General features: G+C 45.1%; 2 protein-coding genes across 2 annotated transcripts; one reads left to right on the forward strand and one right to left on the reverse strand.

Moving 5' to 3' along the window:
* Positions 1–483: 483 nt before the first annotated feature.
* GDI2 (GDP dissociation inhibitor 2) lies at positions 484–28,719 on the forward strand. Its single transcript, XM_065400214.1, has 11 exons — positions 484–617; positions 12,871–12,978; positions 14,133–14,232; positions 15,914–16,048; positions 20,138–20,336; positions 20,810–20,941; positions 22,520–22,619; positions 25,700–25,871; positions 27,043–27,187; positions 27,607–27,661; positions 27,749–28,719. Exons 1-11 carry the CDS (start codon positions 573–575, stop codon positions 27,902–27,904), a joined length of 1,347 nt encoding a protein of 448 aa, XP_065256286.1. The 5' UTR covers positions 484–572; the 3' UTR covers positions 27,905–28,719.
* A 7,633-nt stretch (positions 28,720–36,352) lies between these two features.
* Positions 36,353–110,624, reverse strand: TASOR2 (transcription activation suppressor family member 2). The gene is given in 26 exon segments (XM_065423312.1): positions 36,353–36,471; positions 40,290–40,471; positions 44,510–44,615; positions 46,096–46,249; positions 48,776–48,901; positions 51,678–54,431; positions 54,663–55,421; positions 58,751–59,294; positions 61,647–62,559; positions 64,887–65,123; positions 66,134–66,922; positions 73,242–73,316; positions 73,423–73,495; positions 76,185–76,288; positions 77,534–77,634; positions 80,702–80,801; positions 80,905–80,924; positions 81,033–81,157; positions 81,301–81,438; positions 83,916–84,007; positions 85,935–86,007; positions 86,823–86,918; positions 90,926–91,071; positions 107,787–107,866; positions 107,868–108,045; positions 110,501–110,624. Coding segments are annotated over 26 exon segments (8,208 nt in total).
* Positions 110,625–124,309: the final 13,685 nt, after the last annotated feature.

The following is a 124,309-nucleotide window of genomic DNA, read 5'->3' on the forward strand; positions in this document are numbered from 1 at the left end:
TTTCTGCTGGGCCTTGGGAGCGATACACGCAGTGCAATAAATATATTGCCATGCGTCCCTGCAAATGCATTGTGCCCCGCCCCCCCAGCATGCCTCCGCTGAGCTCGGCTCTGCCCAGCAGCAGCAGCAGCAGCAGCAGCAGGCGGCTCAGGAAGTGCAATTATGTCTTTGCACCAGCGGCGCCCAGGGCGGCTCGCGCTGCAGCACTCGCGGCGGCTCAGGGTCAGCGCAGCACCCGCCTCCGTCCGCGCAGGCGCACACCCCCAGCACCACGGTGGCATTCCCGTTGGCAAGGCCGGCGTTCCGCCCCTTAGCGACGGGTGAGGGCGGAGCCTCCCGATTGACAGTCGAGCGGCCCAACCGGGGGAGCCGAATGGGCGCGATTGACAGGGGCTGGTGCTCGGCTCCGCCCCCTCGGTTCGTTGCGGCGGCCCCGCCCACCCCCCTGGCGCGGTCTCTTCACGGCGGCGGCGGCGGCGGCGTCTCCATTTTATCCTGCTTCTGTCTCCGCGGCCTCCAGCGCCCGACCCGCCCGAGCCCCGCGACCCGGACCCGCCCGCGACCCCGCCGCCATGAATGAGGAGTACGACGTGATCGTGCTGGGCACCGGCCTCACGGTGAGGAGGGGGCGCCCGGCCGGGCCTCGTCCCCGCTCCCCTCCCCCGGGGCGGCCGGGCCGGGCTGCAGCGGGCTCCCGCCCCGTCCCCTCTCACCCCTGCCCCGCCCCTTACCCCATTTCCCCCTGATTCCCCCCCCGTCCTCCCACTTCTCCCCCTCACCGCTGGCCCCGCCCCTTGCTTCTCCCCTCCCCCCACAAACCCTCCCTTCTCCGCCCCTCCCCCCGCCTCTTGCCCCCCCGGTCCCCCCCGCTCCTGCGCCATTTCTCCCCCCCCCCCCACTTCTCCCTCTGCCCCCTGGCTCCCTCTCTCCCCCGCTTTGCCCCCTTCCTGCTGCCTCTCTCATTCATCCCCACGCCGGGAGCCGAGCCTGGGTGGGTCCCAACGGGAGCCTGAGCTGGCAGCTGGTCTCCTGGCTGAGCTGGCAGAAGAGGAGGCCCTGCCCAGCCCGGTGGGTGGGTGGGTGGGGGTCTCCCGTGTGACTGCGGTGCTAGGATCGGTAGTGGGGTCTCCCTTGCTTGAGGGGGCTTGAATATTGAACTGTGAAATCCTGTCTCCTGAAGCTGCCTCTAGGAGGCCCCAGGAAATGCAATTGTTAGAAAAGCAATCAAACACCAACCGGGCTTTATTGCCTGGTGCTGATTGCTCCCCTCCCCCCGAAAAAATGCACGCGCTGGGGCTTAAGGATTTCCCGTTGGGACTCTGATCTCCGTGGGTTGGGGCTGGAAAGGCACAAGCCTAGCTTTAGGGTGGAGGCCGTCAGTCTTTCTCCCCCCTCCCTTCCTCAATGCAGCGTTCATGCTCTGTCAATCCCTGACTGCAGTAGCAGGGGGTGGGGAAAAGAACAAGCAATTGCGTGACTGAGTTGTAAACAGTCAACCAATCCCTTCAAGGGATTTTTTTTTTTCTGCTTCTGCTCATAAATTGTCCCTTTTTTCTCCCCTGCTGAAATTTGACTGTTGGTAATACTCGGTGCTCTACAAAATCCTTGGTAATCTCTTCCTTCTGTGGTGGAGGATGCTGCTTTGCAGGTTGCAGATGAGACGTAACAATGCTGTTGCTTCAGGGTCTGCTGTTACTGACTTCCTATTATTCATTCTTTGAACTGGGGGGAGAAATCTCCCTCCACCTTAACTTTCGCTAATACAGGTTTAGTAAGAAAAAAGTCTGAGATGGATTGTGAGTTGCACAGAATAAGATAGACATTATTCTTTTCCAGGAATGGAGAAAGAAAATACAATATAGCTGTGAATGAATGCTTCCTTTACTGTTAAAACTGTCTGTCTTGCTAATCTGGACAGAGACACAATTTTGCATTTTGAGGTGGGTGGGCATTCCCCCATTTTCTTTCCCCTGCACCTCAGACTCAGGGTTGTGATAATACCTTATAAAGAGCTGCATGCACTTCCTACCATAGGCTAAATGCTGTTGTCACTTACATGCTTTGGGGACTGATGCTTTACCTATGGTGATAAATAGCCATATTTTTGCCATTTGAGATGGCCTATTTGTTCCTATAGGCCATTCCCTGTTGGTACAGGATTATTCCTACAGTACTTGTGCCTTAGTCTGGCTAAATGTGTGAAACCAAGGCTTTCCACCCCTTTCCCTGGGGGAGACACCTTGACAGTTGCTACTTGTCCCACCTTCTAAAAGTGGTGAGTGAAACTGATACAATCCTAGTTGGTTTCATTCTCCATCTCCCTGACAGCTGTTTTTTGAGTTAGCAAGAGGGGATTATAGCAACACAAGCTGCTCCCTCTATTTTCCTTGGGAAATAGGGCTTCTGTCTTATATTTTGACTGACTTTAGTACTATGTGATATTAAAAACTAGGGAAATGGCTCAAGTTCCAAATAACTAACAAGAGACTATTCAGAAACACTTCTGTATTCGGTTCTTCCTCCTACAATAGTTTGACACTACTAATGCCTGAATGCAGCTCCCTGTGATTGTTGCATTTGAAACACAGTATGGTAAAGCTGAGTTGGCAAGCTAAGCACTTACCCTACATATCTAGTGCGTTCATTGTGAACTTACATGACTGAGATACAAGACAAAGTGGATTCTTCTCTTCTGGTTGTCCAGCTGCACCATCCTTGTGTTCATCTTATGAACACACATCTTAAGAGATCACATTGATCTTAATCCATTTAAGAGCTACAGGTGATCAACAGTTTTATATGAATGGGTATACTTGAGTAGCTGGCTGTATTGTTATAAAGTGCTTTGAATGAAACTTAGATAGCTTGTGGTAAAAGGTAGAATTTAACTGTTATTTCTTTGTACTGTAGTGCCTAGAAGCTCCAGTCATAGTAGGTATTGGATTTAATTGTGAAAGTTCTTCTAAAAGACTTTCCTCTTCAAAACAATATATGAAGAGATAAAATTGAGGTGGGTTTTTTTTTTTTTTTGGTAAGAACAGACTCAAATGTGGGGGAGTGAATGCATGGGAACAAGGGGAGGAATGGTATAGCTAAGGGATTGGGATCAATAAACATACACTGCAATTTTGAGAGGGAAATAGATTACCAGCCAAAAGTAGTGGTAAACATCAAAGCTGGAATCTAATTCAGACTTCACTACAGGATTTCTGCTCCCTCAAATAAATGAGGTAACAAACAAGAAGCTTGAAATTGTTGTCCTATGGTCAATGTGGCTTTGAGTCCAGTGACTACTTGGGGTAGAGGCTTAGGGCCTGTCTACACTGGCAATTTACAGTGCTGCAACTTTCTCGCTCAGGTGTGTGAAAAAACACCCTCTGCCCTGAGCGCAGCAAATTTCAGCACTGTAAAGTGCCAGTGTAGACAGTGCACCAGTGCTGGGAGCATGGCTCTTGTGGAGGTGGGTTTTTTAGAGTGCTGGGAGAGCTCTGCTGCGACCACACAAGCCACATTAAAGCGGTGCCAGTGTAGACTAGCCCTTAGAGAGTAAAGCTACAACAGAATGACATGAATAACCTCTTTGCCCTGTTGATCCCCAAACCCCTATTGAAACGTCACATGTTGGCTGGCCACACCCCCTTAGCCTCAAGGAATCTTCATCTGAGAGAAGCCGGATAGGGTTCCCTTCAGAGGCCGAGGTAGGAAGATGAGTAAGGCATGTTTTCTAAACTTTCTTGAGGGGGGTGCTTTATGGGATGGTTGAGAAGCTGTGTAAGAGTCTCTGGGGGTTCACATTTGGTGTGTGTTTTGGGGGGGAATGGACAGATGTCAGAGCTCCTAGAGATGAGGAACCTTAATATATTCTACATGGAAATACCCTTAACCTGCTTGTCAGAAGTAAACTGTAGAATAACTTGTATCCCTAGGCACTAGTGAAGTGTGTCCGCACTCGGATGTCTGTACAGTACAGTGTTTCTATATTGCACCTGTCCTTCGGATTGCCATCCTATCCGCACAACTTTTGGTGGACTTATCTAATGTTGCTGAACTCGCAACACGGTGATGTCGAGAACTTTGACATTCTGGTCTGTATAAAACAAAGTATATAAAATCCTCATCTTTGCGTTAATCCCATCAAATGGGATCCGCTTAATGAGTCCTCCCTCCAAAGTACTCTGTTCAATGCCATATCCTCTATCACACCACATGCTAACATGTCTTCCTTTATGACATCCCACCACCTTTTGCTTTTTACTAATTTAAAATCAAATATTGTTCTAAAGGCACTTGTTGCTTCCCCCTTTTGTCACTCACATCAAATGTGAAATAAAATCAATAAGTTGTCAGCTTTAGTATCGCCTAAGCCTTTATACTGGGGCATAAAAACATGCATTGTCTAGTGGTGATCATTCTAGACAGGTCCATAAGTTCACTGTTACATAAATGTTGTGGAGAACTGCTAACCTACTGTATTGTCAAATAGTTAGTTTTGATACTTACTCAATTGAGGTCTCATGTCACATTGGGGGAAAACTTGCTGTACAAATTTAAATAAGCCTCTTATGACTATCCAAAGGCATCACATCACTAATAGTTGAAACATTTAGAAACCGATTACATCTGCTAGTCAATTAAAACAAGCTAATTCCAGAGTTTGATTTTCCAAGGAGCCTGGTGGCATTGGTAGCCTATAAAAAGTAAACCAACACTTATACACTTATGTAAGTCAAATTGGTAGTTCTTCTATTGTTACTTTAGTGCGGGATGGATCAATTGCAATGCTAATTAGTCATGGTATTGATAAAGAGGTGCTGGGATGTTTGTGCAACCCTAAATTACTAGGAAACTTGGTGTTCCTAGAGTTAAAAGTACAGCTGAACATGTGAACTCCTCATTCATGACAGATTTCACAATCTTTTGTCTGTAGGAATTAAAACTTAGATGCTACTTTTGACCTATCAAATTAAACATGTATGAGGATGGTGGGGGAGAAATGTTGATCTATCTTAAGATGTGGTGCCTTTCTGCCTACATGTGTACCAAAAGGTTAGTTTGTATTTTCAGAGCTGACTGCTGCAAACTATGATTGCAGTACAACACCAGAGCTACCACATGCCCTGCAGTTTTCTTACTATGTCCTAGAAATCCTGGTGATGAATGGCATTTCAAAGTTGCATGTCAGTAGGCCCCTAATAAAATCTAAACCTTAGTTATTGTAGTTAGAAGTTATGTGCTTAGAGTGCATGTTAGCTTGAACCTATGTCTTGGTTCCGGCCTGGTGTTGGCTGGCATCATAGGGACGGATAGCAGTGTCATTCCATTAAATGAATGTGATAGATCTTCAGAGCGTAAGAGCATGGGTTGAAGTGAAAGAGAGACTAAAGAATGAATTTTTGCTGGCCAGGGTTCACTGTCAAAAATATTCCCATAGCATGCTTGGTTGAAAAGGTCTAGATAGGCTTACTCTAAACACTGCGAAAGAACATGTCTCACTAATGCCTTTCAAGTATCTGGAAAATATTATTTTAAACAAAATTGATCCCAAACTCTTGTTACTAATGTTTTCCTCTCATTTTCTTAGTTTAATCAGAAATTATGTAATGGCTTGAGCTCACTTCAGAAAGTAAAGTGTAGTTGGGGCTGGAGGAGTCTGGTTTAACTGCCTGTCAAATCAGTATACATTCAAACAAAGTAATAGTCATAACAGGATCTCCATATAAGTCTTCACTCTGTGTGTCGTATAGTAATACACCAAATTAGATTATTTTTTTTCACCTTGGCAAAAATTATAGAACTAAATTGTAACCACAGATTAAATTGCTATACAAACACATCAGTAGATACTGGTCCTATAGAAAATAATTCAAGGTAACTCAACTTTTCAGCCTGTCAGTTGATCTGCATCTTGGGGTTGATTTGCAACTGCATAGGTAACAACTTTGGTTTAGATACCTTGACTAACCTCAATCGACCTCTGAGGGAATGTAATTTCCAAATGGATGGCATACTGTTTCGTGCACATCATCTCTTCTGGTAGCTGATTATGAGATGGGATATTCCATTAATCAGAGCTTTAAAATTAGCTGACTTAACTCTCTTCTACCTTGATATCCATTGGTTGGAATATATTAATGATAGTGCTGTGAGCTTCCTGGAGATTTTTTTTTTTGGGGGGAGCTTTTAATATACATGCAGCCAGCTAGTGTATGTAACTTAAAGATGAGTATTATTTTCTCTAGTAAGTGAAGATCTTCACCTACTGATATACTGCCTGTCAGGATCACCTGGGCTTCCAACTTGTTAGGTTAGAACACTTATACCTCAACGTGTATTTTAGAGTGGATCTTAAAATTAATACTTAATCTTCTAAACTAGAGGCTGTGTCACAAGATCACTTGAATACAAAATCTTATCCCCCTATAGACAATGACACAATTGGCTGAAGTTTCGATCATTCTGGCAGTTTGAGGCTGTTTCTGAACTTGTCATACTTGGCACTAAGCTCTAGGAGAAAATCCATACAAACTCAGACTTTTTTTTTTTTCTTGAAGGTTTTCTGTTTGAGAGTGAGACTCCTACCATGTTGGCACCAGCAGAGAGAAGCAAATCCTGTTCATGTAAACAGGGCAGGTCACTTGGTGTCCTTGCTTGTGAAAAGCGGTCACTAGGAAGCTTAGCTCAGAGGCACTGGGGCTTAAGTTATCTTTTTCGGTCCCTGTGTTGATATGGGTTCATATCTTTCCTTGCCTGTTACTGTATCAGACTATGCTGAATCACAAACTGGGCTCTTGGATGGATACTTAAGCATGAGGCCAAAGGGAATCTGCTTTCAGCTATCTGACAACTAGCACCGAAAGGCCCTCAACCTGTTTTGAAGCCTGTGTGCCATGCCCTGGACAAACAGTCTATGCCCCAAGGAGCTTGCAGTCTAAAAGGATTTACCACTGACTGACTGCATATGCTCAATGGCACATTGCTGCAATGAGTATGGTTAATACTAACTTTCACTTTTCTGATTGTTCAAACTATCTCTTGGGTGTTCATAATGATTTATATGCAGAATGAGCATGCTAAGCCTCTTTCTCATTGCTTATTCATTCTTTTCTTACACTTTAAGATTCCCTGGGCTATCTGGGCCCCTTTCCCTGGCAGAAGCCTTGATGCAGTTTCAGCAATATTTTGTGTTCCAGCAGCCACTCTAACTTATTTTAAAAACTACATGTGGCAGGCTGAAGGGCCTGATTTGGTTCTACCAATAAAATGGGTGGAGGGCCACAAACTGCTCCACATCTTCCTCCCTCCCCAGAGGCTGTTCTTATTATGTTCTCTGACTAACTTCCCCATCTCAATTTGTCATATGGGCATAAAGTTTCAGCAGTGAGGTCCCAGGTGTGAACTGCTGCACCTGGGGCATGGATGTGGCCTCAAAAGCCTGATCAGCCAACAAGTTTGCCTTTGGACAGTCTCTATCTGCAGCTATCTTATCAGAGAAAAAGATGTCGTATCAGCCTGATACAGGACACAACAAGGCTTCATACAGTATGTTGCTGCCTCTTTCACATTCTCCATCTGACATAGGCTTGTGGCATTTGGATACAAACCGCTTAAGTTGAACTCCAGTGCTGTGTGCGAGAACCTGCTTTTGGTAGTAGTGTAGCAGGCCATTCGTTGCATGGATTTTAATCTATTACAAATGGATCTTAAATAAAATTGTGCTAGTTCTTAAAGCCTGAACTACAAGAAGAATCCAGGTTAGACAGTACAGAACTGAAGGAATGAGGCAACTAGAACCCTTTCTCTGACTTCTGCCAAGCTCCAAATTCATCTTCTGCTGCTTCCTTTTAAGATTATCTTGCTGGAAGTGGCATACACCTGTGAATTGAGAGAGATGAGGCAAAAGATACCTAAAATGTCGATTTGTGTCACTAATGGGGAGAGGAAGTCATCTGGCTTCAGGAATTTAGTTATTGAAGCCATTAGAATACCTCAGATATGTTAAGTTGACTTTTTCTTTTGTTTTGCAATCCTACTCCGCTTTCTCATGGAAATTATCAGTGCTGTACCACCATCTGCCAGACCTGACAAGCCAGTGTTTTGGCAGATTTTAATTTTTCAAATAAGTCACTGTAGGCACATGGCTGTTGAAGAGCAGCTGTAAAGACAAGCCATTCTGTTAATGAGGACCTGTCAAGCCAAATCCACAAGACTACAAATGAAGCCTCTGCAGGTTAATTTAGTGAACCGAGTCCAGGGCTTCAAATCAGCCAGTGAATTAATTGCACTTGGTAAATCCTGTTGTTCACTGTCAGAATACAGCTTGGTGGCACCCTCTCTCAGGTAGGGATGACTAATCTTAGAGAAGCAGAGCTGGCAATCAGTGTGACTTTTCTTTCTGGATTGAGCAGTAGCTAGGCTAACCCTCCTTCAGGACAAAGGCAATCTAGACATGTAGTTATGCATTCCATTTGGGTGGTATGTAACCAACCAGCAATAACTTCACTTTACTTGAAAGAGATTCACATCTTCCTGAATTCTGGCACTGGTAAGTGCTGAGGAATGTTGCTGCTGCAGTGTTACTGTTCTTGGAGCTCTGATGTTAGCCACACTAGCAGATAGTGCAACATGTGAATTCAGCAGACCTTGATCTTACTATAAAGCGACCACAGGCTTGATTTGGTGGCGAAGGCACTCAGCCGGGTTTATTGTTGACAAAGCACCATACTAGTGCCCTGGCTCCATGGTTACAGATATAGAAACATGTATGACCACAACAATGGGACCAGCTCAGTGAGTATACCAAGATGTTGCCCCCTTGGCTGGCCAAAGATGCCCCTTCTATGATTTCTCCTTTTATATATTGATACAAACAAGTTACTTACACTCCAGATACTGCTAGTTACCACCTTCTCCTTGTATCTGCTAATTTGAACAGAACATCCTTATCCCTTATCCTGTCATCCCATCCCTATCTTATAAGGGATTGGTGTGTTCCTGTACCATCTCTTAAGAATGTTTATGTAGTTACTTGAGAACTCTGGGTGTTCTTGTACCTTCCTCTCCTGTCAGGAATATGCTTACTTGGTTAACCAAAAATTAGTGTGTTTTGCCAAGGCTGAAGAAAAAACCAACGCCACCCCCCCCACCCCCCAACCAACCAACACAAGCTAGCATCTTTAGAGTAAAGTACCGCTTAACTTGAGCTTGAGACTGTGTATGGGTGGGAGTCAAGTTAGAGGCAACACTCCAGTTACAGCTTGAGCTAAAAATGAAGTGAAGACAAGCCCTTAATGTGTTCTAGTTCAACATATCCATGTTCTGTCTACAAGGCTTGTTTAAGAGCAAACAAGGGTTGACTAGCAGAACATTCTAGTTCTGTAACTTATTTATTTTTTTTTTTTTGAGAACCATACACTAAAATGTAGACCCACAATGGGCAGATGTTTGGACTGTTAACCAATAAGGGTTAACAGGTTCACTTAGCATTGTGGTAGACCAGACTCTGGAAAAAGAGAGAGAGCAGTGGACAACGCTGAAAATAGCAAACTAATCACAACATAAGGTGAACGTTGGTGAAAGAGCCTGGCTAGATATGATGGCTTTTGGCTGACAGCTGCATGCAGCAGATTTTCAGGAAGTTGGGAGAAGAGGCATTAGTTTCACTAAAGAAGTAAACTAAACCCTTGGCCATTCTAGAGGGCAGCGTTTGACATCTGAATGTCTTAAGGATGGATGTTAGCATATTCAGCTCCAGGTCAGATAGCGTTCATTTGCCAAGCTAACAGGCAGCTAATAGGCATGGCCAAAAGACTTACCATCACTATTGATGCCTCTGACAGTGGATGTAGAAGTCAAGGATAGAATGTGGAGAACTACCACTTCACTCTGCAAGCTGTGATGGGATAAGAGGGAAGGTCCTCTCATGGATTGGTAACTGGTTAAAAGATAGGAAACAAAGGGTAGGAATAAATGGTCAGTTTTCAGAATGGAGAGAGGTAAATAGTGGTGTCCCCCAGGGGTCTGTTCTGGGACCAGTCCAATTCAACATATTCATAAGTGATCTGGAAAAAGGAGTAAACAGTGAGGCGGCAAAATTTTGAGATGATACAAAACTACTCAAGATAGCTAAGTCCCAGGCAGACTGCGAAGAGCTACAAAAGGGTCTCTCAAAACTGGGTGACGGCAACAAAATGGCAGACTAAATTCAATGTTGATAAATGCAAAGTACTGCACACTGGAAAACATAATCCCAACTATACATATAAAATGATGGGGTCCAAATGAGCTGTTACCACTCAAGAAAGAGATCTTGGAGTCATTGTGGATAGTTCTCTGAAAACATCCACTCAATGTGCAGCAGCAGTTAAAAAAGCGAACAGAATGTTGGGCATGATTAAGAAAGGGATAGATAATAAGACAGAAATTATCATATTGCCTCTATATAAATCCATGGTATGCCCACATGTTGAATACTGCATGCAAATGTGGTTGCCCATCTCAAAAAAGATATTTTGGAAAAGGTTTGGAAAAGGGCAACAAAAATGACTAGGGGTATGGAATGGCTTCCATATGAGGAGAGATTAATAAGACTGGGACTTTTCAGCTTGGAAAAGAGACTACTAAGGGCGGATATGATTTGAGGTCTATAAAATCATGACTGGTGTGGGGAAAGTAAATAAGGAAGTGTTATTTACTCCTTCTCATAACACAAGAACTAGGGGTCACCAAATGAAATTAATAGGCAGCAGGTTTAAAATAAAAGGAAGTATTTCTTCACACAACGCCTGTGGAATTCTTTGCCAGAGGATGTTGTGAAGGCCAAGACTATAACAGCGTTCAAAAAAGAACTAGGTAAATTCTTGGAGGATAGCCATCGATGGACCTATTAGCCAGGATGGACAAGGATGGTGTCCCTAGCTTCTGTTTGCCAGAAGCTGGGAATGGGCGACAGGGGATGGGTCACTTGATGATTACCTGTTCTGTTCATTCCCTCTGGGGCATCTGGCATTGGCCACTGTCAGAAGAGAGGATACTGGGCTACATGGACCTTTCGTCTGACCCAGTATGGCCGTTCTTATGCTCTTACTCTGAGAGGTGGTCCCTGTTGAACGGGGTTGAGGCACAGAGGGGGCATGTGCCTTTGCTGCTCTCTGTGCTGGTCTTTGGCTATACAATTGCTTCAGGGCTGTAAATACTTCAGTTAGTTGGAGCAGAAAGGCTATGAATTTTTTCAAAGCTGGTTGGGGGTTTAGCCACAACTCCAACTATCTTCAATGGGAGTTGCATAGCTAAATCTAGTTACATTGAGACTTTCTGAGCTAACATTTCTCTTGGAGGAACCCAGTTTCATTGATATGCTCAGCCTATCACTTCAGCTGTTTCTCAACAGGCCAAATGTAAATGTGTTCTAACTTCAAACATGTGAATGGGAAGAAGGGCCACAACTGGGTCAATGTTAAATGACTAGTTAAATGGTCTAATGTTCAGTAACATCTCTATTCTTAAAGGGCGCATGCAGCAGCAGTATAAAAATTGTGTTGGCTTTTAAGTCAAATTCATAAGAACCGTGGTGTGTTTATATGCTCTTTTGCACATCAATCGGCTTGAACAGAAACAAATGGCAAAATAAGCCTTCAGTTTTAACTGAAGCTTACTAAGGAAATATCAAGGCCTTGAGTCCTTCAAAGCTTGGCTAGCACATCTAGGGCTGATATAGCAGCAGCTGCATCTCCCCATAAGATGGACATCTTTAAACTGTAACCTGTGGCCCCACAACAGGCGGCTTTCCTGGCTTGATACAAATGCACTATAAAACTTCTCAAAGCTTATTGGGAGAGCCACTGTAGCTTCTGTTTTGAACAAAGCTCAGCAAAACTGTAACACAGCTTGGGTCTTCTACAGTCCATGTCAACACCGATGCCAGGCACTGCTTTCCTTCTAACTTGATGGGGAGTGTGGGGACAACTACTACTTGTCCTACCTTTAGTGGACATGCTAATCTGCAGCAGGGGAGATTTGTGTTGGATATTAGGAAAAGATTTCTAACTATAAGGATAGCTAAGATCTGGAATAGACTTCACTGCAGGTTTTTAGGAACAGGCTAAACATCTGTCAGGGATGGTCTTGTAACATTACTTAATCCTGCCTCAGTGCAGGGAACTGGACTAGATCTATTGAGTGCCCTTCCAGCCCTACATTTCTGTGTATCTCCTAGTCTGCCAAAAGTCACTTGCATATGACAAGCTTCACTCTGAAAAAGAAACGTTCACAACGTGGAGTGATACTTCAGATAGAATATCTAGAACAGCTGTTTTGAAACACTTGATATCAATGGCTTTTATCACAAACAAAAATGCTAAAGACTAGCAGGCTTGTATTGACTTGTCAAATCAACATTGGACTTTGAGTGGCTTGCATCTATTCAATTTTTGCTGCTTATACATTGTCTTGCAATAAATAGTAAAATAACTACTTCGGCATATACTCTTTGTAACAGCATCTTAAAAAGATGCCCATTCCTCATGTCTGCCTGGTGGTCATGTTGTCAAAAACTACAGCTTCCTGGCATGTGGTGGCTATATACTCAAATATCTACCATACTCTTGCTGTCTACCCCATATTGTCCCTACAAGCCATCTTGCTTTGCCCATCCAACTTGTATTTATGGGGCAAAACAGTCAAAAGTGGTTTGGGTGCTGTTAAACTCTACCAGGTGCTGCTCCTGTCCTTAGGGCTTTCATTGAAACAGCATGACTTGCTCCATGCTGTTTCCAAGAATTGAAGGAAAGAGGGTTGGGGGATGGGATGACCCAGTCCTATAACTGAAGCAAAGGACTCTTTCCCTGCATTTAAAACCTCCTCTTATTTGTACAGGAATGCATCCTCTCTGGCATCATGTCAGTGAATGGAAAGAAGGTCCTTCACATGGATCGCAACTCTTACTATGGAGGTGAAAGTGCATCTATAACACCACTGGAGGATGTAAGTACCTAGAATAATCACTCTATTGCACTCACTCCTGTACCTCCATGGTCTTGCTTCTAAATCTTTGTGTCCTCTTCCTAACTGAAGATTGAATCTTGCCCCTGTTCCTAAGGGGAGGATTAACTGCACATCTTACCAGGAGTGCAGCTAGTACAAGTGTGGAAGAGACCAAAAATGTAGCTGACACCTAAAACAAAGAAATGCTGTCTTGGAGCCTTTGGTCTTTATTCCTACGCTACTTGGGGAGCTTAACACTAAGGACAGTTCGTTCAGCGTCACGTGTCAATTGTTCAGTGTTTATGCTAATAGCTAGTATTTTTAAACAAGTTGATCCAAAATAGCTTCGTTTCGACTGTCATGGATATGACTTGGCTGTCTTTTGTATTGCTCTCCCGCTTACTGAGTGATGTGACTGTCATGAAAACGCAACAATGTGTCAAGATGTTTATCACTCAGATAGGATCAAAAGTAAAAGCACTAATGCATTTTAATCCAAAAGGCACTGACTGGGATAGACTTAATTGCTTAGCTCATTTACACATGAGGATTGCAAAGCTCTCTCAACATCCTAGCCCGAAAGCTGCAGTTGCTGCAAATCACTGATCAATATTCTATTAGGAATTGGTCTCAGCAATCTCCACACATAATCCTACAATGTAAGATGGACAAAACACTAATTCATATGGAAACTTTTTGTTTAAAAATCAGGCTCACAAATACGGGTATTCTTTGCCCTTCTGCTCAGTGAGGCAACAAACTTGATCAGCGGAGTGAAATTATTCTTGCAGTATTCTACAACTGCAACTTCAGTTCAACAGGCCACAAACCTGACAAGCTTGTCTCCAGTTTAAGGGCTCTGTATTAGAGGAAAATCAGACACTGAGGCAAGCAGGCTACCTGATGCTATACCTAAAGTAGCAACAGCTTGATGTGATTTGCACATGGCATCAATTAGTCCAGTTTCCGCCAAACTAAAATCTGGCTGGCCACAGGCTTGCAGTGGGAGGGCTATAGATTAATGCACAAGAAGTTTTGGCATGTTCTGGGGAGCGTAAGCGTGTATTTTGATGAGATTATTGTAACCTTGCAGATTCATTAATGAATAGTGCATGTTTTCTCCACTGTATACGAACACTTATCCTTTTTTAAAGCTTTACAAAAGGTTTAACATACCAGGATCTCCACCAGAATCAATGGGCCGAGGAAGAGACTGGAACGTGGACCTAATTCCAAAATTCCTTATGGCTAATGGTAAGTAACTTAAATCAGACCGAAGGTCCCAAGCTAGTAAACTTTCTATGTATCAGTCACTCTAACAGCTACTATTAAGGACTGGTTTCTTGCTGTATGTACTCCAGGGCTTGAAATACTGCTCATCCAAACCAGCCAGATATGAGAGCGTGATCTCGTTACTTGTAATACCCATCTATCCTCCAATGGCTAATTACACAGGTGTCACAGGTCTAGCTGTCTTTCCAACTGAGATGTTGCACATGAGGATCTGTCTCCAGTAGATGCGCTGTAGCATGCTATACTACTCTAAAGGAATCCTAAAAACACAACTGAAAATCCGTGTGTGTGTGTTGAGAGAGGGGGAAAAAAGTCTGTAGATGACAAATTAACACCTGTTTTGCACACCAATTAATCAGGGGAAAAGTTGAGCCATGACTAGTGAAGACTTTATGGAAAAACACACTCTCAAACCTCTGCTTACTAAAGCAAGGTTTTTGAATTTTTAGGTAGAGTGGATGCCATAAGTACTGCAGCATAACTAAAAATTGTAGGAAGAAACAGTGACTGCAATTGTGTAGGGTGGGAAAATATTGAGTTAATAGACTATAACAGCCTGTCAGTGGCTTGCATACTTCTTGACTCCAGTGATTCCTTCCCAACTTTTCCAAAAACTTATTTCTGTAACCACTGACAACTTCAGTAATACTGAGTTTCCTGCTCCTCAGTCCTTATTGGCACTGATAAGTGTTCTGGAATGGCTTCCTCTCTTTCATTGGCAGCTGCAGAATTTTTAGGGTGCGGTTGTCTTATTGACTGGTCAACAACTTGTCCTGTGGTGTGTCCCTGGGTACTTAATACTTTCAGTCTGACAGTGTATTACTTCTGGTGACTTTTTGTCACTGAAATGTATGTAAGGGGTAAGACACTACCAAGCATAAAGCTTGTCTTTGCATAGTGACAATACTATATAAAACTAGCTGACTCTTGAGTAGGAGCTCTGGAACAGTTCATTGCGTTGAAACTACTTTGTGTGCAGAACCCTAAACTCAACTAACCCGCAGACCCACATGAAAACAACTAGGGATGGGACTTTTTCTGTCAGTAGGCTAGGTAGTAGTATGGACTTTCCTGCCAGGGATGTATTCATGGGTTCTGGAGCCGGCGGGGCGAACTGCATACAAGTTTTTGTTTAACTTGTTTGGATACTTGGCCATAAAACTGGAGTATTTTAGTCAAGAGCTACTACAGTCTATTCTAGGTAATATTATTTGCAAAGTTGAAACTTAAGTCTAAATGTTGCTATATGTAGCAGGCTCCATAATAAAATGATAGGGATACTAATAGAGCGGGGACAGTGTTTATAATATTCCTGTATACTTACCAAAGCTATAGTGAGCGTAACTTGTATCCAAGGAAGCTGTTAAACTGCTGTAAGCTGGCTAAAATTAATAGAATGTCAACATTTTCATAAATCTCTACAACTTGTGCAATCTCTACCTTGTGTGTGCTAATCTGGGAATGCTGTGGCAGAGCAGTGCTCCTAGCATTGCAGGAGCTCATCCTAAACTGCAAAAGCACTCTTCTACCATAATGGGGGCCCTGCAAAAAGAGGAACAGTCCTCTGTCCTTCAGACAGAGTAAATGCTCACCTGGCCACAGACTGCTGGCTGACTTTTCTGCTGAAACTTCTTCATTGCAGGTCAGTTGGTAAAGATGCTGCTTTACACAGAAGTCACTCGCTACCTAGACTTCAAAGTGACTGAAGGAAGCTTTGTCTACAAGGGAGGAAAAATCTACAAAGTTCCTTCCACTGAGGCAGAAGCCCTGGCATCCAGTAAGCAGTTATACTTCGTTATACTATTGCTTGTGTCCTTCTGAGAGCTCATAGCTGTACGCTTAAATATTTGGCATTTCCTGTGACTTGAGTTGTACCAAGGTCATCGGGGGTCTCGGATGAACTGGGACTCGTTCATGGATGCGTTCTTCATCTGCAACCACACTATAGTAAAGGGTAACAAGATTTCATTAATGTGTCACGGTAATGCTGCACATTAGCAATGATGTTTATAATGTGCTCTGTTCCAGCAGCACGTTCTGTGCCTGAGTATGGGGATCATCCTCAGCTGCTCACTTTGCAGCAGGAAGTAGATTTCCCATTTGGAAACACCAGACGTGGTCAATGTAGCTAACACAGAGATTCTCAGCCTTCTTTGCACTGCACCCCACCTTAGCACTCTTTTGCTTGGAGCCCCTCCCCCTTACAATAGCAGTAAGGATGCTGCCTGCCATGTGGGGTTGCAGTGCCATTCAGATTTGATCCACATCCCCTCCATGATAGCCAAATGCAGGTGTGTGTAGAAGTGCCTTCCAGGCAGAGGTGGTGGGGCGAGGAGGGCTTCAGGACACAGGCGGGTGGCTGCAGGCAGGTGCAGGACCTACATTTCAGTTTTGTAACTCATTAGCTGTTGAGTTGGCAGTAGGGCCTGTTCCCCGAGGGAGGGTCTGCATGCCCCCCATTCTGCCATAACTGGGGTGGGGGAGCCTAAGCCCCTCTGGGGGGCTGCCACTGCCAGCCTCCCCTGTCCTAGCTCTGCTCCCTGCAGAAGGCACAAGACCTGGCCCCATTCACTAGAGCCTCACTCACCCTCTCCCCTGGCACAGCTGGGCCGCTATAGAAGGCACAGCCCTCAAGGGTGTGCTCGAGCTGCTACTGCTCAGCAGGCCTGGCTCACCTCCTCTGGCAGAGGCAGAAGTATATCTGGGGTGAAGTGTGAGGCCAGTGCCAGCAGGGCTGAATGCAGGTGGCGATGCTTCGCACAGAACCAGAGCAAGGAGGGGACAGCGGGGGGAGGGGGCGGGGGCAAGACTCCCCGGCTGGGAGCTCAGAGTCCAGGCAGGACGGTCCCGTGGGCCAGATGTGGCCCACGGGCCGTAGTTTGCCCACCTCTGCTCTAGAAGGTCTACTGTAGTACAGGACTAGCAGACCAAACTGCTTCTGGCTCCGCCATAGACTTTTTACCTTGTAGCTTTAATCTTCCCATCCCCAAGTTTCTTCGCTAGGAGCAGAGATGCTTATCTTGTATTGTAGGCAACCTAATGTTAAAATTCTCTTCCTCATATGAATGTGTTAAATACCTTTTCACCTTGCAAACCTGAACTTTCTCATTCCTTTAATACAAAGTAGGGGTCAGCTAGCAACCGTTAAGGTTAATGACTGAACAGTTTTGTCTCCAAATAGCATGCTAGTGATTATTCACAGTCCAGTACAACTTGTTAGGATGGCCTAAGACAGTCAGGCACTCCCAACATCTCTCCAAATATTAAAGTTGGGGTACTAGGTAATCCCTCGAGCCCTGCAAATCCACTGATAGCAGCAGGTCATTTTTTGCGGATCGCAGCTCCAATGCAGATACAAACTTTGTATCCGCGCAGGGCTCTGCAGCACACACGCACCAGAACAGAGTGGCTGTCACCCGGCCCTGAGGCTGCAGCTCTGTTCTCTGCATCACACAGTAGCAGCAATAGCCTGCTGGGCATTCTGGGTGTTGTAGTCCCCCAGTTTGTTCAGACGGAGGTGATAAAATACAACTCCCAGAAGGGAGCGTGACCATGCACTCCTGTGCAGTGAGTCAAGCACATTGTGTTAGAGCTGCTGCAGCTGCACTGGGGGGTGTTCAAGCCCCCCCATTGGGAGGGTGGTACTGCACATGAGGGCCCAGGATGTAGGCTCCCTGCCCATAGCTGGGAAGGAGGTATGATGGGGGTGGAGTGTGCTGTGCAGGGCCGCCCAGAGGATTCAGGGGGCCTGGGGCAAAGCAATTTCGGGGGCCCCTTCCATAAAAAAAAGTTGCAATACTCTAGAATACTATATTCTCGTGGGGGCCCCTGCGGGGCCTGGGGCAAATTGCCCCACTTGCCCCCCCCCTCTGGGTGACCCTGGTGCTGTGGGAGGTCTCTGGGGAGAAGTGGGCGGTAGTTGGGGGTTTGGCACAGCCCTGTGTCACTGTTGCGCGGTGACCTGTGGAGCTGTCAGTAGAGCCCTGCAAATCTGCAGACCATTTATATGGATCGGATGTGGATACAAATGTTTGTATCCATGCAGGGCTCTAGTAATGCCCTCTCCAGAGGAACAAGACCGCCCAGAATCTTTCACAGGTGCAGAAATACCCTTCCTGATGACAAGCTTGGGGAGGCTCTGAATGTGCCAGGGGGGATGCTGCACGTGCTCCCCAGATGCACATCTGGTGCATGATAGAGGGGAGACCTCTTTGTCAGTAGCAGACATGTCTGCTAGCAAACCAGAGAGAACAGGTCCAGATGCAAAACTATATCCCTTGGTGACCCTGTCAAATCAGCCCTTTGTGGCTAGTTTCTTGTCCTGATTAATTGGCCTTCTAGAAAAGTTTTCTTTGGTGTTCCCCTGGTTCAAGTTCCTATTTAACTTTTTCAGGTTCACTGACATGTAAACTCCTGAGACTCCAGGAAATTGGTGTATTTGGCTTCTTGCTCAGTAGCAATGCCATGTCTTGGCACTTTGAGTCTTTGGGTATGTGTGCACTAGAAATGGCACAGCTGGAGCACTTTAGTGTAGACACTACAGCAATGGGCATGGTCTTGCACTGCTATAGTACATGCACCTCTCCAAGAGGCAGTAGCTAGGTCAAGGGAAGAATTCTTCTGTTGACCTAGCAGTGTGAATGCTGGTGCTTAGGTGGCTAAACTTCATCTCTGAGGAGTTTTTTCTCACCCCCAAGCAAGGTAGCTAGGTTGACCTAACTTTGTAATGTAGACCAGCACTCAGACTCTTAAACGGCATTAAGCAGGCAAGGTGCATAAACTGAGGAAGAGTTATTTAGGTAGCCCTTTTAGTTCTTTTTGTACCCATTGCAAAAAAATGACAGTCTAGTCACTTGCGATCATATACGGGATCCTCGTGCATTCCTATTGTGGAACACACCTGAATAATCTATCCTGGAGCAAGACACTCTCCCGCTTGCAGTTCGTATCCCTGTAGTTACTACAGTTGTTTACATGGACCAGCATTGCATAGCCATCTCTGGCAAGTATGGGGAACTAAGTCATAAAGTTCCTTAAAGTTGTTGTAAAAAATTCTCAAATGCGAACTGAATGCAACCAATGAAATGTCTGCCTAAATTTGCAGCCTGCTCAAATGCTGCTGCTGCTGCTCTGTCTAGCTCAGCATTGCTATCGGTTGACAGTGACTACCTTTTGCTTCTGCTCAGAACAGCAGTGGAATGATCCTGTCTGCTTCATGTCTTCAATTTGGGGAAAGCTGGCAGCAACACAGGCAGTTGCTAGTCTTTTGGGGAGGAGCCAAATGTGGTGGAAGAGGGTGTCTGGTTCCCACCCTATTGGATAGGAGAGAAAGTTCCTTCTCCCTTAGCTAGAGGGTAATAGAGCTTAACACAGCCTTCTGCTAGTCTGAGGCTGATCCAGAAAAGCTCACTAACCATGGTCAGGTCAGTCCCCGCCCCTCTTCCAGTGACTGGAAGTAGTGGAAGCCAGGCTACATGGAGGTTGTCTCTGAACTCTGGGTGTGGCTGTCATAATTCCTGCCTCTGAGTAGTGTCTGGCACATCTTCCAAGCTCTTAATAGGCAGTTACTATGGCAGCTGCCAGTATTAAGCAAACTGGTTTTCCATGCTTAGCTGGATTTTTGGCCTCTGTAGCCTGAATGGTTACTTCGTACTCTGGCACAGTTAATTTAGGGGTACCTTGGGGAAAGATTAAAGTATAAACTTCTGCTGTCGAGGGCTAAACAAAGCCCTTCATCTCTGTTGTAATACTCCATGGTCTTTGCCATGGAACTGGAGGAAAGCTTACTTTGAAAGGACCTTCAAAGTAGCTCAGATTCCTCACTTCTGACCTCTGATCTGACTAATTAATTCTTTTGGTGTTGTAGGTTTAATGGGCTTGTTTGAGAAACGCCGGTTCAGGAAATTCTTAGTGTATGTTGCCAACTTTGATGAAAATGACCCCCGGACTTTTGAAGGTGTTGATCCCAAGAAGACCACCATGAGAGATGTGTATAAAAAGTTTGACCTGGGCCAAGATGTCATAGACTTCACAGGCCATGCCCTTGCACTCTACAGAACTGATGAGTAAGTATTCACTATTCACCGGCTTTTCCCAAACTAAGCTAGTGGCCAGTGAGTTGGGAGAGAATGCGTCAGAGTAATGGACCACCTTCATTAGCCACAAATGTACCTTTCCTGAAGTAAATCTCATGCAGCATCCTTTAGCGCTGCCTTTGGAATGGAGCCTTTAAATGCTGCGTCTTCAATACTGATTGGGTTTCTTTCACAAGCAGAAATATCCTCAAGAGTTACTTGGCACCTAAATGGGTTCTCCAATGGTACACTGAATAAAATGGTCTCTGTCAGGCTGAAAGGGAAGAGCTCTTCTGAAGCATAAGCCTTTAAGGGGAAGCAGTGGAGTAAGCACGGGAAACATAACTTCATGGGGATGAATGTTAACTCTTAAAGCACACCCGAATCCAAGGCCATCTTGGGTCTGAGTAAACAGCAACTCATTTCACCAAATGCATTGTACAGTCTCGATTCTCTTTTTGCAGCTACTTAGATCAGCCATGCCAAGAAACAATCAACAGGATTAAACTTTACAGCGAGTCTCTGGCTAGATATGGTAAAAGCCCTTACCTTTATCCCCTCTATGGCCTTGGAGAGCTGCCCCAGGGGTTTGCAAGGTGAGAACTGGGGGGAGATGGTGTGAATAACTTGTCTCAAATGCATCAAGTGTGTTCGAGGATTCTGTTAGAATCTAATGCTCAGACTCTGCTGAGAACCTCTTAACTATTAAACAGCATTTTCTTTAGCGTCCCTCTCTTCTCTAGGTAAATCCCTCTGTGTGGGATGGGCAGCATCAGCCAGGAGCTGGGAGGGGCAGTGCTTCTGCAGGAGGGGTAGGGCAGGATGGTACTTGAATAAGCAGTATGGATTGGGGGGGGGGGTGTTTCTCAGAGGGTGAAGTGTCTAGTGGGTCACATCTTAGTTCTCTGGCCCCAGGTTAACTAAACTGACTTGAAAGGGGAAGGTCTTTCAAACTAAACTTTTCTGCAGAGCTGAGCCAGGGTCTAAGCTAATTGTTTAGTGTCAGAGGTGTGCTAAAGCAGAGGCTGTTAATATTGGCTTCACTTAGCAGTTAGCAGGGCATCTGAAATACTACAGGAACTGACTAAGCTGTCTTTGGGGGTGTGTGCATCTTTAACTAAAACTGGAAACTACAGTAAAATGCAGTGAGTAGCATTTCCACTCTAAATGTGCCAGTGTTTGATGTGGAATCACACTCCAGCTTTTTCATAACTGAGGCCCTGCTGGCTGATGTTCAGAATTACTAAACCTTTCTCAGTGACACAGGGAGATCCGTATAAGCAGAGTAGAATTTGTTCAAAGTCCAAATGTTAAAGCTGAAACAGTGTCCAGCATTTTTTAATAGACTTGGCTTTTCCACCACAGAACTGTTCCCTGAATGCTGCAGGTCTTGGAGTTATTAGTGGCTTGAAGCCTATTTGAGTTACTTGGCCAACAAGTAGCTGATTCTGACCAGTCAGCAGATGGGACTAGTCAAAGCCATGATTTACAAGTACTGGCTGGTGTCTTGATAGTTCACTTCAGTTTCCTCCTTTGGCCTTAAGTTGACAGTCTTGACTCTTAATCAAAGTAGTAAGTAGTGACTGCACATGTTGAGTCTATGCTTTCAGTAATTCCCATGCAATTTCAAAAGAAGTTGCTTAAGTTACCACATTTATTGGCCTCTCCTCTTAATATTTGTAATAAGCAACTGCTACAATAAGATGCACGTCTTGGCTAGAACTGCAACTGCTCTTAAAAGTTAATAGTAAAATAGATATTTGGGGGCTGGTAGAATTTGGGAGCAAGTCTCTCTAAGTCACTGAAATATATTCTTAATGGCATCCTGGGCAGTAAAACTATGGCCCCAGATTGAGTTACAGGAATAAGACACTTCTGACTCCAAACTAAAGGTTCACTGACCATTTAAATGGCCGCCTGAGGAATAGTCCATCACCTAGACTTGGGCAGGGCATGTGTTCCCTGGGCGAGGTGGGGTGGGGGCAAAGGGGATTTTTCTTCTCCAAACCCTCCTGGCTCTGACTCCTTACGGAGGCCAGGGAACTGTTACCAGGAGCTCAGTCACTTCCAGCGTATGCAGCTGCCTGCTAAGGCAGAGGAAATGAACAGTCAGCTATAAGAAGACTGTAGCAAACATGACGCTTCATTATGCTAAAGTCTCCTTACTCTTGTAGGCTAAGTGCTATTTACGGAGGCACCTACATGCTGAACAAGCCAATTGAAGAGATTGTGATAGAAAATGGCAAAGTGGTTGGTGTGAAATCGGAAGGAGAGGTACAGTAATGCTTTGGATTCTTTTCTCAAATATTTGCGGTTAGAGATCTCCTCAATTTAGTTCCTCAAACGCTACACTTGCTTTTGCGCGAACCCCCATCAGTTAATATTGGCTTAACTTAACAGTTAGCAGGGCATCTGAAATACTACAGGAACTGGCCAAGCTGTCTTTGGGGGCTGTGCGTCAATTAGCGCAAAAGCAAGTGTGGTGTCTGAGGAACTCAGGCTTGGGTTGGTATGCACACAAACGAGGTTGAGCCATCAGATTGTAAACTTGCCAGGATTTTTGACTCAATCTTAAGGTGGCTTTTAAGCTCCCAAAGCTGTGCCACTGGAGTGATGTGGTAAAAAGACAGTAAGAAAATCTAAACAGGTGAACTTCACGTGTTACTTGAAGTAGTCTTAGAAAATCACTTCAGAGGGATTTTATCCTAAATCTTCACTCTGGATGTATGTCAGGATTGTTGTATTCCTTGAAAACTGAGGAGGCAGGTCAATCAAAACGAGACGCCTTTCCTTGCAGCGGTCAGTGCATCTAACCTAAATATAAAATTGGCCTTGGCCTTAAGATGCATTAGTTGTTTGTATATTTCTGGCACTGAATTTCCTTACTGTTTCCCCAGATACTCAGTAAATCAGCCTTGCACAACTATCAGAATTTACCAGCCCAAGCAGAAAATCTACTTGCCCATATCTGATGGCAGCTCTAAAAACACTTCACTCATCTGCCAGTTTGCTTGCAATTTTACAGGGCGAGTTGAAATTGTCACACTGGCTAACCATCTCTGTAATACAGATGCCTCTTAATCTTCAAATCATTAAAAAATGGCACAGTTCATACCAGGGTGAATCCAAATAAAACTCTACAAATGATGGATGCTGTATAGACCAAATATCTAACTTGTGTTCAAATTCTGTTTCCAAATCTCCAGATGACCTCACTGATTAGACATATGCATTCATAACCATAATCCCTCTGATGCTGATGAGGCAATTTTTGTTCAATGTCCCTACATTCTTACTATTGATACATCCAAAAGATAGCACAATATAAATGTGAAGTTTGAGGAACTGTCACAGATTGAAGTGTCACTAGAGGAGGTTTCGGAATTAATTGATAAACTTAACATTAACAAGTCAACGGGACCAGATGGCATTCACCCAAGAGTTCTGAAAGAACTCAAATGTGAAGTTGCGGAACTATTAACTAAGGTTTGTAACCTGTCCTTTAAATTGGTTTCTGTACCCAATGACTGGAAGTTAACTAATGTAACACCAATATTTAAAAAGGGATCTAGAGGTGATCCCGGCAATTATAGACCGGTAAGTCTAACGTCGGTACCGGGCAAATTAGTCGAAACAATAGTTAAGAATAAAATTGTCAGACACATAGAAACACAAACTGTTGAGCAATAGTCAGCATGGTTTCTGTAAAGGGAAATCGTGTCTTACTAATCTATTAGAGTTCTTTGAAGGGGTCAACACACATGTGGACAAGGGGATCCAGTGGACATAGTGTACTTAGATTTCCAGAAAGCCTTTGACAAGGTCCCTCACCAAAGGCTCTTATGTAAATTAAGCTGTCATGGGATAAAAGGGAAGGTCCTTTCATGGATTGAGAACTGGTTAAAAGACCAGGAACAAAGGGTAGGAATTAATGGTAAATTCTCAGAATGGAGAGGGGTAACTAGTGGTGTTCCCCAAGGGTCAGTCCTCGGACCAATCCTATTCAACTTATTTATAAATGATCTGGAGAAAGGGGTAAACAGTGAGATGGCAAAGTTTGCAGATGATACTAAACTGCTCAAGATCGTTAAGTCCAAAGCAGACTGTGACGAACTTCAAAAAGATCTCACAAAACTAAGTGATTGGGCAACAAAATGGCAAATGAAATTTAATGTGGACAAATGTAAAGTAATGCACATTAGAAAAAATAACCCCAACTAGACATACAATATGATGGGGGGGGGGGGCTAATTTAGCTACAACAAGTCAGGAAAAAGATCTTGGAGTCATCGTGGATAGTTCTCTGAAGATGTTCATGCAGTGTGCAGAGGCGGTCAAAAAAGCAAATAGGATGTTAGGAATCATTAAAAAGGGGATAGAGAATAAGACTGAGAATATATTATTGCCCTTATATAAATCGATGGTACGCCCACATCTCGAATACTGCGTACAGATGTGGTCTCCTCATCTCAAAAAAGATATACTGGCACTAGAAAAGGTTCAGAAAAGGGCAACTAAAATGATTAGGGGTTTGGAACGGGTCCCTTATGAGGAGAGATTAAAGAGGTTAGGACTCTTCAGCTTGGAAAAGAGGAGACTAAGGGGGGGATATGATAGAGATATATAAAATGATGAGTGATGTGGAGAAAGTGAATAAGGAAGTTCTTTACTTATTCCCATAATACAAGAACTAGGGGTCACCAAACAAAATTAATAGGCAGCAGGTTTAAAACAAATACAAGGAAGTTCTTCTTCACGCAGCACACAGTCAACTTGTGGAACTCGTTACCTGAGGAGGTTGTGAAGGCTAGGACTATAACAGCATTTAAAAGAGGACTGGATAAATTCATGGTGGTTAAGTCCATTAATGGCTATTAGCCAGGATGGGTAAGGAATGGTGTCCCTAGCCTCTGTTTGTCAGAGGATGGAGATGGATGGCAGGAGAGAGATCACTTGATCATTGCCTGTTGGTTCACTCCCTCTGGGGCACCTGGCATTGGCCACTGTCGGTAGACAGGATACTGGGCTAGATGGACCTTTGGTCTGACCCAGTACGGCCATTCTTATGTTCTTATGTACACTAGACAAACATACTGGGGGCTTCATTGCTCTAAGCATTTACTTCTCTGCTGTGAAAATCTGACACTGCACTAAACTGTCAGGCTAATCTACTGGAAACAACCACCTCACGGAACTAAATCTCAAAAAGTTTTTGTTTGTTGCTGGTGAGCAGCAGTGCATCTCATCAGTTCTGACTAGAGATGCGAAGAGGCTGCTCTGTGCTTGAGAACATCTGGGAAAACTATTCTTCCAGTTTGAGGAGTTTAAGTTTGTACTTTGTCTATCCTTGGCAGGTTGCTCGCTGCAAACAACTCATCTGTGATCCCAGTTATGTCCCAGATCGTGTAACAAAAGTTGGCCTAGTGATTCGAGTCATCTGTATCTTAAACCACCCAATCAAGAACACAAATGATGCCAATTCCTGCCAGATCATCATTCCACAGAATCAGGTCAACCGGAAATCAGGTGTGTGGGGAAGAGTGGCTGTTAAATGCTTAGCATGTCGGTGCATAAGTAGGTGTTGCTATAGACTGCACTTAAATTGGCATGCTCATTAAATCCATAGTAAGTGGATTTGCCTCCACTGGGCCAAATGAAAGTCTTAGGCTTCTGTGAAGTAATGAGCTTTATCAATCATCAAAGAAAACATTTAAACAGTTCGTAATAAAACCACTTCAGGAAGCCACCCTCCCAAAGAACAGATCACCTTCCTTTTTAATGCTGCTTCTTGGGGTCCTCAGTGTCTTGATCTAGATCCCTTCCTAATCTCACACTTGTCAAAGATGTCCAAGTGCTTTATGGACCCAAGTTTGAGCTGTTTGCTGCCCTCCGATAATCTAGGCAGGGACCTCTGTATCTGAAGCACCAAGTGCCAATAGTGCTACATGAAAAACTAAAAGGTTTAGGTGAAGTTTGTATTTCAGACTGATTTAGGCCCCAAACCAAGGCTTTCATACTTTGTATGCTTTGGATTCAGACAAGGGATTTAAGTGCTTGCAGTCCAATACTGTGCAAGGGCATGAGCCAGAATGTGAAACTTGCTGCTTCTAATTCAGCTTGGATCTGGAAACACTTTTTTATGCCTGAAACTTGCTTGAAGGCTTGTGATGTACTGGCTTATACATAGCTGTCCAATACTGGATGTAGTTGGATCTGCCCAGTTTGCAACTCAGTTGATTGGCCTGATGAGAAGGGCCACCTCTTCTCTTATGCTGTCAGTTATTGTCTTCCTTTGCTCAAGCAGTGGAGGCAGAGGGCTGAATTCTGTTCCTAGTGCAATCAGCTGATGGGGGTTTGTGTGGCCAGAGATCTCTCTACTGGGTGTAAAAACTCCTTGAAATTACAGTGGGATTTTAGATGAAAACCCCTACACTTACGCCAAGGGCTTGAGGTCTGAATTGCATGTAAATCCTTGTCCCAACGAACTAAAACTAGATCTCAGACAAGATTCAAATGCAACAAGTTCTAGGAGGAAAAAGAGGGGAACAGCTGGGCCATGTGGATGTGCATTCACATTTCTATGTGTGCAGCTAGATGGGCGAGTCCGCTCACATCCAAAGTCACTGTCAGCATCTCCTAGCTCTTCTCAATTGGCATGTGGTGTAGATCAACTCTCATTACTTTCATGTTTTTCTAGATATCTACGTTTGCATGATCTCCTCTGCACACAATGTGGCAGCGCAAGGGAAGTACATAGCCATTGTTAGTACTACTGTGGAAACAGGCGATCCAGAGAGAGAAATCAAACCTGCCTTAGATCTCTTGGAGCCCATTGAACAGAAGTAAGCTTTCTACCTTGCATCAGCAATCTAGCAGCACATATGCATTAGTGATTACTAAACTAGCACAGTGGACTAGTTAACCATTACTTGCCATACAAAGACAAATCTGGGTGTCTTCTGGTTGTATTCTGACCTTGAGAGGTCATGGGGCAGATGAGGGAGGCTGGAAGGCCAATGGCAGATACATCCACTCCTACTGGAATATTCACTCAGCCTACTCCCTCACACCCAAGACAACTGCTCCAATGCTCTATCCTAGCACCAAAAACCTCCTCATGTGCACTTCTTGCTCTAGGGCTTTGGCATTTGATCATATTACAAGTTACCTGGCTCCTGTATTGGTTCACCTTTCGTTGAGGTGCTGGGATTCGAGAGGTTGGGTAACATTTAAGCATTCTGAAATATGTCTTCTCTCATAGGTTTGTTAGCATCAGTGATCTGTTTGCACCTACTGACTTGGGAACCGAAAGCCAGGTTAGTATGAAATGGCAAACAATCCAATTGGTGTGTCTATGTAAGGGGAGAATCTCCAGACACTAAGCCTGAAAACTTATTTTCCAGATCTTTATTTCTCGCACCTATGATGCTACCACTCACTTTGAGACGACGTGTGATGACATCAAAGATATTTATAAGAGGATGATGGGATCAGAGTTCGACTTTGAAGAGATGAAACGCAAGAAAAACGATATCTATGGGGAGCAGGAGCAGCAGTAATGAGCTAATGTCTAATTAGGAGAAATTAAATCGGCTAATATGAATATAAGGAACTTTAATGAACACTGTATGAAACTCAATATTGTAAGGCCTGCTTTTGTAATCACATCTCTAAGAGACTGAAGAGTACTGCACTGGTAAATGCTCCCCTTTTGGATATCATGTGTTAATTTCATTCTAGTAGGGCTGCTGTCCAGAATCTGGCTAATTACTGACACATTGAACTGTTCACTAACCTTATAAGCAAAAAGCAGACTACTGAACTTTTTTTTGCAGACCTAGACTTTGGTGCAAACTGAAATAACTCATTGATACGTTACCTTTGTATTTTTAATCATTTGTAAACCATTCCCCAATTATGTGATTCTGGTGGATCAGTGAACTTGACAGATGTCATTCAGACCTGATACCAAGAAAACTCTAAACGGAGCACTCCATTATTGTGGACAGCATCCCTAAAGTCTTTCCCATCAATCTTAACTTTGTGGCAAGTTGTATTATGGACAAAGCCCACATCTATTGTAGCAGCAAATGTTGGCATAGTTTTAGGCACAGAACCTAACCCACCCTTAAGCGTCTAAAACTGTTTACATCAGTTGGGACAACTGTGCCTAAGGTTCCTTTGTGTGTCAATCTAATAAAATTGAGAGAACAAATTACAAAGCAGGCATGATGTGAAAGTATTTTCTGTACCCCATGTGGCTTTTTGGATGGACCAAACTGCACTGCAGTATTGATATGACAGAGCCTCTGCTTCTGATGTCTCTTGAAAAGGCTCAAATGATTTCTGTACTGCAAAGTAAAGCCAAATTCTGGAAACCAGTCCTCTGCTCTGGTCTGATTCACTCCACTTTGTACAGATAGCGTCTGCTTGAAATCTTAAAAGATGCCTGCCTGCCAGAGAGGGACGCTTCTATGGCTTGGAATTCAACCATTCAAATACAAGGAAAAACAATGGACTTCAACATCCTTGGCTTGACTTTCAAAGCTGCTGTGCACTTCCTTTCAGAGCAGCTGATGACCATGTAAGCTGTAAGCCCATCTCATGGACATTCAATCTGTCCCTATTAACCAGCAGTAGGGGAGTAGAGCAGATGAATCACTATACATGGAGGGCACTGTAGCACCTGGGCTAAACACTTCAGCCCTTACTTGGCCCTATCCTCACTCTCTAACTAAGCGGGAAGTTTGACAGCTTGGTGTTTCAAGCTGGTGTGCAGCCAGATTCCTAGACTCTCTATCCAGTCTCACCGGGGCTGCCTACTTTCATTTGCCCCTCGAGTACCACTGTTGCAGTTGAAAACGGCACAGCATCACCTTGGTTCTGGACTGCAAACTCCTGTCTAACTTGATGCCCATTAACAAGCCTAGCTTTGGCTGTTTTAAAGATTCCCGGGTCTCTCCTTTCGATGGGGGTACTTCAAACTTTAGCCAGATCTTAGTACTTCTCATTTCAGCGTTCACACAAAGTAATCGTGCATTTACCAGAACAAGCTTTGCAGGGTACAGCACAACGTGTTGGACTAAAGCTATACGGCTACTCAGACCTCGATGGGAGGTAGTAAAGCAATTGCTGACCTAGGTTTGGTAACGGGCCGCTGAACCAGAACGCTCAGTGGATGTGTAGGTTAGGAAGTGATAGGAGGCTGTCACTGATGTAACAGATTTCTGTTACCAGTCTGCCTGAGGCGGCAGGTGATCAGGCTGAAGCCACAGGGTTTTTTTTAGGGGAGGAGATGATGAAACACACCAAGTGACTGAGTTTTATTATTTTATTAATAAAGCTTTAAAATAACAATGGAGGGTGATGGGAGCTCGCCACATCACTCAGAGGAAGGAAAAAAGTGTTAGTGCCCCAAGCCCTAACTTCCTTTCATACTCACACACGCACTCTACCCACAGCTGGCCAAGCCTGGGTGTAATGTAAGAAGAAGAGGGGATAGGGTGGATGGGAGTTGTGTCCTGGGCCCAGGTCCTCCGGGGTCCGCTGTAATCTCCGACTTGCTATGGCTCTCGGGAGGGTTTTTAAGTGCTGGGTTCTTTTGGGGGTGTTTTTGTTTAGGGCCCTCTGTTCCTGGTGCTCTTTGTACCAGTCCAAACTGGCTTTCTGTGACCTTCTTAGCTTTCCCCAAGACACACCAGCTCCAGGGACGCACAGCTCTGCTTCGCGCCCCCCCCCCCCTTGTCTCCTTCTTTCCCCTTTTGACCTCTTGCTACCTGTAAAGGAATCTTCCATTCCACATTCACACCTTTGACCTTCCCTTCCCTCCCCCCAAAGTGCCTTGCAATGCTTACACCCACGATAGCACCATACAATGCTAATGTGCCTTTCCATAGGACCCCCTGAGGGAGGGAGTCCTTGGGCCTGTGACACTGAGACAGTGGTGCTGGCTATCAGCCCTAAAGGTGAGCCAAAATGCTTGTGGAGGCAACACGTGGCATTAGTGACTGGCCAACTGCACAACAGAGCCAGAAGTGCAAAGACCCCCTACTGCTGCACGCTAAATTGGAACAAAATTCCGAGTTTCACCAGTACCTCTCAAATGCCTCACAGTGCTTTTGGAAAAAGGCAGAAATGATGGTTTCTGACATAGCACCACAATAAAACTAATGTGCTTGGTTGTAAACCAAGGGACCAAGCTGTCCGTTCCATTCCCAATCCGTTTCTAGGTATTCCAGTAATGTGCTAACAGTGGGCGTTCCTCCAGTGATGTGGTGGAGGTGAACGAGGAATAGTGACTTGCCGTGCTCTTTGAAGATGGGGCTTCTCTGAAGATCTGTGCATGGTTGGAAGCCTCTAGCACCTAATAGGTAGGTAGTAACAGTTGTGCTTGGTAGAGCAAGAGCCATTTCCAGATGTTAGATGCACTTGTGCGAGTGTACTTGAACTAATGCACCTTGAGAACTTGCATGAGTGGTTAGTTCTTACTATCACATCGCAGCCACTAACTGAGGGGAGAGATTGATCTCCAACTAGTCTATTTTTACTCTCAATAGACTAATTTCTTTTTGGATGCTGTCAGAGCTGGCCACACTTTTCACCTTTCAGCAGCCAGAGTCTCATCTCTTGTCTGATTCAACTGCTTTTGGAGCCCGGGAGGAGTAAATCTTGCCTTTCCCTACATTTGGCCACCTATGCATCTGCAGAGGAGTGTGTAAAGGTAAGTTAACGGACCTAATTTGTTTTCCACTGAAAGCTCAGGATATAGGTGGTGGACAAGGAATGTTACTGTAGTAAAAACAGTGCGTTTCCTGTGCTGTTGCTAGCCGTCCATTTAGTTTGCAGCTTCAAACAGTGAACTGGAGTCTGGCCATTCTGTGCTCCAGAATTTGTTTTTAGAGTTGTTAGAACCCTGAACTCTCCCATCGCTGCCAAGAAACGTTTTTTCCCTCATGGTTCTCAGCTAGTGGTTTTGGCATGAAACCTTTTTCGTAAGTGCTGTCTGGCTGCAGCCTCAACTCCTGTTTGGAGGTATTAAGTGAAGAGGCTTATTTCTTAAGCTATGTCTGGTTAGTGCTCTCCTCTCTTCTCCCCACAACTGGGGAAGGAGTAGGGGATGTCCCTGGAAGCCTACATCAATAGTATCGGAGTATAGTGTTTGCTTTGTGGGGAGTGTCGTCTTCTCCCTGCTCTGCAACACCCTGAGGAGCATCTTCCTCAGGAAATCCTTCATCTTTTAAGGTATGATGGGGGGGGGAGAGGGGTGCCCACCTGGACTACTATTACTTGAAAGATGTAGGCTTAGGATTCCATCTCAGCTTGGTCTCCCTTGCTTCTAGCACCCTTTTAATCATGGAATGTGAGAGATTCATGGACTTCTGCAGACTATTTGAGCCATCCAAAACCACAGCCAGGCGGGGCACAGCAGCACCCTGCCATGACAAAGGACTAGAAGAGTGAACTTTCATTGAAGACACTAAATACACCAGGAAGGGTAGGATCACTCCATTGCCCAGTGCAGGGGAAAAGTCAGGTCTTTCCTAGAACTATTGTCTAACTCTATGCACTGTTATTTCAGTACAAGCCCACTGAGGGATTGGGTGGTGGTAGAATCTTTAACCAACCACCAGCCCTGGTTTTTAGCTTGTGGCAACCAGTAATGCCCTACTGCTCTGTTGTCCCCTCAGCAGCCCATTGAAACACAGGCTCTGACTACATGCCATTAATATCCCATAGGAAGAGAAGGTTACTCCCCTGTACAGTAACAGGTTCTTCAAGATGTAGTTCTCTCCTCCTCCACCCCCCCCCCTCCACATGCATGCACCACTCTACATGCAGTAGTACCCCCTGCACCTGGGATTGGAGATCTTTGGTAGCAGTGCCTGTTGGACTGCACATGTGGTCCACCCCGCTTGTGCTGTGCGTGGCATCTATCTATCAGAGGGAGAGCGCGCTAGCTGTGTGGGCCTGTTTTTGTAGGCTCAAGCTCCCTCTGGACAGGGCCGGCTCCAGCGTTTTTGCCGCCCCAAGCGGCGGGGGGAAAACGTGATCGGCACTTCTACCGCCGCTGCTTCATTCTTCGGCGGCAATTTGGCAGGTCCTTCCCTCCGAGGGGGACTGAGGGACCCACCGCCGAAGAGCTGGACGTGCCGCCCCTCTCCGTTGGCCGCCCCAAGCACCTGCTTGCTGCACTGGTGCCTGGAGCCAACGCTGCCTCTGGAGGAAGTGAAAGAGCAACAGCCCAAGCTGCTTGGTAACCTGCCTATCTCTACGTCAGCAAAGAGAACCTTCCCTATCAATCAGGCCCTTCTGGACCTGGCCAAGGTTCTTTGGCACACCGCAGCGTTGATTCTGCGAGCCGGCAGATAAGAAACATCACAGCCCCGCTAAAGACGTGGAATTTCTCTTTTCCCACCCAACTCCCTGTTTGTCAATGCAGTTCACCAGAATGATTTGTATGGGGGGGCGAGGGGAAGCTATACTCATTTACAGGGAAGAAAGTTTGAGTGCTTTGGTAAAGTCCTAAACCAACAGCAATGCACGAGACTTTGAATTGTCTTGTTTTATTAGTCAAACATCATACAAAGTCATCCTGTACACGACAGCTTTATTTTTTGTCTGCTTTATTTTAAAAAATGATTAGTTACAAAACACTTCCTCCCAGTAGATACCTTAAGTATCTTACAAATGTTGTTTGAGTGCTGAAGTTTCCTTTCAAAATCTATTAGTTTTTTAGAATACCATAAATATGCTTTTTGTTCCAGAATCCTGACATTCTGCTATTTACAAGAGTTCCATCTAGTGGAAAACAGAAGTCCCACAAGTCAAATGGTACCATTAGAAAACCAGTGAGAACTTAATGTAGTGTTGATTGACCAGTCGCAGACTTAGTGATCTGGAGAAGTAATCTTGAACACACTGAAAATGTACAAAAATCCTGCTGCTCATATACCACATGCATGTTGTGTATCTTATGTACATAAACACGCATTTATAAAAAGCACTTGCTAAAATGGACTAACATCTCTAAGCTTCAAGTAAACTGTTCTTCCCCTACTGTTTCCATATGCAGCTGTACTAACTTCAGAAAACAAATAATTTAAAATACTGTATACATTAAAATAGCTTTCTTCCTATGCAGCTGGACTGGGGTGCATCTGCTCCTCTATTGATACTCATTGGCTACCCTTAAATAACTAACATCCTACTAAAAAAGGGAAAACTACTACCTCTGCCTTCTGCGCCGAGAGCTTTAGTCTGTAACAGCAGCACCCCAGCAAGTTACCTTTATCTAAACTATTTTCACAAAAGCTTCATTCTTTGTCACTGGAACCACCTGTGCTGTCCTTGAATTTCATCACCTGCAACACATGAAGTTTCACAAATGGTTTTTAGTAGCTGTTTCCATGGCACGGGCTACCCGCTCTATGCTGTGTGACCGGCAGGATGTTCTATACGTTCACGTGGGCTAGCCACACTGTCAAAGCGGAAGAACATCCAGGCATCTGGTCAAATGACTGAAACTACCAGCTGGTGCTACCTCCAGTAGAGTCTCACTATGGGAAAACATTTTCAGGCAGTCTGCTCAATTCTCCCTGCCCAGGGCTCCCCCGTTGCCCACAAAGGGCTCTGACCCCACATCCCTTTTCCCCCTTGTGAGCGCAGGAGAAAGGGGGGTGCAGCTTGTCTCTGCTTGGCCACAGTAGTGGAGGCTTCATCACCCCCCCTCTCTTTCCACTGCTCAGTGTAGGGGAGGGTGAGCGGGATTCCAGGTCTCCATTCAGGGCAGCACAGCCCCCCTCACTCAATTCCTGCCACCCTGACCATCACAGCCAGCAAAACGAGCCCTCAGCTCAGCAGAGGCTGCTGCCTGCTGGCAAGGGAGAGGCTGTTCCTATTCCACACCTGCTGTCCCAGCCGAGTTCGAGGGGAGCATGCTGCGGACCCCCCACTGTATAATTACCATGACAACCCTTCATCCCTGGAAAGTCTGTGCCAGCAGTTCTCAACCCACAGGCTGCATGTGGCCCAAATAGCATGCAGCTATGGCCCAGCTGTGCGCTAAAAAAAATTCAAAATTTGCCGCTCTAGTCTGCTAGGGGGCAGGGCAGGCTCAGGGAGGGCTCCTGCCAGCAGGGGGCTGGCGAGTGGGTCTCTGGGCTGTGAGGGAGTGGAGGACGCTGGGAACCAGAGGTTTGCGGGGTGCCAGCTTTTAGATGGGGCTCTGCACCTAGGGACTCGGCTGCTGGCCCGCCTCTGGCGCGGCGCTCCACTCCTGGCCCGGCGCAGGAGTCCCAGCTGCCCGGCCCTGTGTGGCGGGATCCCGGGGTCAGGCTGCCCGGCCCCACGCCACGGGGTCCTGGTCCGGCTGCCCGCTGCCTGGCCCTGCTCTGCGAGGTCCTGGTCCGGCTCCCCACGGTGGGGTCTCAGGTTCCAGCTGCCTCTCAGGGCTCCCCTTCTGGTCCCCTCTGTGGAGAGTTCTCTGGGGGGCAGGCGCTGGGCATAGGGAACAGTAGGAGGTTGGGGGGGGGGGAAGGGCTGTGGTTCTCAACCTGTGTTCCACAGTGATAAACAGGTTGAGAACCACTGGTCTGTGCACTAACAACCTGCATGTTAACACAAGGTGCGCGCTAAGGGCTTATCTACGCTGCAGTGTTAGCGTGAGTTGTTACCCCAATCTGCCTCCTGTCCACGCCAATCTCTAGCTCCTGGGAAATGGTGCTTTGTACATGAGCTAGTTGGTCTGTCCGGGAGGAGTGGGCCTTGGTTTAACGCTCGACTAGCCAGCAGGGACTCAGCTGACGCAGTCACTCTGCAGCTTCAGCGGCTTGCAGCGTGAGCACGCTCAGCAGAGCTACGCTAGCTCCAGGAGTTCATTTGCTAGCACAGCAGTGAAGCTAAGCCCTGCGGTGTTACATGCGCACCAAAATAATCAGAGAGTTCAAGCTAACAAGTGCCTGACTTGTGGTTGCATAGTCTTACAGAGTTCTTTCATCAAGACCCCCTGCTGACCCCGGTTTTTAAACTGGGGGAGGAGTGGGGAGCAATCAGGAGGACAGTGGCAGCAAGACAATTAGGCAGGGAACGCCCTGGTGGCAGGGAGCTGGAGAGGTGGCGAGGGGAGGAAGAGATGCAGGGGCAGGAGAGCAGTGGGGTGCAGAAGAGGTGGGAGGCCAGGCGGCTTGCGTGGCAAAGTGTTGCAGAACAAGGGGCGCAGACTGGGATTCTCAGGAAGAAGACAAGAGCCTAGCGGAAGGGTTTGCTGATACAACTCCGCTGTACCCGTTTTATTTGTGCGCAGTCCAAGAGTCAGCACTGCCCTTCGACAGGCTCAACTCTCTGACCGAGGGAAGCACAGATACTCCGCTGACCACTGGAAACATGCAGGCTGGGTATGAGGGGCGCTGCCTTGACCTCAAAGCTTTAAAAAACTGCACTGGAGTCAACAGTGAGCACATGACAAGGCAGGTAAGCGAGCATGTTCCCTTCCGGAGCCCTAGGATTCCTTTATTTGCGTTCTGGACCCTGCAGCTGTTCCCTTTTTCAGCTGCTGGAAAGCAGCTACCACTGGAGCAATCCCTGGCTTGGCTGTGGCTCCCTAGCCCTTGATGCAAAGCACTAGTGCAAAAGACAGCAGCACTCAGGAGTCCCAGCTCCTGGGTCTTGGACACAACACATAAAGGGTTTAGCTACAAAGGTAACTCCCTCTCCCTCTCCCAAAGCACCAGATGGAGCCATTGAGTAGTCAAGCTCCTGCAGTGACTGGGAGGAAAAGAACAAGACAATGACAAGCTATAATGCCATATCGCCCCCTTGTGGAACAGGCTAGATCTGCCTCATCTGAGTAATTCTAAACTCCAGGACTCCACTCTCTCCCCACAGAGCACTGATCAATTCCCTCTATTATTGAGAAGTCTGTTACTAGATTTGCTGCTTCTGCAATTCCCAGCATGGGCATTAGCGCACTTTCTGATAGAGGGATTCACATTGTAAGCACTCATTTGCTCTTACCAATAGCTGCTTTGAAATGGGGCAACCACGTTCTGCACCGTTCCAGTGAAGTTATTTACATCAGTGACTAGGATCCCTTTGCTTTCAAAGACCTCTCTGCTGACACTGGGCTTATCTGCAAATGGAAAAGCAGCAGTAAGAAGAATTCCCTTGATGAGATGAAACCATTCCCTTTGCTCATGGAAAACCTAAAGTAACTCAGCAAGGTCAAACTGGCATATCTAACCAGCAGGTATTCTCTTCCTCATGTTCATCTCCCTGGGTGAAGTGACTGATTCCAATTATTATTTGCTGTTTTGCAAATTTCAGCAGATTAATGAAAGTGCTTTGTAAATAGCTGCCGAGCAGCCAATAATAAAATGATCCATTATAAGGAAACACATTAGTGCATTAAATAGCCTTGAAAAATTGGCACCAAAAATTTACCAAAGCAGGCAGAAAATTCTCTTGCCCTTTACTGTGACGAATGATAATGAAACAACATTTTATCTGCCTGACCAAAAAAAAAAAAAATACTTGCACTGAGCAAGTGAAATTTTGCAATACAGTACAACAGTACGGAGAGTGGCGCTGGAATGGGAGACCTGGATCAGATTCCCGCTCTCCTTGTGTGACCCTGGTCTATGCATCAGCTTCCCCAGCGCTAAAGAGCAGTTAACACTATCACTTCACAAGGCTATTCTACGCTTTAATTCCTTAAATGCTTGTAAAACACTGTGAGATTATCCGAGCGAGGGGACTCTAGCGTATGCTACACCAAGTATAGTTATTAGCTCTGCCTGTTCCATGGACCCATCTATTTGCTACCCTCCTCGACTGAAAGACGGCACAACGCTTTGTGCTTACAAGCAAACACTCGGCTATGTAAAGCTCACAGAGCATGTAGGCAAGGCAGATAAGTATTAGCATTATCACATCATCACGCTCCTTTGGAAGAAGGGTGAATGGAAGCCCGGAGGTCAGATGCATCCTTCCAGTAAAAAAGCCAGACAGTAACAAAGCTGGGAAGATAACAAGATGTCTGTGCTTCTGGTCCCCTACGCTATAGATGCATCCCTAGGGTGACCAGATGTCCCATTTTTATAGGGACAGTCCCGTTTTTTGGGACTTTCTCTTATATAGGCGCCTATTACCCCCTACCCCCGTCCTGATTTTTCACGGTTGCTATCTGGTCACCCTACGCATCCCCCTTATCCGGATAAGAGGACGCTACAGGTGCTTGCCTCGCAAGCTTTGAGTTAATTACGGTTCAACTCATAAGAACATAAGAAAGGCCGTACTGGGTCAGACCAAAGGTCCATCTAGCCCAGTATCTGTCTACCGACAGTGGCCAATGCCAGGTGCCCCAGAGGGAGTGAACCTAACAGGCAATGATCAAGTGATCTCTCTCCTGCCATCCATCTCCATCCTCTGACGAACAGAGGCTAGGGACACCATTCTTACCCATCCTGGCTAATAGCCATTTATGGACTTAGCCACCATGAATTTATCCAGTCCCCTTTTAAACACTGTTATAGTCCTAGCCTTCACAACCTCCTCAGGTAAGGAGTTCCACAAGTTGACTGTGCGCTGCGTGAAGAAGAACTTCCTTTTATTTGTTTTAAACCTGCTGCCTATTAATTTCTTTTGGTGACCCCTAGTTCTTGTATTATGGGAATAAGTAAATAACTTTTCCTTATCCACTTTCTCCACATCACTCATGATTTTATATACCTCTATCATGTCCCCCCTTAGTCTTCTCTTTTCCAAACTGAAGAGTCCTAGCCTCTTTAATCTTTCCTCATATGGGACCCTCTCTAAACCCTTAATCATTTTAGTTGCTCTTTTCTGAACCTTTTCTAGTGCTAGAATATCTTTTTTGAGGTGAGGAGACCACATCTGTACACAGTATTCGAGATGTGGGCGAACCATGGATTTATATAAGGGCAATAATATATTCTCAGTCTTATTCTCTATCCCCTTTTTAATGATTCCTAACATCCTGTTTGCTTTTTTGACCGCCTCTGCACACTGCGTGGACATCTTTAGAGAACTATCCACGATGACGCCAAGATCTTTTTCCTGACTCGTTGTAGCTAAATTAGCCCCCATCATGTTGTATGTATAGTTGGGGTTATTTTTTCCAATGTGCATTACTTTACATTTATCCACATTAAATTTCATTTGCCATTTTGTTGCCCAATCACTTAGTTTTGTGAGATCTTTTTGAAGTTCTTCACAATCTGCTTTGGTCTTAACTATCTTGAGTAGTTTGGTATCATCTGCAAACTTTGCCACCTCACTGTTTACCCCTTTCTCCAGATCATTTATGAATAAATTGAATAGGATAGGTCCTAGGACTGACCCTTGGGGAACACCACTAGTTACCCCTCTCCATTCTGAGAATTTACCATTAATTCCTACCCTTTGTTCCCTGTCCTTTAACCAGTTCTCAATCCATGAAAGGACCTTCCCTTTTATCCCATGACAGCTTAATTTACGTAAGAGCCTTTGGTGAGGGACCTTGTCAAAGGCTTTCTGGAAATCTAAGTACACTATGTCCACCGGATCCCCCTTGTCCACATGTTTGTTGACCCCTTCAAAGAACTCTAATAGATTAGTAAGACACGATTTCCCTTTACAGAAACCATGTTGACTATTGCTCAAGAGTTTATGTTTTTCTATGTGTCTGACAATTTTGTTCTTTACTATTGTTTCAACTAATTTGCCCGGTACCGACGTTAGACTTACCGGTCTGTAATTGCCGGGATCACCCCTAGAGCCCTTTTTAAATATTGGCGTTACATTAGCTAACTTCCAGTCATTGGGTACCGAAGCCGATTTAAAGGACAGGTTACAAACCTTAGTTAATAGTTCTGCAACTTCACATTTGAGTTCTTTCAGAACTCTTGGGTGAATGCCATCTGGTCCCGGTGACTTGTTAATGTTGAGTTTATCAATTAATTCCAAAACCTCCTCTAGTGATACTTCAATCTGTGATAGTTCCTCAGATTTGTCACCTACAAAAGCCAGCTCAGGTTTGGGAATTTCCCTAACATCCTCAGCCGTGAAGACTGAAGCAAAGAATCCATTTAGTTTCTCCGCAATGACTTTATCATCTTTAAGCGCTCCTTTTGTATTTTCATCGTCAAGGGGCCCCACTGGTTGTTTAGCAGGCTTCCTGCTTCTGATGTACTTAAAAAACATTTTGTTATTACCTTTGGAGTTTTTGGCTAGCCGTTCTTCAAACTCCTCTTTGGCTTTTCTTATTACACTCTTGCACTTAAGTTGGCAGTGTTTGTGCTCCTTTCTATTTGCCTCACTAGGATTTGACTTCCACTTTTTAAAGGAAGTCTTTTTATCTCTCACTGCTTCTTTTACATGGTTGTTAAGCCACGGTGGCTCTTTTTTAGTTCTTTTACTGTTTTTCTTAATTTGGGGTATACATTGAAGTTGAGCTCCCAAAGGAATCTTTTCTTTATTTTCACCAATTATAATTCATGTCAAAATCTGTTTGTCATCAAAAGGGAATGTTTAATAGAATCCATAAGAACATAAGAATGGCCCTACTGGGTAAGACCAAAGGTCCATCTAGTCCAGTATCCTGTCTTCCGACAGTGGCCAATGCCAGGTGCCCCAGAGGGAATGAACAGAACAGGTAATCATCAAGTGATCCATCTCCTGTCCCTCATTCCCAGCTTCTGGCAAACAAAGGCCAGGGACACCAGAACTATGTGCAACCGGACGTCCCTGTTTTGTTACCCTGACCTAGTGCTGTGTTTCACACCCACCTACCGTGCCTGTCCTTCGTTAGCACATAAACAATCTGAGGGCAGACACTGTCTATTTGACGATTGTAAAGCAGCCAGCCACAATGAAGCCGCAATTCCGACTGGGGCTAAGGGGTGCTACTGTAAAACAAATCATTAGTGGTGTCCTGAGCTCAGCTCTTACCTGTGAGATACACAGCAAACCTAGCACTGATCTGCTGAACCTGCAGGTTCAACAAGCACTTCAGATGCTCTGATTTTGTGCACGATTTGGAGTCACACTGATGGTAGTGAAGAACTTCAATGGTATTAGCTTCCTGGCACGATTTCAGTAGCCAGTTCTTTTTGTGCGTAGTAGAATCCACCCTGTTGGAACAGAAACAAGTTTTACCCCGTGAATCATGGCGTCAGTTTACGGTCAGACAGAATAATCCTGGATAATATTTACAGCCTTCGTTCAACACACCTGTTCCTTTCCCCTTGACTTTCCTGCTTTTTAACCTGTGCCAATGCAATTACGTTAGTAATTGTCACTCCAGCTCACCCCCACCCCGCCACCTTGCAAGAAAGTTTGCCAAGGGAGCTCCCAAAGCTGACCACCGCTTAGCTGGTCTTAGGGTGGCTTGTTATTGTCAGCTCAGGTGTCTTGTTACCAGCACCGAAACAGGACTTGAGAAGGGCTGCTTGAGTCTAATTGGAGTAATGGTTCCATCGATGTAGCTAACACCTACAGATGTTACGCACTGCAGGATCCTGGTCTGGTAGATTCTGAAGAGAGAGCCCATTGAGGGTACGTCCATGCTGCAAATAAAACGCTGCAGCAATGAGCGTCCTGCTACGGCACTAAAAATAGCAGCCTAGATGCTCCCACTAGGGCAAAAGCCCGGGCTCTGAAAGCCACCTGGGCCCGAGCAGGAACGTCTACATGGCTATGTTTATCACTGGAGTGCGAGCTCGAGTCTGTAAACCCAGGTTCTCAGACTTGTGGCCGTGGCCTTTGTTTTGTTCTTTTTGCGGTGCAGACGTCAGAGACCCAAAGTTTCTGATTCAAAGGGACGCACTGTCCAATGAGCAATCACATTTCCTGCCCTGTGTTCACGCGTTGGGTCGCTGAAGGTGAAAGAATTTTAAAAATATATTTACTTTTCACCAATTTTCCTTTCTGTACTTCTCTCTGCTCGGGCAGTGAAAACTGACTGCTCAGTTTTCACCTTTGAGTCTAGGAAGTTTCACTTTCTGTCTCACTCACTAGCAGGAAAAAACACAGCAGGGGAATGTTCAAATCCAAACAAACTGTTTTCATTTTAAAAAAACATGGAAGCAATACTATTAAATGGACATTGTAAACTTTAAAACAAATCACTTTTTAAAAAACTTATGGGTCTTACAAGTAGGGTGACCAGATGTCCCGATTTTATAGGGACAGTCCCGATTTTTGGGTCTCTTTCTTATATAGGCTCCTATTACTCCCCACTCCCGTCCTGATTTTTCACACTTGCTGTCTGGTCACCCTACTTACAAGTAGCACCTAAAATGACTGACTGATCAAGATGTTTTTTCCAGCATGCATAACTTTGTCCATTTGACAGTACTCCCTGAATGGTTGGTTTCACTGTTTTCCTGGCACAGTCAAGTCCCCTCATTGTTTGTGTGAGTCTTTCACACAGCAACGGGGGGAAATGTTTTAAGAAAAAAAAAAAAAAACCACAAACATTATTCCGGAAACTTAGTAGCTGACCTAGGACCACAAAATACTTGGAACTCTTTTTTTGAAAACTGACTAGATTTCAGGTTGACAATGTCCCTTTAACTTTAGCTTTTGTAAAACTCTGCCTTTACAAAACTTACGTTGAGCCTAATTTGATCTGACAGTTTAATAATAATACAGTCCAATCCACTTTATCTGAAACCGCTTAAGGGAAATTTGTAAAATTAATAAATTTCCTTTTGAATATCAATTGAAAAAACCACAACCCACTCCAAACAGCCCTCAATAAACCAAACGTTGAAGTCCTTCCACAGGTAACACTCCCAAAGATTTCAATGGGAGCTTTGCTCAATAAGGACTTCAGGATCTGGCCCAATGCCAGTAACTCCAGTTACTGTAGCTTTATAATTACCTACACAATATAACTTTATTTTCAGTGTAGCTACACAGTTTGTATGTGCACTGGATGAGGCAGGTCTGGTGGAAAGATAGTATGTGAGCATTTAATTAAAGACTATCACCATATGCACAAGCAACCTTAATTCTGGCATTTTCTAACTCGAGAGTGCTTGACTTTGGAAGCATAATCTCCTTTACCACCGTTGTGTGTATGCTTTCACTGAATGAGGTCTTTTTTCACACTCCCCAGGTTTAACAGATTAAAGAAGCGTTTTTGCTAATCTGTATCAGATGATTTTTTAACAGATTTTGGACATAAGCTTTTGTGGGTAAAAAACCCACTTCTTCAGCATGCATCTGAAGAAGTGGGTTTTTTACCCACAAAAGCTTATGCCCAAATAAATCTTAGTCTTTAAGGTGCCACCGAACTCCTTGTTGTTTTTGTGGATACAGACTAACACGGCTACCCTCTGATAGATGATTTTTTATAACCTTTACTTGATTTATAGATGGTCTGGATTTAAGATTTTAATTATAAACTTGCTGGAACTGGTCCTTGTCTAACAAAAAATTGCTCACATAAACATAAAGGAACATGAGCAGAACTTAAAACCCTCTAATCAGTCCAATAAGGGACCAAGACAAAGTTTTAGATGCTTAACTAGCCCTGTCAGTCCGTACTGGACTTTCTGAAGACTGTGATGTCAGGCTGTATCACTCATACAACTGATAAAAGGCCATGCAGAGGGTCTGGAAGCTAAATGAATCTGATGGGGCCTGGTCTACAAGGTGCCACAGTGCGGACTCCGGAGGTGTGATTTCTAGAGCACTCTAACATGTTGTGCTCAGACTTCTCCATAGACCTTGCTGGCATGGTCTTAAAGGTACCTAATGTGCATGAATGTAGTCCTGTTTGAAATAGGACTACATCCCCACAAACGAGAGATCTTGTAGTTCGTGCCAGCAGAGGCTACATAGGGCAGAGTGCTCTAGAAACCACACCCCTGTAGTCCACACTGCAGCACCGTGTAGACGAGCCTTGGGAAACCAGCCAGCCAGTGCTGTCATTACTTTAGAGTCAAGGACTCGTAGGACTGGAAGGGACCTCGAGAGGCCATTTAGTCCAGTCCCCTGCACTCAAGGCAGGACTAAGTATTATCTAGACCATCCCTGACAGGTTTGTCTAACCGGCTCTTAAAAATCTCCAATGATGGAGATTCCACTATCTCCCTAGTCAATTTATCCCAGTGCTTAACCACTCTGACGGTTAGGAAGTTTTTCCTAATGTCCAACCTAAACCTCCCTTGCTGCAATTTAATCCCATTGCTTCTTGATCTATCCGCAGAGGTTAACAAGAACAATTTACCTCCCTCCTTCTTGTAACAGTCTTCTCTTCTCCAGACTAAACAAACCCAATTTTTTCAATCTTCCCTCATAGGTCATGTTTTCTAGACCTTTAATCATTTTTGTCGCTCTTCTCTGGACTTTCTCCAATTTGTCCACATCTTTCCTGAAATGTAGCACCCAGAACTGGACACAGTACTCCAGTTGAGGCCTAATCAGCGCAGTGTAGAGTAGAAGAATTACTTCTCGTGTCTTGCTTACAACACTCCTGCTAATACATCCCAGAATGATGTTTGCTTTTTTTGCAACAGTGTTACACTGTTGACTCATATTTAGCTTGTGGGCCACTATGTCCCCCAGATCCCTTTCCGCAGTACTCCTTCCTAGGCAGTCATTCCCCATTTTGTATGTGGGCAACTGATTGTTCCTTCCTAAGTGGAAGACTTTGCATTTGTCCTTATTGAATTTCATCCTATTTACTTCAGACCATTTCTCCAGTTTGTCCAGATCATTCTGAATTTTAATCCTATCCTCCAAAACACTTGCAACCCCTCCCAGCTTGGTATCATCTGCCAACTTTATAAGTGTACTCTCTGTGCCATTATTTAAATCATTGATGAAAATACTGAACAGAATTGGACCCAGAACTGATCTCTCCCTGCGGGACCCCACTTGTTATGCTCTTCCAGCTTGACTGTGAACCACTCTCTGGGAACGGTTTTCCAACCAGTTCCGCACCCATCTTATAGTAGCTAAATCTAGGCTGTATTTCCCTAGTTTGTTTATGAGAAGGTCATGCAAGACCGTATCAAAACCCTTACTAAAGTCAAGATATACCACATCTACCGCTCCCCAGTCCCCCCACCCCATCCACAAGGTTTGTTACCCTGTGAAAGAAAGCTATAAGGTGGTTTGGCACAATTTGTTCTTGACAGATCCGTGCTGACTGTTACCTTATGTCTTCTTTTAGTTTTTTACTTTCTTTGTAGTGAAGCAGCCACTTCCACTTTCCATGACTGTTCAGCTTTTCCAGTGTTTTAACTATTTCCTTCAGCTGACCTGTGGGAATAAAATATTTCAGTATGGAGTCTGAGAATCAGGTGGTGTCGGCAAACCAGATGTCCAAGTATTACTACATATAGAAGGAACATTATCGTGTTCTTAAAGCGCAAAAAGTCAGTTTTGTATTATTTTCAGTGAGAGTTCAAGGGGTTATTAGAACAGAGGCATCTTTCATCTCCAACTCGCCAGTGGATCCAGAGAAGGTTGGTATCAGCCAAAAGACATTACCAACTAAACACTGTCCTTTGGCCTATGTAAAATCAATTAGTGGGAATCTCTGCCTAGTTTCTAGTGTACAGATGTTCACAGCACAAAACACTCCCATTCTCATTGGAATGAACTGACATCACAGCTGTCATAAGAACGGCCATACTGGGTAAGACCAAAGGTCCATCTAGTCCAGTATCCTGTCTTCCAACAGTGGCCAATGCCAGGTGCCCCAGAGGGAATGAACAGAACAGGTAATCATCAAGTGATCCATCCCCTGACACGCATTCCCAGCTTCTGGCAAACAGAAGCTAGGGACATCATCCCTATCCATCCTGGCAAATAGCCATTGATGGACTTATCCTCCCTGAACTTATCTAGTTCTTTTTGAACCCTGTTATAATCTTGGCCTTCACAACAGCCTCTGGCAAAGAGTTCCACTGGTTGACTGTGCATTGTGTGAAGAAATACTTCCTTTTGTTTGTTTTAAACCTGCTGCCTATTAATTTCGTTTGGTGACCCCTAGTTCTTGTGTTATGAGAAGGAGTAAATAACACTTTCTTATCTACTTTCTCCACAGCCGTCGTGATTTTATAGACCTCTATCATATCTCCCCTTTATCGTCTCTTTTCCAAGCTGAAAAGTCCCAGTCTTATTAATTTCTCCTCATATGGAAGCCGTTCCATACTCCTAATCATTTTTGTTGCCCTTTTCTGAACCTTTTCCAATTCCAATATATCTTTTTTGAGACGACCACATCTGTATGCAGTATTCAAGAGGTGGGCGTACCATGGATTTATATAGAGGCAATATGATATTTTCTGTCTTATTGTCTATCCCTTTCTTAATGCCCGTGACTGGCCACGGACACTGAACTACCCTCTCAGCCCTAGAGATGATCTCGCATTGTCATGGTTAAGGAAAACTGGTGATGGTGCCCATTTTGTGGACAGAGGGAAGCCAATCTGATGCCTTTCACAAGCATTAAATTCAATACACAGAAAGAAAAAGCCTCTGGCAAGTTCTCTTCTGGGCGAAAATGCTCCATCCTGACTGGCTTTGGGAATATTGGCATCTGCTACCGACCAACATCTCTCGACAGGCTCCTGACAATGCCAAGGCCTTCTAGAGCCACGTTTCCCTAGATATCCATCGTAAGCCTGTGCTCTATTTAAGTCACAGTTATTACAGTGCTGTAATGATCATCCTCTTGCAACAAATACCAACGATTTTCATGGGTATAAAGGGGGTGGGGGTAATTAAGACTCACCTAAAGTTACAGTTTCTAACACTTCATCATCAGAGACCACAAACCCCCCCATGTGAAACAGCTCCTGATAAGTGTGATCAGTTATGTCCTCTGGGCTGTCCACTCCAGCAAAGGTTACGTTTGGGCAGTGCTTTAATCTCAGCAAGGATGGGATCTGTTAAAGGCAAAAACATTCTTCATGTACAATATGTACCTTTTAACTGGTGAGACTTCACACCATGTAACCAGGAACTTCTCTCATTCTTTCTTCTTCCAGGAGATGGTGTCCCCCTGCTGGACTCTTGAGGATGTTGCCCATTTCCTCCTGTTTTACGCACTTCATCCTCAAGTCTCCACAGCACAGCCCCTCCGTGCTGTGGATGACTCAATGGGACTCTGTAGGAGCCTTTTAGACCTCTCTTTAATAGTCCAGTGGTGATCACTGTGAGGATATGAGGTACTTCTCTCTCACTCCGAGCCACAGGGCTGAACCCACCACGCTGCTCCAGCGCACTGGCAGCAATTCAAGAACTACGAGTATGTCTACACTGCATGCAAAGCCCAGGCTCTGCCTCCTCCTGTCCACAGACACAAGACGCAAAGCAGCCTGACTCAGAACCCGGGTCCAAAGAGCCTGCTAAGGGGGTGTGTCAGAGCCCAAGTCCCGCCATGACTCAGGTCCATGTTCTATCGTCTTGCAGAGTGGACGCAGCCCAAGCCGCAGATCTGAGTCACAAAGTCTGCATAGTGCAGTATGAACGTTAGCGCGGCCATGAGACCCGGGTCCAGCAATTTGAAACCCAGGTTTTCAATGCAGTGTGGAGGCGTAAGTATGGGCTTGAGAACAGTGAGTCCACAGACCTGGGCTTAGTGTGCAGTATAGACATGAGACCAGGTAGAGTAATCAAAACTGGGTCACAGGGTACAGTGAACTCTAGTACGTCTTAAAATATGCAAGTTAAAAAAGACAGAGAAAAGCTGGAGCTGTGGACAGGAAGGGGGTACTTTGATAAATAGTCTCTGGTCACATCTTAGAATTAGCAACTACTGGGATAGGCTAACAGGTAACACTGAGGAAATGCAGGGTTTACAATTACCACACCGGCCCCAGAGAAGTATTCTAAATGACACTCTGCCCTAGTATAATGATCACATAATTTCAGAAAGTGGCAATTCCTGTGTCTATTCAGTGCAAAGTGACTTCAATGAAAGCCTCACCTAGGTTTTATACCTTGTGTACAGAACAGTAACTCCTCACTTAACGCTGTAGTTATGTTCCTGAAAAATGCGACTTTAAGCGAAACGATGTTAAGCGAATCCAATTTCCCCATAAGAATTAATGTAAAGGGGGGGGGGGGGGGTTAGGTTCCAGGGACATTTTTTTACCAGACAAAAGACTATATTATCTATCTCCACACACACACACAAAAAATAAGTTTTAAACAAACAATTTAATACTGGTACACAGTGAAGATGGTTGTGAAGCTTGGCTGAGGTGGAGGAGTCAGAGGGTGGGATATTTCCAGGGAATGCCTTACTGCTAAATGATGAACTAGCAATTGGCTGAGCCCTCAAGGGTTAACTCTCTCACTCTACTGTACAAGGCAGCAGGAAAGGAGGGAGGGCAGAGACACACACCCTGTGTGTGTGAGAGAGAGATGTGCATTGCCCCTTTAAGTATGAAGAGGGGGGTCAGAAATACACTGCCTTGTTAATTAGATCAGCAAGCTGAGACCTGAGGGCAGCTGCAGCTGCTGCTGCCTGGAAGCTCCCTCTGTCATGTCCCCCCCCCCCGCTCTATGGAAGATGGGGTAAGCGGGGTTCAGGAGCAGGGGGGAGGGGGACACCCTGACATTAGACCCCCTCTTCCTCCCCCCAACATAGCAAGCAGGAGTCTCGGGGAGCAGCTCCAAGGCAGATGGCAGGAGCAGCACATGGCAGTGGGGGGAGGGACAGCTGCAATTGCTAGCCTGCTGGGCAGCTGCTGCACAGGTAACTTAGGGGAGGGGGGAGCTGATTGATAGGGGGGCTGTCGGTCCACCCTGGTTCCACCCACCCACCAGCTAGCTCCACCGGGCTGCTCTTCCTGCAAGCAGTGGACAAAGCAGGAGGCTGCCAAACGACGTTAGAAGGGAGCATTGCACAACTTTGAACAAGCATGTTCCCTAATTGATCAGCAACATAACCACGAAACAACGTTAACCGGGACGACTTTAAGTGAGGAGTTACTGTACTTAGACTCTGCAGTGATTGGTGCTCCTGGAATGCTGATGGGATCTTAATCGGGGCCTACGAGCCAGGAATTCCTGCATTCTAACCCTGGCTCAAACTAGTTTACTGTGCAGACTTGGAAAAGCTAAACTTGGTTAAACCAGACAACCCAGACTGGTGCCTTGCCTGGTTTGTACTGACTTCTGAGGTCGCTAGCTATTTTGTGATCTAAAGTGGAGCAATGGCAGTGAAAGAAATGGGCCCTCTGTTCTTGGTTTTTTTACAACTCCTTAGCCATGTACCTTGCATAAGTATTAGGTTAGCTTTAAACTGCGACATCTTTAGGACATCACCAATAGGTATGCAGACATGAACAATTAAAAATAAAACTCTGGATAGGTGCACAATTAGAAACCTGTTTAAAAATGGACTGTCGTATTTAGAAATGGCGTTTCCAGTTTTGGCACAAGAAAGATATTTCTGAACCTACTTTATGAATATGCAAAGATATGTCCTCATTTCTAATAATGACAATCAGTCTGTTTGTCTCCAGGTGTTGTGTTTTACAGAAATTCAGAGGTTCAATTTCAGTGTGGCCACCTTTCTTCAATAAGCTCTGAAACACAAATAAATCATTGCAATAAAGTAAGAATGTTTGTATGGCCAACATATCTACACCTTACCAAAAATAGGCCATTTAATATGATTTCCAGTTGTGTATGAAAGCGATGATTTATCTGCAAATAACCTGGATATTCAGACCCTGGATATGCTAAAGCCCAGCATGAAAAATAAATCTTGTTTTGTTTAGTTACTATTAGATGGGTTTTCTCTCCAATTTTGCAAACAAATTTATATAAAGTTTGAACTTATATAATCCAGGCTTGTTTGATGAGAGTACCAGTCAGGACTGGAAAGAGTAAGCTATTTTATCAACATGCCTAAGGCAGGGGTTCTCAAACTGGGGGTCAGGACCCCTCAGGGGGTCACAAGGTTATTATATGGGGTGTCACGAGCTGTCTGCCTCCACCCCAAACCCCACTTTGCATCCAGCATTTATAATGGTGTTTGTTAAATATATAAAAAAGTATTTTTAATTTATAAGCGGGGGGTCGCACTCAGAGGCTTGCTATGTGAAGGGTCACCAGTATAAAAGTTTGAGAACCACTGGCCTAAGGTGTATTTCTGTTATTGATTATTTTGTTTCTAAAATAATCTAATTATCTGAACATTCAACTTACTCTAAATATCAACAAAAAACTTTAAAAATAAATTGATCACTTACTCCAACACCACACAGGCAAAGAAAGAATAAGAAAAAACGGCAAGCATTTTGCAGTGGACTCTCCCTGTGCCAACCAGTCTGCAGTGAAGAGAGATTCAGAACGGCCAGCACCTATATCATCTCAACTCATCAGCACAGCAAAATCTATTTTCGTACTCTAATATACTCTTGGTTAGATAAACATCTCGATCTGTATATTGAATGGGCTCTCGGGGAAGTACGCTGCAGCCACAATGCAGAGAGTAGATGACCCAGTATTGAGACCGCATACTAGCTGATTTAATTTTACATTTTTTAAAGTTCGCTTTATAGACAAACTCCACTGCAGAATTAAGTTGCTGAGGTAAAAAAAAAAAATTCACCCCGTCAATCACCTACATAGAAAAGCATGGGTAAGCAGATGGGCTTTCCACCACACCCTGGAAGTCAGGCTATGGTTCTGTGGGACTAAGGCTGTCTACGAGAGTCGGCCGGAAAACAGATCTACCTTCCTGCGTAAAATGTTGCATGTTTGAAATTTTTCTTTTGTCCCACTCTGGGACAAAAGGCCAAAAATGCAAAATTTTTCAGGGGAAGGGTTTTCAGGAAATATTCTCTTTCGGGAGCACTGAAACAGAATCTTTTGGCTTCCTGGCTGTCCACTTGTAAGACACTTGTCAACGAAATTCGCAAGAGCCTTCCAGCCTGCCTGCCGGAGAGGGAGAGAGTCTCCAAGTGACACAGCCTGGCAGCCCTCCAGGAAAGCTTGTGTCAATTTCACTTGACCAAGGCCTTGCTGTCAGGCAGCTGGGGAGCCCTTATTTTGATTTTCCCAATGGAAAAAAAGTCTCTTTTTTCCCCCCTGCAAAACTGACGTTTTCTTGTGGAAAATTTTGTTTTTGTGAAAAAGCCCTTTTTTTGGGTCAGAAAAGGCACAACTGGGAGCATAGAGAAGGCCCTGGCACACACCATTGTTTTTACCACCTGTTTTCTAGACCAGTTCAGAGCTGATATAGATAACAACAGTGGTAAAGATGCCAGTGACTGTCTACACTAGCTCTGCAACGTTGCCACTTCCAGTGCAGCTGAAACGGAGAGATTTCCCCCCCAAAACTGTAGAATAGATATAGTCTAATTGGGGAAACAAATTCTAGTGTCAAAGACTCCCCACTGAAAACCACCTTTCAGTAGCACACAGATGTTCAAAACACTCAGACTCTCGGTTAAACTTGGCTGTCACAATCAGGTGCAGTGAGATAGGCCGGTTTCTCAGGTTAAACAGGAATCAAACTATGTACTGTAAGGTTTTTTTTAAAAGCACCATCATAAATATCTTGAACTGTGATCAAAAGCAATCAGAAGACGCCAGTGCAGTTTATGGAACACTGGTGCAATGTGCTCTCTATGGAAAGAATTGGCCACCACGTCACCGGAGCAAGTAAGCAAAACCTAAATCAGAAACAGTCAGTTGTGCCAAATGCAAACAAAAAAAGGCATTTCAAGCCAGAGAAGCCACCTGAGACTCCGGGACAATCAAGGAGCCAGGATTATTCCTAAACTGTGCAAAACCATGACAAAGGCGGAGCAAAGGTTGCCTCACATTCTTCCCAGTATAAACATTTTTAAAAAATGATGAAGCATACACAAATGACGGCCGCGGTACAGCCTGGCAAACTCAAACCGTACTCATCTGGCACATGGTTTTGTGTGGTTTGCCAATTCTTTACTATTATGAACAGAAAAAATCTGAGGAGCTGGATTAGCCTTTAATGCCTGAAGTCCGCCTCTTTTCTTTGATCACAAGTGAAAATTAATCAGTGATCGCTGATCCTAGTTCCCTCTGTGTATGCATCACTAAACTACCACACACTTTGGCATAATTTGGTTTGAATTACAGCTCCAGAGAGCCAAGATGAAGTAGCAGAAGGTGTTACTGATCAGGACTGAAATCCTCTAGGACTGACACAGCAGGAAGATACTGCAGATCTGCATTGGCCAACTTGTGTGAGGAAGCTTGCATAGAGACCACCTGTGTCATAGCCACCGGGACCAGTTCAACATTACAAGAAGCACTAAGATCACTCACAATTTTAAATGAACTAGGAAGATTTAGAAATTGCCACATTACCTTCGTTCTCACAAAGAAAGGATCATCTTCTGTTTCAACCAGGTAGAACATACAAGCATTTTTGCAAGCCTCTTTCACAACACTTTTCAGTCTGTAGTGTAGAGTGTTGCATAAGTCACTAATCATGTTCTCATAGGAGGCTGTTCTTTTGGGGAAATTTGTGCATTTTTTCCTTTTGCCTGCAGTCTCTTCTGAGGTAGTGCTCTGACCTCTTCCTTTGTTACCCACATGTACATTGTTCAACATCACCCTGTTGAACTCAGCGTATTCATTTAAAATGACCGAAATATCCCCCCGGGATTCTTTTAGTTTATCATCATATTTTAACTTGCTGAGATGTAAAGGAATACCATAGTCACGGCCCTGGCTTTTGCCTTTTGCAGCATTTCTTTCATTGCTAAATTTATCCTGCCATGGCACAAAGAGAGGTGGTGCAGCAAAATCTGTGTATATATCGTTTCTCAGGTGCCAACTTGAACTACGCTGCCTTGTATCTGAACGCACAACAGTTACCAGAAGGGGGCTCCTACTCCTGGGTGGTGCATTTAGACTAGGGGCTTCAGGAGCCTCTCTCAGGGGCAAAGTCTCAGCCATTACCTGGGCAGAAAACTCTTTTGGAAACGTACTGTTGGAGGTAGAAAGTTGTGATTTCTGGCTCTTTATTACTTGTTTTAGCTTATAACTGAAACGCAGACACTCCATATCTAAAGTGTTCTGGGTAAGATCATCAATAACCTTCCAGGTCCTAGTCAATGAGCTTATTAAGTCAGATCGTTCCACAGAATGGTCATGTCTCTTTGAAGCTTGTAAAGGTCTAGTTTTGTCTTTGTGTTTTTTGGTAACAATAAAGTTTGTATAATCCCTCAGGGTGCCCTGATCATCTTTAATATTGACAAACGGGGGCACATACCTATCATCTTCCCTAAACCCAATGGGCCAGCCTGACTCCACAACTGAAAATCTTTTGTCTGCTTCCAAAGAGTCCCAGTCATCACTCTTCCAGTTTTCATTCTCTGAGCTTATACGTGAATAATTGTAATTAGTCCTTGTAACTGCTGTTGCACGGATCGCACCAATGGCTCTTGTACCACAAGAGCCCCTACATTTAGCTGTGGGATGGACCATACCTCCAAAGTACTCCTGGTCAGAGTCTCCAGAAAAAGACTCATATGATAAACTTTCAAAAGTCAAATGCACACCTCTCTCTCTGTTAGGGAATTCTGTACCTTGGTTGGCCAAATGTTCCTCCAAAATATCCTCAGTATCACTAAGTTCTAGAGTCTCTCTAGAGTCTGGGTGTGCACATAATGTTGTAGGCATTTGAACAGAGGAACCAGGGATTTCTTCCCTAGTGACATCGGAGTCGGTTTGATGTAAATCAGCAAACAGATTAGATTCTTCCATCGTACAATCACTCTGCAGTTCTGTTATTTCACAAACAGAACTCTGGTCACATGCTTCTGCGAACTGTTCCTCCTCCTCTTCTAAGATAGATGCAGGGCTCGCAGCAGGACTAGTGCTTCCTAGATCAAATTCCTCACATGATGTGGGTTCTTCTTTGTCATCATTCTCTACTAAGTCTGTTACTTTGCCAACAGGGATTTCATGTTCTAAAAACATGTCTTTCTTTGCCCGTTCTGTGTAACAGGAACCTGAGAAGTCTTCCACAGCAGAAGAAGCTATCTCCATCACATCTCTTTTATCAGTGTGGTCAGAATTCATACTTTTGGAAAATACTGGATTCTTCTCACTTTGCTTTAATAAACTAGTGTGCACATCTGTCTCTCTGCTGATGGGGATACTATGTGGCTGAAAAGCAACAGCAGTCAACAATTTTGGGTTAGTACAAGTGGGCTTGTCAGTTGGAGAAATCTCTTCCTTACTCCCCAGTAAGTCTGCTCTTTTAACTACAGGGGTTTCGTGTTCTAGAAATGTGTCTTTCTTTGGTCGTTCGGTGTAACAAGAACTTGAGGAGTCATCCCCAGCAGACAAGGGTGTTTGACTCTCAGAGATGGAGCACATTTCCGTCACATCTCTTTGATCAGTGTGGTCAGAATTCATATTTTTGCAGAGCACTGGATCATGCTCACTTAGCTCTAATATACTTTTGTGCAATTCAGTCTCTCTGCTAATAGGGCTGCTGTGCTGCTGGAAAGGAGAGCCAGTCATCAATTCTGGGTCCGTACGAGTGGGCTTGTCAGTTGGACTTGTCTCTTCCTCACTCAAAATAAGACTGCGCGTATACTGATGATTTGCCAAATTAATTTGTTTCAAGTCCAAATGTTCTTTAGCAAAAGATTTTTCATTATCCGCTGATATGATACAAGCTGATTCTACCAATTTGCAAAGAGAGGCCTCATGTTCTCCATGTGTAATAAGCATAGTTATCTGGTTTAATTCATCATTACATGGTGACTTTTTAGTAACAGAACAGACTCCGGTATTCTTAAATTTGTCACAGCTTTTCTCAGCTTCAGAGTCAGCTTCCAAATGTTTATTTTCAAAGACTAGGCATGAGCTTTCACTTGCTCCTGAAGATTTGTTCGGCAGCTCTGTTGTGTCAGTAGAAGGGCTCTTTTGCTCTCCTTGAGTTGCTGTATTGCTTTGTACTTGATTTGATTCTTTAATACTCAGAGAAGTGTAATCGGCAGAATCAGTTCCTCTGTCTTCCTGAGAAATGCAGCTGTCCTCTACTGAATCACTCTGTGCTGATGACTTAATTTCTTCAGCTGGTTGGACAGTGACTTTTTGGTTCTCTGGAAGTGCATCTGCAGATTGTGTTATTTCATCAGAAGGTACGTCCTGGACAGGACTTGCACCAGGTGATAATGTCAGAGTTAATACACTATCAAAGGGTTCTTCCAAGTCAACTGGACTGATCGCTTTGCTCTCGTCAGGTATGCAAATTTCCTTAGGAAGTACTAAATTGATTGGATCCTGGTCCATATCTGCATCATTAATTTCTTCAGCTGGTTGGACAGTGACTTCTTGGTTCTCTGGAAGTGCATCTGCAGATTGTGTTATTTCATCAGAAGGTACGTCCTGGACAGGACTTGCACCAGGTGATAATGTCAGAGTTAATACACTATCAAAGGGTTCTTCCAAGTCAACTGGACTGATCGCTTTGCTCTCGTCAGGTATGCAAATTTCCTTAGGAAGTACTAAATTGATTGGATCCTGGTCCATATCTTCATGTTCCAGATCTGCATCATTACTTTCAGAAAGTGCTAAATCAATTGGTTCTACATTTATACTTTCATAGTCAAAATCTTCCTCCTCCTCCTCCTCCTCCTCCTCTCCCGGGTTTTCTAATGGATCATACGCTTCTCTCCCTTTTCCACACGGGCTATCATGTTCTGTGCTCTTCATAGTCCCTTCTAATTGAATTGCTTCACAGAGACGTCGTGATTCATCACCACCAGCCTGGCAATGGTCTTTATCCTCTGCAGAGAGAGTGATGATGTCCAGTGTCTTTCTTTCCTCGGAAATGACAGTATCATCACTAATAATCGCTGGCTGTTCATTTCCCTGCTTCTCTGAAAATTCAGTCTGTGAAAACGCAGAGTCACTCTGTGAAACTTTACTTAAATCGAGGGCTTGGTGTGCTTCTTCGGGGTCATCAGTGGAAAATTCTTCAGGTCTTATCCTTGTATCGCTGGGTTTACCAGAAGGGCTGCAGGTAGAGCTACTGGTGGAAATTACAGGGTCCAGCAATTCCTCTCTTTCACTCTTCTCTTCATCAACCTGAAATTACAAAGTTCGAAATTCAACTACTGAGAAAGACAAATGTAGGAAGAGAAACATTCTCCAGTTGCAGAGATCTATCTTTTTAAATCCTCAAACTTTCATAAGCCAATCTTGTTTAAAAACCCTAGAGAAAGGATTTTAAATTCACATCCCAAACATTTTACTGCCAAACTCTGTCTTCAAAATAGACAAATGAGTCCATTCATGTCCCCTATCCTTCCAATTCCCCCTCAACATCTGCTTCTTCTGTCATACTTATAGGATGTTGGCAGCTAACAACAGCTAGGGAGATGGCAAGTAGGAATTCCTGATTTTCTGTTTTGTTTATTTGTATTTTAATATTTATTTTATAAAAAATTGCCTTGAAACCATCTCATGGTGCACATAGCTAATCTAACCTCACACTCTTATCTCTACCACCTTCGTCCTCTCTTTCCAACTTTACTCTCCCTTATTGCGTCTTGTCTGGAATTAGATGTAAGTTCTTTGGAGCCTGGAACTGCCTCTTACATTTGTACAACACCGAGCATAATAGGTTCCTGATCCCAATTATGGCCTCTGGGTGCTACTGCAGTACAAGAAATAGTGAAATCAACAGAAACTGTTTACATTAATCTGAGAGCTGAATTTGGCTGTAAAAGCTTTGATTTTTGTCCACGTGGGGCTTGATTACCTGGTGGGGTAATGGGCTCTCCAGGGGAGTGATTTCTAAAGCACACTAATGTGTTGTTCATTAATTGGTCTGTGTAGAGCCTGCTGGTGCGCTTTAATGCAGTACTGTTTCAAACAGCACTATGTTAAAGCACACCAGCAGGGGCTACATGGACCAGTTAATGTGCAACATGTTAGCTTGCTTTAGTAATCACTCCCCTGGAAAGCCCATTACCCTACCATGTAAACAAGCCCCGGTGGATAAAAGTAGTATGATGTAGACCTAGCAGGGTCTACCCATTGTATGGACCAATTACTGTGCAAGACCTTCGTGAGCTGTAGAAATCGCACCCCCATAGAACACATTATCCCACGATGTAGACAAGCCCTTGGGTTCCTCCCAAAGTACTTCTAAATTTATAGTACAATACTAAACGTGTATTAAAAACCTTTGGTACGTCCTTTAAAATGCAAAAGGGGACCCCATTCTATAGTTTTGCAATTTGTTCAAGATGCTCCAGGAGACCCAGTCTAGGGGCTGGGTGCTCTATCCCAAAGCCGAAAAGACTATCAAAAGGTAGCCCAGAAACAGGTTGGGAACAGGGCCCACAGGGTGGGCTGAAGAGACGCCCTGAAGGGCAGAAGAACCCTTTGGTTTGTTTGGATCTTTGTAGTTTGGACTTTTGCTACCATGGAACAGGTTATGTTTATCAGTGACTTGCCCAGAGGGCTACGCCACATCTCCAGCACAGACTGGTGTCTGGAAGGCCGAGGATACCAACCCTGGGGAAGGAAACTGACGCAGGGAGTGCCATGCTCGGCCAGTAGGGGGCATTACAGGGCAGCCATACCCCATGACACACACCCTAGAGAGACCCCCCACCCCAAACATAACAAGCTATCCCAACCTCAACAGTTAAACCACCGTCCCCGTCCCCGTCCCCACCCCTACCCCCCAGCCCAAAACACCGCTGCAAACAGACAGCCTTTGCAAGGGGACAACAAAGTCCAGCTATATTGGACTGAGGGTGAGTGAATTCCAAACACAAAGGGCCTTCATGAATGGAGAATGTCTGGGCAGAGTACTTATAAACAGATGGGGACTCCATTGGCTGAGCACAACGTGGCCGTATCCCATGGGGAGATAGGGTGCCTCTCAAGTAAGCAAGTCTCAAGCCACTTGCAGTTTTGTCTCAGCAGTGAATGAACGAATGGCTGAAACGCCGGTCAGCTTAAAGAGGCCCTGTAAAGCTTTTTATTTTTTTTTAAAAGGATGGTTTATGATCCTGAAATCAGCATCTATAGACTTAAAAAGGACCAAAACCATCACCCACACGCCTTCTGCCAATCTGTCCTCATTTGTCAGCCAGGTCATGAGTTCATCAGGGTCCACAGTGCTTCATGTGCAACAGCGAACAGCTTAATTAGGGTCTAAGCAATGAAAATCGGGGCGAACACGCTCCCAGCCTCTGCCTAGGTGTCTGTGATGTCAGGAGAGGCTCTAGGAGAAACTGACGCCTGAACGGGGGACTTGACTGCCTGTCAGGAGTGCTCTAAGTCCAGTGGATTCCACTTAATAGAACCCTGGGATTAGCAACGTCTGCTTAATGGCAACATATTGCTGGGAACTCTCCCCAGGACCCCATCCCATGAACATCAATGATAATGGAGTTCGGAGGTTGGCACCGGCAGGCTGCTTATGAGCAACATTGTTTTTTTACTTTAAGAATGGCCGCACTGCAGGCAGGCTTGTGCAGCTGCAGTCAGGGAAGGAAGTGCTGGGTGCCTGCTCTGGTTGCCCCCCCAACCCCGCCCCAGCAAACCTGCCTGCAGCTGGTGCTCAGCCTGTCACAGCACTGCCTTGTGGGCTGCAACCCGGCAAACCTGCTGGCACGCAGGGACCACGCCGGAGGTAAGGGGCTGTGGGCAGGGCTGCAGGCTGGGAGGGGAGGCAGTGGGCAGGGCAGTAGTAAGGGGAAGGGCGGAGGGTGCAGCCTGGATACCAGAGTACCTCTCCTTGCACGCTCCAGGCTGCACCCTGCTGGGGGGACTGCACGAAGCGCTGGGATGGTGGAGAATGCAGGGAGAGGTAGGGTGCAGGCCCCCAGCACCCCTGCTCCCCGTAGAAAGCCCCAGCATCTGGCCTGCAGCTCCCCTCCCCGCTGCTGCCCTGTCTGTAGGCAGGTTTGCAGGGCTACAGTCAGGGAACGCTCATCCCTGTGTTTCCTTCCCTGACTGCTGCTGTACAAACCTGCCTGCCACTTATTAGCAATTGCTGGATAATGGCAACTTTTTGCTGGCAACAGAAGGGTTGCTAATCAGTGGAATCTACCATATGATTAGCTCCCACCTGCAGGGCATGCTCAGAGCCTTCAGGACTCCTCACATTCCTCCGCACTCTGTTACCTTCCTCTCCATCAACAGATTCACTGTTGTGACAACATTCCCCTCACAGGGATGGATACAGCTACTTCCAGCTCCCATGCATACTGGTAGTCTATGAACCCAGCAGAAGGAGCAAGGGGCACTAGTGTGGGAAACAAGGCCCTCTTGTGCCCCCTTTTTACATTACTTAGTATGGGCCTTAGAGGCAGGTGTTTGTTACAAACACTCCCTATGTCTTCCCCGTGTTGTATTTCTTACATTACGGTACCAACTGAAATCCATCATCTTACCTTATTGAACGCCTGGACGAGATCTACGCATCCATCGATAATCACCTCTTGTGGCCCATCCTTCAAAGGCGGGCTGCTCGGATCACGGCAGTCGTCGTTTGAAAAGGTCTTTATGCAACTCGTGGATGACGGTTCGTCACAAGAAAGCAGTTGCTCAGAGGAATACGATACTGTGCTGTGGATACTGCTGGAAACCTGATTGACCTCAGACTGAGAATCTGCAGGACATGTTTCCAAGCCGAAAGCTCCTTCACAGTCATCGCTTAATTCAAAAGGATCCAGAGTAGTGCTGGAAGTCTGATTGGCCTCAGACTGAGAGTCTACAGGGCACTTTTCTAGATCAAAAGCTCCTTCACAGTCATCACTTAATTCAAAAGCATCCAGGCTACTGTTTATTGATACATATTTTTCAGGGTTACTGTGTTCTACCACCTTTCTCGTACTGCTTAGGAATTTGTTTGGTTTGCTATAAAACAGAGCTACCCACATGTGAAGTATAAGCTTCATTTCTTCCACATCATCGGGTATATCAGGGTCCCAGGGCCTGGAGGGGAAAACAAATAAACGTAATTTCTCTAGCTGGTTGTGCAAAATTAATTCACATCAGCTCAATGGATTCAGAAGTCTCAAATGCAGGGAGTTCTTAGCAGAGGTCTAAATTATAAACTAGGTGGTTGTTTGTTTTTGTTTTTCCTTGTCTGGAAAAGGGTGGAATTTGTAGCCATAAATCAGTGGCTATAGTTTCAGATTTTCAATTCATTGGCTGTGGACACCAGCCGGGAGGAATCTGACCAGAGTCTGGTCGGCTGCCGTGCTCCCTGTGGGAGCCTGGGTAGCAGCCTGGCTTGGAGCTGAGACCTCCCCCGGGGGAGCTGGTATTCTTGTCAATTTCAAAGCCCCAGGAAAGCCATGAAACGTACAAGCTAGCCAGCAGCCAATATAAGGAATGCAGTGTCTACACAGACGCTGCCTCACCCTAACTACACCGACACAAGCCCTACGCCTCTCGTAGAGGTGGAGTTATTATTAGGGCTGTCAAGCGATTAAAAAAATTAATCGTGATTAATTGCGCTGTTGAAGAACAATAGAATACTATTTATTTAAATATTTTGGATGTTTTCTATATTTTCAAATACATTGATTTTCATTATAACGCAGAATATAAAGTGTACAGTGCTCACTTTATATTTATTTTTATTACAAATATTTGTGCTGTAAAAAACAAAAGAAATAGTATTTTTCAATTCACCTCATACAAGTACTGTGGTGCAATCTCTTTATCATGAAAGTTGAACTTACAAATGTAGAATTATGTAAAAAAAACAAACTGCATTCAAAAACAAAACAATGTAAAACTTTAGCGCCTACAAGTCCACTCAGTCCTACTTCTTATTCAGCCAATCGCTCAGACAAACAAGTTTGTTTACATTTGCAGGAGATAATGCTGCCCGCTTCTTGTTTACAATGTCACCTGAAAGTGAGAACAGGCGTTCGCATGGCACTGTTGTAGCTGGCATTGCAAGTTATTTACATGCCAGATGCACTAAAGATTCATATGTCCCTTCATCTTCAACCACCTTTCCAGGGGACATGTGTTCATGCTGATGATGGGTTCTGCTCAATAACGATCCAAAGCAGTGCAGACTGATGCATGTTCACTTTCATAATCTGAGTCAGACGCCACCAGCAGAAGGTTGATTTTCTCTTTTGATGGTTCGGGTTCTGTAGTTTCCGCATCGGAATGTTGCTCTTTTAAGACTTCTGAAAGCATTCTCCACACCTCGTCCCTCTCTGATTTTGGACGGTACTTCAGATTCTTAAACCTTGGGTTGAGTGCTGTAGCTCTCTTTAGAAATCTCACATTGGTACCTTCTTTGCGTTTTGTGAAATCTGCAGTGAAAGTGTTCTTAAAATGAACAACATGTGCTGGGTCATCATCCGAGACTGAAATACATGGCAGAAAGTGGGTAAAACAGAGCAGGAGCCACAGTATTCTCCCTCAAGGAGTTCTGTCAAAATTTAATTAAACACTTTTTTTTTGTAACGAGCGTCATCAGCATGGAAGCATGTCTCCTGGAATGGTGGCCGAAGCATGAAGGGGCATACGAATGTTTAGCATATCTGGCACCTAAATACCTTGCAATGCCAGCTACAAAAGTGCCATGCGAACACCTGTTCTCAATTTCAGGTAACATTGTAAATAAGAAGCAGGCAGCATTATATCCCGTAAATGTAAACAAACTTGTTTGTCTTAGCAATTGGCTGAACAAGAAGTAGGACTGAGTGGACTTGTAGGCTCTAAAGTTTTACATTGTTTTGTTTTTGAGTGCAGTTATGTAGCAAAAAAAAAATCTACATTTGTAAGTTGCACTTTCACGATAAAGAGATTGCATTATGGTACATGTATGAGGTGAATTGAAAAATATTATTTCTTTTGTTTATCATTTTTACAGTGCAAATATTTGTAATAAAAATAATAATATAAAGTGAGCACTGTGCACTTCGTATTCTGTGTTCTAATTTAAATCAATATATTTGAAAATGTAGAAAAACATCCAAAAATAGGTAATAAATTTCAATTGGTATTCTATTATTTAACAGTGCGATTAAAACTGCGATTAATTTTTTAAATCGCGATTAATTTTTTTGAGTTAATCGCGTGAGTTAACGGCGATTAATTGACTTCCCTAGTTATTATGTTGGTGTAGTAGGGCCCTTACATTGTCAGGAGCAAGGCTGTAGCGTAGACACTGACATAGTTAGGTCGACATAAGCTGCCTTTTGTCAACCTACCTCTGTAGTGTAGAGCAGGCCAAAGAAACCTCTTTTCAACAGTGCTGCAGAAGTACTGTAGAGAAGTTAGGGCAAGAAATTTACCCACCACTGGGCCACTTACCCATGCAGAGCACGAATGACAGTTTTCTCTAAAGAATTGTTGGTGTATTTGCTATCTAAATTGAAGAGGTAGTCAGCTTCCCATTGACATGTCACCGTAACAGCTCCATCACAGCTCTTCACTGTGTGAGACTTGGAGAAGTCTTCCTTCAACCTGGAAGAAAGGACACCTCTTCTGCGTTTTACTACCAAGTCGTCAAATGGCTTCTGCGTATGAGTATTGTTCTGCTGATGCCGGAAAGGCAGAACTTTCCCAACTAGAGGACCCGAGTTAGCACTTTTAGCTCCATTTCTGAAGGCAGCAGGACCCTGTGCTCCTTTTGGGAGGGTGTGTTTTTTAGAATGTTCTGACGTCTGTGAGGCGTAAGAGTGCTCAGAGACAACAGAAGAATGCTTGTTCACATCTAAAGTATCTAGCACCTCCTTGGAAAGCAATGGCCGGGCTTTTGCGGAGTTAGGGCTTGTGCCATTCTTCTTGCTGGAAATTACAGGGCTTTTATCTCTTGGGATAGCAGCTGAGTCTTTTCTTAAATCAGATTTTGCAGGAGAAGGAAGTTTCTGATTCTCTGTTTTGCTAGAAGAGGATCCTCCCTTTAGATGTTTATCCACCCTGTGGTATTCATGATCTGAAGCAATTCGCGAAGGCTTCCTTTTCCGAAGAGAGCGTCGCTCTTTTGACAGGTCATAAGGAGAGGCAACTCTACTATCTTTATGATCAAGTGGAGGAATGCAAGAGCTCAGAGCTAGATCAGCCAACAAATTCAACCCATGTGATTCACAGTTACTTCCTTTCAGAGTCAGGTTGACATCTTGAGCAGTAACACTTTGTGTGTAAGTCTCATTTGCACCACTGACTGTCCCTTGACTTTCTGATGGAATTTCATTTGATGACAGTGACACAGTCTCTTTCTTTACTGCATAAGAAAAATAAAATCAGATAATATATACTGAACCACAGATTTCTATCATGAGAAATACTTAAAGTAGGTTTCAGAGTAGCAGCCGTGTTAGTCTGTATCCGCAAAAAGAACAGGAGTACTTGTGGCACCTTAGAGACTAACAAATTTATTAGAGCATAAGCTTTCGTGGGCTACAACCCACTTCTTCGGATGCATATAGAGTGAAACATATATTGAGGAGATATATATACACACACATACAGAGAGCATGAACAGGTGGGAGTTGTCTTACCAACTCTGTGAGGCCAATTAAGTAAGAGAAAAAAAACTTTTGAAGTGATAATCAAGACCCTTAAAGTAGGGTTCTGCTCTTAAAAGTGACTGTCCAAAATGGCATCATGGGATTTATTACTTCTCAATTATTTCCACATCAAATATACCCCGTTTGCAAGTAAAAAGATATTTATTGAATGGTAAGTTTGCAAATTTAAAATAAAGTTCAAGAAATACAAAAGTTAATTTTGCTATTATTATTGTTACAGTAGCATTGTAGGATTGGGGCTCTGTTGTGCAAGGAGCTGTACATACAGAGAGAGGCTGTGAGTTTACAATGTAACAGAACCTTAACTTGAGCACAAGCACATACCGTATACACCTCTACCCCGATATAACGCAACCCGATAGAACACGAATTCGGATATAACGCAGTAAAGCAGTGCTCCAGGGGGGGCGGGGCTGCGCACTCCGGAGGAACAAAGCAAGTTCGATATAACGCGGTTTCACCTATAACGTGGTAAGATTTTTTGGCTCCCGAGGACAGCGTTATATTGAGGTAGAGGTGTATATTCAAGTATACATTTAAACAATCCAGCCAGTAAGGAAAAATACTACATATATAGAATGTAACGGCTCTGTGAACCTTACTTTTACACTTCCTCTCTTTTTTCATTTTAATTTGCAATCTTCACGTTGCATTAACAGTGGTTTGCTTTTAATTCTCCACATAGTTTGTAAAGTCTTTAAAAAGAGGAAACAAACCCCATTGATGCATGCTTCCAAGTAGTGCATAATCAGTTCTTCGAAGTGCATAATACAGATACATGCATCTCAAAGACTGCATTTTATACAGACCCAGGCACAATTAGGGTGCCCTCTGGAAGTCAGCCAGTGACACAAAACTCCAGAGCGTCAGGAATATTTATTTATTTATTTTCCCAATGTTTAAAATGCACCCAGCACCATGTCCCTGGGCGTGTGCATAGAAAAACAATACAAAAATTATATAACCTTACATAAAGTAGACGCATAATAAAAAACAGTACAAAAAATATCCCTTCCCACTCTTCATGCAAAGCCATGGAAAGATAAGCTCTGTATAGTGTCCTGGGGGCTAAGCGCTGGCTCTGTAGCAAGGCATTTAAGTTGTGTTTTTCTTCTTTCTAAACATTTCCCCTTTTTTTTGGCACACGCTGGGACTCTGCTCCCAGCTTCTTTCCCTAAAATATTACATACCTACGTATTGTGTAACCGAACCAAAACAACAGGATGTCCCCTCTGAGGACATAAACAAGACACTGGAGGGGCTCGGTGCTCAGCCTTGAGACGCCACCTCACCTCCGCCACAGCCAGTCCACAGGCGGGAGAAGAATGCTAATCTAACAAACGCTGAATGAAGTATATTGCTTACACCACAGACAGCACGGCTTATTTTTTATGGTCTGGAGTAAAAGAATAACGATTCATAATTTGAGTCCAGGGAATGAGTTTACTCTCCAAAACCTCCTCGCCACTTGGCAAAGGGGCCAGAGAGAAAGCAAGACTGGAGACAGAGAGATCCAGAGAAGGATGTTGTAAAACATGCTGAGTTTAAAAAATGTAAGGGCTTTCCTGTTCCATCATTTATTTTGGCACTTTAATACTAGTTCTCAGTTGTAGACAGAGAGTCTTTGCAAGCCAACATTTGCACATGCTGTATCAACAGGCTTTCCACGCTGCTTTTTAAACTCTCTCTAGTTTATTCTTTTGGGTTGTGGCAATTTCACTATTTTGAAAAGCACTGGATGGATAGTGTAATAAGCTAAAAATCTGGTCAGGTGCCAAATATAAATTGGGCTTATAAGACACATTACACAATTTGCCTTAAAGCAGTTTAAAAGCATGAACGATTCTGAGATGTGAAAAGGGCAGTTTGAATGATCAGAGAACTGCACATTTTCCAAGCTTACTATCTGAGTGATTACGAAGTGTCTCAAAGAGGCCGGAATTATTTACAAATCAAATCAGATATTCATGATAGCCCTAATATTTTAGACGAAAAGTTACACAAAGAACAACATTCTTACCAGGTTCCAATTGCTTTATGGCTTTAGGCTTACAGCTCCCTTTAGGTACGGTTTTTATTGTCTTACTTTTTGTTTGCTTTGCGACTTTCTCAGAAGTCTGAACATTTTTTTCATCTGGTTGCTTCAGTTTCCTTGGTTTCTTGGTATCCAAACTAATATCTTCAGGCGAAGAAGTTCCTTTAGTTATAGGCTCAGATTGTGTTCTGTGTACAAATTCTGCAGACAGTACCTCAGCACCTTGGATAAAGAAAGGTCTTTTTAAAGGGGGTTAGTTAAAAACATTTTTTTTAAAAGAAACACTAGTTTCAATAGTAAAAGATACTGCTGACAAGTAAGCACTGGTGACAACACAATCCTGATGACAATTGGTTTAAATGTTTGATTTTATAAAGAGGAGTACAGTATATGATCAAAAGTAACCAGCAAATGCTTATTAAAATTTAAGCTTCCATTCACAATCTTATTCGTGCGCTATTTCTCAACACTTTCACCGTCCAAGAATCAACACTTGATCAGGTCCTGTATGATAAGTTACTGTACTCCTCCAGCTTGGCACACCTAGATGTAAAGCCTAGATGTATTTGTTTAGCATCCCAACTGGCTTCTGAGCGGCTTTCTCTTATTGCTCAGAACTGTTACCAGGAGCAGAAGCTTTTGGGTAACTGCCAAATGGAAGGCAGCGCAGTGCAGGAAGGAGTTTGGCATGTCAGTTGAACAGGTGCAGCCATACTCATTGTTTCCAATCCACATGGGGGAGAAACCATTGTAGACTGCACGAATTCAGCCCAACCCGAACTAAAGACCAGCTCCAGATGTTGCAGCTACTGATACAAACAACACTTGTAAAACGTCTGGAACGACTGTTGTGTGTGGACATGTATGACAATGGCTTTGTATGCCCAAGGCATTTTGGCTGCAAGTTTATCACCATGTGTTTTCACCTAGTGTCATCAGGGTCATAGTGAGAATGAGAGTCCCCTGTAAGGAAGCCAGAAGGAAAACCACGAAAGGAAGTTTTTCAATCAACTAGCAACAAGTGATGACTCAGCAACTGATCTACCTGCTTGAGATATTGAAACCTGTTTATTATTATTGTTAACATTCTCACCCAAGGCAGGAATCGAGTGGTGTTCCTTAAGTATATCAGCACACAAACAAGGTAAGACAATTGTGATAGAGTTTTAAACTTCAGACATGGATTATATATGATAGGTTTTTTTGAGCTAGTTGGTTTATATGGTGCTTACCTCTTTTCCTTTTATGTGGAAACTGCAAATTTGCTAATTTAAGTGTGGGTTCATTAGAATTTGTTGTGAGTCCTTGTTTTTTGGGGAAAGGAAAAGAAACATTCATCTTTTTCTTTTTGGTCCCTTTTCTGTTGCTGTCCACCACAGAAAGAATTTTCAAAGGGGCCCATTTCTTCTTTGTGCTAGTCACAATGGCTCTGCTGGATTTCCTCTTATTCTGCTGCATCTTCAGATTACCTGCTGGGTTCATTTCTATCTTGGTATCTTCCTGGAACTGGTTCAATTCTGGAGTATTCTTAGGTTTTTCAGTTTCAACTCTTATCTCTGCTGCTATGTCAGGAAGCACAGAGTCCGGTGGCAAAACGAAAGAAAAGTCAGCATCACAGGTTCTGTCAGAAATGCCGCACAGGGACTGAGGATTGCCCGCCAAACAGTCTAAGGCCACGGACATTTCCAAAGAATAGCTGCTGGGGTCAGAAATGTAAGACTGCAGTTGGGAAAATGACTGTTTTTGGCATTTTTCAGAAGGAGAAACACTTTCAGACTTATTTGGTGATAGATCACAAGAAAGGGGCAAATTGTCATTTCTGCCAGAAGCTGCAAGTGAATTTTTATCAAGTCTTGCAAATTTCTGGAAGTACCGCTTAACCAAAATGCTGGAATGGATTCCCGCCTCAGGTGGACATGTTGTAGCTTCCTGTATGGCATAGCGAAGGCCAGGCAAAATAGAGGTTACTTTTAAAGAGATCTCGTTGAGTTCATTTTCACAGTTCAATTCTTGATTTTTTACTGAAAAGAAAAAAAAGTACTTCAATAATATAACAATATAATCACGCAGACACACAAACATATCAATGCTAAAGTAACGTTAAAGGTCTGAAAAACACACAAAAAGTTATCCCCAAAACATTCTCCTCACTTTGATGGATGCTTTTAACTCCTGCTAAAGATAAGGAGAGTTCCACGTGGATAACAAACATAGACTAGACTCCTCAGAGTCAAAAAAGAAATTCTAAGATAATACTCTTTCATTAGCTTGCCCCGTTGTGCAAGTTATTCCAGAGGCTTTAGAGAAAAGAGTGTAACATTACATATCATACACAGATCAAATTCAGTTATCTGAATGTTTCCAAGGAAATCTGAAATGTTGGGATAAACAGAGGTGTGAATAAATGAATTTCTGGTTCCAGACCAATTTAAAAGTTGAGATATCTCAAAATTCAGTTAACGGGGGTTGGCCTGTGCTGTTTATCTCCCTGTTTAGATGCTGCCTTCAAGAGTATTTGCATCTTTATTATGCAGACCGCTGGAGAAAGTAATTGGCTTAGAAACTACAGTTCTACTAAACAAAAGACATATCGCATGTTGTGCAGAACAGGGAAAAGAGGGTATAAACAGGACGTGCTATAGTAATACAAATAAATAATAATAATAATAATGCCAGAATGCTACTCTCATCTGGACACACTGGGTGAAATCCTGGCCCCATTAAAGACAATGGGAGTTTTACCATTGACTTCAATGCGGCCAGAATTTTACCACCCATTGTCTTCAACGTTAGGGAAACAGATGTCTTGCTGAAGGTACGGATCTCCATTTGTTAAGTGTCCCTGCTGTTCGAGGGAATTAATTTGAGCATAGAGTCAGATGTTTTTCAACCACACCCTTTCCATGAATAACCTATGTCAGACATGGCTTGCCGGGTTTTTCCAGATGCACAATTTGTGCAACCTGCTTCATTATTTAGCCTGCTGCAATCTCACAACTGCAACACAAGCCCTTGTAAGCACAAGTCTTGATTGACATATGTCACTCTTAGCAAGGCTCCCAGCCGTGCCGCTCTGCTGCCTGTTGCTTGTTCAAGAATGCAGTAGCACAGTTGCTCGCTGGGTTGAGCAATCCCAATCATATTACACTTACCCTACATTCTTCACATTGGGTGGGCTTCAGAGCCCAAGCTCCAACTTGAGCCGAAACTTCAAAGTGCTCTTTACTCAGCTATTTTTAGAGCATTAGCACCAGCCCTGCAAGCCCAAGTCTGTTGACCAGGGATGGGAGGCTTGCTGCCAAATGCGGTGTAGACAAACCCTCAGGTAAGCTCACAATAGACACTGTTAATTTTCAAAGCCTTTAACTCTCAGATCTTCAAGGGCATAAGAATGGCCGTACTGCGTCAGACCAAAGGTCCATCTAACCCAGTATCCTGTCTTCTGACAGTGGCCAATGCCAGGTGCCCCAGAGGGAGTGAACAGAACAGGCAATCAAGTGATCCATCCCCTGTCACCCATTCCCAGCTTCTGGCAAACAGAGGCTAGGGACACCATCCCTGCCCATCCTGGCTAATAGCCATTGATGGACCTGTCCTCCATGAACTTATCTAGTTCTTTTTTTAACCCTGTTGTAGTCTTGGCCTTCACAACATCCTCTGGCAAAGAATTCCACAGGTTGACTGTGCCTTGTGTGAAGAAATACATCCTTTTGTTTGTTTTAAACCTGCTGCCTATTAATTTCATTGGGTGACTCCTAGTTCTTGTGTTATGAGAAGGAGTAAATAACACTTCCTTATTTACTTTCTCCACACCAGTCATGATTTTATAGACCTCAATCATACCCCCCCGCTTAGTCACCTCTTTTCCAAGCTGAAAAGTCCCAGTCGTATTAATCTCTCCTCATATGGAAACCATTCCATACCTCTAATCATTTTTGTTGCCCTTCTCTGCACCTTTTCCAATTCCAATATATCTTTTTTGAGAAGGGGCGATCACATCTGCAAGCAGTATTCAAGGTGTGGGCATATCACGGGTTTATATAGAGGCAATATGATATTTTCTGTCTTATTATCTACCCCTTTCTTAATGATTCCCAATATTCTGTTCGCTGTTTTAACAGCCGCTGCACATGGAGTGGATGTTTTCAGAGAACTACCCAAGATCTCTTTCTTGAGTGGTAATAACCAATTTATCCCCCATCATTGTATGTGTATAGTTGGCATGACTATTAATTCTTAGAATTCTAAAGTGAGAAACAGCAACTGAGTAAATTCAGTGCCCACCTCTCTCCTCCTCTCCCTTTGCCCTTCCTGCTTTTCCCCTTTTCCATCTTGCTATCTTTATAGTCTCACAAAACCCCAGTACAGAGCCAACCAAAAGGCTCTCCACTCTTCCCCAGAGCTAGGAGAGAGTCTATAACAACATTATTTTTAACACTGGGAAGGAGAAAGTCCAGTTCTAGCAGGAAAGCAAGATTTGAACTGGGTTAACACAGGTCTACAATAGCTCATTCAGATAAACTGAAATTAAACAGCAACCTAAAAAGGAGCCCTGTTGAAACCAATAACTGGAAGCTACTAAATGTTAAAATCCTACAGTGCAATTTAATTGAAAATACACCATCAAAATAATTTAAGAACTGTAGTATAATTAATACTCTAATTCAGGGGTCGGCAACCTTTCAGAAGTGGTGTGCCGAGTCTTCATTTATTCACTCTAATTTAAAGTTTCGTGTGCCAGTAATACATTTTAACATTTTTAGAAGGTATCTTTCTATAAGTCTATAACATATAACTAAATATTGTTGTATGTAAAGTAAATAAGGTTTTTAAAATGTTTAAGAAGCTTCATTTAAAATTAAATTAAAATGCAGAGCCCCCCGGACCGGTGACCAGGACCCGGCAGTGTGAGTGCCACTGAAAATCAGCTCGCGCGCCGCCTTCCGCACACGGGCCATAGGTTGCCTACCCGTGCTCTAATTACTATACATTATCCTCCCCTCTTCCCTCTTTTCCTGGCTTGGAACCAGGAAGTAATGGCAAACTCCTTCCCATATCCACGCTGTGCTCAAACCCTGCCACTTCATTCTCCACCACACATCAAAGCTCTGTCCTTTCTGCCCCATTCATCTGGGCAGCGCCAGGGCCGGCTCTGGCTTTTTTGCCGCCCAAAGCAAAAAATGCCCGGCCGACCGGAGCAGCAAGGGGGGGGGGGAGAGGAGGAAAACAAACCTGCCCCCAGCCGGAGCGGCAAAGTGGGGGGGGAGAACAAACCAGCCGGCCGGAGCAGCAAAGGGGGGGGGGGGGGCGCGGGAAACAAACCTGCCCCCAGCCGGAGGGGAGGGGGGGGAGACAACAAACCGGCCTGAGTGGCAAAACGGGGGGTGGGGGGGTCCCGGGAAACAAACCTGCCCCCGGCCGGAGTGGCGAAGGGGGAGGGGGGAGAACAAACCTGCCGGCCGGAGCAGCAAAGTGGGGGGGGGGGACAAACCGGCCAGCCGGAGCAGCAAAGGGGGGGGGGGGAACAAACCTGCCCCCGGCCGGAGCGGCAGGCGGTGGGGATGACAAACTGGCCCGCCTGCCGGAGCAGCGAAGGAAAGAAAAAATAAAAACAAACAAAAAATACCTGCAGGGCGGTGGGAGCGTAGGTGCAGGGGGACTTCCGGCCCTGCAGACCCCGGGCAGCGGAGTGCGCACCCCGGCTAGCAGGGGGGGGGGGGCAGGGCTTCCTTAAGCGGGGTGCTTGCCACGCGGCCCCCTCCCGCTGCGCCGCCTGCTGGGAGGGCTCCGCGCCGCTCCATTCGGCAGGCAGGGAAGGACGCGGGCTGCCCTACCGGGCTTGATGCAGGGCGCTCCCCTCCTCCGCCCCCTACAGGGCGGCGGGAGCAGTAAACCAAAAAGAAAAAACCTGCAGGGGCGGCCAAAGCGGTGAAGCGCAAAACAAAACAAAACAAAAAAAAAGGATTAGATGGAATGCCGCCCTTTGAAATCTGCCGCCCCAAGCACGAGCTTGCTCGGCTGGTGCCTGGAGCCGGCCCTGGGCAGCGCTGGGCTCCAATCATTTCCTGCCTTGACTACAGCAAAATCCTCCCCTCTGGCCTCAGTGACACCCACATCATCCCCATTCCCATCTCTCCAAAATATGGCCATCAAAATGATCTTCCTTGACAGACTGACCATCTCACTCCCCATTCTGAATCCCTCCAGTAGCTTCCCTTTGGAGACACATCAAGTTTAAAATTCTCACATTCATGTTCAAAGCTATCCATAATTCTGCCCCAGGCTACAGCTTGGATCTTGTCTGCTATCACATTTCCCCCTTGTTGTTCTGCCATTTTCTGTGATTTCCTTCTCTCACATCCATCTCCATATGTCTCCTCCCACCCTATGCATGGAATGCCGTTCCCAAAGCAGTGTGCCAAGCTACAATCGTCTTTTCATCCAAATTACACCTCTACCCCGATATAACGCTGTCCTCGGGAGCCAAAAAATCTTACCACGTTATAGGTGAAACCGCGTTATATCGAACTTGGTTTGATCCGCCGGACTGCGCAGCCCCGCCCCCCCCGGAGCACTGCTTTACCGCGTTATATCCGAATTCATGTTATATCGGGTCGTGTTATATCGGGGTAGAGGTGTACTTTTAAACACCTATTTCTGCCACAGTTGCCCGAAGGAAGAGAGTTTATAGCTTAGTTCAAATTATAAATACAAGCTAAACTCCCCCCACGTCTGGATTTCCAATTGGGTCCTGTCTACTTTCTAAATTATGAGCTCTTTAAGGCCTGGTTTATTTTTATTTGTGTGCTATATGGCACTGAAGCACATTGTCAGCACAATTCAAATAATCACTAAAACAAGAACAGAATAAAAAACCTGATAGTGTGTGTTGATCTAATGTTTTACTGGCTTGAGTTTAGGATGAATCACCAAAAACAAAGCCAAAAGTTATACAGGTCATTTAAAAGGAGAAGCAAATACAACTTTTCTACCAGCACCATGTATTACATTCCATATGTTTAAAAGAAAAAGTTGTTTCAGAAACTATTTTAGAATTGCAACATTTTTAGTGCTACGATTTTTTGTATCCTTCCAACTGTACAGTCCAGTTAGTCGCGTTACGGTACATCGTCACAGCAAGAAAAAAGCCTATGGCAGCGAGTCTGAGAGCCTGGGTCACCTGACTTGGGCTCGCGCTGCAACGCTAAAAATAGCAGCTTACACGTTTGGCCCTGGGCTGGGGTCCGGGGTCTGAAACCCGGTGACAGGGGACGGTCTTGCAGCCTGGGATCTAGCCCAAGCATCTACCTGGCTATTTTTAACCCCGCAGGATGAGTCCTGAGAGCCAGAGTCTTTTTTTGCTGTGTAGACATACGGTTCGTTACTATGCAATGAACTCTACAGGTCTTAGAGGAAGAGAAAAGTTATAATACATTTTTAAACACATGACTTTAAATTGCTTTACTGTTCATTGGGATTACACAGATCTATAGTCCAGTATCTTATAAGCCACCAGAGAGGATATGGGTGTGTGTGTGTGAGGGATGTACGGTCATGTGCCCCCCCCCCCCCCCATTTGCTGCTTGCCTTGTACTGTTCACAGGTTTGCAATATTAGACGTATTCCCTAATGAGGTGAATTAGTGAAAAGAATGCAGGTGGGGCAGTAAAAAGTGAATAACCATTTTTTCACATGATTAAATAAATAAACTTTACACATTAATGCCATCACCTTCTAAAAGGCATGGTATAAAATTAATATACAGATATAAAATGTTATGTGAATATAACATCGAAGAAGTTGAAATTGTATTATATGTCAAGATTTATGTGTGTTTAAATTTGCAACCTTCATTTTCCATTCATTTGATTTTTTTACATAGGATATCTCCATATACTATATTATCTCCTAGAACTGGAAGGGACTCCAAAAGGTCATTGAGTCCAGCCCCCTGCCTTCACTAGCAGGACCAAGTACTGATTTTGCCCCAGATCCCTAAGTGGCCCCCTCAAAGATTGAACTCACAACCCTGGGTTTAGAGGGCCAATGCTCAAACCACTGAGCTATCCCCCAAAGGCAAATTTTAGAGACCACAAACAGTAGTAAACGTAAGTAATGCTTTACTCAACAAAGCTCCTAGATAACTTCTAGTTCTTACTGAGAATATCATTCAAAGATTTATAATAGGTAAACCACTGTTTATAATTCCATCAGTATTAGAGTTCTAGAATCTGCTGACAAAGAGGCCTAAAGGGAATCATATAATCAAAATATAAATGCTATGTTTTATACTGGTTCAATATTTTCACACAGATAATAGATGCAAACAGAACACCCTACCTGTCAAACATACTGATCTAGATGAAGTGAATAAAAACAACGCTTGGAGACTGATGGCCTCGTCTAGGTCAAAATCTGTAAAAAAAGAAAATGCAGTTTATTTATAAAAAAAAGACTGTTCTACAATTTAAAAAAAGGCGTACAATAGTAAGTATTTATTTAGTCCTTAATAAATTCTTACCTTTGTCCCCTGTTAACGCAGAGGATGTAAGTAAAATAAGAAACCCTTGATCTTGTAAATATTTGATGATTGCCTAGAATAAGTGCATATGAAACTATAGTGAGTGTTTTCTTTTCCTTTAAAGCAAATTCATTACTCGCTAAAGACATACTGCATAGTCACCAGCACTGCAGGTTTCCCCACCAATGTGTCTCAACAAAATCTTAGCAGCACCACCTCTAGAGATGAGGCAACAGTTCAGCGGGAAGGGCGGCCAGCACATCCCTCAGCCCGCGCCGCTTTCCGCAGCCCCCATTGGCCTGGAGCGGCGAACCGCGGCCAGTGGGAGCCGCGATCGGCCGAACCTGCGGACGCGGCAGGTAAACAAACCGGCCCGGCCCGCCAGGGGCTTTCCCTGAACAAGTGGCAGACCGGCTTTGAGAACCACTGCTCTAAGAAATAGACCAGCACGATCAACTCATTTCTTATAGATGAGGTCAATGAACCACAGTCAGATGGTAAAAACGTTTCAGTCAGTACCAGCCTGTGCCAATTTGAGCTAGTGACCCATAGATGAAATCTTCCATATAGTCTATTATCAATCCCCCAAATTCATCCACTCCCCCTTATTTCTTAATAATATATTATTAAGAGGTATGTAATAATTAAAAAGACATCATAGTTTGAGGCTCGCAGGTCCACAAGCCTCTAAGCACCTTAACAAGAAATAGTTGTAAATATATCACAACTAAAAAAACGTGTCCAAATAAATCCAAGAGTAGGAGCGAAATAAAACTCCAGTATCCTACTAGCATACAATAAACAGTTCCACCCACATCACCAAACTAAAGTGAAAATAAAAGATTACATACGTTTGACTTATTAATATCAGCAATATAAAATGGGAACTGTCAAAAAACCACATTCACAATGAAAATACAGTAATTTAGAAACATTAAATAATTTCACTATTTAATGTTTAAACAAATTAATGTTAAAACGTTTTATAGTTGTTTTGAACCAGTACAGGAAAAGAATAAAAGCCAAGTTAATCACAAAGTTATTACAATGCACGTCCAAATAAATAAAACAATGACATTTCTTATCAGCCTGAAGGCTGCAAGCAGGAAGGATGAGGAAAGCCAAACTCTAATTATCCCAATGGCACTTTCATTTTTAGACTGCAAGAAGAGTACTGTATGTACGCACACACAGTTGAAAGTGAAACTATAATGCTGGTCATTTTAGTTTCACTTTCAATTAGGTGCCAGTGAAGTAAAATCACCAGCAATTAACTAACATAAATAAATGGTAAATAACAATAATATAATAAAAAGCCACAAAGCAGAGTGGGGCAATGCTTGCTGCCTCCTCCTTGAAACACAGAAGAGGTTTTTCAGCCCAATTTGACTATTTTTTGATACTTTAAATACAATTATGAAATGTTCTTATTTGCACTCAATTCCCAATCCCTATTCACCGTCACTGTGAAACCTTTACTTTATAGGCTCCTCTGAGATTCCACACTGTGAAACCTTGACTTCATAGGCTCCTCTGAGATTCCATTCTACCCAATCCCCATTCACCGACACTGTGAAACCTTGACTTCATAGGCTCCTCTGAGATTCCATTCTACCCAATCCCCATTCACCGACACTGTGAAACCTTGACTTCATAGGCTCCTCTGAGATTCCATTCTACCCAATCCCCATTCACCGACACTGTGAAACCTTGACTTCATAGGCTCCTCTGAGATTCCATTCTACCCAATCCCCATTCACCGACACTGTGAAACCTTGACTTCATAGGCTCCTCTGAGATTCCATTCTACCCAGTGCTTAATTTATAATGAAAGAGGTGCCGGGGCTCAAGCAATTTTTTTACATTCAAAACTGACGCGGCAAGCCCAGAGGTGCCAGGGCTATGAACTGCCAAGCCTAGAGGTGCCAGGGCTCAGCTCTGGCAAACCCCGGCACAAATTAAGCACTGATTCTACCCATGTCACACAAGATCGAAATCCAGCCATCAACCTCTTCAGCCTTTCTGAACAATGAGAAGCTGCAGAAGGCTGCAGACCCTGGGCCAGGCCTCAGCTGGTATACATCAGCATACCATACCTGAAGTCAACAGAACCTTGCCAGTTTACATCAGGTGAGGATTTGGCCCCCTAGCTTTGAGTCAGGAGGAGAAATTGCAGAGGAGAAATTCTTTTTCAGATCAGAGCATAGCCTCCACAATTTCACAACTCAGGAAGCCTATGAAGCTTTTAGAGGGCAGCTGCCAAATATCTGGTTAGATTGGGGCTCCCTATCAGCCATAAAGGAGAACTCTGAGAGTGGGGCACCTGGTATCCTTTGCTCAGTAAGTGGGCATTCTGCTTGCCCTGCAGCAATCAGTCTCCACCAGCTTAATACATATAATGCACTAAGAGCCCTTTAACTATATGATTTAGTGTGCAATAGTAAAAAAAAAAAACATCTCGGCAAGACATAAAGGAAGACTCAAAGGCCTTGAAAAATGCATTGTATTCAGTGCTGTGTTTAATTCATGCTAGAAATCAGGTCACAAGTTGTACCCTGTAATCTTCTGTCAACACTCCATAAATTACAGTCCCTCACCTAAAAATATACAACATGCCACTTTTCAAAGTTAAGTAACTCAGATGCCAATTTGCATTATTTAAGAAGAGGCCTGTAAACCACTTTTAAAGACTAAGAATCTGAACATAAAAATTAAATATGACCATTTTTCCCTGGACTACAATCACTTAAAATAATTCTTACCAACTCCTTTTCCTTTAGGTTTTCTAATAATGGATCCATTTTATGTTGGTCTTTATTTGAAATTTCCACTTCATACAAACTGAAGTAAATATCTTGATAACAGACTGGGAAGGAAACAAAGAGCACTTTATATTTAAATAACTGACTTAAATGAACCTCTGACATACAAAACAGAAATAAAAAAGTAGTACTACACATTGACCAGCATGATTAGTATTCAGAGTATGAAAATCCTGGGTTTTAAAAGAGTAAATACTGCAGAGATTTTCCAAACAGTTGCATGAATTCACATCACAGGAACAATCTACTGCTATCACCAGTTTAAGAGGAAGTTCACGGTTGAAACACTGCAGCAGACAAAAGCAACTTAACATATTTTCATTGATTTTGCAGCGCTTTGCGGAGTTGTCCAGAGGTATGTAGGATGCAATATAAAATACAACAAGTTGTCATAAAATGCTCATGAATGCTATCAACAACACCTATTTTATATCCTGGATTCCATACGCGGTCTAGTGGAACACAGACATTGGGCCCTATCTAACAGCTACTGAGGTCAATAGCAGAATTCCCCATTACAAATTAATGTTTAAATCTGTCATTCAGCATGGTAAAAATTGGTCGTAAGATTCCATAAACCATATCCTAATGGTCAAAATTCCATACCAGAAGAAATATAAACTAACAGACCCAAACTTGAAAACAGGAACACATTTCTTCTTCACATTTGTTCTCCCTCCACCCACCCCATTGACTAGGGCAGAGGGAGAGAGAAAAGAAGAAATCCCTATGCGTATACTTTATACCACAGCGACAAGGGCAGTATAAATTACTAGTCTAGTCAATATCTTTTCTCTCCCCTTCCTAAATTTGCTCTGATATGAGGCTTCCTCACACTTGACTTAAAATGGTATCTTCCGAGCCTCTCCCAGAGCCCTGTGGATCTTCCCATTTAATTTCTCCCTCTCACGGACACCCAAAGTCACGGTAGCGCTCCCTTAGCAGACAGCCGGATGCTGCTCCCTGCAGACTCTGTTCTTTGGGCTTACCGAAGGTTGCTAGATTGTGCCATGAGGCCTACACTTTGGCTGCTGAATGCCCCATGCTGGCTCAGGAGCGAGTGACTATGGGTTTGATCAGGCAGCATGTAAAGTACCCTGAGATCAATGATAGATGAGGACACTCAACACTGTGCAGATTCAGGCTCTGAGTTTGGATAATCAACCACAGAAGTATCTTGTGCTACCCTCTGTCACCCTATAAAAAGGGCTGCTTTAAAAGAAAACAAGCCACATATGAAAAATTATGAAATAATTACTCATTCATGCTGTGAGTGATTGTACACGTACCTTCGTTTTTTGTGTAATTACTTTTTCCAAATGCAGCTTCCGGTAGCTTTTTTTTCAAATCAGACACGCCTATGATATATTTCATTTCCAGTTTGGCTGGCCTATCAAAAGAAGACCAAAATATTAAAGATTAAATATATGTATAGTTCTAATTCAAATGAGGAATCTAAGGTTATTATACCATTGTAAAACTGAAAAGTGGACAACTGCTCATTCCACTGAGCCGAGCTCTGACATATGGCTTATTGTTTGCAGTGTTATAGCTGTATTGGTCCCAGGATCTGAGAGAGACAAGGTGGATGAGATAGTGTCTTTTATTGGACCAATTTCTCTCTCTTTCACCAACAGAAGCTGGTCCAATAAAAAGATATTACATCACCCACTTTGTCTCTCTCCTATTGATTATTGGCTCCCAGAGAAAAAATACTGAAGTGGACCTAACGGAATTAATTAGTTTCAGTTGACAAAATAGAATAGTCTTCCCAAAAATTACTTTTTAAAAATAATACCAATTTATGGCTTCTTTGACTAGCTTGACAATGATGCCAAATGAGTAATAGTCTCCAAAGACCAAAGCAGACATCAGAAAGAATTAACAATCCTGGATACAGGTGATGTCACCTAATAGTGAAGTGTCCAATCAGATGTCTCAAAAATAAAAGCATGTCCCTCGTGAGGTAGAAACGGTTAGGATACAAAGCCACATGGATGCCTACTGCAGCAACAGAAAGGCGGCATTGTGTGTTCTGTACCAGACTTTGGCCTGGACCAGCATCAAGTGGTCTCTACTGACCCAAAGGGACCTTAAACAGTGGCATGTTACTGCAAGTCATAGGGCATATGTTGGAAAAAACAGCTTTTGACCTGAAGAGTTATAGCCAGTATCCTTCCTGTCTGGATACTGGATAAGAACCTACGTAAAGCAGAAGACAATTTATTCTATTCTCTCCCACTTTAAAACTTTTAAAAAATATATTTTTAGCTTAGAGGCCAACACACACTCCCCACGAAATTCATAAAAACCACAGCAAACCTGGGAGGAAAGTATGATCAGAAGAAAATGAGTGACTAGCTAATCCCTAGCACCAAACAGACTACAAACCCTCTAACTTGTTAAATTCTTCACCGTTATCTAATTCTGATTAAATATTTTAAACACTTACTTTAATAACTTATTCACCATTTCCCCAAGCTACAATTCAGCAGTTTGACTTTATTAGTATAACAACAAAGTCTATTTGCCATAGGAAAAAGAAAAGGAAAAACCGGGAATAATGTATTGGGCTCAATACTCAAAACTAGACACCTCATGTAGCACAAGCAAAATATGCCTTTCCCTGATGCAGCTCATTTTCCTCGCTGTGCCAGCTCATCTGGCAGCATGGGGGTGGGGGTGTGGAGGGGCAGCAGAGCCTGGGGAGGGGAGAGGAAGGAAGAGGGAGGGAGGGGAGAGGGGGGCAAGAGCAGCCACTGCTACCTCTGTGCATGGTAGGGTGATCAGATCAGCAGTATAAAATATCAGGACGGGGGGGGAAGCAAAAAAAAAGGGGGGGCGGAGGGGGAAAAAAAAAGGAGTTTAAAAGGGGCCGGGGGCATTAGCAGGCCCCGGCCGCACGCGCTGCCCTCTCCGCAGAGCCTCCCGCCCCCTGGCCCGCCACGGGCATATGCGGCGCGCGGTGGGTCCGGGCGGGGACAGCGCGGAGCGGGCAGGGGCCGGGTGGGTGGCGCGGGCCGAATCCCCGCTGCTCTCCCTCCCGCTCGTGGCTGCGGCTCCTTCCCGGCGGGACGCGCCTCCCGCTGCCCCAGCCACATGCGGCGCGCGTCCCCCGCGCCTAGTCTCCCTCCCGCCGGGAAGGAGCCGCTGGACGTGCGCCACATGTGCCCGGGGCGGGCCGGGGGGCGCGTCCCGCCGGGAAGGAGCTGCAGCCGCGAGTGGGAGGGAGAGGCGCGGGGCTCCCCGGCAGCAGCGGGGATTCGGCCCACGCCCCCGTGCCGCCCACCTGGCCCCTGCCCGCTCTGCGCTGCCCCCGCCCGGATCCACCGCACTGCCCCGCGGGCTGCAGGGCTGGAGCAGCCTCCAGGCTGCGCTCCCAGCCCCGGCCCCAGTGTGCAGCGGCCCAGGGGCCGGGCAGGAGCCCGGGCAGGAGCCCGCTGGTGCGGCGGGGGGCTCAGAGCTGAGCCCCCCCGTCTCCCTCCCTTGCCAGCTATCCTTTGCCCGCCCGCCCGGTGCCCGGGTGCCGGAGCTGACTCACCAGCTCCAGGATCCAGGCACCGCCGCCACCCCCTCCCTCCAGGCTTGCGCCGCCATACTGCAAGCCTGGGAGGGAGGAGGAATGCTGCGTGGTTGGGGAAGAGACGGGGCCAGGGCGGGGATTTGGGGAGGGAGCCAATGGGGGAAGGAGGGGGCGGAGCCGGGGCGGGGGGTGGGGCGAGAGTCCCTCCGGGAGAGCAAAATTTCTTTTTTTTGTTCGGGACACATTGGTCAGGACACGGGACAAAGAAGCAAATATTGGGACAGTCCCGATAAAATCGGGACGTCTGGTCACCCTAGTGCATGGGAGGGAATTAGGAGGAGCGGCAGCTCAGAAATGCTAGTGGCTGCTCTCCCCTAACACGCTCCCTGTGAAAGTTCAGGTGATAAGGGACAAAGAGACTCTTGATCATTACCTGTTAGGTTCACTCCCTCTGGGGCACCTGGCATTGGCCACTGTCGGTAGACAGGATACTGGATACTAGATGGACCTTTGGTCTGACCCAGTACGGCCGTTCTTATGTTCTAAGGGGAGCCCATGTAGGGTGACCAGATAGCAAGTGTGAAAAATCAGGACAGTTTTTTGGGGTGGGGGTTTACAGTTGCCTATATAAGACAAAGCCCCTAATATTGGGATAGTCCCGATAATATCAAGATGTCTGGTTATCCTAAGCCGATGTAAGGGAGTAAGAGGGGCTCCTTACCCCCCTAAGCAGGGGGGAAAGCTGAGTTTATGACTGAGCCTTTAGCTTTTACATCTGCTTGAAGCTGGAAACTGCCTTTCTAGCTAAGGTGCCAAAGGCTACATCTGTGATTCCCAGCATCAGTGTCAATAAAGCCTCAAATTGTGTTTTTTTTCCCATTTCATTCTGCGGCTACCCAAGCATTAAAAAAAGGGAAAATATACTTATACTTACAGTTGTGCTGGAATCACAGCACTATATGGGGACCTAAGGGCTATATCACACAATAGGTGCCCCTGGATAGAAAGCTGCCCTCTCCATGGGCAACAATATACTAAAAATAAAATTAGAAAAAGAATTGTCATGTGAAAATGAAAACAATGCAAATAAAGCTACAGTTAAATACAACTTTTCAAACCAACAAGAGGTTCTCTTACCTTTATTTTCAAGTTCAATTCTAGAGAAAAAAGGGCGGGGGAGGGAGGGAGAAAAGAAGAATGCTTAAAAATGGTCAAGGCAAAGTGGCACGTGACTGAATGTTGTACAATAATGTAAAGTCGCTTACATTCTTTTATGATTTAATGTTGACATTATTTTAGGTTCCGTGTACTGAAAGGCTATTATTACATAGGGACAGATCTGTCTCGGGCGTTCAACAACACTGTCACTGGAAAATTCATATACGTAATACTGGAAAGAAAAAAAAGGAAAAACAGATGAAAGAGAATGACTTCATTCAGCAGTGCCTTAATGCCGTCCTTCATCCCACCCCCATCTCACATTAAGTTCAGAAATATTTCTTCAAGCCGTCTCTTCATTGCCAGCCACTGTACCTGACTCAATTCGAAGGCCCGAAAATGACTAGTCTCCAAGGAAATATTGTTTATATTCACAGAGATGTGGCAGTCATAGCCAGGAGTCGGATTGGTGTAATTCGCCGTGTAATTCTCTGGCATGAACTTGACCTTTCCCTGCGACAAACACATTTGCCAAAAAATAACGCTGGTAAAAATGCTTTAAACAGAAGCAAACCACCCGCGAATTTGAAGATAACTTTGCCATCCTTCCCAGAATCTCAAAGCTCTCTATAAAAGGTGTTGCATGCACATCCTCCACAACTCCCTGAAAGAGGGAGACCAACTAATCGATCTCCACATCGGGGTCCTGCTGAGCAAGGCAAGCAGATGGCGGGGAGACAGGGAGCCTATGTCCTCCACCGCACACTCGTTGCGGTGAGTGCAGGGGCGAAGAACCAGAAACAGGGCACTGGGGGCAATCTGGGGCTGTGTGGGGTGGAGGGGGGCTGGGGTTAGAGAGCCTGGCTCAAAGCGTGGGTGGATTGCTGGGAGCCTTGGGAGTGGCAAGGAACTTGGAGCTGCCTTTCTCACTCTGCTCTCCTATTTCCATACCCTCCCCCCCCCCACCGCTCTGCCACCAATGCCCCTACACTGCCACCACCACCTCCCTGCTGCCAGGAGGGCTCAGAGAATGCTGGCCAAGCACCACCTGGAGAACCACAGAGAGGGGTTCTCTTTTTCCCCCTAGCTCCCAGCGCTTGCACCACGAAACAGCTGTTTCTCACGGCAAGCGCTGGGAGGTAGGGGGAACACGGCGCGCTCGGGGGAAGAGGCGGGGCCGGGGCAGGGATTTGGGGAGAAGTCCAATGGGGCAGGGAGGGGGCAGAGTTGGGGCAGGGACTTTGGGGAAGGGGTTGGAATGGGGGCGGGGCAGGGGTGGAGTTGGGGCAAGGCCTGGGGCGGGGGGCGCGAGCAGCCACTGGCGCCGGGAAAAGTTGGCGCCTATGGTGACACGGCTGCCGGATGGATCAGTGTCACGCCAGATGCTTAACATTTGGAAGTGATGTAATTCTGCCTTTGGATAGGAGTATGTGTGCAGCTCCAATCAGCTTCCATGGAAGCCCCATCTTTGCACCCAAAAGCTGAGTTTGTCATTTAAGTCTAACAGCGTAGTAAATAGGGTGACTAGGTGACTGGTTTTCGACCAGAACACCTGGTCGAAAAGGGACCCTGGTGGCTCCGGTCGGCACCGCTGACCGGGCCATTAAAAGTCCAGTCGGCGGTGCTGCAGAGCCAAGGCAGGCTAGTCCCTACCTGTCCTGGGGCAATGCGCTGCGCCCCAGAAGCAGCCAGCAGGTCCGACTCCTAGGCGGGGGGGCTCCGGGGCTCCGCGTGCTGCCCCCGCCCCAAACACCAGCTCCGCACTTGGGAGTTGGGGGGGGCGCGGTGCTTGCGGGCGAGAACAGCACGCGCCACGGAGCCTCCTGCCCCCCACCCCCTGCCTAGGAGCCGGACCTGCTGGCCGCTTCCGGGGCACAGCGCGGTGCCCCAGGACAGGCAGGCAGCCTGCCTTAGTCCCGCTGCGCCGCTGAGAGGGAGCCGCCCAAGGTAAGCCTGCACCCCAACCCCGAGCCCCAACTCCCTGCCTCAGCCCTGAGCCCCCCTGCACCTCAAACCCCTCATCCCCGGCCCCACCCCAAAGCCCGCACCCCCAGCCCAGAGCCCTCACCCCCCCTGCACCCCAACCCACTACCCTGAGCCCCCCCAAATCCAGAGCCCCCTCCTGCACCCCAGAGCCCGCACCCCCAGGCCAGAGCCCTCACCCCCCCCTGCACCTCAACCCCCTGCCCCAGCCCAGAGCCCCCTCCTGCACCCTGAACCCCTCATCCCCGGCCCCACCCCAGAGCCCTCACCCCTCCCACACCCCAACCCCCTGCCTCAACCTGCAGTCCCCTCCCACATTCCGAATCCCTCGGCCCCACCCCCCAGCCTGGAGCCCCCTCCTATACCCCAAATCCCTCATCCCCAGCCCCACCCCAGAGCCCACACCCCCAGCCAGAGCCCTCACCCCCCCCACACCCTAACTACCAGTCCCAGCCCGAAGCCCCCTCCCACACCCTGAACTCCTCATTTCTGGCCCCACCCCGGAGCCCTCACCCCCTCCCGCACCCCAACCCCCTGCCCCACCCCAGTGAAAGTGAGTGAGGGTGGGGGAGAGTGAGCCACTGAGGGAGGGGGAATGTAGTGACTGGGGGGCGGGTCCTCAGGGAAGGGGCGGGGCAGAGCCTCGGGGAAGGGCGGGGCTAGGGCGTTCAGTTTTGTTCCAACAGAAAGTTGGCAACCCTAGTAGTAAATAATGCATCGTGGAACAAATACTGAAAGCCTTTCTCAGATGAAACCCTCAGTGACATCCACGCTTCTGGAGTAATATCAAGGCGCTCTTTGATCTCATACTTTCATGGTGCACCGTGCCCCTAATCAATATGTACTAAATACCCTGGATTCCAAAAAAAGATATCAATATAGTATTGATTTTATATCATATCAATATTACGACAACACACCAATATTAACATTTTTGTCTTGCCTGCTGCTCTATGGGAACTTTCATTAACTAGTCTGTGGGGGGGAAAAAAAGATTTGAGTTTTACCTTAATTAGTTTAAAAATTACAATACAGCCAGATTTTCCATGATACCAGGGCCTTGGATGAAGGCAGTCTGAGTACTTGGAAACATAAGCCCCTTTAAAAAATAAAATAAAAATATATTTAATATTCTTTTGGGAATTCTGGATTATAAATAATGACTAAATAAGAAAATCCCAATGAAAAACATTTTAGTATTCTACTGTATGATTTGTTTTTTGAGTAAAACCTTAATTTTGAGCCTAAGCTACCTGAAAGTGTCCCTTTGTCCCCTGAAAAGGGTTCTTAAAGGACTGAAACTGTGACGGCTCAGTGTTTGCTATTGTAGATTGTGGGCTCTGCATTATATTGTTTGTATGATACCCAAGCATACCATTAAGACCGCACGATTACTTCGCCCCCCTCCCAAGACCCTCAAGCCTCACAGGAGATGTGTATGTTATAAGATTTTCCAAGTCAGAAGTGTTTAAATACATTTCAAAGTTAAAACTCAGGGCTATGGATTTCTTTTAGATATGACTGGTTACAATGCACCTCATGCACTACCAAATTTAGGGCCTACTCCTGTGAGTAGTCCTACTGACTTAGTAGGAGTACTTACAGTACGCGTTTGCAGGATCAGGATGCTCTATGGTGAAACCTGATGAAAGGTCAGAAAGAGCTGCGTATGTTGGCCTAGCGTTGAGAGGGTTAATACATGCTGGGGTTATCAATTTGGAATTTACATAAGTAGGAGAGCTCAGACCAGATGTAATATGTGGTGTTTTCTGAGGGCTTGTTTTTATTCAGCTTTCACCTGGGTTAACTAAAGCGGGACAGTCTGTGGTTCAGACCAGATTACAACCACACCTTCCTATGCCTTCTCTGTAACCTCTACATGCCCCTCAACTTCCAGATAAAATAACTCTAAAGTATTTCATGATACAAGGGAGCTTTATGTGAAAGTCAGCACCTCCTACCCCCTTTCTCTGTGGGGAAAATCCAACAGTGCTTACAACCAAAAACACAGATAGCTACCAGCAACAGTCAAAAACGATATCTTCCAGTTCATTGGCTGCATTTATCCCTTGATTTCCATATACAAAAGGGTGGCAAGGGAAGGGAGTGAGATTATGTGTTTCAATTCATATAGGCAACAATTTCTTGGCAGCTGCTAGTGTACAAAACATCAGAAAAAAATGAAACCACAACATATCTTGAATTACTTTCAATAGAAGGAGCTATGTACAAAAATATTAGGTCAAGCAGGAGAAAAAACACTAAGAAATTAAAATATTTCAGACACTTTCTATTTTAGCATTGCTTTCATGTAGCCCCCTTCCCGCAAAAAAACAAAAATGCACGTTTAAATTCTCAGAAATGTGTGTGTGATTCACTGACACACTACTTCAGTTTTATGCCTGTTTGATTCCACTGATTCCAGAATGTACGATTCCTGAGCAAGGAGATGTAGTTACAATAATATCACTTTCAGTGTAACCAAAAATCTATTTCAGCTCCCTGATACCAATAATAAAAGTAGTTTAAAACAAAAGATATAATGCTAACAAATATGTCGCCTTAGTTTCAAATTTTAAGTCAATTTCTCAGAGTGTCAAGTATCAGATCTGGAGACTGATTCTGGCCTGCATATTTATACCTGCCTCTGGAAATTTCCACCACATGCGACTGACGAAGTGGGTATTCACCCACGAAAGCTCATGCTCCAATACGTCTGTTAGTCTATAAGGTGCCACAGGACTCTTTGTTGCTTTTCTCAGGGTGGTTTGTTTGTTTGTTTGTTTGAACTTGAAAATGTAAAATTGATGTAAGCCTCTGAATTATGCATTTGATCAGCTATACAGTTGGGTGTGTAAAACAAGTTACAAATATCAGTGGCCCTAATAATCTAGATTTGCTTGTACTATTTTACTTTATAGTGAACACAATGTCATAAAAGTTCATTTGTATGTTTCTTTTCAAGAAACTGCTTGCAGTTCATTATAACAAGTCAGATATTTTCCCCCTCTGTACTTAAATCTTACCTTTCGCTGGATCACCTAGCGTGGTAAGGGATCTGGTGTTTATACGAAGTCCACTCTGACACACCGCTTTTGCCTTCAAAATAAGTTATAGCCTCATTTATTTATTTTAAAGATAAGATTTTTAGCTATCATGTCACTATTACAACACTTAGCAAACATACTTTCAGTTAATAAATGTATTTAAGTATTGCAAAAAAGTTAATTATTTTCACATCCACAAGACACTTATGATCTGAATATAATTACGGACAGATCCAATGTTCATTGAAGTCAGGGGAAAGATGGCCCTAAATGCTGAGAGCCACTTATCAGGTCTGGCTATGACATTTAATGAACATTTTATATTCATGCAACACACAACGCTTTGGAAGTTTTTGGAAAATTCCACCCCCTCAGAAAAGTCTTGGCAGACAGATGGCTGACGTCTTGCACTTTCTTAATCTTCTAGCACTTTACTTCCACAACCTACAGAGTTTCTTCAAAAGGATGCTTGTAAACTCCTGTTTTCTGTCACTGAGGTTCTTTTTCATTCTAAATGTATCTGAGCTGTTTTGCTCATGTCTAAACTAGACTGTAAATTCACTGGGGGAGGGAAAATGCCTTTCCCTCTGTTTGCACAGTCTGTCAGCACTCAAACAATAACAACAACAATAGAGTTTTTAAAAAAGCTCAGGAGTCATTGTCAAATCCTTTTTTTCAGATAAATTCTCCTCTGGGTTATTTATACAGCAATGATCACAATGAAGAGGCAGTGCAGATTACAAAGAGAAACTAAACCATTTAAGAATAATTCTGATGGACTTCCTTGGGGAGGAGCCTCTTTGAAAATGAAAGTACTCAAAGATGCAGCATCTCAATATGTTATGCTGAACAACTTTTCCACATTACCTCTCTTTCACTATCAAACAGAAGAAATGCATAGGTCTCGTCAAGTTCCTCCTTGGTATAGCCACTCGCTTCCTTTTCTTGGCTAAAAGTTTTGTACTGTAGAAGACACAAAAAGGCTGCTTCTTTTATATATTCCAAGTACTAGACTCATATTAATATTGTGACACAGGGAATATTATGCATTTATATAGCACATTTCATTTAAAGATCTTAAAGTGCTTTACAAACATTAACTAAAGGTAACTAAAATGCTTTTTTCTTTAATTTAAAAAAAAAGAAGCATTTAAGGTCTTACAGTCTTGAAAGCATACATACTTAATATGTATTAATAATTATATTTTATAAATCAAAATATGGTAGTTAATAATTAGTTCCTCCTTTATTTATGTAGCAAGACCCAAGTTCAGGGTCTGTGATTTCCCTACAAATATCAGTGACATCACTAACACCCAAAGCAATGCAAGGAAACATCTACCTGCACTGTTTAGATGCTAGTAAGATGCACAACTGCTGGTGCAGGGGAAACAGATCATGGAATGCCTAAAAAGCCTTTCAACATAAGTATTTATAGACTCAGACTTTAAGGCCAGAAGGGACCATCATGATCATCTAGTCTGACCTCCTGCCCCTGTACACGGAAGGCCACAGAACTTTGCCCATCCATCGCTGTAATAGACCCATAACCTCTGGCTGAGTTACTGAAGTCATCAAATCATGATTTAAAGACTTCAAGTTACAGAGAATCCACCATTTACGCTATTTTAAACCTGCAAGTGACTCGAGCCCCATGCTGCAGAGGAAGGTAAACAGCCCTCTGGGTTTCTGCCAATCTGACCCAGGAGAAAATTCCTTCCTGACCCCAAATATGATGATCAGTTAGACCCTGAGCATGTGGGCAAGACCCAGCAGCAGTGTATTTGTATTATTTGTTCATCTCTTCATCATAGTCTGTTAATTGCTTGAGGCCTTTTTTAGTATTTTTAAAAGAATTGCAGCAGTACATTTTTTACCCTCGCAACTTCCATGTGATGTAGGCATATGCTATATCCGTTTCACAGAAGGGGAAACTGAGGCATGGGGCAGTTGGAATACTGTATAGCCTAGGAGTCTTGGCTTCCAGTCCCCTGCTCTAAACACACTCCCTCTCTAGGACATAAAACATATTTAAAACGGACAGAATTCAAACTGACCTGCTTAAACTAAAACATTTCCCAGGTCTAAGCAAACCAAAACAAAGAATTCTTCATTCTTGCCCCTTTACAGAAATGGTGTGAAGGTTTTGTATCCAGTATTAAAATTTCTTTCACGACTTGCTATCTGGACATGTAATCACTGACGAATCATGCAGCAGGCCAGCTGATCTACCCCACTTCTTAGCGCTCAAAGTATGCGCAGGGTTTGAAGGGAAATCCAGGGGATTGTTGAAGTCCCCCTGATGTTCCAGACTGACAGCACTTTTAAAAGGTGAAACTATGAGAGAGTGGCTTTAACAGACAAGCGTGGCTGTGCCTACTCTAGCGATTTTCTCAAAATCTCCTAACGGTGCATTACCATTGGTGGTATCAGTAGCAGGAGGCAAGGAACAGTTATTTTTACCACTGTCTCATCTGTTTATTCTCGGAGAAGGTTTAGGTGACAGGATAGTTAAATGCTGGTGCCCAGTCGACACGACTCTCCTACCATTAGAGAACAAGGAAAACTGCACTGCATCTGTTCACATTTGGAAGGATTTCTTCACTGGCATCTGAGCTAACACTTCATTTGAAAGCATGGTTTGACTCCCCAGTAGAAAGCACAGGAGTGTGTTTGTCAAGGCTTGTGAGAACCCAGGTCCAGGTGTACAAAGGGACTTGCTCAGCATTGCATTGGGGGAAGGATAGCTCAGTGGTTTGAGCATTGGCCTACTAAACCCAGGATTGTGAGTTCAATCCTTGAGGGGGCCATTTAGGGCTCTGGGACAAAAAGCTGTCTGGGGATTGGTCCTGCTTTGAGCAGGGGGTTGGACTAGATGACCTCCTGAGGTCCCTTCCAACCCTGATATTCTATGATTCTTTCCACTGGCCAAATGCAATTATGGGTGTTTATAGTTTGATTATATAGATTTGATCTTCATATGTTATTCTTTTAAAACAAATTTATTTCAGTGCCAGGGCTTTGGAGCTGTGCTCCGGCTCCGCTCCAGCTCCAGGCAAAAACCTGCAGCGCCACTGCTCCGGAGCTGCTCTGCGCTCCAGCTCCGGGCTCTGCTCCAAAGCCCTATTTCAGGCGTCTTCCTTTTTTCCAGTGATTTAGTATTTGTATAACTCCAACACAGGATGCTTTTAATTGAGCCCCATGCTACAGAAAATGGTACCAGAGCCTAAGTGATCAGGCAGGGAGCTAATTTTTTCATATTGCTTTTCTTTTCTCATGGAATTGATTTATTAGATCGCCTTAAAAATTGTGGGAGGAGAGAAAAGATTTAAGATGAGATTGCAAGTTAGAAAAGCAGTAGGCTGAATATCACGCTTTCGTTTTTGTACTTACGCCCAAGTGTGACTGCAGCATTGAAGACGGTTTGATCTGATTTTAAAACAAACGTGGATGTTTGCTAAATTATTGTTAAATAGCAAATGAACTGATTTCTAGTTTAGGAGTCCATGACTGGGATTCCCGGGCTACAATAATATAAATAATAATATTAATCTAAAAAAGAAACTGTTGTTAGGTTGACAAAAGAATTCTGCTGGTAACCTAGCTGCGCCTACAGTGGGGGCTAGGTCGATCTAACTATGTCACAGAGGGCATAAGGCCATAAGAATGGCCCTACTGGGTCAGACCAAAGGTCCATCTAGCCCAGTATCCTGTCTTCCGACAGTGGCCAGTGCCAGGTGCCCCAGAGGGAATGAACAGAACAGGTAATCGTCAAGTGATCCATCCCCTGTCACTCAGTCCCATTTCTGGCAAACAGATATTTTTTCACAACCCTGAGCCATATGGCCAAGTTGACCTAAGATTTAGGTGTAGAGCAGGCCTCTCAGAGCCTTGGACTACCTACATCAATGGAAAACCCCTTCCATCGATATAGGAAACGTTTACACTCTACAGCGTAGCTGTGCCACTGTAATGCAGTGTGACAGCGTCAGAGCGGCCTAAGCCTGATTTGGCAATCATCCCCATGCGAGTCCAGTTGAGGAGATAATTGGCTAAGGACAGGATGTTTAACCAGTTAACAAGGCGATTCAGCTCCTCAGCTGAGGACAGTTAAAAGAGAGACAGGAAGAGGAAAGAGCAGGGAGGGGTAGACAGGAAGGAAGAGCCAGTGAAGCCCAGGATCTCAGGGAGGTGAGGTCTCTTCCTTCCCCTCTATCACCCACCCCCCTGCTTAGAGGGAATGTAAAAGTTTTATGTTGTTGGAGGGACAAGGACTTGTCTACCATAAATAAAGCACTTGGTGTTGAACTTGCCACTGGGGTACATGAGCACTGCTTGCAGAGAGGAATCCAGGGTGAGGGAACCCTGCCCTGTGACGTGTTGACTAAGATTTCAGCTCTATTTTTAGTTAATGACAACAGAAGCACTGGTTCCTGGGGGCTCAGCGAAAAGAATCATCTGCAGCTTCAAAGAATACAGCCTCAAGCACAATACAAATGAAGATGGTACTGGAACGCCAGGGCCAGGATAAAAGGAGAGACATCCTGATTTAACTTGGGGCTCAAGTCAGCGTGAAGCAGCTCATGCTCCATACGAAAAGCCCTATAAGCAGCAAGCATCGCATTAGCATTTCAACCAGTCCTGAGGGCCCCCCATGACTTGTAGAGGAGGCCCTGCAGTTGCAGGTTTGGCAGCCTTTATTCCACAATCAAAGGAAGGAGCGGGGTGAGGAGCAGAAGGGTCAAGAAGAGAAAAGAAAGAAAATGCTCGACTCATTTAGGAATTGTAAATTGGGCAAAGGTCACAATGGGATGTATAAATTAACTGAACGCTGGAAACGAAAGAATCAAACATCTGCCACAAATGGCAGGCAAAAAAAAACAATGGAACAGAACAGAACCCTGGAAGACATGGAAGGAATTCCCTCCTTTGCAAAACCTTTAACTAAACCCCACGCCCACGAAACATACCTCCTTTAAAAAGACATCATTATTCACCAAAGTCACTCGACTGTACTGAAAGCCATTCCGAGAGGTGGAATCCAAATATGAGTTATGCAGCACTGAAACTGCTGTCTGGTAAAGGGAACTTGAATCCACTGGCATTTGGTGAAAAGCTGTAAGTAAAACAATAAAGAAGTGAAAATATTCATGAAGACAATATGTGTACACAGATCACCACAAGAGTCTCTTCGGATTTTGGTAGCAGCTGAGCAAAACAATAACAAACATTGCTAAACTTATTGATAATTCAACAAACCCTGACATTAAATTACAATGAAAAATGAAAAATAAAATTGAGTACATGGGGAAGTGAGGTCTCAACTCATTTCCCTGGTGCATGCAACTCAGTTCTACGTAGGACTTGTATATCAATCTCTCTCTAGTTTCTATTTGAATTGGGAAGTCTCTTGGTAGCAACTACCCTCAAATTCATGCAATCTACAATACTTTATAGCTCCAGTTTAAACTACTATCAAACAGGAAGAACATGAGTTCACTGATCTCCTCTAGCTTCATTAATAATCTCTAATGACTACTGAGTTCAGTCCTCACACTTTTCTCACAGGACCCCTTCTCTCAATCCTCTCTAAAGAGACATGAAGCTGAGGAAGACTTATTTTATTCCAACCAGGCACACCTTCAAATTCCTTTTCACAGCCCTGTTTTGTTTTGTTTTTGTTTTTTTGCAAATTATATAAATGCAAAACCAAAGAGAATAACATTTAAATAATAGGGACAAATGAGACCTTACAGCAAATTATGTTTGTGATTCCTAATAATGCCAGATTTGATCATAATATTACAAATAATATCTTAGATCTGTTGTCCCTCTGCTGAGCAGCAGTGGATGTTTGGACCTTGGGGGTCGGCTTTGTCTTGGAAGAGAAATCAATGATGTGGAGTCAGGGTATTTTCTCTGTGTAACTTGTTTATTTACACTATATACACCAGTCATTGAACAAAGGTCACTAACCACATGCAGGCAATCCCAATCCCTCTTTAAGAAATCTCAGGCCAAACACCAATGCCCATTCCCAGGAAGCCACTCTTCAGCAGTAAGAATTAATTCTAGTTAGAGAGAATGATTAAAGCAGAAAAACTGATTGTTTACCACAGCTCCCCCAAAAGAACTGTGGTAAACAGCAAGTCACAAAACTAACATTAATACAGTTTCTTCAGACTGTATACTGCTCACATGCTAAGAAAAGGCCCTTGCAAACCCAGGTGTAACAGTAGCAACTGGTGATTCATGCCATAACAGATCCCAAACTTTACAAACTATACGTAAATATATTTGACTAGGAAAAAACAGCGTATTACTATAGAGCTATAGTTGCTAAAATCCATTCAGAGAAAACACAAACACTTAACATACAGGAAATCCTGAATTAAGGTCCTAAGACTTTACAAATCTTTATTACCGGTGAGGGTGCACAAGCCGGAGGCTTCAATTCACAGGTTTAGTTTGCAGTACAGACAAATTAGAAAAGACGTTTTTGACTTGTGAACTGAAAATAGAACATGAGCTCGAAGTCACTGAAAGCTCACAATGCCATTTTGAGAGTAATTTTTCAGTGTATAGTGCTGCTTTAAGAAAGATACCAGGAGATCTGTAAAGACAAGGGGTTAGATCTCACGTGAAAAGTATTATCTTCATCATAGCTATGACTAAGTAAGAGATAATTAGTCTCTGTCACACCACATTTTTCACTTTTATGATCTCATTTTTTTTCAAGTGAGTTTGAAGGTTTTTCTTTTTTGCTTCTTTGCAATAAAAAACCTCCCTAGTCCTCAAATCCCATTATCCCTGTCAATTACTCAGATCCAAAAAGGTCTAACATAAGGAAAATAATAGCCCAACACTCCCAAACTGGCAAGCTTTTAATTTATTTAGCATGGGCAATGTTGTCTATAGCCTCTGAGTTATTTGATTTTGCATTTCTGCAGCATATGATTTACAACAATAAAAGGGAGATAAACTCTAGTTTTATGTGGGTCAAATGAAAGGTATGAAGAAAGGCAATTATATCAGTAGAAAACCAGAGTTAAATAATTGTTGTAATAAATGCATTTAGAGGACAGACAAGAATGGACATCAGGTGTATAATTATGGAAATTAATTATTCGGAAGTGCCTTTTTCTCTTTTAACCTTCCTGTGGGAAAGTTACCTCTTTTTTCCCTGCTCACATTTGCCCTTTATCTATCCTGTATTGTACTAATCACTCTGTTGGGATTATTATTTAAAAAGTAGAAGTAAAAAAGTAAGAAGCAGAACTATTTTTCCTAAACACACAAAGATGAAAAATATAAACGGCTTAAAGAAAAACATCTGAAAGATATTAAATGTATTTTCTCTTATTGAACCTAATGATGATAAAGAGGAATATATTAGTTTGTTTTTTCCTGCCCCCTCTTTATTTTGCTTTGTCTATAGCTTTTCCTCTCACATCTTGAACATATTAAAAAGATAACATGGGAGGTCAGACTTATTTCTGTAAATCAGACGAGGTAATTTTATTCTACCTATATAAAATTCCTCAGCGGTTTCAGTTGAAATACACTAGCTTTCTTCCCTTCCTGTCCCAAATTTTACATTCCATCTCAGTGATGGCTGAATTTCATTGGTGAAGGAAGTAAGCTCGTAAATCATTTTACTCACACAGGTCGTCCCTGTGATTTTAATGGGGCCGAGGCACAAAACAAGATTAAACGGGCTAGAGACACAAAGAGTAACAAGAAAACATTCTACAAATACATTAGAAGCAAGAGGAAGACCAAGGACAGGGTAGGCCCATTACTCAATGAGTGGGGGGAAACAAGAACAGAAAATGTGGAAATGGCAGAAGTGCTAAATGACATTTTTTGTTTCAATTTTCACCAACAAATTTAGTAGCAATTGAACATCTAGCTTAATGAATGCCAGTGAAAATAAGATAGGATCAGAGGCTAAAATATGGAAAGAACAAGTTAAAAATTACTTAGACAAGTTAGATGTTTTCAAATCACCAGGGCCTGATGAAATACATCCTAAAATACTCAAGGAGCTGACTGAGGAGATGTCTGAGCCATTAGCGATTATCTTTGAAAAGTCATGGAAGATGGGTGAGATTGGAAAAGGGCAAATATAATGACAATCTATAAAATGGAGAATAAAGGCAACCTGGGGAATTACAGACCAGTCAGCTTAACTTCAGTACCTGGAAAGATAATGGAGCAAATAATTAAGCTATCGATTTGAAGAAACCTAGAAGATAATAATGTGATAAGTAACAGTCAGCATGGATTTCTCAAGAGCAAATCATGTCAAACCAACCTAATAGCTTTCTTTGACAGAGTAACAAGGCTTGTGGATGGGGGGAACTGGTAGATGTGGTATATCTTGATTTTAATAAGGCTTTTGATACTGTCTCACATGACTTTCTCATAAACAAACTAGGGAAATACAGCCTATATGGAGCTACTATAAGATGGGTGCATAACTGGTTGGAAAACCGTTCCCAGAGAATAGTTATCAGTGGTTCACAGTCAAGCTGGAAGGGCATATCGAGTGGAGTCCTGCAGGGATCGGTTCTGGGTCCAGTTCTGTTCAATATCTTCATCAATGATTTAGATAATGGCATAGAAAGTACAGTTATAAAGTTTGCAAATTATACCATGCTGGGAGGAGTTGCAAGTACTTTGAAGGATAGAATTAAAATTCAAAATAATCTGGACAAACTAAAGAAATGGTCTGAAGTAAATAGGATGAAATTCAATAAGGACAAATGCAAATAACTCCACTTAGGAAGGAACAATCAGTTACACGCATACAAAAGGGAAATGACTGCCTAGGAAGGAATACTGAGGAAAGGGATCTGGGGGTCATAGTGGATCACAAGCTAGATATGAGTCAACAGTGTAACACTGTTGCAAAAAAAGCAAACATCATTCTGGGATGTATTAGCAGGAGTGTTGTAAGCAAGACATGAGAAGTAATTCTTCTGCTCTACTCCGAGCTGATTAAGCCTCAACTGAGAATTGTGTCCAGTTCTGGGCACCGCATTTGAGGAAAGATGTGGACAAATTGGAGAAAGTCCAGAGGAGAGCAACAAAAATGATTCAAGGTCTAGAGAACATGACCTATGAGGGAAGATTGAAAAAATTGGGGTTTTAGTCTGGAGAAGAGAAGACTGAGGGGGGACATGATAACAACATGATAACAACTTTTTTTCAAGTCCATAAAAAGTTGTTACAAGGAGGAAGGAGACAGATTGTTCCCTTTAACTTCTGAGGATAGGACAAGAAGCAATGGGCTTAAATTGCAGCAAGGGCAGTTTAGGTTGGACATTAGGGAAAGCTTCCTAACTGTCAGGGTGATTAAGCACTGGAATAAACACCTGTCAGGGATAGTCCAGTTAATACTTAGTCCAGCCATGAGTGCAGGGGACTGGACTAGATGACCTCTCGAGGTCCCTTCCAGTCCTATGATTCTACTCACAAGAGTCACTCACCTATGCGTTTGTAAGATTGGGGTGTTGGGGCTTCAGTGAGACTCCACACGGATCTAAGAGTTTGCTTGCACAGATCCAGTTACAGTATTGGGACCTGTGTTTGTCCAATGCCTTGGGATTCTTTGGAATAGAAAGCACTATTAAAGTGTCAGATACTCATGTATTACTGGCTGAGGGAAGCTAGACCTTACACTCAACTCGATGGCATTTCTCTGTCTGCCTGTAAAACAATCTCTTTTGAATGCCACATTTTGTAATTATATTTCTCGCTTTTTCTCTAATTCTCATTTAAACACTTTTGATTTACACCTGGTTTCAGGACCAGCAGTAGCCACTTGCAGGAAGCTCCTATAATTCTCAGAACCTAATCAACAGAGGTGGTGGGCATTAAAGGGGGGGTCGTTGGCATAAGCCTACGGGACTCAATACTGAAATTCACAGGGGGAAATGCAGCCATTTGTATTTCACCACAAGTCTAGTGAAAATAAGCCCATTAGGGGTGAGAAGCCTTGTACAGTGCTTTGCAAGAGATGGGGGCTCAACTGGGCCCAGAGACCCCATAAAGAGGTTGGGGGGCAGTGGAAGAGAATTTGAGGGGCAACAGTCAACTGAGGGGTTAATCTTCAGGAATGTGGCTTTCTAAATCATAGAATAGAATAACAGGGTTAGAAGGGACCTCAGGAGGTCATCTAGTTCAACCCCCTGCTCAAAGCAGGACCAATCCCAAACTAAATCCCCAAATCACCCCCTCAAGGATTGAACTCACAACCTTGGATTTAGCAGGCCAATGCTCAAACCACTGAGCTATCCCTCCCCCCAATGCGCAACCCCAAAGTCCCATGGGACTCTGTGCTTTCCCATGTTGGATCCGTGGGGTAGGAGTGTGTGTGCACTCTACCAGGGCCGCCCAGAGGGGGGGGCAAGTGGGGCAATTTGCCCCAGGCCCCGCAGGGGCCCCCACGAGAGTTTTTGCGGGGCCCCTGGAGCGGGGTCCTTCCCTCGCTCCGGGGGCCCCAGAAATTCTCGTGGGGCCCGCCCCCCCCCCCGGAGCTCCTTCCACTCCACGTCTTCGGCGGCAATTTGGCGGCGGGGGGTCCTTCCGCTCCAGGACCCGCCGCCGAAGTGCCCTGAAGACCCGCAGCGGGGGGTTCTTCCACCCCGGGACCCGCCGCCGAAGCGCCGGGTCTTCGGTGGCAATTCGGTGGCGGGGGCCCCCCACCACCGAAGACCCCAGGTCCCCTGAATCCTCTGGGCAGCCCTGCACTCTACTCCCTACTGGACTTTCTCTCTGGTGTGTCTGTGGAAAAGGGGGCAAGTGGGGGAGGTTTAGCTCTATCCTCTGAGCACCTGCGTAGGTCCAGCTCTCTCAAACTAAACAAAGCACAGAAATGCCACAAAGCCATAAAAGTTCTAGCCGCAGAGCATATCCGTGCTCTCCTTCCCCTTCCTTCTGATAGGGTGGTCCCCAACTCTGCTACAACCTTCCGGAGTGACATAGGCCAAGCAAAAGTCAACCCGGGCCTCAGTTTCCCATCTGTAAAACAGGGCAGAGGCGGGGTTGGGACTGTGTGTGAAAGAAGACTGGGAAGATGGCTTCCAATGCCAATGAATTGGGAAGATGTCTGTTTGGGGCTGGGGACTGGATGTAGGGGTTCATTGGACGAGGTGGGGGCGGGGGAAATAAATTGAGGGAACGAGGTCTGAAAGGGGGGTTGGGAAGATAGGTATGTGGGGCTGGGTGGGCAAAAGAAGAAGGGTGTGGGAGGTAGTTGGGGGGGGGGGAAGATGGAGTCCTAGGGTGGGGGAGGCTGGGGACAGAGTGTGGAGGGGAGATGGAGAGCTATGGTTGTGGGTGGGGGAGGCTGGGACTGGGAGCAGGGCACATGGGGTGCTAAGTGATTTGGGTGTGGAGGCATGGGGACTAGGGGATTTGGGGTAGGGTTGAAAGGTGGGGTGAGGGAAGATAGGATGGATGAGGTAGGGTTGGGGGCACGAGGGGGCTGAGTTTGGGGAAGATGGGGGCTAGGAGGGTTGGGAGTAGGGTCAAGGGGCTCGGGACTGAGTGTATGGTTGCAGCCTGGGATTTGGGGGTAGGGCTGAGGGGGCAGAGGGCGTTGAGGGAGGCTGGTTGTGAGGGCACTGAAGGAAGGAGAAGGGTGAGACTGGAGGCGATGAGGCAGTGGGGTGGGGGCTTTCCCCTTCCCCTCAACTGCAGGCCTGGCTGACTCTCCGGAGGCTGGTTCCTCTCCCACTCAGGCCCAGCCGAGGGTGCTTACCTCTCTCCGAGTAGCCTGGCCTGTCTGTGGGCAGCAATCCCGAGTGAGCAGGTGACACCGGCGACGCTAAGTGCTGGGAGAGGGGCCAGCGGTGCATGCCCCTAGCGACGGAGACTGGCTGGAGTGGGGCCACTTGTGGGGGGAGGGTGATCTGGGGGGCAGTTTTGGGAGAAAGGGGGCAATTTTTACAGGGGGTGGGATTTGGGGGCAGGGGGGCAGTTTTCAGGAGGTGGAGGCAGTTTTCACAGGGAAGGGATCGGGGGCCATGCCAGCAGCCTACACCATTGGAACAGGTTTCCCGTTGCTATAGGAACACCTTCTCCCCCAGTGACGGTAGCGTTCTTCTGTTGCCCTAGCTGCATCTACTGGGGGGTGGGACTTTGGTCGGCACAGTTACAGCCCTCAGAAGTGGGAACTTTTCACACTCCTGACCACATATCTATGTCGACCTAAATATTAAGCATAGACCAGAGCTAATAGTGTAAGACACACTTATATATAACTACAGCCACCCTGGGCGACTGAATTGCTTTAACTGTACCAGCCAAAAAGATTCACCCCCCTAACTGACAGTTCTACTCATACAAAAGCAGTGTGTGGACCAGGCCTCAGACTTCGAGCAATGACATTAGGAGACTATTGGGCGTGTCCAACAAGTCCCTCTGCGCCAACTCCCACTGAAGTCAGTGCCCATCTTTCTACTTACTTCAAAGGGGGCTGGATTGGGCCCTGCAAGTGGCTACAGCCTGGCGTTTGGCTTTTCTCTGAGAAACAGATCTTCTCCTAAGGTTCACCAGAGAGCAATTGGGCCTCGTGTACTGTTGTGTCTTCGGTCGGAAAAGGGGCTGATGGTAAGAGGATGAACTGCAGGCTTTACCCAGGTCTGGCCTCACCTCATTACACGACTGATAACAGCATCTGCCATGAATGACTTTTCCTGGCTAACTTCAGAAACATAATTGGGTTAATCTGCTAAAAAACATCATGGGCCCCTTTATGGCTTGAAGATTCAATCCCCTCTTTCTTGCCGTACTTCCAAATAAAGCCCAGCACATTTATTGGGACCCTCCCACCATTCCTCTGCAACATGACCTCTCTTTTAAGTAAAAAAAAGAGCCAGAGGAATGGTGAACTGACACCTCAGCCTGTCTCTCTCATCACCCAGGTTTGCAGAATTATTAACATATTCCTTCAGAAGTAAGTTTTCCCTGGTGTCCAAAACTAGCTCCACAGTCTGCCTGGAGGAAAGGCAGCAGCATGCAGCTAATTCAAGCCTTTTAGTTTTTGTGGCCAAATGCTACATCCAATGTGGCCTATTTTTGGCTTGGAAGACACAATTTGGCAGACAGCAGAACTCAAGTGAACAGTGAAGACACTGAGTTCAGACTCCACTGGCTTGTTTTAGCTGCAGAGTTAGCTCAGGTGATCAGCACCCAGGTTAGCTTAGCCCTGGTGCGAGCAGCCGCCCTGCAACGCCCTACCCGAGTGACTGAGTCCGCACTGGTGCTGCGCTCCCCCAGACTTCTGGGGGCACATCCCACAGTTCTTTGCGCAGCAGTAAGCTGAGCTCCCAGTGAATTGTGGGAGAACGTGTCCATCCTTCTGGGTACACGGGGGGAATTATGGGATGGCACTGGAGGACTGAGAACTCAGTTGGTTTAGCTTGTGTCTTTACTGCAAAGTGGGCAGGTTACCTGCCTAAGTAAAAGCAGAATTCAGGCTCTAACCCACCCCCTGGCTGGGCCAGCTAGCCCTGGCTGAAAGCACCACTAAACTCAGGTGAGAGGCTTTTATGTGTTGAGGGGGAGGTGGCAACGCCCAGGTAAATGCCTCATGTGGCCTAATGAACCACAAAAACCAGAGTGAAACTGATGGCAGACCTTGACCTTAAACACATGAATGTTTAAATGATATGCTGCAATCACTACTAGCCTGTTGGTGGATTTATTCTTGAATCACTATTGCTTTAATAATCGTTTAAGGAATTTTGAGTGATATTTTTCATTATTAAAAACCCTAAGCTACAAATTTGCCACTGGGCCTTGCGTGTCCTTCTCATAAGTCTCAATCCTGCAAATATTACCAGGCACGGTGCTTACTACTGAGCGTAGCATCAGAGTTTGACCAGACTGGCTGCATTAGTAAAGTTACTTATATGTGTCAGTACTTGCAGCATTGAGAACCTTAGACCATACCTAGCTGGTGGTCCTTATATATAAACTAAGCAGCAGGTGAACGACACACTGAGCCTAAAGAGAGATAATATAGGGTCATAAACCTGTACGAGCAGGCGAATGCATTTTAAGGGCCTGATGGACTGAAATCAATGAGAATTTTAAGTGGTTGGCATCTTTCAGGATCAGGTTCAACAAGGCAACCTCACAAGAGCCTGGGAAGCTTTCTGAAATGTGACAGAAACAGAACATTTATAGTTGACTAGAAACAAGGAGTTACGTTACCTAAAGCATAAGCTATTCAGTAAAAACTGGAGAAAATTTAAAAAGTTAGTATGTAGATATGTATCAGGGGAAACAATTACAGAAAATGCAACAAATCTGGAAATTCAGTAAAATTCTCAGGTTCTCTTTAAGGCTAAAGGGGCACTTTCAACCATATTTAGGCCCAAATTTAGACTCTGCATTGAAAAAAAGTTGCAAAACTTAAAAAAATTGAAAGCTTTTTTCATGTTAATGTAAACAGCCGTTTCAGCTTTAAGCATTCTCCTGTAGTGTCTGCACTGTACTGAGAAGCTGAAAGTGAAACAGAGAAGAATAGAAACAAAAGTGAAACTGTCTATTTTCCACGATCTTAGCTGAGTATAATAAGAGAAAGAAAAGTAACCGCATAAATGGTGAAAAGGAAATTAGATTTGTAACACTAATTGTTTTAGTAATCCCAGGCATTCAGTTATTATACAAGTTGTACTGAGAGTCCCTTGAATTCTGCAGCATAAAATGAGTAAGTAGTCTTACATACTTGATTAAATCTTTTTAACTTTGAGTCTCTAGCTATATTCTGTATGGTACACATTCTGTAATCATACTTCGCTATTTAAGGGCCAATCCTGGAAACACCTATGCAGGTGAGTAACTTTACTCACCCACCTACTCCTATGGGTATCTGTGGGGTTATTCACATGTGTAAAGTTACTCTTAGGCATCAAAGTTTGCAGGGCTGGCGCTTCCATTTATAAATATATTAAGTCTGTAAGGCATTGAGATATGTTAATATGAAAGATGCTACTTTTTATCATCTGACTACGACAAAGTATTCCTAATTAGTAAGATAATGTAAAATTCATTTAGGTCATTGCTCCAAGAGTAGTAATACACGTAGAATAAACAGACTGTTACATGGTTAATTGTTATTATGGGTACTTGGAAATTGGCCACCAGAGGCTAACCCAGGACGTAGTCTACCAATCATTTCATGGATCAGGTGACATGTTATTACTTTTATAAAGCATATAGTGCAGTGTTTTGGAACAAACACTTACTGCACTGCAAAGAACAGATGCTTAGAAATTAATTCCTTTGCTGTATGTCAGAATCTCTACCTGTAGAACAAAACACTATAATTACAGGGAAGGCAAATGATTTCAGCCTAGATTCATATCGATATTGACTGTCTACTACTTCTAAGTACAGTTCTGCACGGTTAGATTCTTGCCAGGGAATCAGCAAATCACAGTATAGGGGGAAAAAATAGAATTTTCTTTGACGAGTCTGTATATGCAGCTCAGTGGCACCAGAATGTTTCAGAAAGCAAGATGGATAAAGCTCCAAGCATCTCCGATAGTTGGGGCACTTGCCTTGTCATACTCAGGCCCTCTTTTCCAAGGCAAGCAGGATTCATTTCAAGAAATTTGCTTGAGTGGTACAGAGTCCCACCCTTACAAGAGTGAGACAGATTTTTGAGAGCAAAGTTCCTATTCCAACGTTGTTCCTTCCTACAAATTGGACAATACCACTGTCTCTTCTTTTCTCTACAGCTCCCCTTTGTCATCTCCTCCCTTGTTACCTGACCTATTCTCTCTCCCTTGGCCATTACCCCTCCCCCCCTTCTCTCCCTGAGCTCTCCACTGTGAGACACTGGCAACAGTTCTAGTATTGTATTTCAGACACAGGTAGCACTGAGTAGGGTTTAAAGTGCCTAGTGCTTCTAGTGATCACAGCGGTAGGGCCAGGGGGATAAACATGACATAAGAGATGGAGGGTATGCCTAGGAGACAGTCATACAGCTTGAGGTGAACCCTGGGGATGGGAGTACTTGCAAGGCTGTATGTTCCGATCCCGGAGCAAGGGCGTGCCTGAGTAATGAGAGATCAGCGTTTATAATTTCTGGAAAAAGCCAGGCTAGTTGCAGCCACCTGGATGTTTTGAAGGAAAGGAAGAGGATTCCAACAGTTTTTTTATATTTCACATTTTCCTAGGCCTATTCCATTAAAGAATCATAGAATATCAGGGTGGGAAGGGAACTCAGGAGGTCATCTAGTCCAACCCCCTGCTCAAAGCAGGACCAATCCCCAGACAGATTTTTGCCCCAGTTCCCTAAATGGCCCCCTCAAGGATTGAACTCACAACTCTGGGTTTAGCAGGCCAATGCGCAAAGCACTGAGCAACAAGAGTCTTTCCATTTACCTCACTGTGCCCTGAGTCAAGCCCATGGTGAGGCGCATTTTAAAAGAATATGTAATTATCACATTGGCGTGATTGTGGCATGAAGGTATCTCCTATTCTAAGATGGAAAAAAGCCTTAACGAGTCAGACCAGTAGTCCAGTATCCCATCTGACAACAACCGATAGCACTAGCAAATTCCTGTAACAGACAATTACAGACTAACCTGTCCATAGGGGAAGTTTCTTTATAACCCTAGGAAGCTAGTGGATGGCTTCTGTCTAGATTGCCAAGCTTTGATATTCCTTGGGCTATTTTTACCCAGCTGTATGAGCACCCATACTACCCAAATCGAGGGGAGCTGCAGGTCTTTACCACTTGGGAAGCTCAGGCAGAAAGGTGTCTCAAGTCAGGCACCCAAAATCAGTAAACACTCCTGGAAAATTTTAGTTTCTTATTCTCAAATACCTCCCTGGGTGGCTTCACTTATTCTTTTGTAGTTGGAATAGGGAGATAATCTCCTTTGATGGTCCAGTAATTGGTTGCCATCCTGTTGTGGATTCAGTTAACTGCAAATACTTATCCGATTGAGTATTCCCAAATCTACCACACTTTCACCAGGACTTAAAGACCTTTTAGCACTTAGGAAATTAGTGATACTTTTCCTTGCAGCCTACACATCTAGAAGAGTATGCTCACAATCTTCTGATCCTCAAATAACATGCCACATTTCTTATTTCTAACTCTTTTTCAGGCCTCAGGTTTCTCTTTTGCTCTGGTTCACCTGATTCACTTTAAATGTTTCCCTGTTCCTTGCTCTCTGTATTGGATGTCTTAGGGCATGATTTAGCTTTCTCCCTTCTGGTTCTTCTATGACATGGGTCGGCAACCTTTCAGAAATGGTGTGCCGAGTCTTTGTTTATTCACTTTAATTTAAGGTTTCGCTTGCCAGTAATACATTTTAATGTTTTTAGACGGTCTCTTTCTATAAGTCTATAATATCTAACTAAACTGTTGTTGTATGTAAAGTAAATAAGGTTTTTAAAATGTTTAAGAAGCTTCATTTAAAATTAAATTAAAATGAAAAGCTCCCCCCAGACTGGCGGCTAGGACCCGGGCAGTGTGAGTGCCACTGAAAACCAGCTTGCATGCCGCCTTTGGCATGCGTGCCATAGGTTGCCTACCCCTCCTCTATGATCTTCCTCCAACAAAACAAAACTGTTTCATATAGCTCTCCTGATTTTTCTGAATCACACCAATGTAGATTTAAGTTAGATATTAGGAAAAACTTTCTAAATATAAGGATAGTTAAGCACTGGAACAAGTTACCTGATATTGGAGGTTTTTAAGAAGAGGTTAGATAAACATCTGTCAGTGATGGTCTAGGTATACTTGGTTCTGTCTCAGTGCGGGCGGATGGACTAGCCCTACATTTCTAAGATTATGGCTCACCAAAATCCAGTCACCATTTTTAGCAGCCTCCAGTTTTCTGTCCTCCAAATCATGTGGGTACAGTGTTAAACAAGTTAGAGTACAGTAGAATCTCAGAGTTACGAACTCCTAGGGAATGGAGGTTGTTCATAACTCTGAAATGTTCGTAACACTGAACAAAACATGATGGTTGTTCTTTCAAAAGTTTACAACTGAACATTGATTTAATACAGCTCTGAAACTTTATTATGCAGAAGAAAAATACTGCTTTTAACCATCTTAATTTAAATGAAATAAGCACAGAAACAGGTTCCTTACCTTGTCAAATATTTTTTTTAACTTTCCCTTTTTTTTTTTTGTAGTTTTATACTTAAGAGTGTTTGCTTTTTTTTTTTTTTTTTTTTTTGGTCTGTGCTGCAGCCTGATTGCATACTTCTGGTTCCAAATGAGATGTGTGGTTAACCAGCCAGTTCATAACTCCGGTTTTCGTAAATCTGAGGTTCTATTGTATTCCCTTTCATTTCTGTGTCTAATCAGTTTCACTTTCTGATTCACCTGCAGAAGCACAATGATGAAGAATCTGGGTATCCAGGGAAGCCAGGGGAAGGTTAAGCCCAATAGAAGGATATTTTAAAGAAATATTTTGGATAGATTTTGCATTAAAAAAAACCACAACAAAACCCAAACTTGGATTTTGGGCCTATACTTCCTATTAATGTAAGAGGGGAATTGATACTAGGGGGAAAATGCAATATTTATACCTGAATTAAACATGAAACAGCATTTTCTTGTGGTAAGAGCAGAGGACAGGGAATCTAAAGTCCTGGATTCTAGTCCTGGCTCAGAAACTGACATCCTTTGTGACGTCAGGCAAGTCTTTACACCAGATTTTTCAAACGTGGGGGCCTAAAGTTAGGCATTGATATACGGGCTGATATTCAGGTGTGCCAAGGACCCATGTTGCCCTGTCAATTTAAATAGGAGCTAGTGTGCTTAGCACCCCTAAAAATCAATCCTTTGATTTAGCCACCCACATCTGAACATGTTGGGTGAGGCTCACAAAGGTCTGGGGTTTAGGCACCTAAGTCCCAGTTTTAGGCCTCACTGCAACGCACAGAATTCCTGGTGAACCCCGTAGGTGCCTAAACATACTCGGACCCTACATTTTCAGGATAGCAGTTGCCTCAGTGTCTAAGTTTCTGCTTCTGGGCATGTGCACTCCTGCCTCCTTCTAGGCATCTGGACACCTATCTCCCTCCTAAGCCCTAGTGATTCACGAACCAGGAGGTGAGAGGGGCCCAATCCAGCGGGCGTGCTTAAGGGCCACCTACTAGAACGGGTCCCATTTACAATCTGGCAGAGGGAGGTTGTAGAGGAGGTGGCCACCTTATAGCTTTTACCTCAGTGGGTTAGAGCACTCCCCGGGGATGTGAGAGACATAGGGTACGTCTTCACTACCTGCCGGATCGGCAGGTAGTAATCGATCTATCGGGGATCGATTTATCGTGTCTCGTCTAGACGTGATAAATCGATCCCCGAACACGCTCCCCGTCGACTCCGGAACTCCACCAGGGCGAGAGGCGGAAGTGGAGTCAATGGGGGAGCCGTGGCCATCGATCCCGTGCCGTGAGGACGCGAGGTAAGTCGATCTAAGATACGTCGATTGCGTATCTTAGATCGATTCTCCCCCCCCCCCCCCCCAGTGTAGACCAGCCCCTAGTTTCAATTCCCCTGAAGGGCGGATGGAGGAAAGGATTCGCACTGAAATCTCCCACTTCTCAGGCTACTGCCTCTAATCACCGAGCTGTGGGATATTCTGATGTGGGGGCTCCCCCACTCTCTTCTCTTGAAGCTGTTCCACTGTGGGCACCATGGATCAGGCTGACCTGACTATGGAGCTCAGGGTGTGAAATTTTTCACAAGGCTGAGCGACGACGCAGCTGGCTGGATCTAATTTTTAAGCATAGACCAGGCCCAAGTGTTTCTCCCACACAGCCCAGCTTCTCCTCCTGCTTGACTCAACAGTGAAGATATAATCATGTGCTTAAAAGTCCTCAAAGGAAATTACTTTGCTATCATTGAGTCATACTTACAGCTTCAAGTAGGCAGAAAAGCAAAGCTGTGAAGTAGCAGAAAACCCTTCCTAACGGCAGGGTCCAGTTGCAGTGCAGGTAATTTATTCCACCTATCACATACAGTGTATATTTGATAAAATATTCTTCACCTTCCCTCCAAACCTGCTGTTAGCTGACCAAACAGCTGTTGTGTTTCAACCCAGATGTGGTATTCCGGTGGTAGCTGAAGTAATCCATATCTGTTGTGCCTACCTGCAGAAAACCATGCCATTTGGATGTGTGAGGAACTCGGTTTCCTCTTTAATTTTTTTTCAATTGAATATATTAGATGTGCCTGAGTATTGAGAGAAGTCCTAAGGGTAATGGGAATCTCATGCCTAACTGAAGAGGAAAACAGACCAAACATTATATAACATTGCAGGATCAGGTTCAGAGAATATGGACACTAAAAGGTACGTCTACCCAGGAGCTGGGCGGTGCATTTCCCTAATTGGGTAGGTGCTTTAGCTAGCACACTAAAATAGGCAGTGTGGCCACGGTGGCAAGGACTAGCCACCCAAGTACAAACTCACTTGACCCCTGTATAACAAATTACACACTCTTTAGGGCCGCAACACTCTCCTTTGGCTGTCCCGTACCTTTATAGCACTGAACAAATAATCCATCCCTAAGCAGAACACCGAAGCGACAAATGATAAACAAAGAATGGATTTTTCAGACTTGAGTTGTGTGTAAATTGGACCCTTTACCATTTTTTTCTGGTTTAATGTCAATTTATAAGCACCTCTTATGAAATGCTGGCTGAGTGTTACTGCCTCGGAAGTGGCACTGGCAATAATAAAAGAATCTGAAGCCATTGTGCAAAATTAATAAATAACTCAGGCCTTCATCCTGCAACATGATCCACACAAGCAGGCCTCTCCAGAAGCAGAGAATCAGCGCAGGAGCAGGGGGGTCAGCCAATGCACATTGCAGACTTGGGACCTAAATAATAAGTGTCCAATACATAAATAAGCTGACCTCCGAGCTCTCTCCCCAAAACCCACTCACTTATCACAACCAGGTAACTTTCTTCACACAAAAAACCTTCCTGAGACAGCAGGGTGGTACGAAGATTTTGCTGTTCGTCTCCAGATGAGAAATGTCTGTTTGGAAATGCTGTACATTATAATAATTCAAGTAAAGGAGCAATTCATCCAAGGAAAAAGTGAAGCTACACAATTTCTTTTTCACGTGTGTATTTTTCAAGAGGTCACACTGACATGCAGGGTTTGCACAGATTTGTTTGTTTGTTTATATTTGCCCTTTTCTTGCATTGCATTATCAACAGGTAGCTCAGTGCCATTCTCTTTCTTTATTCAATGACCACGTTGTTTGCCTGTTTAAAGGATAACCTCTTGGGGATAGGCTCCATGTCTCCCTTGGCATGGTTAATACAGCATCGAGCACACAGCCCTTGCTTTACTTAAAAAAAAATAAAAATCTCTTCCCTCTTCAATCACTTTACAAGCAATAGTTCTGAGTTAGGCATCACATGGTACCGGCTCCTTAATACACCAATGCAGATTTAAGGATAAAATCACCACTGCAAGGAGATTGGACTGTGCCGATGGCTAAGGCTGCCTGCAATCTGCAAAAAAACTCCCCCAAACCAGGATAATTATCTCTGAAGGGAACAAATCCACATGCCCACGTGACTGCCTCCCCTGGGCACTCCAGAGGGTTAAACATTCAAGCCAAGCTGGGTGGATGGTTTGATATTTTTTTTAAAAGACCCCCCCCACACACACACACTTTGACCCCCCCAACCCAAATGACCCCCACGCTGACCCCCTTGTGCAGAGACGTAGCCTGCCCTGTTGCCTAGATCGGCCTAAAGGGAAGACAAAACCCTGCCCAGAACCCCCTCGCCCTCCCAAACAGCTCAGCCCCGCTCACCTGTGCCAGCCGGTGCGGTGCCATGGTCCTGCGGCTCTCCCATGGCAGGGGGCGTCTTCTCGCTGCCACCCACCCGCTCCCCTCACTTGGGCAGCCGCCCACCGGGCAGCCCTTCCCCGCCGCTCCGCATCGCTGCAGCGCAGGGGCCGGCCGCAGCTGCCTTTGGGGGGGCTTTTACCTGCGCCTTCCCGGGCAGTGAAAAACCAGAGGGGTCTTTTCCCGTCCCGGGGCTCAGATCCAGGGATGATGGGGGGAACCACTCATTCAATTGCGGGGCAAAGGGGGTGGCTGGGGTTTCCCTTGCTTTCAGGCTTGCGCTAGGATTGCCACACGCTGCCAGGGAAGCGGGGAGCCAGGGCCATGGAGGACTGGGAGGTGGTTGGGTTTTTCCCCCCCTCTCTGATCCGGATGCCCGGTCTCCTCTTCCATCACCTCCCCTGGGCAGGCGAAGCTACATCGCTAAGCAAAGGGAAACATGTCCGACGCGGGGAGGTTGCCCACACCATCCGCCAGCCCCAGGAAGTAAAACGGAGCTGGGGAGGAAAAGGAGGCAGCAGGAGGAAGGGGGAAAAAAAAAAAAGGAGAGAGAGAAAGTGAAAACTGAACCGGAAAGCTAACGCGTTACACTTCCCGCAAGGTCACCGCGCAATCCGCCCAGGAGCTGCGCTGGCAAACCAGCCAGGGGGGAGTTGATTCTCCGTAGTGCCACGAAGCCTTTAGTTTATCCCTGTGGCCATCATCTATAATGAGGAGTGGAGGGATTGGGGTCCCCCCCCCCCCACGCAGGAGCAGGGAGCCAACCCGTTGGCTGAGCTTAAAAAACATGCGCCACAAAAAGTTGATCCTCAGAAAGAGGTGTTACCGTGTGAACGGGGTTTTCGTTGTCGCAGGCTTTGAATACACACGCGAATCCGCACTTCGCCTTCCCAGCAAGGCCAGGCAGCCTGGAGGGGATTGGGAAGAAAGAGCGAGATCTGGCACGTTTCAGTAAAAGCCTGCCTCCTTAGAAGGAATGGTGCATCCAGCTCTGTAAACCCACCCAGCCCCTGGCATGGGTGAGCACAGTAAATGAATAACATTAATCCGAAATCTAGGAGTCTCCATATAAATGAAAGTCTTCGGCCTGCGCGTCAGGATTAACATTTAAAGAGAATAGGAGAGTTTAAAGGGGAAAGGCAGGAAACGACTATTAAAAAGGTGTATTTTGAAAATCAATGCCGTACATTTGGTAAAGGTATAATAGGGAATCACTTAACTTCTATGATTCTATGAACTTTACATGTCCCTGTTGAAAACATGCATATATTTAGGCTTGGAAAGATTAGATTTTTATAAATGTCAGTAAACATGGATTTCAGTGCACACCCACAAACTAAACAAAATATATTTCCACTGATAATCATTGAAATTACAAATTGGCAAAGTAAGAAAACTGCTGTTTGAGAATTTACTAGACTTTTGAATTAGGCTTGTTACAAATGGTCTAGTGAATGGATACCAAAACCAGGTGTGATTTATTGATTTAAGCATATTTACTGTGTATATTTTGCCATGTGATGTTGACACCTTGTGTTTGAACAGTTTATAAAGCTTTAACTTTTTTGAATCTCGGCGTCTACTGTAATTAAATAATCGTTCGCCCCCTCACAACTTCCTGCAAGTGTGAACATTTAAATAGATCAAAATTGAAAAAAAATACTTAAAAATTAACATTGATATTATCGGACTAAATTATAAAAAAATAAAAATCAAATTCTGCCAGCCCTACATATACTGCTATTAAAAGTTAGGATCAAAGGCCCCGATCCTCAAAGGTCTATAGATGCCTAACTCTCTTGAAATCAATGGAAGTTATTACCTTTGAAGATCTGGGCCAAATCTAAGACTTGAAGTAGGCTGAAATCAAGCATACAATGGCCCACAATTATTTTTTTCCCTGTTCAAAAGAAAATTATCATCAATCCCTCACCCCCGCTTTCAGCTCCCCTTCTTCCAGGGAAGTATATTTAAATGAAGAAATACAGATAAATAACGTCATTCACCTCCATCAAACCAAATTCTGTCCTAGTAAGACTGCTGAGTGAAAATGAAAAACAGTAGATAAATAATACATGTATTTCCCTCTACCACCAAGAGCCGGCTTGTATCAGTCCATGTTGGAGTTGAGTGGTTATTTTTGTAGCTGCTTATCTTATAAAAAGAGAGTGGAGTGAAGTAGGACCTAGTATCAGAGGGGTAGCTGTGTTATCTGGATCTGTAAAAAGTGACAAAGGGTCCTGTGGCACCTTATAGACTAACAGACGTTTTAGAGCATAAGCTTTCATGGGTGAATACTCACTTCATCCAGAGGCAGGTATAAATATGCAGGCAAGAATCAGTCTAGAGATAACAAGGTTAGTTCAATCAGGGAGGATGGTTTGGCTCTGACCCCCACTTTCTCCACCCCTTTAAATTTAATTAGCTGATTCCATTGCTCCTCTGTGCCTGGAATGGGCCTGGCAAAATACACTGGGCAGGGAGGTCTTGCTTTACTGAGCCGCTCGTGGTACCTGTGGACGCCTATCTTGTGTTTGCTCCAGTGAATGACTATAGTTGGGGTAAGGTTCATTATTATTTACTGAAATGCTATCTATCTATCTGGGGAGTACATTTGAAGACTGAGGTAACACAGCCCCTTATAGGTGTTGCAATAGAAAGCCTATTCTAGACGGTACTGATATAGGGCTTGTGGTACCTGTAATGGGCTTCATCATCATTCACCACATTATTATTGCCTGGAATCTTCAAACTCATGACCTCTTTGCACTGGGCACCATACAAACATGTAGCAAACACCATCCTCATTGATTTGAGTTACAGCAGTGTGTAGAGGCCCCAGCTGAGAGCAGGGCCCTATAGGTGCTATACACAGTCATAGTAAGAGAGTCCCTACCCCCAAAGAGCTAACAAGAATAGAGAAGACAGACAAAGAGTGGGAGAGGAAACGGGGGCATGGACAGATGAAATGACTTGCCACAGGTCAATGGCAGAGCCAAAGACGCAAGAGAGTACAAATAAGTCTTTCATCTAAGGATCTCAAAGCAGCTTACAATTAATTAAACTGCATGGCCTCTGAGAGATAGGTAAGTGTTATATTAGCCCCATATCATTACAGAGGGCAAAACGAAGGCACACAGGGGCTAAGTGACTTGCCTCGGGTCACATGGTGAGTCAGTAGCAGAGTTGGGAGTATGATGGTGGAGTTCTGACTTCTAGTACATCGCTTTCTCCACTGAACAACATAGCTCAGGCTTATCAGAGCCTTTCTAGACTCCATTGCCTTACCAGAAATCTACCCCTTGGCATTCATGGCCCTAAATCCACCAAGTAAGATTAATTTTAGAAATTAATTTTAGAAATCTTTCCAGATCCTAGATGGCTTGGGGGTAAAAATAGTTTTCCAAGTTCCATTGTTCTCATTCCAGGGTCAGATGATTTAGAAAAACCTTCTCCAGGCCAGTGTTCCAACCTGTCCCTTCAAGGGCATATAAAGTACAGTCCATGTCTGTGTACCCTGCCACTGGGACACATCAAAAGGGCCATGAACTTCCCTGCTTTTATTATAAAATGTAGAATCATAGAATATCAGGGTTGGAAAGGACCTCAGGAGATCATCTAGTCCAACCCCCTGCTCAAAGCAGGACCAATCCCCAACTAAATCATCCCATCCAGGGCTTTGTCAAGCCTGACCTTAAAAACCTCTAAGGATGGAGATTCCACCACCTCCCTAGGTAACCCATTCCAGTGCTTCACCACCCTCCTAGTGAAAAAGTTTTTCCTAATATCCAACCTAAACCTCCCCCACTGCAACTTGAGACCATTCGAACTTGAGAACAAAATTGCGAGTCCATGTGTTTCTTTCGCAAGCTGTAAAGTGCTCAGGTGTTACAGCAGGGAGTGTGCTAAAAACACAGGTCGTACTAGAATCAATTCTGGATTTCTAATGCTAGCTTCTGTTCTCAGTGCTCTGTTCCAGTCTCTCTCGGTGAGAAGGGCATTAGCAATTCCTCTAGCTTATTGTTTTCTTTGAGCTAAATAGAATTTTATGTGGAGATGGCACCCTAATTAGAGCGACTGTAGCTTTTCTAAATGTTTGTTCGTGCCCTCTTGTAGGTGCCTTTGTGCGACTTGAAATAATAGAAGCGGCTATCACCTAACTTTGATGAGGTCCTTATTACTGGCAGTACTATATTTTTGACTTCCCTGAAACAATGACTCATCTTAGGTTTTGGTGTTAAGTACAGCGAGGAAACCTAAAATAAAGAAGTCGTCATTTGTAGACCAAGTTCCTCTTTTGTTTAGTCAGAAAAACTGAATGACAGAATCAGACACTTCTGGAAAAAAAATAAGGTTATGTTAAAATGTTTTGAACTGGAGGGGAAAAGGGGGATATCTTGAAATCTGAAATTGACTTTGTTTAAAGGTGACAAGCAAGGATAAATAATGGGATGGCAATAGTATTGTGGTAGTATACAGTCATGGACCAGCATCCCATTGCTCTAGCTGCTGTGCAAACACAGAAGAAAAATATTTGGCTACACTCGCGGATTCACAGCGCTGCCCCGGCAGCGCTGCCCCGGCAGCGCTGTGAAGCGCGAGTGTAGTCGCGCCGCCAGCGCTGCGAGAGCTCTCTCGCAGCGCTGTATGTACTCCACCTCTCCGAGGGGAATAGCTTGCAGCGCTGTGAGCGAGCGTGCAGCGCTGCAGGCGCTGATTACACTGGCGCTTTACAGCGCTGCACTCGCTGCGCTCGGGGGGGTGCATTTTCACACCCCTGAGCGCAGCAAGTTGCAGCACTGTACAGCGCCAGTGTAGCCAAGGCCATAGTCCCTGTCCCAAAAAACTCACTAATATCAGGCTTGGTCCTTGGACCTAAAATTTAGGTCAACAGAGCTATGTTAGGGCTGGTCCACACTAACCCCCCACTTCGAACTAAGATACGCAACTTCAGCTACGTTATTCACGTAGCTGAAGTCGAACTATCTTAGTTCAAACTTACCGTGGGTCCACATGCAGCAGGCAGGCTCCCCCGTCGACTCCGCGTACTCCTCTTGCGGAGCAGGAGTACCGGCGTCGATGGCGAGCACTTCCGGGATCGATCCCAGAAGATCGATTGCTTACCGCCGGACCCGGAGGTAAGTATAGACGTACCCTTAGTTAGTTAGTGTGAAAAATCTCCCTCCCTCAGTGGCATAGCTACACTGACCCACCCCCTAGTTTAAAAGCACTGTGACGGTACCTCCCATAAGGCTTTATGGGAATATGACATAACTGGAATATGTTTTGTGCTGCCTGTGCCATGTAACATATCTCTGTAAAGGTTATGGTCTACTATATCTATTCATCCTATTTGTACACATATATCATTTTGTACTTGAGGTTAAGAATATTGGCTGTACACTTGCTTGATTTCTAAGTAAGCTTTGTGAGGCATTTGGTCAGCTTCTTTAGGAAGGAATTTGCAAGGTTAAGTACCCGATCAGGAAGCACTTGGGGAACAATGCATCTTGGAATGCTCCAATCCACATAAGAAGTCTTCCTGGAGACATACAAGATATCATGTGAACAATGGCTTCTGCCTGTAAAGACTGTGAGTCATGCATGGACATGTGACTTGCCCAGGTGACTCCAGAACTCCATCTTGGAGCTGGACTTTGCATAGGAGTGAGGAGGGGGTCTCCACCCACAAGAGAAAGTCTATTTAAACCCCTGGGAGACCCCTCCATTTTGTCTTCAGCTGGCTAAAGAGAGAGCCTCTCCACCCCCCAGGATAATTGGAAGAAACTGGAACAAAGGGCAGTGACTGCAAGGGGTGTGAGTGATTGCTGGACCCAGGCTAAAAGGAGATTAGTCTGTAAAAGGGAGCATTCTGGAACTGGTGAGGATCTTATCTGTATTCAGTTTGATTAGACATAGATTTGCACATTTTATTTTATTTTGCTTGGTGACTTACTTTGTTCTGTCTGTTACTACTTGGAATCATTTAAATCCTACTTTCTGTATTTAATAAAATCACTTTTTACTTAGTAATTAACTCAGAGTATGTATTAATACCTGGGGGAGCAAACAACTGTGCATATCTCTCTATCAGTGTTATAGAGGGCGAACAATTTATGAGTTTACCCTGTATAAGCTTTATACAGAGTAAAATGGATTTATTTGGGTTTAGACCCCATTGGGAGTAGGGCATCTGAGTGTTAAAGACAGGAACACTTCTGTTAGGTGCTTTCAGGCAAACCTGCAGCTTTGGGGCAAGTAATTCAGACCTTGGGTCTGTGTTGGAGCAGATGGGAGTGTCTGACTCAGCAAGACAGGGTGCTGGAGTCCTGAGCGGCAGAGAAGGCAGGGGTAGAAGTAGTCTTGGCACATCAGGTGGCAGCTCCCAAGGGGGGGTTCTGTGATCCAACCCGTCACAAGCAGCTAGGTCAATGTAAGAATGCTTCCATTGATGGAGATACTATCGTTCAGGGAGCTGTTGTTCCTAGACTGGCCTGGTCTGCATTACAGAGTTAGATCGACCTGTCTGTGCATGTGTCTATGCTCAAATTTGTCTCTGGCTGATGTAAGCACCCAGTTCCGGTGACTCAGTAAAACCACCTCTCTGAACAATGTTGAGCCCTGGTTGACCTACTGGGGTCGACACAGTGCTAGTGTAGACACTGTGTGACTTGTGTCAACCCTAGCAGTCCTCTGGTGGCTGTCCTACAATGCCCCACGCCCTGCGACAGTGACTGCTCGGATCTCAATGGTGAACTCCACTGCCCAGGGATCACGGAGACTGGAAGCCACATCCTCCCCCTTAATACACCCTACGTATTCCTGAAATGCTTTTTCCAGATTGCCCACATTGGCAAGCACAGCCAGCAGCTCTTCCTTCTTCCATGCAGCTGCCCATGCTGGTTTCATGCACTACATGCTACTCCTGCCTGGAGTAGACAGGAGGTTTTGGATCTCCTGGGCCTATGAGGAGAGGACAGCCACGGGCCAGCCCACAGAAACGTGTACATCCATGAAAAGTTTGCATAGGGGATGCAGGCAATGGGGTAGGACAGGGATCAGCACCAGTGCCGTGTGAAAGTGAAGGCACTCTGGAAGTTCAGCCACAAGGTCAGGGAGGCCAACAATCGATCTGGTGTTGAGCCGTAGACCTGGCGCTTTTGCAACGAGCTGCATCCCATACTTGGTGGAGACCCCACTAGCACCCCACAAGCCACCATAGATACCTTCGAGGAGCCCGAGACACAGACCTTTGTTGTAAACAGTGAGGCGAGGAAGAGAAGGGGTGGGGGGACATGCGGCGGGCTGGCGGGGTCCAGCTATGTCACAAGCCAGGATCTGTTCAATAAATCATTTAGATAATGGCACAGAGAGTACACTTATAAAGTTTGTGGACCATACCAAGCTGGGAGGGGTTGCAAGTGCTTTGAAGGATAGAATTAAAATTCAGAATGATCTGGACAAACTGTCAAAATGGTCTGACGTAAAGAGGATGAAATTCAATAAGGACAAATGCAAAGTACTCTAGTTAGAAAGGAACAATCAGTTGCACACATACAAAAGGGGAAATGACTGCCTAGGAAGGAGTACTGCGGAAAAGGATCTGGGGGTCATAGTGCATCGCAAGCTAAATATGAGTCAACAGTGTGACATTGTTGCAAAAAAAGCAAACATCATCCTGGAATGTATTAGCAGGATTGTTGTAAGCAAGACACGAGAAGGAATTCTTCCGCTCATACTGCACTGATAAGGCCTCAGCTGGAGTATTGTGTCCAGTTCTGGGTGCCACATTTGACGAAAGATGTGGACAAATTGGAGAAAGTCCAGAGGAGAGCAACACAAATGATTAAAGATTTAGAAAACATGACCAATGAGGAAAAGTTGAAAAAAATTGAGTTTGTTTAGTCTGGAGAAGAGAAGACTGAGAGGGGACATGATAACAGTTTTCCAGTATATGAAAGGTTGTTACAAGGAGGAGGGAGAAATATTGTTCTCCTTAATCTCTGAGGATAGGACAAGAAGCAATGGGCTTAAATTGCAGCATGGACGGTTTAGGTTGGACATTATGAAAAATTTCCTGTCAGAGTAGTTAAGCACTGGAATAAATTGCCTAGGGAGGTTGTGGAATCTCTGTCATTGGAGGTTTTTAAGAACAGGTTGGAGAAACACCTATCAGGAATGGTTTAGTTATTATATAGTCCTGCCATGTGTGCAGGGGACTGGACTAGATGACCTCTTGAGGTCCCTTCCAGTTCTATGATTCTATGATTTTAAGACTCCACCACAGTGTAGCCAGCGAGTACAGACGAGCCTGAAGAAGGGGACGAGACCTCGGGTGAGAGTATGCGTGCATTTTTCCTTATAATGTTCAAATGTAAACATGGTGCCCAGCCCAGCCCCAAGTTGACAAGACACAGGTATCGACTTTCAGTTGGTTTTTTTCGTATGAGAAGTAGTATTGGTACAACGAACAGTGGTAGAGTTGACATCTGCTGTTCATTCCCCTGAGGGTCAGGCTGGGGGGCTGGGGGACAGGCAGAGCAGTTTGTTTATGTTACTCCTGAGGGCATTCTGTGCCAAAAAAATAATAATTCTGAGCACAATATTTTAAAATTCTGCAAAATTCTGTGGATTTTGTTTGTCAAATCAATGTGGAGGCTCCAGCATGGCATTGGGGAGCACAGGCCACTGGCTGCACAGAGGTGGGAGATCACTGCGCAGCTCCCCCCGGGACACGGACTCAGTGGTGAGGCTGCACCCAACCCTGACAGAGTGCAAAGACTGGGCCTGCCCCAGAAACACCCCAGGGCCCTGCCCCTGTGTGCAAGGTGCACCAGGTGTGGGCAGGCAGTCTCAGCCAGGCAGGATCCAGGGGCGGGGGGGGGGGGGGGAATCTGGATGCACAGGAGCTTGTTGGGGGGGTTCTGGGTGCAATGGTAATGGGACTCTGCAGGGGGATCCAGGTGAAAGTGGTTGGGGCTCAGTGTGTGTGTGGGGGTCTGGATGTGGAAGGGATAGAGCTCGGCAGGGGGGCTTGGGTGTGGGGGCTCAGTTGGGGGGTCCAGATGCAGCTGGTTGGGGCTCGGTGGGGTGAGGATCCGAGTGCGGGTGGCTCATTGAGGTGGTCCAGATGTAGGGGGATTGGGGCTCATCGGATGGGGAGGTTCTATGTGTGTGTGGGGGGGTGAGGCTCGGTGGGAGGGTCTGTGTATGAGGGGGTCTGGATGCCCAGAGATTGGATAGATGGGGGAGAAGCTCCCTGTACAGGGATCCCTCCCCCTTCAGCTGAGGAGCGATGGGTACAGGAAGTGTGTGTGTGTGGGGGGGGAGTTTGCAGAGCTTCATTCAGCTGGGGGAGAAATCTGAGGGTGGGTCTGATCTGGCCCACCCCCAGATGGGGAAGAGGAAATCCCGTCCTCCCTAACCCAGCTGGGACTAGTAGCTGAGCCTGGCACAGGATAGGAGCCACCAGCTGGGTCTACCTCAGTCCCACCTCCTGCCCCACAGTGATTTACCACTCTGCCGGCTGCCCTGGGCCCCCTGAAACATACTGCTGTGGAGGGTCGCATGACCGCTCTTGTGGCTTGCCTTTGCTTCCCCGTCAGAAAGTCATTTTTCTGCGGGGAAGCAAAGAAATCTGCTGGGGACATAAATTCTGTGCATGCGCAGTGGTGCAGAATTCCCCCAGGAGTAATATTATGTACATAGGGATGTCTCTTATATCCTGAGAGATCTCAATGAAACTTTCATGGCGAGACTCTGCAATCCTCTCCTGAAGGTTTCTAGGGATGGCTGCCTTATTTCTTCCTCTGCAGAAGGACACTTTCCCATGCCACTCCACGATGACTTCGGCTGGCGCCATTGCAGTCAACAGGCTAGTGGCATATGGGCCTTTGCAGCTTCGGGATGCCAGCAGCAGCTGTGCTCTCTGTGCCTTTGTTACCCTCATGAGTGAGATATCCACTACAGTAACCCCCACCAGCCGAGAATTGTGCCAGTATTCTGTGCCATAGCCCTATACTCATACCCCTGGAAATAGGGTGTCATAACTATAAAGGGAAGGGTAACAGCTCTCCTGTATACAGTACTAAAATCCCTCCTAGCCAGAGACTCCAAATCCTTTTACCTGTAAAGGGTTAAGAAGCTCGGGTAACCTGGCTGACACCTGACCCCAAGGACCAATAAGGGGACAAGATACTTTCAAATCTTGGGGGGGGAAAGGCTTTTGTGTGTGTCCTTTGTTTAAGGGGTTGTTCGCTCTTGGGACTGAGAGGGACCAGACATCAATCCAGGTTCTCCCCATCTTTCTAAAACAGTCTCTCTTATTTCAAAATTGTAAGTAAAAGCCAGGCAAGGCGTCTTAGATTTACTTTGTTTTTCTCAACTTGTAAATGTACCTTTAACCAAAGTGTTTATTTTTGTTTGCTGTACTTTGAACCTAAGACAGAAGAGGGGGGTCCTCTGAGCTCTTTAAGTTTGATTACCCTGTAAAGTTATTTTCCATACTGATTTTACAGAGATGATTTTTACCTTTTTCTTTAATTAAAAGCCTTCTTTTTAAGAACCTGATTGATTTCTCCTTGTTTTAAGATCCAAAGGGGGTTTGGATCTGTATTCACCAGGAGTTGGTGAAAGGAAAGAGGGGGGAAGGGTCAATTTCTCCCTGTTTTAAGATCCAAAAGGGGTTTGGATCTGTATTCACCAGGAGTTGGTGAAAGGAAGGAGGGGGGAAGGGTCAATTTCTCCTTATTTAAGATCCAAGGAGTTTGGATCTGTATTCACCAGGGAATTGGTGAAGGTCTCTCAAGGCTTCCCAGGGAGGGAATTCTTAAGATGGTGGCAGCGGACCAGAGCTAAGCTGGTAGATAAGCTTAGAAGTTTTCATGCAGGCCCCTACATTTGTACCCTAAAGTTCAAAGTGGGGATACAGCCTTGACATAGGGACTGAAATCTTATTGTTTCATGCAGCCGAGAATCTTAATGTCTTCCTCTTTCCCCCCGTCACTCGCCCCTGGTGGGCCACACCACTCACCCTGGCTGGGACACAGTGGTGCTGTGCAGAGGCACTCCAAAGCTGAAGTGTCAATAAGCATGTCTTACTAAAACATTTTCGGGAATAGGGGAAGGGATGTATCTTTCCCTTTCCATTGTGGCTGCAAATCCAATGATACGTCTGCCTGTTTTATCTGTAGCTGCTGCCGTTGTGGCCTTGAGGGCCCCTTCACAGCCCCAGAACGCCTGGCCCTGATAAGGAGGAGAAAGAAGAGAATTAGGGAGGATACGTTCACCGAGATCTTGCAAGTCAGTGTTGCCTCAGACCATGAACAAAAGGCCAACATGGCAGCAGGGCCGGCTCTAGGTTTTTTGCCACCCGAAGCAAAAAAAATTTTGGCTGCCCCCCGTCCCAGCCCTGGGCTCCTCACCGCACCCCCCTGCCGCCCCAGCCCTGGGCTCTCCCCCACCACTTGCACCCCCCTGCCTCCCCAGCCCTGGGCTCTCACCCCCTGACCCGCACCCCCCTGCCTTCCCAGCCCTGGGCTCTCACCCCCCCGACCCGCACCCCCCTGCCGCCCCAGCCCTGGGCTCTCACCCCCCCCGACCCCCACCTCCCTGCCGCCCCCCAGCCCTGGGCTCTCACCCCCCCCACCGCACCCCCCTGCCGCCCCAGCCCTGGGCTCTCACCCCCCCACCGCACCCCCCTGCCGCCCCAGCCCTGGGCTCTCAGACACACACACACACACACACACACACCCTGCCGCCCCAGCTCTGGGCTCACCCCCCCCCCCCAACCTGCACCCTCCTTCCACCACAGCCCCGGGTCACTGGTAACTCACTCCCAGAGCAGGTCATTCAGCAGGAATTTTAGATGTGCACAGAACACGGACAGGATTGGTTCCCATATGGTTACAGAACTGCAGTAAAGTGGAACAATTTTCAGCTCGTGTGATTGGAGGATATCTGGATGCATATTATAAGACTGTCCTACATAAATGAGGAAAAGTTGAGGTGCCTTTATTATTCTTTTGTTTCACTCTTTCTTTCTATGGGGAATTTGCCAATGCAATATCACTGTCTTCCTTTTACACAAACAAACAAAAAAAAGGCAATGGCTGTTGAAAATAGCAATTCCAGTCCCAATAACCACTGGGAAGCATTTCTTGCTCAATTTTATCCTACTTTTTCTACAGCAAGTTACAGTGGATCAGTATATTTGATTTGGCAGAAATGAAGTAACAGCTGCCCAAACTGAGCTTGAGCTCTCCTGAATTTTGAGGTGTTCAAATCTGGAAGGCAGGTGCTGGGGGGAGGGGCCTGTGGCTCCGCAGGGGAGCACGGCAGCATGTATGCAGCAGTGTGTCTGGCACTGCGCGAAGCCAGACACACTGGTCTGAGTGGCACGGTTAGGGTGCTGGGGGGTTGGAGAAGGGATAGGGAGTTCCGGCGGGGGGCAGTCAAGGGACAGGGAGCAGGGGGGGTTGGATGGGGTGGAGGTTTGGGGGGGCAGTCAGGGGCAGGGAGAAGGGGGGGTTAGATGGGTCAGGGGTTTGGAGGGGGCAGTCAGGGGACAGGCAGCAGTTGGATAGGCATGGGAGTCCCGGGGGTTTGTCAGGGGACAGGTAGGGGGTGGGGTCCTAGGAGGGAAGTTGGGGGGGGTCTCAGGAGGGGGCAGTTGGGGACAAGGACCAGTGGGGCTTAGATAGGGGGTGGGATCCTGGGGGGCAGTTGGGGCAGGGGTCCCGGGAGGGGGTGATCAGGGGACAGGGAGCAGGGGGGTTGGATGGGTTGGGGTTTCTGTGGGGGGCAGTCGGAGGGAGTGGATGGGGGCAGGGTGGGGCTACCCTCCCTCCCCGTGGAGTGTCCTATTTTTTGAATGGTAAAATATGGTATCCCTGCCCTTCCCAGTGCAGCTCTCCATTCACTGCAGCATGAGGTCTCAGCTCCCTCCCTCCCTCCCCCTCTTTCCTGTTGGCAGTGGCCAAGGGAATGCTGGGAAATGTAGTTCTTTCCCTGCTCCAGGGCTGGCTCTATAGGCAGGGAACTAACCAAGGAACTTCAGCTCCCAGGGCCCCCTGTTGGTTCTCAGCTCCCAGGCTGGATCCCTGCCGCCCCTGCAAACGGGCTGCCCCAAGCACGTGCTTGCTTTGCTGGTGCCTAGAGCCGCCCCTGCATGGCAGACATGGAGAGGGACAGAAGAGGACAGGAGAAAATGGAGAAAAACTCAGGAATCCCAGTAGGACAAAGAGAGGGAGTGAGAGATGCACCTGGACATAATGGGGCTTCTCAGGCAGCAAACACAAATGCTGCAGACTCTGGTTGATCTATAGGTCCAACAATCAATGGCCTTGCTTCCCTATGCTGTCGCTGGAGAACTCCACTGTAGTAGCCAACATTCCACGTTGCATCACGGGTTGCGTCCCTTCCCTACCACTCCGTGTTGGGGGACAGTGAGGACAACCGCAGCTTCACATACACTGACCTATGATTGCTACGGTCCGTGTACGTGCAGCCACAATGGGCTGCATTTGTGCACTGAAATGGACAGAAATGTTTGCTGCCTTTCTAATTTTAAAGCTCTGTTAACTTATGTTAGAAGTTTGTATTGTATTGCCTTTTTTATTTGCACACTGTTTCTTTGCATTGTTTTTGCCACTCAATAAATTTCTTTTTTTTAAATAAATTAATCTTTATTAGTTTTCAACACATATTGCAGAGCAGTTACTCAAAGCACCAAGTACTTGTAAGTGTCCAGCACCACAGAACTCATGGGTTCAAGAAAACACTCAGGCATACATGTACAGGTACAGCCAGCATTGCAGAATCCATAGGTTCAGTGCAACTCACAGCGTAACATTTATGAATGTATACTGAACACTACACATATCTTAACAACCCAAACACCTTCAGGGCCAGTGCGCAGTCAAACACAGCGCATTAATGTGACTGACCGTTAAAGAGCTCTGTCAAAGACTGCCACAACTGCATGGCTCCATGATGAACTCTTGTAATGGCTCCTGTGCCTGGCTGCTCAAACGTAGCAGACAGCTGCTCCACCTCCACTCTGGCAGCAACTTTTCCCTCTTTGCCTCACAGATATTACAAAGCAAGCAGCTATAACCATTGGGATATTTTTCTGACTGCAATCCAGTTTTGTGAGTAACCATCGCCAGCGACCCTTCAATCTACCAAAAGCACATTCAACTGTCATTCTGCACCTGCTGGGTTGGTTGTTGAATCTTTCTTTGGTGCTGTCGAGGTGGCCAGTGTGTGGCTTCATGAGCTAGGAGTCCCAGGATCACTATTGGCATTTCAATGTCACCAGTGGTAATCCACCGGTCAGGACACAATGTCTCTGCTTGCAGCTTTTGGAACAGTCCTGTGTTCTTAAAGACATGAGCATAATGCACTTTCCCTAACCAGCCCATGCTCATGTCAGTGAAGTGTTCCCAGTCATCCACCAATGCTTGCGTAACCCTAGAAAAGCAGCCCTTTCTGTTGATATACTCTGTAGCAAGGTGTGCTGGTATCACCCTACTGCATTCATTGTTGAAAATCCAGCCACTAAGTCCTGCACGTTGCCAACAGTCACAATTCGGCATAGCAGGAGACAATTAATGGCCCTGCGTACTTGCATGGCCCCCACTGTGGATTTTCCAACTTCAGAATGATTCCCATTGACTGGTAGCAATTTAGCGTTGCCAGCTTGCAGAGAGCAATTGCCACTAGCCACTACTCATCCTGGTATCCCTCCACTGAAAGGCTGAGCTCAGCACACAGATCCAGGAATGTCACCTTTTGCATCCAAAAGTTATATATCCACTGCTCATTGCCCAAAACCTGCATCGCGATGTGATCTTACCAGTCAGCGCTGGTTTCTTCAGCCCACAAGTCTCTCATCACCATCTGCAGCTGCTCCATGAATGCCACCAATAACTGTGAATTGTTTTTCACAATGTTCCTCTCCATGAAGAAATCAACATGTCCTCCATTGTTGTGGTACTTCCTGTGGGTCTGCAAATAGCAGAAGATCGTGCATGCTGTATTAACAATGTTCATGAGAACAGTGCAGAACTCTGTGAGCTCCAGGCTTCAGTCTGAGATGGCAGACAGCGAAAACTGCCTAGTGGGTTTGCCCTGCGTGAAAATTATGGGATATGATTGGCATTATGGGATGGAGAAAATTCAACAATGGGAACTTGACCCCCTCACTCCTAGAGATCCCTGTGTGACTCATTTCTACCTCACAACATATTGTGAACATTTCCCAAAAGGCATTGCGCCAGTTGGTGGCACGTCACACTTGTTGTACACCTCACTTTGCACTGATGCAAGCACTCCAGGTAAGTAAGCGCCATGCCAGTGCAAGCAGCTAAGGATACATGTGCACGAGTGATATAATCTTTGGCAGCTGTACGCTGACATAACTTGAATCAACCAATGTTTGTAGTGTAGACGTGGCCAGAGATGGAAGAACCCTTCTGTCCGTATAGGCCAGGGGTAGGCAACCTCTGGCACTCGTGCCGAAGGCGGCACGCGAGCTGATTTTCAGTGGCACTCACACTGCCGGGTCCTGGCCACCGGTCCGGGGGGCTCTGCATTTTAATTTAATTTTAAATGAAGCTTCTTAAACATTTTAAAAACCTTATTTACTTTACATACAACAATAGTTTAGTCATATGTTATAGACTTATAGAAAGAGACCTACTAAAAATGTTAAAATGTATTACTGGCACACGAAACCTTAAATTAGAGTGAATAAATGAAGACTCGGCACACCACTTCTGAAAGGTTGCCGACCCCTGTTGTAGGCTGTACCTATGCTATCAGGTTATGTTGGCATACCAACGCTGACATTGCTATGTAGGCATAGTCCCCTGAGACAAAAAACAAGAGATGATACAGACAGATGGGTGAGCACAAAGTTTGTACCTCTCCTCCCCCTTTTCCTTTGCACTGTATGAACATGGCATGAAAGATTTTGTGGGTTTTTTTTAAAAGGTTCTGTCTGCTCTATTTTTAAATTAGAAATCCAGGTTCTGTCTCACCTGGGAGGCTCTGTGGGTCTGCATACACTCCAGCTGGGAGGTGTGATTCCCATCCCGGGTAGACAGATGCGCTAGTTAGCATGCTAAAAATTGCAGTCTGGACGTTGTGGCCTAGGTGCCGACTCCATGGGTGCTCTGGGGTAGGAGCACCCATGGGGGAAAATGATGGGTGCTGAGCATCCACCAGCAGCCCCCCTATCAGCACCTCCCTCTCCCATCAGTGCCTCCTGCCCGCCAGCAGGCCTTGCCAATCAGCACCTCCTCCTCCCTCCCCCGCACCTCCCACCTACTGCAATCAGCTGTTTCGCGGCATGCAGGAGGCTGGGGGAGGGAGCGAGGATGCGGCGTGCGCTCGAGGGCGGAACGGGGTGGGAAGAGGGGGGCGGGGGTATGGCCTTCAGGGAAGGGGTGGAGTGGGGGCAGGGCCTGGGGCAGACCCTGCAG

Source organism: Emys orbicularis, chromosome 1 (assembly GCF_028017835.1).
Source record: "Emys orbicularis isolate rEmyOrb1 chromosome 1, rEmyOrb1.hap1, whole genome shotgun sequence".
In the NCBI taxonomy this organism is placed as follows: domain Eukaryota; kingdom Metazoa; phylum Chordata; order Testudines; family Emydidae; genus Emys; species Emys orbicularis.

Coding starts and splice junctions, on each gene's coding strand:
- GDI2 (XM_065400214.1), top strand. CDS start 573: ATGAATGAGGAGTACGACGTGATCGTGCTGGGCACCGGCCTCACG. Junction 618..12,870: donor TGCTGGGCACCGGCCTCACG/GTGAGGAGGGGG, acceptor TTATTTGTACAG/GAATGCATCCTCTCTGGCAT. Junction 14,233..15,913: donor AAAATTCCTTATGGCTAATG/GTAAGTAACTTA, acceptor TCTTCATTGCAG/GTCAGTTGGTAAAGATGCTG.